This window comes from Talpa occidentalis, unplaced genomic scaffold (genome assembly GCF_014898055.3).
Source record: "Talpa occidentalis isolate TD23 unplaced genomic scaffold, MPIMG_talOcc4v2.1 talOcc4.10, whole genome shotgun sequence".
Classification (NCBI taxonomy): Eukaryota; Metazoa; Chordata; class Mammalia; order Eulipotyphla; family Talpidae; genus Talpa; species Talpa occidentalis.
This window is the reverse complement of record NW_023600993.1, coordinates 22,583,462-22,721,801: the sequence shown is the minus strand read 5'-3', so window position 1 is coordinate 22,721,801 and position 138,340 is coordinate 22,583,462. Positions and strand designations below refer to the sequence as shown.

General features: G+C 40.8%; 1 protein-coding gene across 1 annotated transcript; it reads right to left on the bottom strand.

Moving 5' to 3' along the window:
• Nucleotides 1-18,989: 18,989 nt before the first annotated feature.
• TGFBR2 (transforming growth factor beta receptor 2) lies at nt 18,990-108,140 on the bottom strand. Its single transcript, XM_054692910.1, has 7 exons — nt 107,895-108,140; nt 71,589-71,757; nt 67,336-67,526; nt 39,126-39,928; nt 37,379-37,520; nt 24,585-24,712; nt 18,990-21,628 (listed from the first exon to the last, which is right to left on the bottom strand). Exons 1-7 carry the CDS (start codon nt 107,986-107,988, stop codon nt 21,449-21,451), a joined length of 1,707 nt encoding a protein of 568 aa, XP_054548885.1. The 5' UTR covers nt 107,989-108,140; the 3' UTR covers nt 18,990-21,448.
• Nucleotides 108,141-138,340: the final 30,200 nt, after the last annotated feature.

Here is a 138,340-nt window from a genome sequence, read left to right as displayed (position 1 = left end):
AATTCAAATGGGGTGCGGAGTTCTACAAGGTAAGATTATGAGTCTAAATAGAGCTCTGATTTGGAAGGCAAATGATTGAAGAGTGTTCAAAAATTGGACTTAGCATATTCAATGACCTTTTCATACTACATCAACTTGAAACTTCAAAAGCAGATGTGTAATGTTTGCTTTTATTACATGTTTTCATTTTGGGGTATGAGGTTTCTCAGTATCTCCACTGTCAAATGATATTTTAATCTTTCACTGAATTACTTCAATCTCTAGTGATAATCATGTGTGTTACATTTCTTATTGCCTCTTTGTTTTAATGTTTACATAAAATGCTCCTGACATGGATGTTTGCAATCATTTGGGTTTCATGAAATAAAAAGCAACATTAGCACACACTTAGTGGTGTTGACTTTTCTTTTCATGTCATCTACTCTTTGCTGAATTGTACCCTTACATTTTTAGGAGCAAATTGGGCTCCATTGGCATTTTAGCTAAATAACAGAGTAGGTTAGAAGCCATCTGATTTTTAGTTAACACCTCAAATGACATGGAAAAGCTGTTATAGCAAAGGATGATTTTGTCTTTTTTTAAGTCTGTCTTCATCTACTAGGCAAGTGATAGGAAAATTGGGTAGCCACAGCTCAGCTCCTGACATGCTTTTTTTTTTTTTTTTTTTTTTTTTTTTGAGAAATGAGATTTCTCTGGTCAAAAAAACTACTAGAAATTTTGAAAATTCTGTTTTTTTTTTTTCCTTAAATAGCCTATTCATTTGACGTTCCTGGAAAACACCATTTAGTACATTGAGACAGAGATAAAAGGAATGAACATTATTAGTGAGGAAATAAGTGTTTTGGACAATTGAGGCCTGCCCCTACCCATGAACTGTGAGAAAGGTATAAAATATACTTTAGGAATGTGATAGCAGAGGGGTGAGGAAGGTGGGGCTTCATTCATTGGTTGATAACTTCCTGGTAATTGTGATCTTGCTTCCTTCTGTGGCCCTGGGAAGCTTCTGGAGGAGTGTAGGTGACTGCAGCTAAATCTCAGCAGGACTGGTGAGTGTTGGGATTTAGGCAGCTTTTGTAACAGATGGATGGTGACCTTCATCATGTTGTCAGGGACCCTGGATCCTTCTGTTTTTGTTTTGCCATCTTTAGAGATGGATTTTGTCATCAAGTTTTATTTATGGTTGCAATTTGAGCACTGTGACTCCATCCATCTCCTCCACATTTCAGGCAGCTATAGAAAGGAAATTTCCTCATCGCTCTTCCATTTACCATTTTTCTCTTCAGGGAAGACTGGGAAGTGTAGTTTTTCAAAAGTTTGAGTTTTTTTCCAGTTAGCTATGTTGACATCCACCACCATATTTTGATGTCTACAACCCTATAAGCATTTCTATTAGTAGTCAAGGAAGATGAGACTAGACACAGGCAGGCCACTTGTAATCTTTGCCCCTGTGACCAGGGCATTGGGTGGCACCAGTTCTTAAGGGATTTTTTTTCCTCAAAGAGCTCAGAAATTAACCAAGACTGATAAGGTTTGATTCCACTTAAACTGTTTGGAATCCATTTTGTCTGGTTCAAGTCTGTGTGGTTCAAGCTGAGCAGTAAGCTTTGCCCCGTTCACTTTAATCCCGCTAGAAATGAATTGATACAACCTGAAATGTCTTAATCCCCTTAACTCAATTAGAAAGTTTTGAACTGGGGGGAAAAAGAAAAAAAAAAATCTTTAATTCAATGTAACCTCTTCAGGACCAGTTTTATTCCTCTTAATTTACTCGGTATAATTTGAACTGGGTTGGTTCCAGTTTGAAGCTATTTTGTCACTGTCATCATCACATACCATTTGAGCTAGCTTGATCTTGTGGGAATTCAATGCAAGCAATTAGAACTGGTTTGATTTGTTCTAATTTGTATAGGATTCATTTTATACAGTTTAACTCAAGGAAAATTGGATTAAACTTGCTTAATCCAACTGTATGCAATAAAAACTTCCCTTTAAGAACAATCCCGGCTTTGGGGAATACACTCCAAAGATAGAAAACACACCTAATAGCTCAAAGGAAAATCCCAGTTTACACTGAAGTCAAAAGTGGAGAAAAATGAGTTCTCAATCCACATTGTTTTTCACTTCCTTCTTTACTGCCTGATACTGATTAAATGAAGTGTTGGATACCCAGACCCTTAAAATAAAGGTCCATGGGAGGAGGAAAAGAAAAAAAATAAGTTTCCTGGTTCTTTAGTCTCAATTCTGCACGTGTAGTATTTGTCATTGTAAAATTCTACAAGTTTGGGGAGCCTCTAGTGCAGAAAATCAAGTGTTGTAATAACAGCTAACATTTACTGAGTCCTACTACATACCAAGTACTATGCCAGCTAGTACATTTACATGATATTTATGCCTCATAAAATTCCAGAGTCCATGTACTAAATTTCTCCACTTTGCTGTAGCTATATTGATAAGAGTCATGTTGAACTAATCTTGCAATCTCTTTTTGGTATCCCAGTTGCTTGACAAATAGTAGGATTGGTTTTAGAGGTCAGTAACTTGATTGTCATAGCCCCTTTCTCAACCCAGACTAGTTTTTTTATGTACTCTTTTTATTAAAGTTGGAGGACAACACTAGAGCTTTTTGAGTTGATGTATTAAGAAATTTTAACAGACGACAGTGGCAGTGAGAATAATTCTTCTGAGTATTTAGCCATTGCTTTATTTTTCAAATTTCCTGGGTTCTACAACCACAAACAAATGCTTACTTGACCATTCTACTCAGGTATCTCAAAGACCACCCCGAGCCCACCCTCACGTCCAAAACTGACTCTTGATTCCCTCCCCTTGCCCCCACCAATATACAAACCTCCTCAAGCCCATCCCTTTGTCCATATTTCCATTTCAGTGATTGGCATTTTCTATCTGGTTAAGCAAACCAAACTCGATAATTCGTGTATGATGCCTCTGTCTCCCTTTCTCCCCCACTGTCCAATTAATTATTAGGTCTCCTTGGATTTGCCTCCAAAACACGCCTCTAATCTACCCATTGATCCCATCTCAATTGTCAAGTCCAAATTCTAATTTTCTCTCAGCACTACTCTGGATGATAACAATAGCCTCCTCACTGTATCCATCTAGGGATTCTGGATTGTCTAATGTACTCGCCAAACTACAATTTGATAGAAACAGAAAAATCCTATTTATCACTTAAAAATCTTCCATGACTTTGTCTGTGCTTAGGATTGACAAATGCCAGCTCTGCAAAAGACCATCAGAAAACCTGTTGATGAAATTAAATGAATTAGCCGAACTGATTAGGGGAGCTCTGTAGAGGCAGGATTGATACCGAGCAGGTTTTCTATGATCCACAGACCGGGTGAAGGAGGAGTCAGAGTCCTCAATGGTTTTGCAGGGTTTTATTGGGATTGTCAGGTACACGGCAGGCAGGGGCGCTGGGAGGCTGGAAGGCCAGCAAGTCTTCACTCTGGGCTCTCTGACCTTCCCACATTCTCTGCTCTTCTCGTGGCCCTGCTTCTCTCTCGGCTTCTGCTGGCATCCCCGTGACGCCGACCTTAAAAGCCCAGTCTCAGCCCAGGTGAATCCCATCTACCTATGCCCACACCCTACTCCCGGAATCCGCCATCAGGCATGCACTCAGGACCACAAGGATCCATCATCTATCCTGATGGCGGGAGGGCAGAAAAGCCTGACATTTTTCCTTACCCTGCAAGCACACTGCCTGAGTCTGAGTGGTGTCTCAAGGGGATGTTGGGGCCTCCCTGGGGTGCAAGGGGTTAAAACGCAGCACTATGAAGCTATCCACAGCCACTGCACCACGAGTTCGATCCCCGGTCAGGGAGCTGATCCACATGCCACAGCAGACTTCTCCTGACTCACCTGCTGCTCCCCTCAGCAGTGTATTTCAGTCAGTCTGCCTGTTCTGCTCCCCACTCTGTCTCTGGTGACTATTCTCACCCCCTGCACCTCTGGCCTATACCCCATTTCTTGTATGCATAAATCTTTAAAAAAAAGGGGAGGATGTTAAAGAAGGGTATTTACAGGCTTCAGGTGTGTGCTCATGTGGTTTAATGACAAGATCTCATAAATTGTCTGGTTACTTGATGAACCATTTAGTGCTGGTGGGCACAGCAAGGTGAGAGTTTTGATGTAAGTCTTGATAAATAACACTGTTGTGTGATAAGTGAGCTGTTTCTGCAGGTGAGCATGCTTTTGTCCTGATGGGAGACATGAGTCAAGTGTTTGTCTGGATAATTTAGTTGGCAGGAATTTCCTAAAACAAACAGTAAAGTTATTCATTGCTTTATAGCTTTAACTTTCTGAGCAAGAATCTCCTGGAACAAACAGTTCAATCATGTTGACATATATGATCTCAGTTCTCAGTGTTGATGGTTAAGCTATGTGGAGGCAAGTGATTTCAATTCTCAGGCTAAAACTAAATTCTCCAAGTGGCCTCAGAGATTTACTTGCATCTTTTCAATTTCCATCCCCCTGTTGGGGACCAGAAAAGTGCATCTTCTTTCAGATCATACTTCTCCTCTTTCCCCTACTTGTCAAAACCTCTGAATATAGCACTTCCTATACCAAGAATACAATTTTCCCCTTCACATAACAATTTCTGCTGACAGTTCAGATCTCAACTTAATTCTGAGTTCTTTAGGGATGCTTACTCTGCCTCTCCTCCACCTATCCAGAAGGGGACCTGCAACTATATAAGCTCCGTATCATTTTCTTGAAATATATTGGTAATATCTCTACATTTTTAAAATTATAACTTTATAACTATAATTAGTGGGGACTAAGCACGTAGCGATTGCTCAATATATAATTAACAATAAGACAGGTTGGCAGCTAAGTACATTAATACTCCTTTGGAGATAAATGTTTAGGGGCATACTTGGATACATAAATGTAAAACAACTAACCCATATTTTAAAAAATCTCTTAAGTAACCTTCAGTAATCTTAAAACCCATGCTGTAAGTTGTGATGTTAAATATTCTGATGGGTGTAAATGAAAACAAGTTTCCCCTTAAAAGTAAATTTTGATTTGATTTTCTATAGAACAATGTTATTTTCTGGATAAGTATGATTTCAATTTCTAAGTATTTCCCTTATGTGAGTGTAAAATTAGAGCCACAAATACCTTAAGACATCACAAATGATGGGTTGGCTAAAAATAATTTCATTAATACCACCTAGAACAGACTCACATTTGAAATATTCTACATTTCTCACTGACAATTGATGACAATATAGAACACAGATAGTACATTATTCCTAATGTGACTGGTGAGTCCTAAGCAATAATTTTTTTTTTTTTAAGAAAGGTTTTGAGATTTCTTTGGGTAGTTCATATTCTGCTGAACATCAAGGGAAGAGATTCATTTTAGCTCTAATGGAATATGGCTATCATTTCTGAAGAGCATCCCTTTCTGCTAGTGAGCTGGGTAGGGGATGAGATCAACTTGGATATTCATAACCTCTTCAACTATCTGCTCATGGGATAAGTCATATTTAAGAACCTGTGCAAAATTTAATAGGATGTCTTCCACATCATACCCAAGTCAACATGTGAGGTAAATTTTTAGTTGCATGATTAGGTAAAATGTTGACAAACCCAAACAGCATATTTCTCTAATATCTTGGGTGCTATACACCCAAGGGGGAAAATTTCTCATTCTGGGACTGGCAGCCACAGCTTAAGAGTTTATTGACTAATGTCCTGGAGCTTGAGGATAAATTCCGAAGTTTCTCACATTCTTTGGGCAGAATGTCACATGACTTCAGAGATTTTTTTTTTTAATATATGGGACTATGACCTTTATAGATATATACATTGAAAACAGACTCCATATTTAGTCTCTCTCTCTCTCTCTCTCTGTGTGTGTGTGTGTGTGTGTGTGTGTGTGTGTGTGTGTGTGTGTGTGTGTGTGAGAGAGAGATTTTTACTGGGATGCACTGATCCAGCAACACCACCATGCCCCACAGCTTGGAAAAAGCAAGGATTAAATGCCGGAGAGGCCAAGCCTAAATAATCCAGACATAAGAGATGAGAAAGAAGGCAGAGTTAAGACAGACAGAGCTGTGAAGATAACTTCTAAATGATACTAAGTTGGTACCGAGGTTTAATGACCTGAATCCTAGCTTATGTTTGAGGAGCTAGTTTGGCAGGCAAATGTATAAATCTGATTTCAGATAAACAAGTAACTTTGAACTGCAATACAGTTCAGGAAACTGAGATATGCTAACAATCATAAATTGCCATTACATGTGAAAATTGAAAAACTTGCTTACCAGTCTTGGTCACCATTACTGTCTCCTGAAAGTGTTGTGCAGTTAGAAACCAATAATTGGCACCTTACTGATCTTGGATTCCATGACGAGTGTTGTGTGATGCTGCCTGCGTGGTGTAATAAGGGAATCAATTCATGTGTTTGGCCTGATCCTATCTAAATGGATCGCCTTTAGTTCTTACTTTTAAAATAAGATCCAATGAATGTTCACCAGAGTTTGCTGAATTAAGAAAGGGAGCTGTGAGTTTGGATGACTTTGGAACCCATCGTGAACTTGATTGCTTACTGATGACTTTCCTTAATTTGAAGAGTAATTGTCCCTGAAATCGCATCTCTGTTCTTTCCTTCAAAATAGCCATTAAGTCCGGAAAATAAAGGAAAAATACTCGATGACAGTTACTCTTGGTAACATAAGTCAAGCTTATTCTAAATTTAGTATAATTCTGTATCAGTCTCCTTGCTGGAGGAGAGTTGACATGAGTGAGCCATGGGAGTGGGGGTGGGGTGGGGGTAATGAGACATTAGGCTCAAGTAGTTCAAACCATGGTGGACTTTCCAAGAGCTCTGGGGCCAGGCCAGCATGACTGGAAAAGAAAGAGAAATATCCTCAACATGCTGAAAGAGAAAGATGAACAATTTGACCTTGTACAATCACAAGAAAGAGTACAAAGAAAAGATAGAAAAAGTAAAAGGAATTTTGGGCTTCTTGGAGGAGGGAGAGTAAGTTGTGAGGTGACTAGAAAGTGTAAGGCAACAAATATTTGATGCTCAGTCCAAGTCTTCTCAGGTGATTTATTTCCTTTACAAAATGGAAACGTATACTGTTTTTAGGCAGAAAGGGGAGGAGCAGAGAGCTCCTCCTGTGTTTGCTGTTTCTCCATTGCCTAAAGCTAAAAATTATCCTATGTCATTGTGGTATATGTTGGGATGAAGTTACTGTATCCTTTAATTAAGCATTCTAATATTGTGGAGTGATGGTTCCATGTAGATTTAATTTATATTTCCCTGTTGACTGGTAAATAACCTTGAATATTTGTACATGCTTACCTGTCATCTGTATATTTTATATGGTAAGTTCCTATTTTAGCCATTTTTAAAGGTGAATTTTTTTTTTTTCTTATTGAGTTTTTAAGTGTTTTTTTATTCTGGATACAAGTCCTCTATCATATACAAAATGGTCAACAAGTGGTTTATCTTTTCATGCTCTCATCAGTATCTTTCATAAAACAAGTCTAAATATTGACCAACTGCAAATAGTCAATTTATGTCTTACGGTTCATGATTTGGTGTTATCTCAAAGACTCATTGCAAAACTCAAGGCTGCATAGATTTTCCTCTTGTGTTTTCTTAATAGAAGTTTTATAACTCTGTACTTTTCACTAATAATCCATTTAACTCAAATTTTTATAGTGTAAGTTGTTTGATATTTGTTGAGGCTTATTTACTTTGCATATTGACATCATGCATTTAAGTCTTTAAAAGCTAAGTGAGCCTCTGGCCAGTTTTTTGTTCCAGGGACTTCTTTATTAATGGAGTGTTGGGGCTACTTTTTGAAATGCAAAAATTGAGAAGGGTAACCTCTATCTGTGTTTGGGGGAGTTTATCTGATTTATGTGATTAGAGTGTTAGAGTAACCCATGTAGAGTTCCATTCACATAAGTCAAAAGAACGTATAATATAGATTGCAGGTACATGTATGGATGGAAAGTGTCCACATTTAAATAGAAGGGCTAGAATCTGGTTAGCTTGGACAGTGACTAGGAACTGAGGATGGTAACTTAGACAGTGATGGTATATTCGTATTTTTTTTTTTTTAAGAAAAAGGTTAAGGAATGTCTGCCTCAAATATGAGACACATTTATTAATTCTGAATATATGGTATATGCATAAGTGCTGAATTTTTATCTTTTTCCTAATAGAATGAGAACCAAAAAAAAAAAAAAAATAGGGAAAGCCAAAACAAACAAAACAACAAGCTGCAATATTAAAAGGAATTTTTGTATTGAAAATTACAAATGTCAATTAAAAGTAGCATCCTGTATTACTGAGTTCTATTAAAAATCTGGATACGGGAGAAAAATAGTCCAGAAGTAATTTCTGTTGCAAAGGCAAACCCTTAAGATAGTAACACAAATCAATCATCAGTTTCTCATCCTCAATCCCACATTCAATGATGTTAGGACCCCAGTTTAGTAATTAGAAAACATACAGATGATATTCCCTCAAGCCCATATCGTATAACTGAATACATTCTAAAGAGAATAAATAATTAAAAAATACCACAGAAGATCTTTAAGAAAATAGAATTGTATATTTATTGGCTCTTTTAAAAAAGTTATTTTCTAAACATGAATGCGGTAGGAGAGCTCATAAGAGATAAACTGCATTATTTAACTATACATAATTTAAAATTTGACTATATTAAGTATGCATTAAGAGTCAAAAGACATAAAAGCTGGGAAAGCATTGGTTGCAAATATTCTAATAAACAAATCATCTAGGTGTACTAGATAAATATATAAGAAATATTACAATTTTCAGTAATAAAAGTGTAATTTCTAAAGAAATATATGAAAAAAATTCAACCCTCCATGCATAAAAGAAATGTAAATAATAATGTGTAATTGTGGTATATTAAATTAGCAAAAAGTGATGAAATGAAAAGCTGGTGAATGTTCTATGAAATACATAATCTCCTGTAATAGTAGAATAAAAACAAACACAATCACAGTCCTGAAAATTTCACCCAAGATACCAAGAAACATAAAATATTCATAACTTATTGTAGCCAATCTTAAGGAAATAAAAATATGCAAGTACCAACTTACAGAAAGATGCTAATTGCAACAATATTTGTAATGCTAGAAAATGGAAATTGGGAAACTAACAGATCTATGCAAGAATTATAAATGAGGGGCATCCCCGGTGGCGCAGTGGTTGAGCACTGGGCTGCAAAGCTGCCCGCAGCCTCTGCAGCGCCGGTTCGATCCCCGGCCCCTGGCGAGGGTCCCACATGGCGCGCAGACCTCTCCTGCCACCCAATGTTCCCCTCAGCAGTGTATTTCGTCAGTCTGTCTGTTCTGCTCCCTGCTCTGGCTCTGGTGAATTCTCTCACCCTCCCACGCTTCTGACTGTACCCAGTGCTTGCATAAATAAATAAATAAATTTTAAAAATATATATATAAAAAAATTATAAATGAGTAAGCATAGGAACACATGAGATAAAAACTATTTTTTTAAAGGTTTATTTATGCATACAAGAGCTGGGGTACAGGCCAGAGGTGAGGGTGTGAGAGGATTAACCAGATAGTGGGGAACAGAACAGGCAGATTGACCGAAGTACACTGCTAAGGGGAGCAGTAGGCGAGTCAGGATAAGTCTGCTTCACCATGTGGGTTGCTCCCTGGCTGGCCAGGGATCGAACTCGTGCTGCAGAGACTGTGGATTGCTTTCATAGTGCGGTGCTTAACCCCTTGTGCCACCAGGGAGGCCCAGATAAAAACTTTTTAAAATGGTAAAAATAGTATGTTCATGTTTCTTTTCAGCTTAAGTCATGCATAGGGGTCTACATAAATTGTCTATATTAGCCTCTGAGAATTTACTTAATCACCTCTATATTAGTGACTTAAAATTTTCAATATTCAATGTTCAAGTTCGAACTCAGTATTAGCATTTCAAGAAATCACATTTTGTATCAATGAAGATTTATAACCCATGAATTTTATTTCTTTACCATTATTAGAATATGAATGATTTCATTGCCTAGCACAGTATCTGTAATGTGAACATAATCCCTCTTATAAAACAAAACCACATGCAGTCACCTACATTAACCGCCTTTTCCTATATTATATACCTTTATTTATCAAAAGTTTTTTTGGTTAATTATCACAGAAGATGTACAAGTTCACTAGTGAAATTCTTGGTGTTCAAGATATGTAAAAAGGCTAAAATATAAAGATGTGAACAGAATCCATCTCGCCCCATCTGGAGCCTTCAGAATGTTCTCTCGGGGCTTCTGAAGCAGTGCCCAGGGACTGATTTGGAAAATCCTGAATATGAGTTAACGCATGTAAAGTTGCTGCCTCTCCCAACCCCAAACTCATCAGAATATCTTCAGCAATATTTCTGATTTGTCTCAAATGCAAAGTATGATAGTACCTAGAAGTGAGATTTTGATGGGGGGGTGTTTGATGCTGTAGAACAGGTTGACTCCTTTTGTGCATTCTCAGTTTTATTTGCATTAAAACCTGCTGGTGAGGTTTTTCTTCAGGCCCTGGGGTCATTTAGTGGGTAATAGGTGGGAGCTTCTCATTGTATGCTCAGAGGGAGAGAGTATGGGTCTAACTCCTTGGCATAGACAATATGTGAGTCTCACTTGAGTAGACCCTGGAGCTTCTGGAGTTTCTAACTTAGTGTCCACACTGTTCACGTGGGCTAACAATTTAAGGTCTTCCTTGACAGGGGGTTGGGTGTGCTGGGCTATGACCTGCCCTCAGTCTGCTTGCCACCTCCAGGTCTGGAGACACTGGTCTGCGGCCCCATGGGCATCTCTCATCATAGGCCCCTTGTCCCCTATGGACCTATGGGGACTTCTGGGGAATATTGACTAGACCCAGGGGCATGGAGACAAAAACCTTGTTCTGATTCAACTTGTCTGTCTTCTTGTTTTTTGTCCACTGCAAGTTTTTGAAAATTTAAATGGCCTTTTCTTTTTTAAGCTTTAACAATCCTACCCTGGAATCATCATATCCCACTAGCTCATGTCCCATGATCTGAATGAGCATACAAAGAAATTTCACAAGTAATAAACTTACTAAAATGTGTATATATATTTACATATATAGAGATTATCTATAATCCACCTACCATCTATCTAGGTTATATACCTACAAACCACAAGGCCTATCCCAAACCTCCAGATTTATATAAATTTAGAAACCTGGACTTTTTCCAGGTTTTTAGAAAGACAATTAAGATGGATATTATGACACCCTAAAGTACAGTTTAGGTAACACCTCCCCCAAAATCAAACACATAAATATTTCTGCCATATAACAGTCACTTTAAATATGATGAGGATTATAAGGGACCTCATATCAGGCTTAGAAACCAAATGAGTTAGGAAATTTAGATTTTTCAGAGCTTTGGGATTTGAAATAGCAAATAAGGGATCATAGACCTGTATTACTACAGGCCCACACTAAACATCTCTATCATTTTGTTCTCTTCTTGGTATTTCTTCAGCATTGTCACCTGTGTTCTCCCAGCACACCCAGAGATTTAGGAGGTAGTTGAGCACAGACTCAAGAAAACTCTGATTAAAGTGTGTCCCTTTATTATACTGGAGCATATGCAGTGCATATAAATGAGTCTGGCACATTCTTTTGTGGCAACATATGAATGAACATTCACCCTTTATGAAAAAGTAATCATCTATTTTAGTCCATTCTTTGAAGCACAAGAGAGATGAAATGCAAATATGCCTTTGAAAAGGAAATTTTGAAAATTAAGTGAACTAGTTATTTGGTAGCTAGTGATGTGGGCTTCACATGGACAGGACATCCAAATCCATGTAGAAAGTAGCAGGAGCAGAGCTTGGGCACAGGAAAGGGGAGAGAACGGAGAATCTCAACTTGAAGCAGCAGGCGTGATGGTTTCTGGAGAGGACCCCTGTCTATTGCTCCCAGGTAGGGACCTGAGGGCTTGTAGGATTTAAGGAAGTAGCCCATGGCGCATCAGGAAGCAAGTCTAAACCTATGGACTTTGTGTTCTCCTAAGAATACCAACCTCCTGCCAGACAAGGAGGAGAGGCAGGCCTTAGCAACCCAGAGGTGGGATAAGGGGCATCTCGGGAAATCAGACTTTACTGGTCACTGAGAACCAGAATTCCTCAACCTCTTATCCTTGTTTCCATTTCAAGAGACCTCGGACAGTGGTAAAATTCCAGGAGGTAGTGCAAAAGATTATCCCAAGAGTAGAGGACTGCAGGCTGCTTTTCCCACACACCCTCAAGGTTCAGCATCAAAATTAAGTAATTTATAGAAATATCACATTTCTTACACATTTGAGTTTGTAATCTGAGATTAACAAAACACTACAATGAGAATAGTAAATTTTACACATAGCATGTTTAGTTAAAATTGCAATTCTGGGCCTCTTAAAAAAAAAAAAAGATTCCAGAAAGTCCTTCTGCTTTAATTCTGAGGAAAAGATTCCAAATTAATGAACTGGTGAGTTTACCACACGCACATAGAGAGACATACCAACACCAGACTAAACACACACAGAGAACAGCTCTAAAACTTATGTAAACCATTAGACATCTATACAAATGGGACCATTTTTTCTAATTTTATGTAATAGTTATTTTAAAATATAAAAGAAAGGACGTGTCATGTAAGCATTGATGGGATAAGATAACAGAGGAAAAACACTCCATAGGTTTTAAGTATTAGAGGAACGTTAGAAATACTGTAGTCCCATTTTATAAATGTTCATACTCAAAAGTATCATTTTTTTGTTTTGTTTTTTGTTTTTTAAGATTTATTTATTTATTTAATTTATACAAGCACTGGGTACAGTCAGAAGCGCGGGAAGGTGAGAGAATTCACCAGAGCCAGAGCGGGGAGCAGAGCAGGCAGAAGGACCGAAGTACACTGCTGAGGGGAGCAGCGGGCGGCAGGAAAGGTCTGCGCGCCATGTGGGACCCTCCTCCGTGGCTGGGGAGCAGCCGGGGATAGAACTGGCACTGCAGAGGCTGCGGTCAGCTTCGCAACCCAGCGCTCAACTGCTGCGCCACCGGGGAGGCCCCATATTATTATTATTATTATTTTTCATACTCTAAAGTATCTGGTGATATAAAAGTGTTGCCTCAAAATTTTTCATGCCCCATGAAAGGTGGGAGACCATGACCTCTTGCTTTGAATTTGTGTGATTAGCAAATGATGTTGTGACTTCCCAGACTATATCATAAGTGTCCTCTTGGCCCACCCACCTTAAAGGAAGCCAGTTGCCAGGTGAGAACTTACTGTCCTGACACTGCCAGCTGGGACGTCACATCATGTTCTAGAGGATAGCCCCACTCATCTTCCAGCCTTTACCAGCATTACCTGTTAGACTGAGGCCTCTTGGGTGTGAACATAGCTAAGCCATCACATTCTAACCCCAGGTGACATCTGGCTTCAGTGGCAGAAGTGACCCCAGGTAAGTCCCAGCCAGAGACTCTCCCACATTCCTCACTTACAAAGTTTGAACAAAATAGAATGGTGGCTTTATTTATTTATTTTGGTAAGATCGAAAATCAAATCAAGTTTGTGAAGCTTCTAGAGCCATCTTTGGGAATCCCCAAGTGAGCAAAGGAGAAAAAGCTTGGGCTTGGCATCTTTTGTCTTAGAAAATTCATACCAGGAAAAATTGCTTAAAAGTCTATAACATGTTGAATGATGGCCCTCAAAAGATGTGTCCTTGGTATCTGTCTGATGACCTTGTTTAGAAAAGGAGTCTTTGCAGAGGTAATTAGTGATCTCAAAATGAGATCATCCTGGGTTATCCCAGTGGGTTCTAACTCAAGTGACCGATGTTCTTAGACACACAGAGAACAAGAGGAGAAGGTGACATGAAGATGGAGGCAAAAGTAGTTGCCATGTGCAAGCAGTAAAGAAAGGCCAATGAAGAGCATCTGGACTCATCTTGCCCTGCTTATTACCTAGAGCCTTCGGAGGAAGCCCATTGAAGCTTGATGTTAGACTCCTAAACTGAAAGAGGATAAATTTCTGTTTTAAACTACCAAGATGGTAGTAATGTGCTACAGCAACCCTAGGAAATAATGAAGCTCAGGGAGAGGGTAGTAGCAGAACTGGACGAGCAAGGCAAAGCTCTTGGGGGTAGCAGTGGTGCACATAGCCCCACATCTGCAAGGGCATTTGTAGGACAGCATACTCACCCAGGGATTTCTCTGCCTAAATCAGGTATTTTTTACCTCAGGCTGTTTCCATCCAATAGACATTACTGATTAGACATCCCAAGCACATAGTGTTTATTTGTATGTCTATTTTCTGAGCTGGATCAATGACTTCTAAAGACCAAGAGTCTTCATTACTTCCCGAAACAAAAATTTATTGAAAAACCATTATTAAGAGCTCTATTCTGTCCTAGAAGCTCAAGTGAGATGCGGAGTAATACATAGTTATTTGCGTTCAAGATGCAAAGAGAACTAGCATGCTGTACCACTTTTCATTCAACTGAAATATGTTGTTTAATGGAAATAAATGTGGGCAAACAGCTTGGAGGAGATGAGAGAGACCTGGATTGATGGCTGTGTAAGCTTGTATAAGACTCTTACCTTAATTTCCTTCACTAATCGGGATATAGAAATCACAATTACAAAATTGTTATGGATATTGAGAAATAATATGAATTTTCAAATGCTCCTGTGACACCAGGGCTACAATTGTTCTGTTGCCCACCATTGTGGGCATGGGTGAAGGGTGAAGACTTGAAGGAAAATCTCAGAAGCAATGTGCTACACCAGCTTCAGGCAGAGTGATTTTTTGAGGATCAATATATGTGTGTGTGTGTGTGTGTATGTGTGTGTACAGAGACAGAGTGAGCAAGCGTTTCACAGTGTGTGCAATTTTTGCTTAATTAGAACAGGAAGACTATTAACAAGTTATTTTTAAATGCACCAAAGATCAAGAGGTGTATTAGAATTAAATTACACTGTGTGAAGCTGATTGGCAGGCCATGTAATGTGGGCAAGTTCACAATCTTGCCTTTATCAGCAGAGTTTGCAAAGTAGGCCTGAAAGCCATGGCCTCAAACTCATAGTCTGGAGCTATAATTATTCAAGTTAAAAAAAAAAACTAATTAGAAATGTGATAAGCAACGATTAGGCAGCCTATTTCAGGAGGAAAATGAACAAAATGAGCAGAAGCCAACTGCAGTGACTTTTATGAAAAAAGATGGACACACTTGTTTAAATGCAAACTTCCCTGACTGTCACCTGGGGAAGGAATTTCCCTGGGGACTGGACTATTAGCATGTCATTTGCATAGAGAGCTTAGAACAGAAACCACCACCACAAAATAGAAACCCCAGGGCACAAAGAACGCCTGCATTCAAAAGCTGCTGACGGGTACAAGGGACTGTGTCCCTGCTGAGGGTACTTGGAGACTCACTGCCAACTTGGAATGCTCCTGACCTTGCAATAGCAAGAACTGAAATAACCTTGGCCGAAGGGGGCCCGCAAGGGGGGGTCAGAGAACCTTGGCTCCTGTTTTGGCTGAAGCTCCTGGCCTGGAATCCAGAGTCCATGTGCCTTTGAGGAAGGGCTCTTTGGTGGCCAAGCTCCTTCCCTCCAGGGTGAACTGCATCTCCTCTCCCCTATTTAGGCTAAGGAACCAGATCTCTCCCTCAAACATTCCAGAGGTGCCAACTTGTCCTCTAACTCCAGCTTCACTTCCTGTTCAAGGAGTTCAATCCTGGTTTAAAGATCCTGAGCAAGATCTTGTTCTCTGCCCTGTTTCCCCAGCTCGAAGATGGAAGAAAAACTACCTCCGAGGTTTGCGGTGAAGTTTAAAGCAGATAAAACAGGCAAATAGTGTTTGGTGCTTACTGAGTGTTGAAGCCCTTGGTGATTAATGTGACTGGCTTCTGTGGGTAGAGCTGCCTCGCTTCATTCTTATTCATGTCTCCATCTTCCGTAGTTTCTAAAAATAAGTGCCATTATCTACTTAATGCATTTAAAAAATCAATTCAAGTTTTCAAACTCAGCTCTATTTCTAGCAATAATATTTGTGAAAGCGCAAGCTTAAATGTGTTTATTTTTTCTGACACGTTAAAATTAAAACAGACCATTAAAATAATGTTTTTAAATGTTGGCACGTCTGAAATCCACTGAACTACCACACCCGGCCACTCTGGCCCCGCAGAGTCATCCATCTTTCAATCAACCTCGGCAAGAATTTAGACAACACTTAGGTGAGTGGAGAACAAGTTCTCTGCCAGCTTCTTCCCTGCCTACTTTGGTACACAGACCCTGGGGGGAGAGAGAAGGACCAAGTCCTGCAGACAGAGTAGTTAGTTGGCCATTTCCTGAGGTGGTCTTCTCTTTCCTCTGGACAGGACAGTTTCCTGAGGAGACAGCATGAAGTAGCTAAAGAACCAAGCATTATTCCAAATTATTCAAGTTCTTTCAAATTCTAGTTCCAGGATATCATGGCTGAGCATCCAAATTCTACCTCTGAAACCCCAGGCTTTTTTCTTGATTGAGTTTTCTGAGGTATAAAATGGGCAAGGGACTCGTGGGGGATTAAATCTTATGACACAGCAGGTACTCTCTGAATGAGAAGCCTCAGAGCATGGGTGTTCACGCAAGAGACACTGCTGGCTACGGGCCCTTGGTCCTCTGTGTGGCTGCTCTAGAACTTACAGCAAAATCTTTGTGATTTCTTTGTTTCTCTGAGAAAGCAGCACTCGACTTACTACATCAATTTCACCTTGGCCAATGGCCACATTAGAGACAAAGCCTAAAGTCTCGTATGTATTCCTTATCACAATGGCATGTTGTGTAGCATGAGGCCTGAAAAACTCCATTTTACACACAATTAAACCAAGGCACAGAAATGTGAAGACATTTGCCCAGGTCACATAGCTGTGAAGTGGAAGAGCCAGTAACCACCAACATTAGTAACCATCCAAGCTGCCACACTGCTGGTTAAGATGGGACTCTCATGTCCACAGCAGTACCAGAGCTCATCATCCAGTTCAGTGATTCCCACCTGAGAGCAACTTTTGACCTCAGGGAGTATGTGGTGACATTTTGATTGTCACAGATGTGGGGTTGGTGCTGCTGGTGTCCAGGGGGAACAAGGCCTGGGGTGTGGCCCCATGGCCTGTAATGCAGGGGACAGGCCCACTCCCCAAACACTTATCAATGCAAAACATAGCAGTAGTGTTGAGGTTTAGAAACCCTGGAGCAGGTCCTACCTACCATCTTAAGTAGAAACTTAACTATTTAGAACCTAGTTGATGACTCAGAAGAAGCCACTGAGTCTCTCAGATTCCAAAACAGGTGTCTAAAAATTTGGGAGGAAAATTGAAGATACTTTGTCAGAAGAAAGCCTTCAGGCAATGACCTGGGGCCCACTGCCTAAGGCACATTCATCTAGTGATGCAGACAAAGCCAATTAAAAGCCTCTGGTGGGAGGCTGAGTGTGGCTGGGTAGAAAGGAAGAGGAAGGAAGCATGGCATCTGGCAGGGGACTTTAGGAAAGGAGAAAAATAAAAGAAATACCATGAGCTCTTAGAAACAGCCTGATCTGTGCTAAGTAGATGCAGGCATGCCTGGGACAAAGAGGGGGCAAGCTAAGAAGGTGGCCAAGAAATTCCATGCTAGAATCCAGGGACAAGGACAGGCCACAGACAACAGCTGCTGCTTCTTGTTGGAGCACAAGAAAAATTTTCCTGTACCTTTCTGGGTTCTCCTGGGCTGGCAAATAATCACACAAGCATCAGAAAGATTGATCAGGGCCTCCCCGGTGGCGCAGCGGTTGAGCGCTGGGTTGCGAAGCTGCCCTCAGCCTCTGCAGCGCCGGTTCGATCCCCGGCTGCTCCCCGGCCACCAGAGGAGGGTCCCACATGGCACGCAGACCTCTCCTGCCGCCCGCTGCTCCCCTCAGCAGTGTACTTCGGTCCTTCTGCCTGCTCTGCTCCCCGCTCTGGCTCTGGTGAATTCTCTCACCTTCCCGCGCTTCTGACTGTACCCAGTGCTTGTAGAAATAAATAAATACATAAATCTTTAAAAAAAAAAAAAGTTTAAAAAAAAAAAAGATTGATCAGAGAAATAGTCAAAAAGTTTAATAACACGTGGACCTTCAGAGTCCCAGCGTGACTGTGTAAATCCCCACACGGGTTCAGACAGTATCTTAATAGCTAAGGCAGGCAGGGTGAAGGGAGGAAGGAAGGTCAGTTATGGAGTTTCCTGGGGAAGGCACACAGATTTAAGTTCTGCCTTCTCCATTAAAAAGAAATAAGGGGGGCCTCCCCGGTGGCGCAGCGGTTGAGCGCTGGGTTGCGAAGCTGCCCGCAGCCTCTGCAGCGCCGGTTCGAACCCCGGCTGCTCCCGGGCCACCGGCGAGGGTCCCACATGGCGCACAGACCTCTCCTGCCGCCCGCTGCTCCCCTCAGCAGTGTACTTCTGTCCTTCTGCCTGCTCTGCTCCCCGCTCTGGCTCTGGTGAATTCTCTCACCCTCCCGCGCTTCTGACTGTACCCAGTGCTTGTATAAATGAATGAATAAACAAAAAAATAAATAAATCTTTAAAAAAAATGAGATTAGGTCTCCTGCATATAGTGAGGGAGATGCACTTGCAGAGGAAACTCTCCATGTAATTGTGTTTTTCAAGAGCAACCTCCATTCAGCCTTTCGAACCCCTCCCATAAAATCAAACTTTTGCCAAAAAGTCTTGTCCGGGGTTGGCATATTCTTCTCCCCTGCAATCTCAAATTATTTTCCATCTGTCATTGCTTTTAAAAAAAAAAAAAAATCTGAAACTGTCAGTCGAAGTAGACAGTGAATGTGGAAAAGGTGGACAGGGTTTGCTTCGTGACTTTTTCTGCATAAACTGCAAAACCACTAAGTGAGGCAAATAGGCTCAGCTATGAATAGGAACAGGACACAGGAAGCTGACCTGAGTATTTTTGCTTTATTTAATCTAATAAACATTTTATTTATATAAAAGCCAAAAAAATGCATAGGATGAAAATAAGTGCTTGAGACATTTGATATAAAAAGAGTATATAGCATTCACATTCCTATTTTAATACATGAGTACTGTGAAGTGTTCCATAAAAGAATAAAACTTTCCCTTTATGCATAGTAGTATTTTTAGGAAATACAGAATGTAGTCTTGGTCTTTTTCTTGCATAATAAAAACAAACAAACAAGCCACAGTATCATCTGATACGACATTCCAGTTTATGCTGATGAGCAACCAGAAATGATAAAGCTTTTTTGAATCTTGGAAGATCGCATTCAAGGACCAGTATTCTAAACATTCACCACTAGAGGTCAATGAGCAACAGCTATTGGGATGGCATCAACAAGCCTTAAAGAGCACAGAATTTTTGGACATTTCTAAGGCACTGCAGCCAAATTGTCCTTATTTCTTTCATCTCACGGCAACTGAGCTATATGCCTAGAAAGTTCTACCTCACCCCAAACTTCAGCATGTCTGCGAAAACCCCAATAAAATGAGACCTTCCAAAATCCAAATCAAGTTGATTTGCTCACTCTCAGTCCTTTGCTAATATTTCTATTTGGCTGAAAATAAGTAGCTTCAAAAACATTTTTTTATAAAAAAAAAGAGATTGTTATTTGCAGCATTAATACATGTGTGGATTAACAGGTTTCCTATGGAGTATTAAAGCTTTGTTCTTGGCCCCTGTGGATACCTATTTCCTAACTGCAAATGGGACAATGGTGTCCTGCATTCAAGTCCTCACTAGCAAATTCTGCAAAGGCTGGTATGCTGGAGAGACCATAGCTGTGATGTCAGCCCAGTGGAAGACAAGGCTCCTGTCCCTAATGTGGTAGGCATAGCTCTTATATCTAAGCCCTGTGGTAGGCTCACAGAGACCACTTAGAGGAGGCTCCTTTAGTCCGAAAAGACCAGCTCCAAATCTTAACACCAGGTCAGGTGGAGGGAGGGATCCGAATTATATTACACAGCCAGAGATTGACTGCTTCGATGCACAGTTCTTACAAGGGACCTTGGTTAAAGGCAAGTTTAATTCCTGGTGGGAGTGGGCAGTGAAAAATGCCAATGTTCATAGCGAGAAGTGAAGCAGCTTTGAGTGTCCTCATGTTTTGTGAATGGTGTGGACCGGAGGGAACTGGAAACCGTCTGCTATCTATCCTCACCTGGGGATCCAGATCTTTTTTGCAAAATCTTCAAATATTTAAAAAGTGGCTCATTTGTGAAGTGCTCTGCAGGCCAAGCAAAGCACAAGTTCAAGAGTGCCTGAGGAAAAAGTCTTGCCTGTGCAGTAAGGTGCAGCTCAAATCCTTTCACTATGTTTCTTGAGTATTCAGGAGCCCAGAAAGATGGGCTCTACTGGCGTTTGCAAAGAAAGCTTCAGACTCAAACCAAATGTATGAAAAATCATACAACAAAGCCTGCAGGGGAGATTTTTCCCCTTATAGGACAGGGAGAAGGGCGGGGAGTGAGAACAGAAACATGGGCATTGTGAGGCGGAGAGGGATTTTTTTGTGTGGTTTAACAAAAGAACAATCTCTCATTAGTAGAAGGTGTGGCAATTTCATGAGTGGAGAGATCTGGTCTGATGTTTTTTTCCCCCGCAGCTTGATAAAGTGAAAAATGGGGCTCAAAATTTTTAAGTGACTAGAGATGGAGTAGAGTTTCCAGCTAGTTGAGGAAGGTAGTTTGAAGTTAAAGTGGAGCTTGAAGTTCAAGTGAAAAGTCCAGGAGATAACACTGGCACACAGGCACCTCCAGACCTGGTGCCCAAACAGACTGTCTTGACTACCACAGCCAAGGAGGGACCCAAGTGCAGGGAATAATTGTATAGCGAAGCAAGTGCAAAGGGGCCACAGTGAACTCTGAGATGCAGAGTCTCTCTCCTAATGCAAAGCCCCCCTCCTAATGCAAAGAACCACTGTGTGCGCGATTGACAAATGCTAATGTGAAATGAATCCCTTCCTTCTGTGCTCTGTTCTGGAGCTCTTCAAGCAAACCAATTTCCTGGGAATATTTGATCTTTTTCCTTGTCACCTTCCAGAGTATGGCTGTATATATAGATATGACATATATAGATATATATAAAACATAGCTATTCCATATTTATATACACGCATTAATAAAGTGCAAATGTTATTGGCTATTGTAAAAATCAATCTCATTTCCTGAGGAAGTGCTAACAGCTTATCCTATGACAATGTCAAAGGCATTGAATGCTTTGTGTCCCCCCCTCCCTGCTGTCTTCTTGTTTCTGCTCAATCCCCACAGATTCCAGGGAGGGGAGGGACCCCTGGGTTTCCAGGAAGCATTGGTTCAGGGGCAGCTTCCTGCTGCCTCTGGTCTTTGGTGATGGAGTGGCCTCTTTGGGCTCGGCCCAGCCTGCCCAGGAAGAGCTATTTGGTAGTGTTTAGCGAGCCATCTTCAGGAATCTTCTCCTCGGAGCAGCTCCTTCCGGAGAGTCTGTCCATGTGGTCCAGCTCGCTGAAGCGCTCTGCCACGCACTGGGCCGTGAGCCGGGCCTCTGGGTCGTGGTCCCAGCACTCGGTCAGTGTCTCGCACACCATCTGGATGCCCTGCAGAGGGAGAGAAGTGCACAGGCAGCTTGAGCGGGTGGGCTCATGGCAGGAAGGGGGCCTGCTGACCTCGTCCCTGCAGAGCAGGTGGGGTGGGGGGAAGAGAAGAGCCAGCGCCTTTAGCTGGTTCTGACAAGAGCGCCCTCTCTACAAGGCGATCAGTCCCAAATGGCCTGCAGGGAAGGTGCAGGGGCTGCCGCTGCCCTGGCCCCCATCTACTCCAGTGTCATCGCATCACCATAGGTCTTGAAATGGAGAGACAGCACAAGGACCTTCTGGGGGCTTCTGGAGTATAGCAGAACCCCAGCCCGCAAACGCCTACAAAATGGCCCCTGATATCATTTCATACCTTTCTATTTTTTAAAAAAGTAATTTTAGGCTTTACTTTTTAGGGCCGTTTCAAGTTCACAACAAAAGTGAGTGGGAGACAGAGGTTTCCAAACTCAACCTCTCCCACCATCAATGTCTTGCCTTGTGGCACACTGTTGAGCCAACACCCACACGGCCTTATCAGCCCCAGTCCATGGTTCACATTGGGGAACATGCAACAGGTCTGATGAGTACCCACCACGATAGTATCCCACAGAATAATTCCTCTGCCCTCAAAATCCTTGTGCAACACCTGGTCACCGCACCTCTCCCCTCCGCCCCCACTCTGCTCAGCCAGCCTCTGGCACCTATGGATCTACGATCCCTATGGTTTTGCCTTTCCCAGATGTCTTAGAGGTGGAAACATATGCACATCACTGTGTCAGCAGGGCTGATTCCCCAGAGTCCAGGAGTGCAGGCTTTCGTTTCCTTTCATAAAGTCCATGTGATTTGGGGAGTGACTTGGTAGCAGCATCTGACCTGCTGAGGAGGCTCTCTCTCTCCAACATCATCAATCAGACTCCAAGAAACAGCTGAACTCATAGGTCAGATGTGGGGTTCAGGCCAACCCCACAAATGTCCCATTCAAAAGACCCACCCAGGAAATGCCATCCCATACAGTGGCAAGGGTCTTCTCTCCCGGCCTTAACAATAGCAAATATTTTTTTCTATTACCTCAAGTGCTTTTGGGAAATAAAATAGCAGGGGGTAAAGAGAGCCTAAGTGATGGAAAGCATGTGTTCCTGCCAATTACAGGAGTACCAGTCCCTGGAGACCCCTCACACAGGTGGCCCAGGGGGCTTGCATGAATGCCAACATGCACTTTGCTCATTCACCCTCTAATACCAAAATCTTTCTCCACACACCTCTCCCCCCACCCTGAGTGAGTACATGATGTTGAATTAATTGTATAATTCACCTAATTGACGGTATTGATTGATGGCCTGTTAGAGTGGAGTGTTATTGTTGGTACACAAGTAACATTTATTTTATTCTGGCACTGTAATTACAGGCAGTAAATTAAATTAAATATTAAGCATTAACTTGAAATCAATAGGGCAACAAATCTCATTAAGAGAAAAAATGTATTATGCAAATTCTTTCCAGAATTTTATCATCATGAATAATGGCTTCATTACAAGAACTGTACAGGAGAGGAGGCAACAGTTTGAAAGAAACACCAGTGCCTCGTGATTTCAGAGTTCATGGGAAACAGTCTGGCCTTTTCAGAGTCAGACTCTTTGCCCAGGACCCCAAGGAAGCCCCAGGACGCCACGCCTGGCTCATGCCACCCCCCAACCCCCAACTTCATGAGGGTCTGTCACTGGCCTGAGACCAGGACTGGCACAGCTGGGCTTCTCGTTCCAATCTGTTTTGCAGCCTGGGCCTGGTCTGGGGTTCCAATTCTTAGCTCTGCTCTTAGGAAAGCCTATGGCTAAGCCCAGTCTTCACTAGATAAAGGAATTCCCCTGAGGCAGCCTATAACAGGCTTCACCTTTTTTTTTTTTTTTTTTTTTTACGATTTATTTATGCATACAGGAACTGGGGTATAGGCCAGAGGTGCGGTGGGGGGGGGGGTGGGTGGTGAGAGGATTCACCAGAGACAGAGTGGGGAACAGAACAGGCAGACTGACTGAAATACACTGCTGAGGGGAGCAGCGGGCGAGACAGAGATTTGCTGCACCATGTGGGTCAGCCCCTGGCCGGGGCTCCAACTTGCGCTGCAGAGGCTGTGGACAGCTTCACAGTGCTGTGCTTAACCCCTTGCGCCACCAGGGAGGCCCTAACAGGCTTCACCTTTCTCTCTCAATAGAGAGAACAGCTGAGTGGTGAGAGGGCTATGCTGCTCCCACTCGCTCCCCCCTGGCAGACTGTCCTGGTCTCATAAACCATCCTTTCTTCTTCGACCACTGCCTGAGGAGAGGCCCCCACACCAAGAATGTGGACCCTGCTCCCGGAAAGCCCAGCTGTGGATGCTTCATCTACCGTTTCTTGAAAAGAAAAGTCATGGGGACATTCCCCACAGACTTCCTGTTTGTTCTCTTGCATTCTCCTTTTTTCTCTACTTTGTTAGTCCAGAGCGAGGAGCCAGCTCCTCCTTCCCGGCTCTCTGTACCTCAGGCTTGAGCAACAGGGCTCACCACTTACTCCTGCTGGCTGACAAACTACGTGTTGCTCACTCTAAGTATTTCCTTCCAGCACTGAAGATTCCCAGAAGAAAACATTTGGAACCCACTGGAAAACATTTGGAACAAAACATAAACTCCCCACGAAAAGGCATGGGGGTGAGTGGAAGAGGCTGCTAACAAAATACAGGATTCTAGAACCAAGGGGGCTGGGGCCTCGTGGCAAACGCCCTCCCAGGGATGACCTGTGAGCCCTCTGGATGCCAGGCCTTCCTGCTGGTTGGCGCTTCCAGGCCAGGGTCATCCCAACTTAGTGAAATTTTCTTTATGAAACAAGACCTAATAGGATCACAGGACACCAAGGGACGTGCTCTCACACTGAAGTCCATTATCACTATTTCTCTCACCCGTAAGGAAACATTGGATGAATTTTATTTGACCTGGAAACAGTCACTCCTTACCTGATGATTGAGCCAGGAACTGGGAATTTCTGGTCGTCCTCGATCTCTCAACACGTTGTCCTTCATGCTCTCGACACAGGGATGTTCTCGCACTTTGGAACCAAACGGGGGCTCATAATCTTTCACCTCTGTTAAGAAAGCAGCACAGGGAGTGAGTGTAAGTTGGGGAAATGAGTGTGTTGAATTGTCTGGCTGGGCAATGTCAGGCTCTTTATGTCAAAATACATCTGTGGTTACTCCAAGAACAAGTCTTAATAACAGTGGTTTAAAATAAAAAGGAAGGAGCAGGGGAGCTGGAAAGTATTGAAAAAATGCTTATTGATGTTTACTATGAGCTCTGCACTATACTGAGAGCTAGGGGCAGAGTGGAGAAAAGGATCAACAAGGTCTCTGAGCTGACATCTTAGCGCATTTAAAATACACCTTTTTCCTTCTGGCTCATTTCACTGAGCATTGTTCCTTCTAATTCCATCCACATTGCTACAAATGGCATGAGTTTATCTTTTTTGATTGCTACATAATATTCCATTGTGTTTCACTTATAGCAGGAATATAGGGGAATCAAATAAGACATCAGTATAAAAAAATAACAGTACAAAACACAACAAAGCAAAAATAGACAATTATAAATCAGACATCCTGCAGGGGAAGAGAAGGGAAAGGGATCAGAGGGAGGAAGGGAGGAGCACAGGAGACTGAGGTGATGGTGCACAGGTGCATTGAAGGAAACTCTATGGGGACTACACCTGAGGGGATGGGGGAAGCAAATATTGTTTAAAAAATGAACAATGATGTAAAGAAAATAAACAAAAATGATTTAAAAATAAAAATTTGATTTAAGAATTAAATTTAAAATTGATTTATAAATAAAATAAAATAAAATGAAATACACCTTAACATCTTAACTGGGGGACATGGCCTGGAGGGGTCAAAACTGGTTCTTAGGAGGGGGAGGGGGAACTCAAAAATATTACAACGGCTTGTGGTCCTACAACGGTCCACAGACTTAAACAGGTTTAATGTGTGCTGTTAAATTTCATGGGGCTATTCATCCAGAAAAAGGACTAAAATTCTGATACAGACGAACCTTGAAAACAGGAACCTAAGTGAAATAAACTAAGCACAACAGGGAATCTTGTATGATTCTGCTTATATAATAATAGCGCTTAGAGTAGGATTCAAAGACACTGAACCAGTACTCTATCCAGGGTACTGGTTTCTAGCGACTGGGGCACAGAAGGATGGACAGACAGAATAGTTTAATGGACACAAGATTTCAATTGGGAAAGAGAAACAATTTCAATAAATGGATAATGATAATGGTTGCACCATAAATGTACCTGTTAGTGAATTATATATTTAAAATTGTTAAAAAGGTGAAGGTTATATTTTGCCACAGGGAAAACATTTCATGGGGAGTGGTGATTTAAGTAAAAATATCTAAAATTGTCTACAATAGCAAGGATAAAGAGTTGAGAAACAGTTTTAATAGGATGATAAAAAAGAGATTAAAAATAATATCAACAAAATTTAAAAAGATAATTTTCCTTCAATGATACATGTTATAAAGAAAATACTAGAGGGTGATGTTAACTCTTCATTAAGGCTTCAGGTTTCAACTAAAGCTTCTTGAACATCCTCTGAGCTATTCAGGGTTACATGTCCTGGGCAGAGCTCTACATTAGCATGTATCATGTTTTAAAATAATCACCTGCTTCTCTGTCTTCCCTAACTAGACCCTGAGTATTCTAGAGCAGATACAGAGTCCCTTTTTCATATGTGTTCTCCTAGCATCTACGGCAAGGCCTTGCATACAATAAGATCCTAAGAATGTTTTGTTGAGGAATGAATGAATGGGTGGATGGATGGATGAAGGAATGGATGTCAAATCCGGTCCAAAGAGGTGGTGTGTAAAGTCTGGGCAAATATTAAAAATACAGTAACTCAAGTGGGACTAATAGACATGTCAGTGCCAATGTAAAGATAGAAAACACTGCAGCACTAGAACATGTCTGGGCTGAAAGGAGACTGGCTGGATTCAGTGTTTTTTCTCCAAAAAAAGTGGGACCTTTGGCCATTAGCTTCAAAATAATCTTGTTCAATGAGTGAAACTTTCAATAATTCTCCCTCCCAGGCTAAGAATTACAGAAGTTTTTATGGCATAATGAATGTTTCAAAAGGATGGCTTTCTTTGTTCCCACCCACCCCTTTTCCCAGAATCTGACTTGCATTTCTATCTTCTTTAGTCTCATCCAAATGGAAAAGCTGCCAGGATATTTTTTTCCTAGTTTGAAAATCAGGGAAAGTTGGAATGGGGACCTCCCATCACACAAACCATCCTCCATGTGTCTACTTTTGGCTTCGAGTACCCACAATCACTTTACACTGTTCTTGGGGTGAAACTTGATTTGCATAATCTTATTTTTTTCTTCCATTTCTCCCATTTCTGACAAGTATATTTTTAAGGCCCCAGATAGAGGCTGGTTTGTGTCTTGCAATTTCCTGCTCAGTGCTTAAAATTGTGCCTTATACACAGCAGACATCTAGTAAATATGAGTTGGGCAGAATTCAAGCAATGGCAGAGAACTGAGACCAGAGCTAGTTGCCAGGAAAGGTAGAATAGAATGACCTCCATGCTCCTCTCCAGTCATCTTGTATACAGTGAAATCAAATAAGACATGCCCTGTCAGTACCAGACCTTGAAGTATCTAAGTGACAGAACGTAGTAGGACACGGTTTGTATATGATGTATATTGCTCCTTGGGTACAAGTCAGTGCACTGACTATTTCCAACTGCTTTGGCTGCTCTAGCAGGCAGGGTTGGTCCCCTGCTCAGCTCCCTTTACTGTGTCAAGAGTACCAGACCCCCACTGGGTCCTAGGGGCTCACACCTGCACCCTCTTTGAAGGATTACCTTGGATGAAGGGCACTGCCTCATCGTATGATTTGTACAACTAGACAGCCTCACTCGTAGGGGCAGCCAATAACCAAGGACAAGGTATTTTGGGAGTTTGAAGGATATACTCTGCAGGGGATAACTGTGGGACAACCCCATGCCAGAGCTGTCCTGGAGATCTGGCTGAGGCTAACCTTCTCCTGAAACTACATTTCTGCTGCTCTCCTTTCACTTCCTGCTTCTCCTACTCCCTTCTTCTGAGATTGTCCTCAATAAATCATTGCACAAAATCTTTCTCAGACTCTATTTCTAGTGAACTTGTCTGACATAGCTGCTAAGGAAGTATTTTCTCCTCTCTCCCTAGATCTATGCCTCTGCTAAGCTGCTCCCTATGACCATGGCTGCAAAGCCACCCTGAGGAAGTCTCAATGGTGCCTCTTCTGAGAAACAGAAAGTAATAAACCATCAGCAATTCCCCCAGCATAGCTAATCTAATGCTCAGAAATGGGGTGAAGAGGATGGCCACAATCAGGGGAGGAAATTCCAGGATCAGAATCAATCCCGGCTATCAGTCGCATTGCTGTGATTCTTCGAGAACATAGCAAGGCCTCCGTAATTGAGATGATAACCTGGGGCCAATTTATTTCACTTCAAAGTCACATCAACCACAGTATTTACTTTAATTTTCTAAGTTCTGTGTGGACCAAAGTAGGATCCCACTGGGAATAGTGGAAAGTTCAGAGAGGAGGGCACTGGTTATCAGGTGTGAGAATGTTTTCTGCTCAAAAAAAAAGTAATGAATGCTCTTGTGGGAAAGAGGACAAAAGCAAAGATCCTTTCCCAGAATGAAGGGAACTGAATTACTTCCTATTTTTCCTAAAACCTTGGGATACTGTAATATTCCCTACGATTCCCAGTACTCCCAAGGGATACTAGGCCTGCTTCCCAGTGTTGATTTGTGGAAGATTCAGAGGGAAGTGAAGTCAATATAGTCTGAAAGAAGCTGCCAAAGGGACTGAGTGTGACCTTCAGTCTCTTACCTTCTTCCAAGTTTACAGCAGACAAGTTCAGGGTGATCAACCTGTCATGTTCCAATCCCTTCTTACTAAAGCAGCCTTTCAGGTTAGGACCAGCCTTGGGGCTTTGAAATACATGCATATTTTATGCTGAAATGTCTCTTGGGAAATGTCCTATTTATATAATCTATATTTTCCAATTTTTTTGTCTTAAGATTTTTGCAATTCTTTTCTTAGCTCTTCCTCCTCCTTTTAGAAGTGCCTACTGCCATCCAAGTTTTCTATAGCATGTCTGATAACATGGAGAAAGGTGACTTACACTGGGCAGATGCAAACTTAGAAAATCAAAGTATTAATAAATACTGTGGTTGATGTGACTTTGGAGATTAAGACTGGAAATGAAATAAATTGGCCCTGGGTTATCATCTCAACTACGGAGACTGCTATGTTCTCGAACATCTGCCATTCTTGGGCGTCCATGCGATGTGGACGATGGCACATGAGGACATTACCCTGGCGACCATTTCTTCCTGGAGCCTCAGCCCTTGTCAGAGTGCCTTGGCTTACCAAGGATATACACTCTGAGTCAGCAGGAGGTGGTGGCTTCAGATGTCTGGGTGGAAGACTGACCCAGGAGACTGTGATGGCAGGAGGCCAATGAACTGGGTGTGTACATGGTCCCTCCCAGGATGGAGCCTCAGGCATCAAAACCCAGAGAGTCCTGGGAGTGGAGCAGAGCTGGTGACTGGCAAAACATTGGTGGTCTGGGCCTCTGCGGCTCCTACCCGCTCCTGACTTCAGGCATCTAGAGGACGAGATACTTAACCTGCTTCGGCAAAATCCCCGAGTACAAAGGGCATATTTTTAAAATCCCTATTTCTTCATTTCTCATGTTAGTGCTTCAAATACTTTCATTTCAGAAAATGCATATGATTTAAACTACAAAATCACCAAGACAGTGGTGACAGAGAAATGCAAATTTCTCTCCCACTACTAGCCCCTAGTTTCTTTCACTACAGAGGCTCAGGTTGAATGGTGGGATTAACAGTGATTTAAAATTTTCCCTTATTGTATATGGAGGAGCACTTTTCTGTCTATTTTTATAAATGATCAGGTGTTTTGCTCTAAATACATTGGGGACTAAGGCTGTGGTAAAACACCATAGAAATGAATTACAGAAAGAATGAATCCCCCTTGGGTGCCCTGGCAACATCACACTGCTACTAATGGCACTAAACACCTACCCTTAGTTTCTGTTCTTACCCTATGGCAAATCCGAATCCCGCTAAGGATCAGCACCTTCCCAAGACCAGATTTGGAGAAGCTCTGGTAGAAATGTTTTATAAGGAACAGGACATGCAACTCGACATAGGAAATGAACACAAGTTATTCAACATATGTTAAGGGTTTCAAGTGAGTCAGAATGCTGAAGAACAGTCTTTAGAGATGTGACCCAACATTTCATTACACAGTTGAGAAAACCAAGGCCAAAGAGTGTACCAGATTCTGGGAAGAGTCCACGGCATTACTGTTACTCTGATGAAATGGCTTTGCCTTTTTAGGAAGATTTCATGCTTTCTCCTCTCTACCAAACATTGCAGTGAGTTCCCTTTCCTCGGATCAGAACAAGCACAGCTGGGGCAGCTCCAGGTGGGAGCAGACCTCGCCTTGGCTGCCTCCTAACCCCCTACCACCTTATGACCTGAGAGGGAAACCATATGGAACTACTGGACGGTTATGGTTTGTAATTTCTGTATTGCAAGCTGTCCAAGACAAAACAAAAAGCACCACAGTCACAAAGCTCGGTCCTCCCATGAGCTGCTACTATTTACTGACATTAAATCCAAACACTTGCCCATCCTGGGTTTGGGGAAGTAGGGAGGGTGGGTGGGGAAAATGAGATGCTCAATTTACACCACAGGCACCAGATCTCAGGAAATGGTTGGCAAGAAGGTTAAATGCAATATTTTCTAGAGTTTCTTTTTGAGCATTTGATCTAACAATACCCGGGTTCAGGCCTCCCTTCTGTGAAGAACTGCAGAGAGAGCAAGTAAAGAGGTAGTGTGGGTCATTCAGGGAGTGATAGATTCCTCTGGCTAACCTAGAATAAGAACCAATTTTAAAATGATTTGGAAGTATCTCTAAGGAACAAAAAAAAAAAAAAAGCAAAGAGTTGAGAGAGTAAGGCTGATATTAGCACTTAAAAAGGAAGTGCCAGTGGCATGCATCAGAATAGACTATTATTAGTTGTGTCTGTCCTGGCTCCATCATAACCTAGATGTGAGGACTTGGAAAATATGTCAACATCTTGGGCTTCAGTTTTCTTTTTTTTTTAAGGATTTATTTATGCATATAAGAACTGGGGTGCAGGCCAGAGGTGTGGGGGTGAGAAGATTCACCAGAGACAGAGTGGGGAACAGAACAGGCAGACTGAAATACACTGCTGAGGGGAGCAGTGGGCAAGACAGGAGAGGTCTGCTGTGCCATGTGGGTAGCTCCCTGGCCAGGGATCGAACTTGTGTGGCAGAGGCTGCGGAGATCTTCACAGTGCTGTGCTTAACCCCTTGCACCACCAAGGAGGCCCGGGCTTCAGTTTTCTTATCCACAAAATGAGAGCAGACATGCCTTCCCTCATTACTCTTTGGAGCAAGGACTTCAGGGCCACAGGCCACAGAGCCTTCGGTACCTACCCTTTTCGAGCACACTGGTCCAAACTGTAAGTGCGGGAGCCTAGGTGGGCTTGGGGCTTCGCCCTCTGAACCCCCTTATCCACAGATGGATGGGAGTTGGAAGATGAACACTCAGCTTCCAGGTGAGTTGGGTGGTATGAGGTGTATGCTTGAGACTGCACCCAGGGGCCTCAGCAGGACTGAGCTCGAGTCATCCTTAGAGGTGACCCGCTTCATTACACACCAGTTAATGTCTTCTCCTCTAATCTTCCTGCTCTTGAACTGGCATTTCCTAAAAACTATTCCCAAATAAATTCCTCACACTCAAATTCTTGTTCCAGAGTTCGAGGCACCTAACCCAATGCAGATGAGCACACAAGCAAAATTATTTACTCAAACTGAGTCCCTGTCTCACCCTTGGCCTGCTTTGAAGCCAGACGTCCTGAGGCCTAACACCTCAGGATTTCCTTGAGCGCCTCAAAGAAGAGGCCCTCTTTCATTCTTTTTAACTATATTTTTTCTTTTGTTTTTTAAATGGACAAATGAATTGTGGTAGATTCAAACAATTAAAATATAGGCAGCAGTGAAAACGAATGTGATACGGGCAATCACATGGCTGAAACTCAAACATCTCTATTTCCATGCTTAAGAACAAATGGCTCTTCTGACTCCCTTCTCCTGCCTTTCTCTGCAGTCTTTTCACTGATGGACGCAACCCCCACCCCAGAGGCCCTGGCAGCTTCTTTTCATTTCTCTCAGAAAGCTCTCCAGAGAAACTCGGCTTGCCTCTCACCCCCCAACTCTGCAGCACTCCGAGGGCAAGCCTCTGGGATGCAACAGTATTCCTCAGAAAGTCTGCATCTGGTACACAGCTGTTGTTTTGACTGTAGTTCCAACTTTACTGCACTGCACAGTTGTTGGCAGTTTTCCCTAAAACAGTACCCCTGTGTTTTATAACTGCCTTCCAAATGATAGTTCCCCGAAATCCAGGAGAATGTAGGGCTTCTCCTACTGTCTTCAGCCCTACTCTTTCACCTTCTGATTTTTTTTTTTCTTTTCCCTTTTCCTTTCTTTGGATTCTTTGGCACTTTTTTGTCTCATGATTGCAGCAAGCTGACCACATACTCAGGAGCCTTCCTGGGGGCTGCGTTGCTCCTTTTGTTTAATACTTGCTCAGCTGGCTGTTGTGCGTCAGCTAGTCAAGGCCTGAAAAGCTAGGGGTTTGGAAGTCGTCTGCCTGTGGGCAGGTTTGGGCTGGGGGTGACGTGAATATTGTGCCTGCTGACCTCTCCAAAACACCCCTCCACCATTGCCTCGGCCTTCATCTGCCTCTGCTTCCCACTCATCACACAAACACTCGAACCAACACCAAACAAACCCCAAGCCTGACAGAGATTTCTTTGTGTGAGAGAGAGCCCTCTCTGGGTTTGTCCTTGCTGAAGGGTTATTTCATGAATTTTCTGTCTTTATAAAAGTGTAAAACACCAATCACCACCTTCTGTTTTGTTCTCTCTTCGACTAAACTCTAAGAGACCCATTTTCTGAGTTTTCCTTCATATTTTTTCAGACAATCCACATGTCTGAACTAACACCTTTTGTCATTATCTACCCCCTTGCTCTGCTTTATCTTTCTAAAATCATCACACCCAGCTTCTCCCACCTGAGATCTTACTAGATTACCTATTTGCCCATTTCTTGTCTTTCTCTAAAATTAGCTCTTCACTAGACTTCCTGTGCCTTGAGGGCACAGACTTATTTTTCAGTGCTATATCCCTAGCATTTTGAATAACACCTGCCAAATGATAGGCAGTCAATAAATATTTGTTCAGTGAAAGAATGAATGCATGTATCTTCTGAGAAAGAATGAATGAATGTATCTTCTGAGAAAGAAGGTTAGGGGAGTTATTTCAGACTTTGAGGAACTGAGACTATCATGTGCTCCAGTCTTTAACAGCCTAGGGATTCTGTTAACAGATTCACTCAGATTACAGAGAGGAAAGTCCATCACTGAGGCTCTCAGAAGTGAAGCCATTACTGAATGTTCCTCTAGCGTGTGACTGTTTTGCCAGGACCTTCTACAATAGAAAGGCTTCATGTCAAAGGCCAGGATGCATGAACAAGCATTTGCTACCTCTTCATAATTATAATAGTAATGGGAAGCATCGCTGCTGCTTGCAAACTGTTCTCTATCACTCAGGCCCACACCATACCAGGAGGCAAAAGTCAGTGGCTAGAGTAAAAAACCAGGCTTTGAGGCCTGACTCCACAGCTTTCCCCCTCTTGAAGACTTGGTGTTCTCCTCTGTGCAATGGGGCTAAGCCAGTAACTACTTTAGAGAGTTCTGGAAATGGCACTGAACCATGAAGTAGGTGCTCAAGTAATAGTAACTACTATTCCTTCATGCTTTCTTCTTCTGGACAAAACCTATTTCTACCAGAAAGCGGTTCCCTTTGGCCACATTTTTGCAGTTACTACAATCTATCTCTTGTGCTCCTAGAAATTTTGTGCTGATGGAGCTGTTCCAGCAGCTTCAGAATGATGCTATTATCTGTTTACAAATTCTCCCTGATAAGAGTGAAGCTTCTCCAGAGTAGCGCTGTGTCCTCATGTTCCCCCCGGTGCTGCAATGCAAGAGGCTGGCTGAGCAAAAAGCAACTAAGAGATCACCTCTGAGTCTGACCCTTCCTTCCACAGCTAACCTAACCCTCCGTGCCTGACCCCACTGTTGCACTCCCTTCAGCCAAGATGGCCTGGCCATCCCTGTGCCTCTGTCTAACTGTGCTGTACTAATTACAGCCAAACTCCTTTGCCTGTTGAAAAGCCTGTGTCAGCATTCCTGTCCCAGTAAGCAGCATGGGAGATCCTAGAGCCAGCACTTGAAAGACTTTCATGATGATGAATGCAGAATGAGAGATGAATCTGGAGAGGGAAGCAAGGTATGGGTCTTGCACCCATGTGAAGAGTTTGGGATCCACCCTAGGAGCAGAATGGAGTCACTTAGAGAGAGGAAAGCTGGGATTTTTGCATTGCCTGCAGCTCTGTCCCCTGAGGCTTGCTTCCTGCTTCCTTCAGTTAGGTGTTCTGCACTCAGAATGAACTGATGGAATAGAAGATGTTCTATGTCGCCAAGTAAAATAGCAACCAGTAGGCCAGTTCTTGCATGCATAAATAAATCTTAAAAAAAAAAAATAGCAACTTGTAAACCAGCACACTAAGGAGAGCATAGTCCACAATTTCCTTTTTGGAAATAAGACCGTCAATGAAGACAGTAATTACCCAGGTTGCATTTTCAGTCACAGAAAAGATTTGCTTTAACTTAAGGAAACCCCTTTTCCATTCTGCCTTTCTTAGACCTTGTAAATTAAAATGACCAGTAGCAGAAATCGGTATGTCTTATTTGTAAGGTAAGACATGTGTCCACATATGCAAACTTTTAGGAAGTTAAGGAAAAAGTTAGTTTGTATCAGTAGATTGCAGGTTCTTGAGGGCATGATGTGTGTGTTTCTACAATAGGAAGGAGAGGGTGCAGCCTCTTCAGGTAATATGTACTTTTGAAGGGAATAAAAGAAAAATCTCTGGAATTAAGACTAGGTTAAAAATAGATCTTAAATTTTTTTAAATGTACCAAAAGAAGAAAAAAATTTCAAAAGACGGGAAAAGAAGAGGCCTACTTGGTGAGTTCAAGCACTTGACCAAGTGAAGGTCTTTCTGTTGGACCAAAATGAGGATAGAGAAATAACTTTTGGCTTCTGCAGCCGGAGCGGAGATGAGAGAAACAGGACTGTGGGCTTAAGATCAAACAAAACATGGACCGGGATGGGATGGCCTCTTTCCGGTTCCCCCAAAGCCGTCTGTTCTTATCCTAAAGGTTATGAAAGATATATTTTTTTTGAGACTAGCTGAACAAATGAGATCCTGTTCCTTCCTTGCGAAAACCTGTTTATACTGTATCCGTTTTTAGACCTTGCAAAAATCGGTGAACTCAGTTCTTCCCCATTAGCCCAATTCTTCCACACTCAGCAAATATCAACAGGAAAGGGCTTCATTCATTGATAACAATGAAAGCAGGAGCTCGCAGGCCCTTAATAAGCTGGCTGTGCTGATAGAGGGAAAGACAGACACATTCTCCAGCTCATGTTTGTAGAATAACAGGTTTGAAAGCAAAGGAAAAGATACCAAAATTTAGGTAAATTTATTCTGACAGTGACAACAGCATCGTCTCTCACACGGCTCATACCAGTCAAAGGATGCATTTTGGAACTGTCAAAGCTTTCAAGCAGAAAATTATTCTCGGTTGCTGAAACTTGGTTAAACAAATTTCACTATGCAAGGAAAAACCAAGTTACTTTTGGAAGTGCTGTGGGGGTAGAAATTTCAAGTAGGAAACCAGAAAATAACCATGCCAGTCACGTGCCATCCCCATGTGGGGAACCCAGGGAAGGAGGTGCTGGTGCAGTTAGAAGGTCAGTGGCAGGAGGTGACCTGGACTCATTCTGGAAAGTAAACAAAGCAAATTCTAAAAGGGATGAGGAATTCGAACCAATGACAGTGCCAATTAAATCCACCTGAGCAAAATGTTGAGTAGCTTGGCCCAGTGGCCAAAGCCACAGAATAAATATTGAAAACATTGGATGGCCATAGCATAACAGAACATCCATAATTCCATGCTGATCTAAACACATAATTAAATGAATAAATAACAGGGGGTGACAGAGAATGGACAGATCTCCCTTTCAGTAGCTGACCTATTAAGTATAGAAGGAACAAAATAATTAGAAAATCATTGTTAGGCAAACATTACAATAATAATTGTTGCCGGCAAGAATTATTGATCCTAAAATTAGCTGTTTATACAAGTATAATAAGAAACATGTCCAGTATCCTTAACAAGAAAGTGTTTTGTATCTTTAGAAACAGAAAAAAATAACTTCTCACAAGATACATATTCATTACAAGTGGAAAGATAGTGTCTTTACAGGGAGCAAATCTAGCATACACCTTTTTGATCAAATGGCATATTGAATGTCATCAGTAATCAGGCACCTCAGCAAATGTGGGCCCTGCTACAAGGCGTAAGAAGGGCAATTATTTCTATGATATTCTTGCTTACAATGCATGATTGCAATCTAAGCATGCAAAAACAGGAACTCTAAGTGAGCCCATTTAATAAATTATTACTTAAATTCTTCACAAGTGTCAAGCTCATGAAAGATAAAGACAGACTGAGAAGTGCTAACAAGTTGGAGACAATAAGAGGCCAATGATGTCAAATATAATGAGGGATCTTGGGTTGGGTCCTGTTCCAGAAAAGGACATTCCTGGGGACTTGGCCATTTGAAAAAGTTCTATAGATTAATTAAGAGTGTTGTGCTAATGTTAATTTCCTGGTTTTGACAGCTGTGTTTAGAGTTTAGGTAAGATGTTAACATTGGAGGAAAACTAGGTGATAAGTATATAGGAACTCTATCATAATTTTGTAACTATACATCTAAAATTATAACCAAGAATTATAAAATTGGAGAGAGTTGGCTTGATTCAGGAGCCAGCGAGGACCAGGTTGGGATCATAACTGTCCCAGGGGAGACCTAAGACCTTGACAGAAACTACAGAGTCAGAAAAGGACAGAGAATTTAGATCTCAGACATTCTCCATGAAGATTAGGGGACAATAGTCTCTAAAACAATAACACTCCTCTATGCCCCTGAGGAATACTGCCTGACCTGTCTTCACTAGATATTTCAAAAACTAAACAGGTACATCAAACCATTCTGCTTGTTTTGTCCAATAAAGGAAAGTCCTATCCATAAAAGCCTATTTTGACTCAAAACTTTCTCTTGGACCTTGCAATTCTTAAAAATCTTAACATAAAAAATAAAAATAGATGCTTCTGTAAAGCATCAGTAGAAATAATTCTTATAGATAATGTTAGTGTTCATCTATTGCAACATATTTAAACATTTGTGGAAAGACATGTCAAGAGAAAAAGAATTAAACTTAAGAAGATAGAAAATGTTATTTTACAAACATGGCTTTCTACTTGAAAGCCAGGATTTTTTTATTTTAGCACAATTCCTAATTGTTCTGGAATGACTGAAGACAACCAGCTCCCATTGGGAGATTAACTCTTTTGTCACCCTGAAATCATTCTGAAGCAAATAAATGACATCACGTTGGGAATGCATCCACTACTCCAGAAGGGTGGTCCCCACATACCTCCCACTGCATTGCAGCGAGATGTCATTTCCCAGAGCACCAGAGCCATGGAGTAGACGTCTGTCTGTTTGAAGGACTCAACATTTTCCAAATTCATCCTGGACTCAAGGACTTCGGGGGCCATGTATCTTGCAGTTCCCACCTAAAGCAAAAACAGAGGTTGACATTCATCATTTAACACCAGCTACATTTTTATTTTCAAAATACAGTTGATGTTGGTCCCCAACATGTGCAGATGACCTTTAAAAAGTGCCATGCTCTTTTAAATAATGAGACCTGTGCAGAAAGGTACAGCTCATGTAATTACTTTTAAAAATAGATGTTCTCTCCCTGAAAACCCTTTAGAGAACATAAACAAAGCATGCCAACGTAAGGAAATGCCAGACTCCAGAGCCTCCTTATCCAGCCCCATGATATACGTTATCACATAATAAAATAACATAACCTGGGATACAATAACAGTGATACTTAGATGTTTAAATTTTTGTCTTTGCAAATGAAATTATCTTCTCATCCCCAAAACTCCAAGAATTATGGTGAAAACAGCAATAAAAATAATTGCCATTAGTCTTGGTCACTTAAGGATGATCTTAATCATCTATGCTTATCCTGTGGCATATTCTATTCTGCCAAGGATGTACAATATCATAACATCTCTACTAAATCAAATCACATGAAAGTATTTCCTCCATAGAAGGCCAAATCTGGATCGTTTTATAATTTAATGGTCATTCTGTACCATCATTTTGATGACTATTAATGTGAAAACACTGGGATCCATGAGGAAAAAAGGAAAAGATATTTCTAGTTTCTAGGGAGGGAATCACTGAAAAGGCTTCTATTAAGCACATACAACTTGACCAACTACATGAAGTCTTGCCTTCCCAAGGATCTAAGGAAGGTCAAGTGAGTTGACAGTCTCATCTCAAGGAATGGTTCTTATTAGCATGTAATAGAAGAAATTTTTCTTTTTAATAGGTCATTGCATGACTCATGACCCTGGAGGATTAGTCTGCACATGTTTCAAGATGTTTACCTCCAGTGTTCGTGCAGCCTGAGCCAGAGGGTCAGAGCTCGTCCCGCTACTAGATAGGAAAGCCACAGGGTGCTCCAGACCCATGCTAATACAGTCAGCCTTCTGATATGTGAAAACACAGGACCCATCACTCATGAAGGATAGCGTGGAAATTTCTACTTACTTTCCAAGTGCTTCATAGCTAAAAAAGTTTCTATTTGAATCTTTGAGATGCTTCAAAAGGTAGAATAGTTCATTACTCACACAATAAATATGTATTGGTCACGTTCACTCTTAAGGCTTTGTTACATGTGACTAAATGCGGTAGATTTGGGCTTCAAAGAGATTGCCTTCTAGAATGGTTAGAAAAAGATAAAAACCCCAGCAATATAAATAGTCCAAAGAAAGTGCTGAGAACACCCATAAGAGGTTGTGCGGGAAGAAGAACAGTGTCTATAGCAAATAACGCACAAATGGAAGCGAAAGGAGGGCTGACATAGAGGAAAAATGTCTATTCTGGATAGGGAAGGATTAGACAAAATAGGAGGAGAAATGTGATTTATTAGTCACGCACCCTAGAGGTGAGAGCAGTGGTGCAAAAAGTGAACTCCCCATTTTGGCTAATTTTCTGACAAATGTCCAGGGTGTAGCACCATTGGAGACAAAAGACATAAGGATCAAAGGTAGGATGGGCCCAGGAATACGATGCAGGGGAAACCCCAGACGACTCACCTGCCCACTATTGGCCAGATCATCCACCGACAGAGTAGGGTCCAGACGCAGGGAAAGCCCGAAGTCACACAGGCAGCAGGTCAGGTCGTTCTTCACAAGGATGTTGGAGCTCTTGAGGTCCCGGTGCACAATGGGCATCTTGGGCCTCCCGCACAGGGTGTGGTCGCTGTGCAGGTGTGCGATGCCCCGCGCCAGGGAGCTGCCCAGCTTGCGCAGGTCCTCCCAGCTGATGACATGCCGCGTGAGGTACTCCTGGAGGTTGCCCTTGGCGTGGAAGGCAGTGATGAGCCAGTACTGCTTCCCCAGCTCTGTCTTGCGCTCCTCGGCCGTCAGGAACTGGAGTATGTTCTCATGCTTCAGGTTGATGTCCGAGAAGATGTCCTTCTCTGTCTTCCAGGAGGCGTACTCCTCATAAGGGAAGATCTTGACCGCCACGGTCTCGAACTGCTCAGAAGTGTTCTGTTTGAGCTTGGCCTTGTAGACCTCGGCGAAGCGGCCTTTCCCTACCAGAGTGTCCAGCTCAATGGGCAGCAGCTCCGTGTTGTGGTTGATGTTGTTGGCACACGTGGAGCTGATGTCGGAGCGGTCATCTTCCAGAATAATGGCAAGATGCTCGCTGAACTCCATGTGCTTCCGCGGCTTGCTGGTCTCCCAGGAGGGGCTCAGCTTCTGGCGCCGGTGAACGCGGTAGCAGTAGAAGGCCACAATGAGCGCAATGGTGATCCCCAGTGGAGGCAGGAGGCTGACGCCAGTGACTTGGAATATTACTAACCACAAGTCAGGGTTGGTTGTGGGAACATCTCCTGGGAAAACAAAACAAGGAAGAGAAAAATTTGGGTTCATAGCTGTGCACTGGGAGTAAGTGGGGCCACACCACATACCGCAGGCATCTTTATGTTTTAGCCTCTGTGTAGATGTGGGTGATATATTGTGAATTTTCATTCCAGGAAAGGAAACTAACTAGTGGGCACTTGTCCAGTCTTCCTGCCTCTGGCCATCCATTCAATGTCCCCTCAGACTTCAACTGAAATGTCACTCCCTAAAGGAAATCTTGGGAAACTTGGGGAAATATTTGATTTATTCTCAAAGCCCTAGACATATTTCTGTGTAACAATTTAACACAATGAAAATTAACTATTAGATAACAACCATTAAATAGCAGTGATATCTTACTGCTTTCCTATCTGACTTTCTCTTTTTTCCCTGGCCCCAGCAGACTGAAAACTCCATGCTGGGTGGGACCACCTCTTTCTCCTCACCACTGTAAACTGCACCTAGCACCTGACACGTCTTCAGTAAGTGCTGAATACATGAACAAAGCATGTACAAAGTGCTAAGCTCAAGGCATTGCAGGAGGCTTTGGGACTATGGAAGGACAACCTGTGTGCAGAAAACTGCATATGTGGTGCGTGGGGAGAAGCAAGAGCCTGTCACAGTTACGCCACAGTCTTTTCCCTCTTCTACACTCCCACCTGTCCTGTTGCGGTCAACTTCAGGCTATCCTTGAACACCAGCTCTGGGCCTATCGGGGATGGGGATGGGGAGGAGAATTTATGGAAATGACCTCTCTGGAAGTCAATTACTTCATATCCACCCAATATTGCTCTTTTCAGGATGTATGTGATTTATAGTTTCAAAGAACAGGAATATTTAATCGTAACAGAATTGTATGTATAAAGGTGAGAAGTTAAAGAAGGAAATGTAGCCAGTCCTCTGACTTAGAGCAGTGATGCAGGCAGGCCCTAGGGACTGATGAAAGAGTCGTTAGCATCAGTTATTTAATTACGGTGTTTTGTACATCAAACTTTGGTTCATGTGCTGGCCTGGGTTGGCTCTGGTTAGAGAGTTCTCCTCTTGTGAAGAGGGACATGGAGGCAGTTCTTTCTGCCTGCTTGTGTCTATGCAAGTGTCCTTTATTCTTCTATCCCTTTTCCTAATAAACCTGCTCCTTAAATATAAAAAAAAAAAAGACATGGATAGAATTTTTCAATGGGTGGGGGACAGTGAAAGGCAGTTACATTTCAGTGGGAGCTTTGTGCTAATCTGTCTCCATCGGGCATGAATGTCAGAATTCTATTGCTTAATACCCCATTGACCTTTCCTCAAAGGTATCCATTAATGAGCAGGTCTCATGCTCAGATGCTAGATTCATTCAATAAGTAGCACTACTGGGTGCCTTCTATGGGTAAGGCACTGTCCTCAAAGAGGAATTTGGGTTTGTATACAAATGCCTGGCAATATATGCCAGTCTTCTGGCATTGCATAGAAGGCCCAGAAATTTATGCCAGCTAAGTGTTTGTTGAAGACACCTTGGCAAGGACCGACATTGGTCCTTGCCTAATGGCGTTAACCATCTATTGGCCAATGAAGAGTGGGAAAAAGGAATGTTATGTTAAAAATAAGGATGTGATATAGCAGGTGCACATGCTGATTCTTAAGGAACATCTAAAACTTATATAATGTTGTAATATAAAGGTACTTCTAAATGACATGGGTGAGGGCAGAGCAGAAGTAATAATATATGATCTGTTTAAGGAAGATAATTCTCCCAAGCTGACAACTCTGTACAAAGGAACAGAAAGGAAAAAGGTCAAAGTGGGTACATTACCTAAATTGTCTTGGACCTTACTTAAAGCACAGTGGACACTGAAACTAGTGCCATGTCACTTTGGAGTGTTTACATTTCTTATGATTCAGTATTAAGTTCTAAGGGGAAATACCAACTTTCATTGACTATTCTAGACAAAACAAACCAACAACAAAAAAAAACCAAAACACCTTAGGTCTCTTTGTCATTAAAAATTGGAAAAGTAACCACTAAAATGAGAATTTCAGCAACCAAGAAGAAAGAAAAAGCACTATTTTGGGGGAAGATACAGTAATACATACATTAACAAGAAAAAGAAAAGGTATACCATTAGGTGACGGTCTCTTGAAAACTCAAATTTACTCACCCTGGGGAGGCCAGAATAGAACAAAGAGACAAGCAGGGCAAGGGACAGAAGTGGTGGGACAAAGCAGTGAGAGAAAGTATCAGAAATGCAAAATGAAAAAAGGAAAGCCCTTGTGGAGAGGAATGGACTGTTCCTGTTACCCAGCAAAATAGAAGCCAGGAGAGCAGAACTCAGGGGGCCCATGAAATAATATGCAGGTGCAAGAACAGAAACAGCATTCCCTCTCTGTAGCCCTGCCTCTATTATCTGAAGTATCCAATGAAAGCATTTGCTTCATGTACCCAACCTGTCAGTGAAATGTCTCATAAGCATTGATTGGTCCGATTCTCTGATGGCTATTACTCCCATAAGAACGCAAGCTCAAAATGGGTGAAGCAGACCTATTTTCATCACAGTAAACCCAGCACCTGCCTGACTTTTCAATTTTAAAGAGCTGATTTAAAACAGAAAAGAAGAAAGGAAGAAGTTCATGCAACAGAGATCATAACTGGCCCAGAAAGCCTAAAATATTTACTATCTGATCCTTTATAGAAAAAGTTTGCAGACCCCTTTAGAGGTGTTATTTTTATAACCCATAAAGCTACACTGCCAGAATTTGGAGAGACTACATTTTGGTCCAGTGTGAATATTCTCTTTCACATATAATCACAGTTAGAGAAAATTAACTAGTAGCTGCATGATTACTTAGCTGCATCTCCATTTCCTTAAGAGAGCATAACATCCAAATACATGTTCATTTATCACTGGTAGTTTTAATTCCTGTTTATATGTGAAACTATTTGTTTTAGACTAAATGATATGTAAAAATCGAAAATCCCCTGAAATTTATAGAAACCAAAGCTCTACTTCCCCCCCCCAAATTTCCTGTGATTTCTTTTTGAAAACCTACATATAAAAACTTGGTGGGGAGGAGTTATTGAATAACATCTGTCAATCTTGAAACTTCAAAGAGATGGTGAAAAACCCGAACAATAGCAAGCCTGGCAGAAAGGAAGCTTTGGGATGTGGTTTTATCTAAACAGAAACCACCCACACACTCTCGCAGGATTAACCCTTCTGCTGCCATTAGAAAAAACAGCAGTTATACATGTAGGCACAAGCCAGCACTTCCTTTACTTAAAGAACAGCAGGAAGGATTTGTTTTCATCAATCCCCAATTACACAGAAACTCATAAATCAAACATTTAGTGTCTACCTGGCTGTGCACTAACAGTTTTATGTAATTTTTAAATTTAATTGATAACTCTTATGAGGTAGATGGTGCTATTATGATAGTCCCATTTTACAGATATGAAAGCCAATGTCAAAAGTTTAATTAATTTCCCAAGATCATAAACTTAGACAATTACAAAGCTGATACTTGAAATAAATTCTGTCTGATTGGGGAGTGCCCCCTCTGTCAACCTCATGCTCCACTGTCTCTGCACTTCATATCGGGGAGTCAATTAAAAATGACTTTATATAACCTCCCAATTTGATAAGGTATTTTTTTTCATTAGGTGCTGCACTAAGTGATTGTGTAGCTGTCCACGAAGTGGTGTCAGCAATTCTTGGATAAAGCATCTGAAGGGGCATGTTCTGAGTATGTAGAGTATTCTGCTGGATTCTTAAATAGGAACCCTAGAAGAGTCCTTGCAAATAAGGTCTTTTCTCTGTCTAGAAAGAAAAAGCCTTAAATGAGGGAAAACCCTAAAATCTTTTTCTTTTCTCAGATCCTATCCCAGGGCCAAGAACATAAGAGGCTCAAAATGTTATTGTTGGAAACTTCTGTGAACTGCCCTTTGGTGCATAGGTCATTGGTGACTCACATGACATTCATGTTATACTGGTGTTATGGAACATGGGCCAGATATAGTGCTGGGGACTTTTACTAATAAAGGAAGAATTTCTTCAAGTTTCATAACATGAGGCTGTACACTATGATAGAAGAAGTTCCTAGATTGGGCTCCATGGGCAGAATTCGGGAGTCTGAGAATTTAAATGGGCAAGAATTACATCTTTTAATTTTCTCTAATCTTTAACATTTCTTAGTCTTAGTCCTACCTCTGACTTAGTCACCAGTAGAAATCCACAGATATTTTCATGTCCGGTTAGGTCTGAGGTGGATGGTTAGCACATCATTTATGCTCATCACTGAGACAGTTCAATTTTTTAGATGTGATGCTAGATCTTGTAACTTAAAACATTACTACAAAAGCAAAACTTACTGTATCACAAATGTAGTTAAAAAATAGTTGTTGCTTCAATATCATAGATTTGTTATATTTGTTTTATATTTTGTGTATGTAAACCATCACTGAATCAGAGAAGGGGGTCCACAGACATCAGCAGACTTCCAAAAAGTCCATGGTACACACACGCACACATGCACACACACACACGTGATGTGCCCTGGCAGAGTGAAGGCCCTCAAGCTCTGCTCTCTCTGCCAGGATTTCCTAGAGCAGAAAGTTTCAGGCTTATTTGTTTCTCTGGAAAGTTAGGAAGGGAGGAAACAGGCACCAATGGTAGATCCACCTGGCATGATGGGCTATATTCCCCAGGGGCCAGTGTGGATTCTGTCTGAGTTTCTGCCACATGTGAAGAAAGCTCCAGCTTTGCAGTGGAAATTGATGGGAAGTCCTCCATTGAACTCCCTGAACAAAAACAATATAACTCACATATAATGTGCTGTACTGAGCTAAGCACCGAGTGATTCAGTTCATAAGCATCATCTTACTTTACTTTTTCAATAACTAAGTCAGTTTCCATTAATAGCCCTGTTTTATAGAGAAGAATATTGATGTGAGCCTTGGTTTCTTCTACAACATTCTTGTTTACCTTTTTTATTTATGAAACTAAGCAAATGTTTCCCTTGCCATCAATTCTTTTGTTAAGTTTCTCTTGAATTCTACTCACAGACTAAGTAGAATTATAGTCATAAAGTTTTTGTTCACTATCATATGCGCAAAGCTTAGCACATAACTGGAGAAAATTCATGTTTGGTGAATGAATGAAAGAATTAATAGAATAGATCTGAGGAATCAATCTGATGGGGGTGATTCCACTGAGCTGACCTCCTCTCTCCCAAAGGGCACAGCCCATGATGGAGCCAGGTTCTCTTCTGCTCCAGCAGGTACATGTTTCATTTTGTACCCAGCCTCCCTGTAATCTGCTCATGGCATGTGGGTACCATCCCCAGGGATACCTGAAACGTGGAGTGAATGAGCAGTAGATTAGAAACTGGAGATAGTGATCCTGTTCCTGTATCTGTCATTAATTACCCATGAGCTCCCAGACAAGTCATTTAACCTCACTAAGTCTAAGTTTCCTCTAAAAGCCTATAGTTCATGGAGTCCTGCTTCAGAAAGAAAATATCTCATCAATAGAACTCTTCCAAGAGAAGAAACCAGAAAAAACGGCCACTTCTAATTCTGGGACTGAAAACAGTGAATTTGGACTACTTTCTCAGACCATTTAACAAGGAAATGATCAAAGACTAATAAGATCATGACAAATTGACTCAGGTGTTATCCTGAAGAGGCTCTCCTCTCACTGGGAGCTTTAAAAAAGACAAGAAGCCTATGGGATACATTAAGTATGCTTACTTTTATAATATCATAATATTAAAGAAAATGCATTTTTTCACTTTTGAGTACAATAGGATAGCAATTCATTATTGAAACCCAGAAAATAAAGGGAATACAGCAAGGGTTTATCTTGCCTTTTTCTAAGAACCATACCACTCTGTAACCAAAAAACTAAATCAAACATCTCTTTATTAAATTATTCTAACTAATAAATGAAAATGAGTGGCTAGAAATAGACTATTACCCTTTTCCAACCCCTAATGAACTAAGTAGATCTAGGCAACGGGCATCAATGCCAACTAATATCATGAGACAATCAGACATTATTATTTTCAATGGAGGAACATAACCCCATCTATAGACTAGCCAAAGAGATTTAACCCGAGTCTGGTGAAGCCTCTGATCTAGCTGCTTCATCAGGAAATGCAGGGCATAGAGAAATTCAGTCAACTGCACCATAAATGTGCATTCAGCAAAATCCAGACTGTGAAACAATATAGGTCAAGGGGGTTTTCCAACAGATGTACTGTAAGAGTTGAAAAGGAAATTGGGGAGGGCAATAGGTTAAAAGAGACCTTAGGTTTATTAAAAAACTAAAATAATAATAATGGTATAATAATAGGGGTGGGACTAACCTGGTACTACAGATGCACTCTCAGGTGATAAAGTGATTTTTAAAAAGTACAGGGAAGTGGCCATTGCCAAAGAGGTACAGTGGTTACTTTCAGAGATAAGAAGAGTCTTTGAGCTGGGGAACTTGAAGGACCTTCTAGAATGGCTGGCAGAGTTATATTTTTTTGACCTGGGCAAGAGATTACAAGAATGTCAGTCTTAAAATAATTGATCAAACTAGACAATTGTTTCCGTGCTCTTCTGTATTCACATTTTATTGAAAAATGCAAGAGTATTCTAATTTCCCTGTTTTTTTTAAAAACTACTAACTATGGAGGCCATGTCTTACTCCTGGGCTACGCATATTATTTCAGATACATTTTGGGGAAAAAGAATGAGGGAGGGAACTAACATTTTTTGAGCACCTACTATGTGTATCAGAAACTTCAACTGTGTTTGAAGACATATTCAGAATACTTTTTCAAATACTCACTTCATTTTAGGAAGAAATACTTTAGGAACATACCACAATGTATGTATCCATCTACCACTTTGGTTCTTTGGAACAAGGATGGAGAGAACAACAAACAAACTTGTAATGTGGAAGGAAGGGGAGAAGAGAGAGGAAAGAAAAGGAAGAAGGTGAAGGAGGGAGGGAGGAGAGTGGGAGAAACTGAGTTACAAGAATTCACTGGAAGGCAAGCAGGGGGAGTCTGTTTCCCCAGGTTTGAGTGGCTCTAAAATATTTGTTTTTTCACCAAGCTGTCTCCCTAGCAATGAACTCAGAGGCCTATTGAATAATTCTGAAAATTTCTAACCAGTGTGTCCTACATAGAGGCCAGACTGCAGCAAATAAGGAGTCATTTGCAAATGTCAGTCTTAATAAATAAATATTTTTAAAAGATAAATGTCAGGGACAAATGTTAGTATGCCATAAAAAACATACAAGCTGGCAGAATGCCTCAAGGGGACATTCCATAGTATATGTTCCTTTGGAGTGACTTAAAGGTAAAGGTAAACATGTTGCTAAATGCACACACACACACACACACACAAATGTAAACAGGTTGTTCTCACTCTTTTAAGACCTTTGCTATCTCCAAATCCCACAGTGGCTCCTAAAATGTACTTAAAACTGAACCTCTATAATTAATGATATTAAATGTCAGTCACATGTAAGTCAAACAAAACATTAAGACCAATATAGGAAAAACCACCTAAATAGGTTGGTAAATGGGTGTGGATAAAAGCCAAGTCTATATAGATGAATTTGAGAGAGATGTGCTCTTACTTTAATATTTGAAGTAGTTTAGAAAATTCCTCTATTCAAGAAAGGGACTCGGGCAATTTTGCTAAGATCCTAATCTGTCCAGGCAATAGAAAAGGATGAGGAAGTGTCATTCTCTGCACACCTTGGTGCACTGGTGTCTAATGAACACCACATGAAAACTGCTGAGATCCTGTGAAGTTGGCAGAGTCGATCTAACCACAAGACTTTCACATGCCAGCATGTTCATCTAGAGCAACAGGATATTTGTGCTGCTGGTTGAGAGCCAAAGAAGGAAGCCATGCTAAAGAGAGATATGCGGGGGAAGCACTTCCTGCCTCCTGTCATTACGCTCATTATATATTAAAAAGTACAGTATTCATTTATTGAGCACCTACTAAATGTCAAACACTGTGTTTCAGGGACTCTTTTGCACCCTTTTAGCTACTCTGCTGGAGAAGTGTATCATTCCCACTTTATATAAGTGGAAACTTCTATAGAACATACGTGCAGTGAGGTGGGGGCAGAGCAGCCCAGCCTGGTCTGGCAATGGTGCTCACTCATGGGGCAGCATCAGGAAAAAGAGGAGCTAGGGCAGCTAATAGAATTCACCAACTTAGGGCTCAGCATGAAAGTTTAGCAAAAGGACAAGATTATAGAAGAAAAGAAAGAATAAAGGTAAAAATGGCAGTCAGTGTAACAGAAAACAAAGATACAAGAGGTAGAAGAACAACATCCCAAATTGGCAGAGAGATTGACTGATATATTGTAGTATAAACCGCTGTGAGGCTGATAAATTGGGCAAGCAAAGGCACGGGGCGTCCCCATAATTACAGCCATGGCAAAGAGTAAAAGGATAAGAAAATCCCATGCAAATTTTTTTGCTAATGATCTTGAGAACTCAGACAACAATGGTCTAAGTCCTTAAAATATGTATCCACAACTTATCAAAATGACCCACAAAGAACTATAAAACCCAAGTCATCTTACAAATATTAAAGATATTGCATGAGTAGTGAAAATCTTTCCTACAGTATAAACTTAACCTTTTTTTTTTTTTAGCTTATTTTTATGGTTAAATTTGTTTCCTTGGTATTAATGACTGAAAACATGTCTGAATTTGAGGTTCACAGAATTGTCACTGTCTTCCTCCCCAAATCTTTATGCCAAAAGTTTTAGGAAAATCTCTAATCAGAATATAATCAAGCCGGCACCACCAGAAAAAGCCAGATTATGCCCTCAGAAACAAATGGCGCCTCCTGTTCAAAATCAATGTGAAGAAGAACAGGAAGCTCACTGAAGAGGTAACATAAGCAAATGTGTGTGAGCTTTTGCCGGGTCCCTGAGTTCATACAATAGCAACCTCAAAGCCCTGGGGAAGTGTGGATATAGAATGTGGCACACACACAAACACACACACAGAAATGTGTATGTGGTAAAATGCTAACACACGATAAATATGAAAGATGGAAGAGGATATAAAGGGGTTCATTGTACTTTTTTTCAATTTTTCTGAAAGTTTTTTGTTCAAGTAAAAAGCAAGGAAAAAAGTGACCCAAAATATCAGATCAGCAACATCCCTCTGAAACCCCAAACACACATGAGTCCCAGATGAACCTGATAGCTACCAAACTTTCAAGGAATAGGTCATTTTGATTTTGCACAAACTCCCGCAGAGACTAGAAGTATGCTATGGCTCTCGATCCCATCTAGAAAGGAGCATAACTGGAAGAGTATGAGAAAAGAAAACTGCAGCAGAATCTCTCACATACAATGGTTTGTAAAAATAATACTAAATAAAAGAATACAAGCTGAATCCAGCAGAGGAGATCAAATAAAGATAAAGACAGCAAGACCAAGTTACTAGGAAGGTATTTTAGCATTAAAACAAAGTAACTACTGTCACTGGCCATGTTCATGTTTTCCTTTGAGATGACAATAGTACAAGGCTGCATATGATGCAGTGACACAGGCTTACACCCTTCAGATGGACGCTACCCCCGTACTACCCACCACAGTCCATTGGGCCCCTACACATCCGGCTCTCTACCCTCCCCCTGCCCTCTGTAAGCCTCAATTCTACAGTCAGATTTCTAGGGTTTGTTATTGGTTTGGTTTTACCCACATTTATAATCTAAGGAGAAAGATTACAGGACCAACTCGGTAGACAAAGTATATGATAAACGCCTCTATAAGGAATATATAAGAACAACTTTCAGCAAACCTTATTCCGGCAGGAAAATGTTAGACATATTCCTTTTGAAAATAGTTCAGACACTTATGCCAACTATAGCTACTTCTACTCAATATGAATTGGATATCCTATCCAGCACAGTAAAATAAAATGGAGGCACCTCCTCTACCAAGGAAAGAATTTTTATAAATTGAGAGCCTTCTATAAATCTAGCCTGGGCCTTTACAGCAGTGATTCCAGGTCTCCAGATGTCATGATGCTGGCTCATCGACTACATAAACAGTTTCGTTGGCAAGTGGTTTCTTTCCTGACAATTTGATTTATATTTTAGGATGATCTAAGTTATCGGGAAGAATGAGAGGAGCACAGTATTAAAATAATTTTTTACTTTAAGTTAAAAAAAAAAGGTAATTTCCAAACAAACTGACACAAAATACATTTTGTTAAAACAGCTTATTTAAGCATTTTCTTATCCCAAATTTCCTATAGATCCCAGAATCATCTCTCTTTGCCATACTATGCTTGCTGGCTGGGATTTAAGATCAATTTTCTTTCCTTAAACAGGTTAGCAGGATACTCTGCAACAGCAATTACTGTTAAAATTCTGATGTCCTGCTGTTCTCGGAAGGGGTTATCGTTGGAGTGTTTTAAGGCGCCAATCGAAGTGGTGTGCTGGTATCTTTCATGCTACTTCACCTGCAATTCAGACACTCTATTCCTAGACACCAATTGAGCGGAGGTCCAATGTCACAGTTTTCTCAATGCATGTGGAGAAGTTGCCTTTATTTGACAATTTGAAGGAGGAAAAAAAAAAAAACAGCTTTAAACTCAAACTCGTAATATTTCATCAGGCATCAGAAAACTCCAAGAATATTCAAAGTCTATCATGAGATTAAAAAATTTACAGAGATCACTCTTTATATAGAGAGGCAGAAAAACTTGGTTTTTAAAAATTTGGGTCTGTTTTTAAAAATTTGCTGTTTCCTGACTGAGATCTGTGGTCCCGCCTTCCCCACAGGTTTCATAAAGACAACCCAGCACCAACCCCACTGGGCTGTTGAAGGGCTCAGGAGATAATGCTTGTCAAGCTCTTGAGTGTTAACCCTTTAAGGTACAGAAGCATGCAACAAATATAATTCTGTATTATTTTATGACAGATCTTAACAGAAAATGGTTTTCATTAATAACATCTTTCACAGATCTTTAACCAGAAAAAAAATCCTGATGTGGCAGAGCAGCATGGAAAGAGCAGTAAGTACATGGCTCGACTGCAGTCTGCTCTGCCTCTTTTTGTAACATGTCATGGGAGTCACATGATCATTCTTTTTTTAGAGACGCCATTTCCCCCATGTACTGTCTGAGCTGCAGTATTCTTTCTTGAAAAAGTGAAATGATGCAACCTTGTCAGACAGAAGTCTGAAGGGAAAAATTGGAATCAACCAGAAGGCTTTGGAGGCTGTCAATATGACTGTACTCAGAAATTGAGGTTGTTTGCATTGGACAGTTGTCTTTCTGGAGACACTACTTGGTGGAACCATATGTCTCTTAAAGTTGTAGCAGTTATAATGAAGAAAACGATGAAAGTGAGTCAAATACACAGATATCTCCTAAGCATTTACGGGCTATGTTCCAAGTACATTCAGTCAACATCAAAGGAAGCATTACTGAGTCACAGGGCTGGCCAGGTACAGACATGCTGGGTTCCCTAGAGATACAGATGAAGGATTTCTTAAGGAGCAAAACAAATTGCTTCTTTGTTCTGTTACATACCATATCCTTATTTGCTTTCCTCACACACCTTCACACATATACACTCCCAAGCCATCATATATATACATGTATATAATATGTATTACATGTTACATTACATATATACAGATTATGCATATGTATATACACATATACTTTCTAACTGAGGATTTTCCATGTCTTTTTTCTGCATCAAATTTTTGGATTCATGGAACAGAAATAATCTCTTAGCACCTGCTCTTCCAAGTGTATTCCCCAGATCAACAGTATCTGCTGGCATCACCTGGAAACTTACTGGAAATGTAAAATCTCAGTCCTGTCCTAAATTGCTGAATCAAAATCTGCATTTCAAAGTTCTCTGGTTAATTCATTTATACATTGAAGTTTCAGAAGCATGGCTTTTGCAAACATGGAATGAGTTCCCTGGTATTCTGCCATAGAGATGCTTCCCTCCTAAAAAGAAAATTCATAGTGAATTTGTGTGCAAAACCCTAGTTCAATTGTATTCAGTGCTAATCAATGAGAAAATGATCCATGAGCATTTTCTAGTCAAATAAACTGCTGAAGAAGTGTACAATGAGATGTGATTCTCATTCACTTTCTCAATAAAAGGCAAACAGTTAAATTCAGGCAAACAATAAAAATTCATTTTAATTCACCATTAGAAGTTCAGTGAGCTCACTGGGCATGCAGGATTTCATTTCACTTACTGCATAGGTACAGTACTGCTTGGCATTATGGGCAGATTTTGAAACTTTTTTCCCAAAATAATGGAAGTCTTCTCGTCTCTCTCCAATGCATGTGACTGTTTTATTACAATTATACATATTTCAAAACTCACTGTTTCCCACTTCTCACATTCCATTCCAGTCTCCCTTACATCATTTCCTTCCTACCTCTCTCCCCAACAAAAGGGCCTTCCATGTAGTCTGCTCTTTTCTGGAATATTCCACAGAGGTATATCTAAAACCTCTGGTTGAGAGGTTGTAGTAGATCTAGCTACAGACTTCTGACGGTAAAGCTTAAGTAGTAGGATATTTAGAAATATCTGTTTTACATTAAGTCAAGTGTGACTTTCCTGTACATCCATTCATTGGCTTTCACACTGTTCTCTAAAGCAAAAAGCAACAAAATGATTTCTTCATTTACGTCCTGGGTGTTTAACCTGTTTCCTTAAACCATTGTTTTTTCAGGTTTAACATCTCAGATTCCTTTAATCACTCTCCAAAGGACATATGCATCATACTCTAAAGTCTGACATATTTGTCAGATGCTAAAATCTGACTGCCCAGAATATAGCAATATAGCAGGCATCCCATAAATGCCAGGGGCTTTTACTAATATATCGTGAACTGTTTTCTGAAATCATTTGTTCTACTCAAGAATCCACCATGGCATGTCTTCTAGACCCAGGGACAATACCTGGGATGTAATCAGGGAGCAGAGATTACAGTGGGTTCTCATAGCTCCTTCCAATGAGTGCTGCTTAGGAGCTAGCTGGCTTGTTTTTGTGTGTTTTTGTGTGGGTTCTCTCAATCAGATCATCCCATTTCAGAATGACCTTAACTCACCTCTACTGCCATGGGTCTGTAGCCATGAATAGATGCCAAGCCAGCTTTTTGACAAGCAGCTCCTCTGCAATCAATTGTTGAAACTACATGCCTGACTTTACACGTGCCTGTTAAGTTTCAAATTACAGGTCATTCCAGGCAGTTATGAAATTCCTGATCCCGTGTGTATGGCGTTAAGCATTTCTTCCACAGTGCTTCTATTGTTCACGGTCCTCCCAGGATATAGATTCTTGCTACTTCTCATGCTCTGGCTTTAGAAAAAAGGAAACCAGCACGAGATGTCTATATCGTGTCAGGCTTTGCTAAGAAACGATGCCCATGACCTATCTCATGTCTGTCCGTCCATAAACAGCCTCAAGTCTGAGATATGTTCTTCCGAGCATATCTGACATGTGATGGCCTTCTGACCACTACAGTGGAGCTTTGTAAGAAACCCCACCTGCCCTGACTCTTCGCTTCTTTTTCTGATGGCCTATTTTCTGACTGCCATCTTTTACTCTGTCTTGAGGACCCTCCTATTCTCAGGAAACCTAAAAGAAGCTGATACATTTCTTACATTCTTGTAGCATTTCCAACAGGCAGACCAGACGCTTTAGAAAAGCACGTGAATTATTCACATTATCAATACCTGTCGGGTCATTGAAACACACACTCACTTCTCATTTCCTTCCCTTGGATCAGTTTTCTGCACTCCCTCCCACCTGGGTGACTCAGCTCCTGCGTCTACACACAACTACCTCTCCCCTCCCCGCTGCCCTGTCTCTGCCTCCACCTGGCATCCAGGCCTCATAGCCCAAACTTACAGTCACACTTGTGCACATTTAAAATGTGCTTGCCCTTAACCTGTAATTCCATCAGGCACTTGCATGCCTATTTCCAACGAGGCCCTTGGCCTCCTGAAGGACCACTTGTAAAACTGTGGAAAGCACCGTAATATCCTATAGTAAAGGCTCCTATTATTCCTCAGGGATGTGGGATATAGGTGTTTGGTTTGCTCGTTTCTCTCCTCCCCTAACCTAGAAGCCTGAATTCCCACCACTTCCTGTGGGGGTTGTTGATCTCTAAATGTTACCCTCCCTTTCCAGGTTATATGAGGAACTGGATGAAAAATATAAAGCGATTTGGCAGAACAAACTGTCTTGAGTTCAGTAATTCCCGACACCGGCTGCATATTGGAATATCTTGTGAGTTTGTTTTATTTTCATCCTGATACCAGGACCCAGACCAATTAAGTCAGAAACCACAGGGCTCAGACCCAGTTAATGAGTAGTTTGTAAAGCTTCTCAGGTGTTTCCAATATACAGCCAAGGTGAAGAACAGCTACTTCAGCCTGGCAGGAGAAATAGGTATTTTGAAATACCTATTTTTCTGGAAGATAGAATGGAATATTTTTCTGGAAAAATGGAGCGGATGCATTAGTTTTAGTCACTAAATGTAGGATTGACTGTTCTTGACACTGCAACCAGCTATATCGTAAGGAGTCAACATGAGGTCTATTTTTAAAAACAATTAGAAAAACTAAAATGAATTATTTAAAAGTTAATTTTAGTTTTTTAATAGGTGTATTAAAATCTTATATCATCTAATATCTTATCTAACATCTTACCTAATATCTTATATATATCTTATCTAATTAGCAACATGCAGGAGTAGGATTTGAGGACCAGAAGACATTTTACAAAAATAAGTCAGCAAGATGTCCAACTGGTGGTAAATATGGTCTCTGTGGTGTAACAATGTGACAGGAAATGAAAGTCTTTTTCACAGGGGCTGGCCAGCTCCCTGGTGCTTTTCCACAAGTGGGACAGTAGGATATTTGCAAAGTAGCAAAAAAGAACCTCAGTCAACCCTTTCTGCCAACCCCCATCACGTGTTGTTTCTGGAACACCCAGAGGTGGCGTGGGGAGAGATGGTGGTGGTGTCACCACTGTCTGACAGCCAGCACCAGTCTTCCTGGTCCAAGTGTTTTCTTGGTCTCTCACCCATGGAAGGGATTCGAGACCATCTACGTCTTTAATGGATTCCGCTGCTGGTGATTCATATCAGAATTAAGCTCTAGGGTAGAAATATTTGCAACCAGGAACCACATCTGACCACAGAGCATCTTTGTTTACTTTGTTGCTTTGGGGGTGGGAAAAAAACCAAAACTACAAAAGGAAGTTGCTTTGCCTGAAGTCACTACAAGTAGATTTGAAGCTTCCCTTGACTGAGTCACCGCCCCCGCTGGCACGTACCATTTTTATTATTTCCTTGGCCAGACGTGGGTACTTACAGATTCAGACTTCGAGGTTTAACTCCTTTGTAACTGAAGGCTCCTGAAGCACTGAGTCATCACCTCTCATATCTGATTTACCTTCCCTGGAGTGAGACTAGTGACCTTAATGCCTAAGTTTCTTCCTCTTCTAATAACTTTGCTCAACCATATTTCCGCACTTCTTTTTTGCTTCTGCATTTAGATCAGACAATAAATCTGGTTTCTTTCTCTTGAGACAAAAAACGTACATCCAGCAGGCCCAGCAAATGCACATGGCCAAGGCAGCACACCCAGCACCCCTGCAGCTGCTAAAGCACCGTTTTCTTCTTCCATTTCTTAAGTGCAAGAGCTCAGAGTTCCCCCAAGAAGCCAGCTTCCTGATGCTGAAGCAGAACAAACCCAAAATGAGACTTGAGAGAAAGTGCCCATACTTCCTAAGTCTTCCCTGACTCAGAATCATTACAAGTCAATCAAGTGTGTGAGGCCCGTGATCCATTCATCGGGTACATTTGCTGGATGGCGTGAAGCAACGTTGTTAAGGACACAATAGGTCCAGGGGGAACCAGCTGGCTGAGATGTTCTGCTAGCAAGTTAAACATAGACAGGAAACCATGTGTCTGATACTGTAAAAAAATCATTTGTCTTCCTGCCAGAGTTAGGCTTGCAAACCAAAGAGGCTGTTTCCATTTAAAATAAATTCTACAACTAGAGAGGGAGGAATAGAAGTCTGTGGTACCAGGATTCTTCGGCTTCCTTCGCTCCACTTCTCAGGTTAGAAAGTGTGTTAGCCACTGAAACCTGCCCAGAGGCGGCAGGTCAGCCTTGGACAACCAGCCGCATCAGTTCTGGGTGAGAGGCAGCATCTGAGGGTCTGCTTCTCCAGGGAACCACATCGGTTGAACTTTGAGTCAGAAATGGTTTCTAGAGTCCTAGTTTTTAAGGAAACCTGATAGAGTTCCATCCTGTTTATAATTATTATTATTATTTTATTTTAATTAGCTGCAACCTACAGCTAGGCATAATGTTGGAAGATAAAAGTAAAATTGGAGCTGGAATCAAGGCAAATGCCAGATAAATGTGGGAAAACAGGCAAGAAGTGACATCACCATCAAGCACATGTTCATATACTTGCTAGAAGCATGACTTAGACTAGACTCTAAACTTTCCAGACAGGTAGTATTGAAACAGGGAATACAAAAATAATGCACATCTTCTTGGCTTGAAACCTGTTTGGTGTTTTAATTGTATTTTTTGTTGAAGTAACATGGCTACAACACCTTATATAATTCAGAGGAACAGATTCACGCCTCTTCAGAAGTATGTCACCACACCACACCCACCACTAAGGCACCGGGAGTCTTCCACCATGGTCCACTGAAGCCTGTTTTCATAAATGAAGTTTTTTTAATTGTATTGTTTTTTACTTAGGTAACACACAGCCACAACCAACTGTTTACACAGGGCCTATAGCTGCTTCAAAGGCAGAGTCAAGTAACTATAACAGAGACTCTCTGGCCACAAAGCCCAAAGTATTTATTGACTAGTCTTTTATCAAAGTAACTTTCCTACTTCTGCTCGGTTTGCTTCAAAGTGCCCTTAAGATAAGACATAGGGGTTAAGTCTTAGCTCTGTCATCTCTAATCCCAGGCCAGGGAGCTGACCGTCATGGTGCAGCAGACCTCTCCTCTCTTGCCCGAAATGCTTACCAGTGCATTTCAGTAAATCCACCTGTGCTGCCCGCCACTCTCTCTGGTGAATACTCTCACCCCCACATCTGACCTGCACCCCCATTCTTCACACACAAAATTTTTTTTTTTTAAAAAGAGAAGCAAACATGACCTCATAAAGAAAATAGTCTTACTAAGGCAGGGAGCTGAGAGAATTTTTTTTCCTGACTTCCTCATGAAGATAACACAACACAGTGAACAGCTTCCTCGACAGCATTCTTTACAGTGAACGTGTCACCCTGATTCACAGTACTGCTGCTTATAATGGATGGGACCTATACACAATGCAGCTGAAGGAATTTTCAGGAAGGAGAAGAATGCAGCCTGATGTCAGTACAAAGCTCCTCACTCATCTGGCTAAATCTAAAGATAAGGCATTTAAATCTAGGGGAACAATAGTACCTATTTACAGTCAAAACTGATTGAATACATGTTCTGTGCCAGGTACTATTTTAAGTTCCCCACATGAATAAAATTGTTTATCTTCACAATCATCCTATTCAAAGTGGACACTATTTCTATTCTACATTTTTCAGAGGGGAACACAGAGGGGAAGTAGGTCACCCAAGGACAAATAACTTATAAATGGCTTCACTGGGATTTCAACCCAGACAATCTAGTTGGAGAGACCATGATCTTCTCAAAATAAGCATCTGGTTTATTGACATCACTTGCATCAGCAGTGCAGGCCTGAGGTTGTACCATTTGCCAAGGATTTGCTAGGTGAGTCTAAGGGACCAGTTGTGTGCCCACAGAATAGGAGGTCTCTTATGTAAGGTATGCAGGTGGGTGTAAGACTGATGACAAACACTCTCCCACCCTACCCTGAACTTGGAAAGTAAAGATAGTCCCTGAAAGAGAGTAAGTTTCTCTAATTCTCCTATGGGAAAAAGGTCTTCACCTTGGGAAATGACCCTAATCTCTAAAAGCCATTTCTTTGTCAGTCAAATGAAATAGATAAAGAAGATGTGCTCTATTCATACAATGGGATGACATTCGGCCATGAGAAAGGGGGAAATCCTGCCACTGGCGACAACATGGAGGGGCCTGCCATTATTTTATGGAAATGAAATAGTCTAGTCTGAGAAAAACAACTGCCATATGGTGTCACATATATGTGGAATCTAAAATAATGTCAAACTCAGAAACAGTAGAAAAGTGGTTACCGAGGGCTGAGGGGTGTGGGAATAGAAAGAAATTAGTAAATGGGAACAAAAAAATTCAGCTATAAGCTAAGTTCTGAGGATCTAAGATGCCATTTTTTTTTAATTTTTTTATAGAGGCATGTTTTATTTATTTGTTTGTTTGTTTGTTTATACATGCACTGGGTACAGTCAGAAGTGCGGGAGGGTGAGAGAATTCACCAGAGCCAGAGTGGGGAGCAGAGCAGGCAGAAGGATCGAAGTACACTGCTGAGGGGAGCAGCGGGCGGCAGGAGGGGTCTGCGCACCATGTGGGACCCTCCTCTGGTGGCCGGGGAGCAGCCGGGGATCGAACCGGTGCCGCAGAGGCTGCGGGCAGCTTCGCAACCCAGAGCTCAACCACTGCACCACTGGGGAGGCCCTAAGATGCCATTTTGACTATAGTCGATAACCCTATTATATAATCCAAATTTGCTAAAGAAGTAGAATTTAAAATTCTCATGCAAAAATATGTTTGAGGTGATGATGCAGCAATTAACTTGATGAGAAGAATCCTTTCGAAATGTGTATATCAAACCATCATGAGGTACATTTGAAACATCTTACAATTTTTGTTGTCAATGGTGATTCAATAGCGCTGAAACTAAACAAGATGTCAAAAAAATGCAGTTATTGTTCTAGGAGACAACACACCTGAAAGAGGCCAGCATGGAGGAATGAATCCATAGGAGGCTCTCAACCCAGGGCAGGGAGCCCTGGCTCTTTGGTTCTATGAGTTCCCACTGCCTGTGCCTGGGCCATGGCTTCAGCTCAGCTGTACTTCAGCAAAGGAAATGGACAGGTTTCTGGCCTTAAAAACAAATTATTGAAACTCTTGAGTTTAAGGCTGATTTTCTTTCTTGCATGATAGGGTGTCTCTAAAGTTCTAGAAGCAGCAGTTCAGCTCTAAGGCAGGAGGAAAGGTAATAAAATGGCCAGGGATTCAGTCTCCCAGGAGCTGGAAGCGGCCCACAGACACCCCCATGAGTCTCCTCCTTGCTTTCCATGCATGCTACTCCAGCAGATGATCACTTAAGGAACAAACTGATTCAGGCTTGACTTTTAATGCCACTCTATTACTCGTCCTGAGCTCCCCAAGCTACCAAACATCTCCCTTATAGCTCAAAATACATTTTGAAAAAATCCCTAAATATCTTGTTGCTTTGGGAAATAGAGAACTAATATGAAGATTGTCATGGAAATTGAAGAAATATTGAAAAGGTGCTCATAATCCAGATCCACAATAACCTAAAGTTTGAGGAGTATATAAAACATGAATTTTACAATCACAGTTGAAAAACACCCACATATCACTGGGGAGTTCTGTTACATGAATGGTCTGAGTAGAATAGTTAGTTGATTTCCAAACGACCAGGTTTATGACGAAATGTCTTGTGCTGATCAGCTTAGCAAATTGTTAGCATGAGGGTAGCAAGACCCACCTCTGTTTCCATCCCAGGCAGCTGACTTCACACCAGTGATTTTCACATGTTCAAGTGCACACAAAACACCAAGGACATTGTCACAAAGCAGACACTGATGCAACAGGTCAAGGAGGGCCCTGTGGTTTTGCACTTGTAACAAGCTCACTGGAGCTGCTGCTGCTGTTACTGCTGGACTATCCACACTCAGTGGCGAGAGTTCCGCCATGCACAAGAGGCAGGCTGCTTGTTGGCCTTACCCAGGGAAGGCAATTGTCAGTAAGGAGACAAGTACTGTGGGCCAGTTACCATGCAAGGCACTCCCAAACATCATCTCCCTCAATCCCCAAGACCACCCTAGGCGAGAGGTACTATTATCAGAACTAGTTAGTCAATAGTCACAGGACCATTCAATAAGAAGGCCACGTGGCCCGAAACAAGCTTTCCTCAGGGGGAAAAAAAAAAAGTTATGAATCCCCCTGGAAGTTGTGAGCTGCATTCCCCTTAATCACTGATGTGAAAGGCACTTGTGAATTGTTCTAGTTTTATTTAGCTACCTCCTGCTGTGCTCCTGAGTCAAAACAGGAACAACATGCCTAATTTGTAATATCCAATGGTGGCAGTGATGTGGTTAGCTTTGATTAGAAACCCTACACTCAGACTGCTCCCCTTGCTTTTACAAAGATGTCTAGAGAGAAAGAGAAACTGGATGAGGCAGGGATTAAAGCAGAGCAAGTTCCCTTATAATTCAAGTGGCATCATTCTGTAACAGGGTGGTCTCCAGGAAAGGGGGAGGTTCCCTGCCCCACCCAAGGGAGGGTGGAGCTGAGCAGCAAAAAAAGAAGCTGCAGAAGAGACTGAGGAAGGAAGGAAGCAGGATGAAGCCAGGAGACCTGGAGGAGGCGCATGGAGCCTAGAGACACGTGAAGAAACTGCGCTTGTCTTTTGGTCGTGGACTGGGTGACACAGATGTGGGTGAGACCCGTGGGGAGGTGACAATGGCAGCTTTTATCTTGATGTTGATTTTGCTCTTTTCCTTCCGGGCTTGTCCGGTTGTTTGTGACCCTTTTCTGTGGGTCCCCACTGGAAGATGCTTTAGACTTGTGGCAGGCCTTGGGGCCTTGCTCTGGGCCAATCCCATTTGGATGGAGTTTTACCCACGAGGGGATGGGTAACTTTGGGTGCTTCATTTAGAAACTAGACTCTTTGCCTCACCTGTATTGTTTCCTAGTTTTTATTAAAGATCCTTCCCATTAAAGTCTCCTATGTTTTGTGTTGATGCGGCGGATGGCAGAACCCATTTAGAATAAGCAGGTTTGCGGGGTTTGGGCTGCCCCTCTCCCTGTCCTATAACAGATTTGGCGCCCATGGTGGAATAAAATTAAAAGGGGGGATTGTAACAGGGTGGTCTCCAGGAAAGGGGGAGGTTCCCTGCCCCACCCAAGGGAGGGTGGAGCTGAGCAGCAAAAAAAGAAGCTGCAGAAGAGACTGAGGAAGGAAGGAAGCAGGATGAAGCCAGGAGACCTGGAGGAGGCGCATGGAGCCTAGAGACACGTGAAGAAACTGCGCTTGTCTTTTGGTCGTGGACTGGGTGACACAGATGTCGGTGAGACCCGTGGGGAGGTGACAATGGCAGCTTTTATCTTGATGTTGATTTTGCTCTTTTCCTTCCGGGCTTGTCCGGTTGTTTGTGACCCTTTTCTGTGGGTCCCCACTGGAAGATGCTTTAGACTTGTGGCAGGCCTTGGGGCCTTGCTCTGGGCCAATCCCATTTGGATGGAGTTTTACCCACGAGGGGATGGGTAACTTTGGGTGCTTCATTTAGAAACTAGACTCTTTGCCTCACCTGTATTGTTTCCTAGTTTTTATTAAAGATCCTTCCCATTAAAGTCTCCTATGTTTTGTGTTGATGCGGCGGATGGCAGAACCCATTTAGAATAAGCAGGTTTGCGGGGTTTGGGCTGCCCCTCTCCCTGTCCTATAACAATTCCAAGGGGGCCTGGATGCTGTGCTGGCTTGCCTTGGTCAAAATTCTGTAAAACCTCAAGCTGGAGCAGAGGAAGGGCTGCTCAGTCTCGGTTTCACGTCTTACACAAACAATGCCCTCAAAGCCCATCAGAAACAGCCCAAATAATCCTCACAGCTAACAGTGACTCATACTGGGCATGACTGTGACACCTTACGTATGTGATCTGGTCAACTGTCATAACAGCATAGACCCTCTCCTTGTCTTTTTCTACTTCACAGACAAGGAGATTGAGGCATGGAGATGTCAGGTAACTGGTCCATGGAGGAAAAACTAATAAATGATACAAAAGGCCTTAAATCCAGGAAGCCACCTTGGGTTCCCAATCCTAACCATGCCCTAGATTCTTCTTCACCTGAGACAGCAGAATCATCTCCTTGCCCAGTGCTCTGTGCATTGTTTTTTTCAAGTGCCCTTGGAAACTACTGATGGAGTGAACAAAACTGAGATTGTGTTTGATTTTTTAAGGTTCAGAGAGAGATCCATAACCACACAATGTCTCTGCAAAGCACACTAGTCATTTGCAAGTCAACAGGGCAAGGTAGCTGTTAGTTCAAGATTCCCCTCTCCACACCCTATGCTTGGTTCAGATCTTATCTGACTGACAGCTGTCACCAAGCCACCAATACAAATGACCAATACAATGACCAATACAAACACTCTCTCTTCTCTCTGAAGTCATACACCCTGGTGAGTAGGGGTAGACTGACTTCTTCAGAATTTTTCATTACACCTTTCAGAGAGAAGCAGTCTTCAGGGCCATGACAGTGTCCTGTCTTGATTATGGGAGCAGCTAAAGAGGTGCAGGCATCTGTCACAATTCAATAAACCATGTACTTTACAAGAGTGAATTCTATTTCATGTAAATTATATATCAATGAAAGTGACTTTTATAAAATAATCTCAGTGATATGCTTTACCAAATTCAGGATTTCTGTGCAGAATGTCAAGCAGGAAAATTGCTCTGGAAAAATAGATGATTCACTCTCAACAGTGGTCAGAGAAATTAGGGGACAAACTGAAAGGAAGATTTCCTTTTTACCATGCTAGTTCCTTTTTACTTTGTAACATTTGTTTTTTTTTTTTTTTAATGTGTGTACTACTAATATGTTATCTGTTTGGATATCAATAGATAGAGACAGGGTGGGGAGAATAAAAAAGGATGGAAAATCGTAACAAATGTTTCAGTGGACACACACTCTATTATAAATTCTAGCTGGGCCACCCACCAGTCTGGTGGCCACATGATCCTGGACAGCATTAAACTTCTCAAAGCCCAGTATTTCCTACCCATTAGATGGGGATAATTACAGTAGCTTCATGGCTATGTGATTAAGTGAGGTCATAACATGAAAAAGGCTGAGCACTCTAAATGGCAACAGTACACTCTCTCTGAATGTCAGCTTATCATTAATAACAGCACTGAAAAGAAAGATCACATTTATAAACCCGTGTGGCTCAACATTTTTTCCTGTGTATATTTAAGAAAAATAGAAGATATAAGTAATTAACATCCATTGCATCAGCTTATCATTAATAACAGCACTGAAAAGAAAGATCACATTTATAAACCAGTGTGGCTCAACATTTTTTCTTGTGTATATTTAAGAAAAATAGAAGATGTAAGTAATTAACATCCATTGCATCTGCAGATCACAAATCTGGCAGTGAGAACAGATCGCTATACTGAAACAACATAAAACATGTCATCTCATTGGAGTGGAATAATAAAAAGTACTTTGAAAAAGGGATAGAAGCTATAAGAGGAGAAATGGATCCCAAAATGTTGCTCCTAATAGCTGCTCTTAGGATGGGGTAAGTGCCCCATTGTAAAGAAAAGAATGCTTACAAAGCAAACACCTATTAGATAACAAGAGTAAATTCAATCTCCCTGGAGAGCTTTTGAAGAAGAGGAGAATTTACCCAGGCTTCTGAGTCATCAGCTGCACACTGGATTGCTTGAGTAATTGACAATGAGGTATTGTCTTATGTGATTACCTCACATTCTTTAAGGAAAGAAATAGTCTGATAACAAAAGGGAAAATGTGAATATGGGCCCATGATCATCACCTGAGTTGAAATACATGGAAAACTGAAGTTATTAATACACATACACATCTCCAACTTGCAGACCATTCATCAATTTTTAACACTTTTGGATGAAATAAACTTTCCATTGTAGACTAGTCAGTAAGCAAAAGGAGGGGAAAGTTGCATAGATTGTAGTAAACATGCCTGGACCTTTTACTATTAGAGATTAATTACTTTGGCTTAGCCTCTGTCTTCTTTTCAAAGTTGACATGTTAAGCCAGGCCATCAGATGTTACTTTTTTAATGTGATTTAATTTGGTTATATCTAGCCTCCTGATTCAAATTACATAAAGAAAAGGAGTGTTTGCTAGATAAAAAAAGAGGGGAGATGAGTCATTTTGCAAAGTGTTGTGCCAACAAGACGTACATACTTGATTTGGGGTACTGAAAATTCAGCATGGGGGGGGGGTAGCCAGGATCTGGCTGGGTAAAGAAGGGAGGAGGTGGTGAAGGACACAGGGAGAAAGACGTGAGCCTGTAGTGCTAGTGAACACCACACACAAAGCATGAGACACACTTTTTCCCACAGTTGGACACACACGGGAGTAGTCTGTAGACACAGCACTGGTGTCCCAAGATTTCTTTTGTTGTTGAAACAGACCTATCTGGGGCTAAAATAACCTTTCCCCACTCTGAGATTTCATTCATACTATCTAAAGAATATGATTTTCACTATTATAATGGTGAAATTAAAAGGTTTACAATCTCCAGTATTAGAGATGATATGCGAAAATACATCTGCTCAGATATTTGGTAGAGAAGCAGCTATTTCACAGTGGTCATCTGAATTTAAAATGTGCATAACTTCTGATCCAAAGGTATCACCTCTAGAAATCTTGCAGAATTATTAGCACAAATGCATAATATAGTTTATGAATATATTCAATGTAGTATTAAGTAGAAAAGTGGAGGCACCTAAATAATCCACTAAAAGAAGACTGGTGAAATCAGTCAGAAGACAATCTATAATGTAGCATTATAAAGAACACTGAATAAGTGTGCAGTTTCTCTATATGCATGATCTTGCTTAGAAGGAAGAGTAAAAGTTGGTTGGCTGCAAAAAAAAAAAAAAAAAGTTGCCAAATAATATTTATAGAATGATCAACTATTGCTTGCCCTGGAAAATGGATAAGTGGATGGGATGGATGGCTAGATGGGCAGATGGACACATGAAAGGCTAGATGGATGGACAGATAGATATATGGACAGAGGAAGGAAGGGAAAGAGGGAGAGAGAGGGAGGGAACTGGGACAGACAAAAGGGGAAAAGGAAAAAGATGAACAGATGATTGAATGGTGCACTCAACAAATTGTCAATATTGATTATCATCAGTTGGGTTGAGAGTGAGGTTAACTTTCATTTAAAAAATTCTTCAGGGCCTCCCCAGTGGCGCAGCGGTTGAGCGCTGGGTTGCGAAGCTGCCTGCGGCCTCTGCGGCGCCGGTTCAATCCCGGCTGCTTCCCGGCCACTGGAGGAGGGTCCCACATGGCGCGCAGACCTCTCCTGCCGCCCGCTGCTCCCCTTAGCAGTATACTTTGGTCCTTCTGCCTGCTCTGCTCCCCGCTCTGGCTCTGGTGAATTCTCTCACCCTCCCGTGCTTCTGACTGTACCCATGCATGTACAAACAAACAAATAAATAAAAAACATGCCTCTATTAAAAAAATAAATAAAAAAATTCTTCATACTTTTTGGATATGTGCCATCTTTACTGGTGTAACATGGTATCTCAATGTGGTTTTGATTTGCATTTCCCTGATGATAAGGGATGCTGAACATTTTTTCATATGCCTGTTGGCCATTTGCATTTCCTCTTTGGAGAAGTGTCTTTTAAGTTTTGCTGCCCATTTCTTGACTGGATTGTTTGTTTTTGTTAAGCCATGTGAGTTCTTTGTGTATCTTTGTGATCAGTCCCTTATCAGTTGACTGGAGTGCAAGGATTTTTTTCCCAATCAGTGGGGTGTCTCTCTGTTTTGGTTAATGTCTCCTTTGCTGTGCAGAAGCTTTTTGGTTTGCTGTAATCCCAGGTGTTTATCTTTGCCTTGACTTTCTTTGCTTTGGGTGATGAGTCTTTAAAGATCAAGAAGATGTGGTATATATACACAATGGAATATTGTGTATATAATTGTTTATAAAATATTGTGTATAAAAAATTGCGTATAAATTGTGTATAAAAAAGATAAACTCGGGCCTCCCCGGTGGCGCAGCGGTTGAGCGCTGGGTTGCAAAGCTGCCTGCAGCCTCTGCAGCACCGGTTCGATCCCCGGCTGCTCCCCGGCCACCGGAGGAGGGTCCCACATGGCGCGCAGACCTCTCCTGCCGCCCGCTGCTCCCCTCAGCAGTGTACTTCGGTCCTTCTGCCTGTTCTGCTCCCCACTCTGGCTCTGGTGAATTCTCTCGCCCTCCCGTGCTTCTGACTGTACCCAGTGCTTGTATAAATAAATAAACAAATCTTAAAAAAAAAAAAAAAAGATAAACTCATGCCATTTGCAGCAACATGGATGGAACTAGAAGGAATTATGCTCAGTGAAATAAGCCAGAAAGAAAAAGAAAAATATCAGATGGTTTCACTTATAGCAGGAATATAGGGGAACCAAATAAGACATCAGGGTAAAAAAATAACAGTACAAAACACAGCAAAGCAAAAACAGACAATTATAAACCAGAGACATCCTGCAGGGGAGGAGGAGGGAGAGGGATCAGAGGGAGGGAGGAGCACAGGGGACTGAGGTGATGGTACACGGGTGCCTTGAGGAAGGAAACTCTATGGGGACTACACCTGAGGGGGTGGGGGGAAGCAAATATTGTTTAAAAATGAACAATGATATAAAAAAACAAAAAACTAAAAAAAAAATTCTACGTACTGCTGATTATTCGAACTTTTGATAAGGAACGTGTTACTTTCATCACTAAACAATTATTGAGTCATATTTTAGATCGAAGGAACAGTATGCACCCTCCCTTCTAGTTTAGTGAATGCTGAACTTCAAACAAGGGTAGTAGTATCTGATAGAGTCTTCCCCGTCTCCACGGGTAAACCTTGGTTCATTATTCTCCCTCTGCATTTCAGTTCTCTAAAATGGAACCTATGATAAAGACCCTTTAGAAAAATCCTAGGAATATGCACACAAAACCCTTGAGTTAATTCAAAGTACCTTTCCCATTTAAGTCTCCTCTGATCTCTAGACTAGTGGTCCTCAAATTTCACTTACATGCGAATCACCCAGAAGACTTATTACAATAGATTGAGGGGTCTTGCACCCAGAACTGAGGATTCCATTTCCTGGTGGCCCAGAATGTGCATTTCTAACAAGTTCTCAGGTCAGCTGCTGCTGCTCCAGGTACTGAGCTTGGAGAACCACAGCTGTGAGTGAGAAAAATTCCTCAAAGCCAAATATGAGTCAGATTTGATAAGGACCAGAGCCACCATGTTATATTCCTTGAGCACCTCTTTCTACCCGGTGAAAGAGCTGCCATCCCACAGAGCCCAAGCTCACAGCATCATCCACAGAAGGAAGAGCTCTGAGGCTGCAGACCAGAGACACAGGAAGTGAGCATGGAGGAAGTCAGGCCCAGCCCGAGGCCAGGAAAACTCACCACCTTCGAAGAAGATGTGGTCGTTGCACTCCTCAGCGCTACAGGCACACATAAAGAACGTCTCGCCCTGCATCTTTTTTTCCTTCATAATACACTTTTCAGAATCAACATCTTCCAGAACAAAGCCGTGGTACTTGAGCTTGGGGTCATGGCAAACTGTCTCTAGTGTTGTGTTCTCGTCATTCTTTCTCCTGGAGTGCAGGGGTCATGGGGTGGGAGAGAGAAAAAGAACAGGTGACTATAGTCTCTGGACAGAAGAAGAGTCTGGACTGTGTTGCCTTAGTGAGGTCATTTCTAACAAGGGCAGCTGGGGCCTGGTCTCCAGCACTGAAGCTGTGCTGCATTTCTACTCATCTAATTTTTCTTTGGCTTAGTCTCAGTACCTACTTATAATTTCACACACAAGGGCTATGCTCTGGGAGGATTTTAAACATCGAATCTGAATTAAGTCATTACAGGGGAGGGCATGGGAACCAGCAGAGGGCGAGGTCCTGAGCAGTGGTCGCCTTCCCCCCGCGTGTTCTGCAGGGCTCACACAGCATCCCCAGTTTACTCGGCAGGATCAGGGTCATGTCTGGCTAAACTGTTCTCAAAGAGCATGTCTGGGAAAGTCGCTGCAATTCCTCTTTTTTTGTTTGCGAGGCCCCAGGGTACTGTGTGTGAGGGCATGTTCCCTGTCTGGCTGTGCTGAGAAAGCGGAAGAAACTTCCTGGGTAAAGAACTGCAGCTTCCCAAATTACAAGAAAGGCCCTCAAGAGGGGGAAAAATTAAAACACATGGGAGAGAACTGCAAGGTGTCTGTTCTTAACTTACAGTTCAGGGAACTATTTTGTGCTGTCATAAACTAATGACTTCTACATCTAGTATCCTTTCATTGCGCTAATTGGAGCCTAGCTCAGCTCAGGCCCTGCCCGTCTCTCACATGGCACTTCACTTGGGCCCTAGGAAATGCTCAGTTGGCTTGATGTGTATGTTACATTTAATAACGACAAGATGAATGCCCACTTTATCATTGCAAAAGCCAAACTAAAACTCTGGCATCCTTGTGCATTATTTTCTGCCTGCTTCCCTTTGCTCTCCTCATACACTCGCCATCTTGGCTGATTATGCAGCACCAAGGTTGGAACGACCACCTCCTTCCTCTGAAAAGCTGACTTTTCAGAGGCAAAATACCTGTTGTCTTGAAAGTTATTCTCTGTGTCTGGAGGGGGAGTCTAGGGAAGCTTCAATCAGGCTTTACCTGACATGATTGGTCGAGAAAACTTTGCAAGTGTAACCTTCCTCAGGATTCTGAGCTCATACATACGAGTGTCTAACATGTGCTACGCTCACACATGCTTATGCATGCTCACAACCATGCCTCTGCCCTGACACATACAAACTCACTGCTCAGAGCACGGAAAACGGGACAGGACCTAAGAGAAAACTTCCTTAGAAAAAGAGGGGGTCCATATCCCCACAACACAAGAGCGACATTGACTAGTCCCACTGCTTAGTACTTAACGCAGGGATTCTAAAGGACCATATGGCAAGCAGGGAGTAAGAAGAGAGGGAGTGGGGGGTTAGGATGGATCAGCCAGACCAGGAAAGGACCTGGTGTTTAGGAGCCCAGGGTTGACTCCTGCTGAGGTGAGTGAGCCCCTTGGTGAAAATATTCAAGGATTCTCAAACTCACACCTCAGCAGGCACAAGCAGAGCAAAACCTTGCTGAGTAAGCCCATCCTGTTAAAGGAGGCACAACAATGGGAATCCTTAATTAAGGGGTGCTAGGAGGGAACTGAAGGAAAGCTGCCATAATCACAAACAGATGATGTATCTAAATACCCTTTGCATTTCAAAAGTTCATATTGTGCAACTTTGATTTACAAAAGACCTATATTATTGCCTGTTTTCATAACCAAAATAAATCCAAAGAGGATCTTCATTTTTACAACAAAAGGCAAAAAGCAAAAATATCAGCGTTTGCTTCGCAGCAGCCCTCCAGAGCAGCACTGCCCTGAGCGGCAGGTGCAGCGGCACCGAACTCCTCTTGGGGCTGTGCTTCATGCAGGCTGTGTCTTCCTCACACCACTCCTGCTCTTACTGTACCTGAGTGTTAGTCTAGGTTTTGTGTGTAAGCTGGTAAGTTATTTTTGGTGTTTGTTTTCCCACATAGCTTAATGGCAATTGCTTCTTCAGTTTACATCACTTTGGAACACACAAAGTTTCATAGGAACACTCTACTTTTGGCTAGCAGGGGCGACTTGTACTTACAAATCTACTTAAAAAAAAAAAAAGATTTATTTATGCATACAAAGGCTGGGGTACAGGCCAGAGGTGTGTGTGTGTAGGGGTGGGGATTCTTCAGAGACAGAGCGGGAAACAGAACAGGCAGATTGACTGAAATACACTGCTGAGGGGCGCAGCGGGCAAGACAGAAGAGGTCTGCTGCACCATGTGGGTTGCTCCCTGGCTGGCTGGGGAATCAAACTCATGCTGCAGTGGCTGGCAATAGCTTAATAGTGCTGTCTTTAATCCCTGCGCCACCAGGGAGGCCCTGCATTCACTCTTTATAGCTGGGATGTAGAGGAGACAAGGAGGCTTCTCCTCCCCACATACTTACATTTCCTGACACAAGCAAAATCTCTGCACAGAGAGACTTGATTCACATTCAATCATCTGGGCTTGTGCTGCAGGTCAGGGGATAATATATTCATTAAAAGAGTCTGGCGTCGATAATGCAAATAAGCTCTCCTCTTGGCTACTGAGTCAAGAGAACCAGTGGAGAATGAAACTAAAGAAGAAAGCTTTGAGGCATCTAGTCTGGTGTCTCAATTTTTCCTGCAGTGGACTTGCCAGATGGTTCCAGCCTCTCCTGAACTTTATTTGACTCTTCCAGAGAAGGAAGCCTGTTCAACTGTTAGGAAGTCATCACTGAGCTGTCCCCTTGCAAATTTTATTATCCTCCTCTTGCCCTTCAGAGGCACACAGGACATGATCATTACATGTTCCACATGAGAGGCTTTCAAATACCTCTCAACAGAACCTGTGTCCTCTCTCTATAGGGTGAACCATGACTAACTGCCTTGATCGTTCCTCAGATGACAGGCTTTCTCCACCTTTGGTCTCACAGGTCTATTTCCTCTCAACATGATCTTTGTCAGGTTCTCTTTTCTAAAGCACTCCTCAGAATTGGACACGAAGGAAGCTGGCAGGTACAGCAAGCTATCACGACATGTCTTTGCTGTTAACATTCCTTTAGTTCTTAAGAAACGAATTCATTCTCTGGTATGTATGAAAATTTGCAAGGTTTTCAGATCTATCATCAAGGCCAACTCTCTGTGGTTTGGAAAAAAGTATTGAAAGACTCCTTCCCTGAAAGGGTGGAACGTATTTGGGTTTTTATTTTCATTTATCAACAAGCCAGGAGACACACTGGTTACTTGACAAAAAGGTGATAATTTGAAAGATCAGAGTAAGTCAGCAAAATGCTCTATTTCATTAAGGAATGTATAGTTTTTTTTATAAAATGGGAGCTCTTCTAACGATCTTGATTTTTCCTTTTATCTCTTGCTGATACCCCCATCCATAACCATGAATTAATCAAGTGATTCATGAGTAACCTCGTGTGAGTGTGAGTGTGCATATATGCGCAGGTGGGGGTGAGATGGGGGTGTGGATAAGAGACAGAAGGAAGGGAATCTTATCTAGGAGAAACCAGGTAGTTTCTATCCAAGAGGAAGGTGTGGTGGGTTTCCCGCTGGCAACAGCAGCAACGTAGCCAGGGCTTCTGAAAGAGTGGCTTATTTTTCCAGATCCCTGAGTAGCTTCTCCTTCTTTGACAATCCCTTTCTATCCCAAGTGCCCATTCATGTCCTCTCTTTCCACAAAAAAGGATTAGGAACAAATCTCCATATATCACTATGGAGCACGGGGGGAAGAGAGTGTCCATTAAATAGCTAATAAGTGGCGAATCCCTCTCCTTGCTGCAGGAATCTGGAAGGGCTTCCAGATCTATTGCAAACATGAAAGGTTTTTATGCTGTCACACACATCACACACACACACACACACAGATACTCTTGTGTGGGTGTGTTTGATCCTGTTTCCAGAGGTATTCTATACAATTCAATCGAGTAAACTGGAAGACACTTGGTCTAAAGGAGAAAGAAATGGGATGGATGTCTACCCTAGGGGCTGCAGACATACTGACTGTCCCCCAAGTGTGCAGTACTTACACAAGGGGAGAGAAAGGTCTCAAGAAGACAACCTTACCAGACAGCCACGCAGACCTCTTGTGACTTCTCGCAGATGGCAGTGATGCTGCAGTTGCTCATGCAGGATTTCTGGTTGTCACAGGTGGAAATTCTCACGTCACAAAATTTACACAATTGTGTGATCTTGTATGCACCATTGTTGTCTGTGACGACCACGTCGTTGTTAACTGAAAGGGAAAAGAAATGAGTTTCTAACCTGCCAGGCAATCTGCCAATCAAGTCCTGATGATGCTATGCAATTTCAAACAAACTTGATGTCATCAGGGTGAATACTGAGAAAGGAGAAATTATGTCTTCACATCAGATTACAATTTCCCTCGTGTAGGCAATTTGTAATAAAAGCCATTGTAGGGCAGTGGAGGTTGGAGTGGGAGGAAGTTTGAGCAACTTCTTGCCTTTGTCAGTGATCATGGTGAGGCCCTCAGTCTACAAAAGCCTTATCATTCAATCGAGAGCCCTAGATTGCACAGGGCCACTGCATAGAGCTGGGTGCTGGGGGCACAATGACAACCACCTTAAAGAAAATTATAGTTTGTTGGGGTGGACAGACAAGGAAACAGAGCAGGGAAGGGTAACCCAAAATAGAGAGGAACAAAGAGGGTGTGGGAGCCAGACAAGACACGCCCACATGGGCCAAGAGGTCACACCGCAGCAGAGTTGTGGCATTCAAAGTGAGTTGGCCAACTCAGAGGAGACACTGTAGGTGAAGCAGAAGGTTGCCATGTTTTGCTGAGTTATCACCTAAAACCCTTAGGGGCCTTCTTTGCAAGGGACTGGGTCTGACTTTGGTTCATTGAGGGAAATCAGTCGATGAACCAACACTGGCTTAATGTCACCGAGACACAATCCCAAACACTGTAGAGGCGGTGGGGTCCTCAGATGAGTACAAGTCAAGTCCCAGCTCAATGGCCAGGAGCCAGCTACCTGTCCAATAAATCCCTCACTTTCACGGCCGCCACCATCCTCACCAGCAGCAGCAGCAGCAGCAACTCTTCCACTTTACCCATTACACCCATTACCTGTCAGGACATCTGGGCCTTTCCAGGACAAAGTCAAGTCCCTTCCTTCAAGTCTCCCCCTTATTATTCCCTTTGTCTGGCTTGTTGTCATCTTTCTAGACTCTGGTTAAATGTCCCTTATTCACCCTGAAGCAACACACAACTACCATGAGACCTTGTTTTACCTTCTGCAAAACTACCTCAATCACTCACACTTATAATCTAGCCACCCACATGCTAGTTCCCTGCAGCTTCTTCTGCCTTATTTCCACACTGCGTCTTCTATGCGCATAGAAGACATCCCACATCATCTATTCAGTAAATGAGGGAATAAATGACTCCAAGAAGCAATGAAGACAAGAAGTTCATATTTATCCCTTTAAACCAAGTGGGGCAGGAGACAGAGTGCCTTCGCTCAAATTAAAGGATGTGTGAGAATGAATGAAATCTTCATTCACATTCATCAATGAAATGTTGAAGACTGGCCTTTCTTTCCCACACACAGGGCACTCGTAGCAAGGCAATACAAATGCTGTAACATCCATTTCCCCAACTTTTTCCTCAATGACATCCATTCCCAAAGGCCACGGTGGTAATTAAAGCCATGAGTTTGGGTCCTCCCTGGTGGCGCAATGGATTAGGATGCAACCTATGAAGCTATCTGCAGCCACTGCAGCACAGGTTCGATCCCCAGCCAGGGAGCTACTCGCATGGCGCATCAGACCTCTCCTGTCTCACCTGCTGCTCCCCTCAACAGATAGCACTAGACAGGTTGCTGGCCAAGTGAACGTTGGGAAGGTATACCTCTCCCCCAGCTCACTCTTGGAAAAGCTGGGGTGAGGCTTTCTGCCTTCTGCCTGTGTTAAGTAGGCTCCTGTCTAAAGCCAGGGGAACCATTTCAGTCCTTCATGCTCATTTCCTGTCCTGGGAATCTTAGATTTCTGTCACTGACATTTCGCCATGCAACCCTCTTTGTTGCTTGGGCACAACACCTGTTTCCTGGGTCTCTAAAAATACAAATATATTTAAATTTAAGATTTGCTTTTCTTGTGGTAACATTAAATATAGAAGAAAAAAATTCAACCCATTCATCCCTCTTGGGCCTCAAGTTCCATTTCAGGAAGTATATTTTTAGGTAACAAACTATTTTGAAATTCTCAATGTCTCCCAGACCAAAAGCTCTATGCTTAGCTAAAAATACAAGCCAAAATGCTCTCTGAACCTTGTGCTCAATTTGGGACTAACACACAATGAATATATATCTTTTCTAAAATAGTTACATTTAGATCTTTTGAAAAACAACTAATTTAACCTTCTAGGTTTTCCTATAAGACAGGGTCAAAGGAAAAAAACAAAAAAAAGCTAGACCATGATTTTTTCTTTTTTGGTATAGAATATGAATCATACAAACATTTATTTGCTGGTTAGGGAGCTTCATTATTTTTAAATATGAAATCAAGCCTCTGTGACTTGGAATTCAATTTCCTAGCAGCTTAGGATTATACCCTGCAATAGTGGTTATCAACTTGGAAGGCATGTTGGAATCATTCAACTAGGGAACTTTAAAAACTAATGAAGCCTGGGTCCCACCCCAGATATTCTATTTAATTATTCTGGAGGGTGGCCTGGGCATCAGGATTTTTAGTAGCTGTTCAAACAATTTCAGTGTGCAGCCAAGGCTGGAACCCCTGAACTAAAATTACTTGAAAACACAAAGCAAACAACAGCACAAAGCAGAAAAACCTATCCCCTCCACCTACCCTCCGGGGCACACACAGACACACTTAGGTGACAAGGCAGGGGAAGTCCCTCGGTAAAACTGGGAGACATTTCCCTGTGAAGCAGGCACCTAAAGCTGTGTGATTAGCACTTTCACACCTCAGATGGAAAGGAGTCCTTTTCTGGGCTGGCACATTCTTTCCTAACACAAGCTAAGAAGTGTGAGGAAATGACTGGGCTTGGGAGTGATAGGAGAGAAAGAAAAATAAGTGAGCGGGCTGGGAGCGGCAGCTCTGGCCACAGATGTGCTGACAAGGATAAGTGGTTTAGATCTGATGCTTGCAAAACACAATCAGCAGTGATGTGACCAAAAAAAAAAGAGGGAGAGAGAAAGAAGAAAAAAGATAAAGAAGGGCCTCTAGTGACACCAGTGACACACCTCCAGGGCAGCTGTCACAGGGAAGTCTGTGCAGTCGGCTGCAGTGCACGTTGCCTGATGGAGAGGCTGGGAGGGAAACCCTCACAGTGAGTTTTGGGGAAAACACAAAAAGCCAACTTTATAATTTGTTCTTGGGGGCATATGGAGGGAGTGCACAGTGCACGAAGGGAACTTACTCATATTAGGAGCCTACTGTGTACGATCACATGTGCTCATGTGTGATCACATATACGTTCATAAATACCTAGCCCGGAGGCCTGGTTTTTATTTCAGTAAATGTTACCACTATGAAGGTGAGCAGACTTTTTAGCATGGTCAACTTTTTTTTTTTTTTTTAATTTGTAACATTTGAAAGCCTTTACACAGTGCATTGTCTACAATCCAGCCCCACTCCCCACCTGTCCCTGACTCACGCACCTCTCCCCAGCCAACCAGTCCCTATATTTGGCCCCAGGAGGTTCTCCACCTTAACCATTACAGGCAGCAGATACATTTCCAGCCTTTGCTTTGAGCCAGTATTCTCATTTGTGACTGTGCCTATGGGTGGGACAGAGCGGCAAGCATGGAGGACAGTTACCCAAACTTTGTTGGGTAAGATAAAAGCTTTATGAACTCACTCTGGAGAGAGGAGGCAGAGAGAAGTACATGCAAACTTTTGCCCATCATTTCAGAGATTGGTTCCAGATTCCCTGCAGGCCCACAAGCCCTACTTGAAGAATCCCAGGTCTACCCCAGTGTCCTCAAGGGTCATGGGTAACATGCTAGGCACAGTAGGGTAGAGGGCTAGAGAGATCAGGGACTAGGGGGGCAGAGACTGCACTTACTGTATGTTCAAACTGCATCTCTTAGTTCCAATCCCCAGCCAAAGGGATTTTCTGACCTCATTAATCATGAGGTTTAACATATATGTTTGTGAAGCCAAACGAAGCTAAGCAAATGCATACATTTGAATAATGAGGGACAAAGATATTATTCTAAACAACAACACAACAAAGTCGCTTAATTAACCTTATAACAAACCCTAACCAATTTCAAAATTACTCCCAATTCAGGTTGTTAAATTAATCTCCTGTCTTGAGTCAAGATGTGCTCCTGTTAAGGCAGTGTATTTGAATGCCCACAGGCCCTCAGTGAGCAGCTGACCATCCCTGGGGAATTTTCTATCATGACAGGCTAATTAGTTATTCATAATGTTCTCCAAGAGTTGTCAATAGGAATATCGCTCATGGAGAAAATCATTCACTGAAAGTGGAGATGGGCAGCTAGTTTTTGCATAAGATTATATCACATGTCCACTGTTATCTCACTTCCCTTCAAACAAACCCGTGATTAATATCAAGACCTTCAGTCTTGGTCAGACTGTGTTCCTCATTTTAAGGCACATTTTCCCCAAACTCACTGTCTAGAGACAAAGGTTCCTGATCTTGAGAATATGAATTAACTACATACTTAGCTGAGTCTATTTCTGGTACAGTAATGTTATCTTTGAAGGTCAAAGATGAGCAGCCTAATAAGGTTTAGGCTTATTCCAGGGAAATATTTGGAATTGTGGCATGAATTCTTACTCCATATCTGTAAAATGGTGTCTACTATTAGCTGAACTATTAGGTAAAAACTCGAAATTCTACAAATAATCCTGAACAGTTTGCCAGAAATGCATTCAAGTATTTTTTAATCCATGCATTTATCTCCTGTTGTTTTGTGGCATACTTGAGGAGGGGGACATGTAAGAATTCATTTATTCCAGAATTGAGAGTCCAGAATACCCCGCAGCACATGATGCTGAGAAATCTGGACAGTCACATGCAGGAGAATGATGATAGATCACTATTTTATACCATACACAAGCATTAATTAAAAATGGACTAAAGACTTGATATAAGACCCCAAACTATTAAATATATAGAAGAAAACATGGGTAAAACATTCTGTGACATTGATTCCAAGGATGTCTGTGGGAATTCAATTATAATAGCAAGGGAAATTATAGCAAAAATAAGCAAATGGGTCTACATCAAACTAAAAAAATTTTGCACAGCAAAAAAAAAAAAAAAAGGCCTAAAGTAACATTACAATGAAAAGACACAGAATAGGAGAAAATATTTATAGATCCCATCAGTCAAGGGGCAACAACTCAACAACAAAAAAAACCCCAAGAACTCAATCAAAAAATGGACAGAAGATCTAACAGGCCCTCTCCCAAAGAAGATATCCAGAGGGCCAAAAGGCACATGAAAAAATCTTCTTCGTCACTAACATTGAGATTCCACCTCACACCTATGAGAATGGCCCATATCAAAGAGATCAGAAATAAGTGTTGGGGATGATGTGGAGAAAAAGGAATTCTTGTACACTGTTGGTGGGAAAATATAGCCTGATCCAGTCCCTCTAGAAAACAATATGGTTGTTTCTCAAATTATTAAAAATATATCTACCATCAGGTCCAGCAATTCCACTACCAGGTGTCTATCAAAGAACACACAACCATTAATTTGAAGGGGTATATGCATTCCTATGCTCACTGCAGCACTATATATGACAGCTAAATTGTGCAAACATCCTAAGTTCTAAATGACCAACAAATGGATAAAAAACCTGTGGTACTTACACACGGTGGAATACTACTCAGCTACACAAAAGATGAAATGTTGTTGTTCGTGAAAACAAAAATGTCACTGGAAGGGATTATGCCACGGGAAGTATAAATCAAAAGAAGAAAAACAAATACTGTTTGATCTCACTCATGTAGAATTTAAAGAAACAAAGGAACAAAACCAAACCAAAACAAACCCTATACATTGAGGCCACCAGTAGGAAAGGGTGGAGGATGCAGAGTAAAAGGGAGAGAGGACTCACTGGTGTTCTGGTGATGGGCGCTATGTCACAACATACATTTGAAGATGTGTGAACCTGTGTTCCTAAAACATGCAGTCTTGTCAACCAAAGTCATCTCTATAAAATTAAAAATTTTTAAAAATTTATTCCACAAACAAATCACGGATGTCTTCTTTGGTGATATATATTTCATAGCAAGACCACTAAAACTCATACAACTAAATGAAGCATCCAGAAGAAGAATCCATGGCAATAGGTGACTAGAAATTATAATGCCTCAGAGCAGTACTTCTCAGATGGTAATGAGCACAAATCCCTCAGGAATATGTTTAATTCCATCCCCCACCCCAGGGGGGGGGTGCCAAGTGGGAACTCTGTCAGTTCTCGATGCTGTAGTTTGGAGGCAAAATTTCTTTTTCAGGAAACCTCAGTTTTTGCTTGTAAGTCCTTCCAGCAGATAGAATAAGGCCCACCCACATCACTGAGGGTAATCTCCTAGACAACGTCAATTGATTGTAGTCATTAATCACCTCTACCAAGTTCCTCCATTTCAACACCTAGATTAGCATTTGATCAAAGAAGCTGCACAGCCACCCCTGGCAGCACAGGTAGGGACCGAGACTCTCCAGATGCTACCAAGGCTGCCAGTTCACACTTTGAGTAGAAAGGCCACAGAGTACCCTGTGCTTTGCCATTATTTCCCTTTCTCCACTCACTTTGAATCTAGCAAAATAGACTACCTATCCCTCGTTGTTTACAGGTTTTTCTCATCTTACTGCTTTTCTCTTGAGCCTGGTCTTTTAAATGATTATAGGCCTAGAGGTTCTGATCACCATATGGGCCTGGAATTGAAAGACTTAGTCTCTGAAAGAAGGTTTTTAAAATTGCAGATGGCATTTCAGAGTCAGGCACTAAGGCACCATCTGGCAGACAGCCTCCACCGTCTGCAATTCTGGCAACACCCCAGGGCCCTGGAGACCAGGTGGGACAAGTCTACTGGCCTCTCATGTACACGTCCCTTACCCAGAACAAAGGAGCGAGTCAAACAGCTTTAGAGGAGTCCCTCCATGACTCTTCACAAAAAAATTAAAAAGATGACCAAGCAAATTAGATACATTGGCCAATTACTATAAACAAACACCCAACACCTTGGGATGGTGTCAGATATTTTAAGAATATTTCCCTTCTCTGAACACCTATTGCATAGTTGGAACATCTAACAGTGAGTTTCTTGAAAGCAGGAGAGACTTTCCCTCAAGTGATGGACCCATGGGAATCTGTGGCACCAGCTACGGTACTACAAACACCATCACAGTGAACTGGGAGACGGAAGTGGGCAATGAAGGAAACATACAAGCAGCCTGAAGGCATGACTTCTTTTGATAGAAACGTCTTTGTAATGCTAATAGCTTTCAAAAACCTTCCAAGGTCTACCTAATCCACCTTCTAAAATCACTTTGAAATGGTAGGGAAATCATTCTAGTCAAAAACCTAGTAAGAAAATATATCCTGTCTCACCCTGGAATTACCTACCACATGATCAACCAGTGAGGATTTATCAAGCGTTATGACAGCTACGCTGTTCTTCACATGGCAAGAGATACAAAGCAAACAGGCTTACGGTTGAGTCTGAGAGGCTACTAGAAGGAATGTGACCTATTTGCCTTTAAAGATATACAAGTGTGAGGTCAGAGAAGAGAGAGGTGACACAGGAACACCCTGTTTCATGCAGGAGTCTGTCCTTTAAAGATGGGGTTTTCAGAGTCAGGGGAAGGAGAGATAGTCATTCTGAGCTGAGAGCATAGCTCAGAGCAGGAGAGGCTGAGCTGAGTGAGGGATCCAGACAAGGGGTCTGATCCCTGAAGACAGGAAATTGTTCAACCCACCTGCAACTCAGATGGAAAGAAGCCGAGAGGCACAGGGACGTGCTGTGTATGCTGTATAGAGTCAGCTTGATCTGAACTAGACTATACAGGCGGAGGGAAGCTGGAGAAGCAAAGAAAATATCCCAGCATCACAACAGTCAAGAACATAATAGAAATATCTCATAATAGAAATATTCTGATTTTTAAATAAACTGAATAGTCTCAATGCCTGTTTTAAAAACTTAAGAGTCAAGGACTAGAAAATAAGCCATGAATCTGAAGTTTTCTTTGAGAAAATGCATAAATAAATGTTTACCAAACAAGTAAATTAGGGATTAAAGGATATTTCAACAGAATTAATCGAATAGGGTACTTTAGGTTGAACCTTTTTTTATTTTCAATTTTTTTTATTTTTTAAATCTTTCTATTTCTTACATTGTTGTTCATTTTTGGACAATATTTGATTTCTCCTCTCAGGTGTAGTCCCGGTAGTTATCCCACCACCACTTGACTGTGTCTTTACACTAGGATTTTTAAAATTTCATTTAAAAGCAAATTTTTAAGAAGCCATATAGAGAATAAAACAAGCTGTGGCTGAATGGAAAAGTACTTGGCTTTTGCTAGTGACAAACATAAAAATAACTGAGCTGGAGTTTGAATTGCATCCTTCCCTAGTTAACACTCTCCAGCCCCAACAACTCCAAATTAATCCCAAATAAGTTTTCTTGCTTATCCCTGAGTTCCCTGGATCACTAAGGAGTGAAGTGCAATTTGAGTTCTCCCAACACTTGCTGAATTTCCCGTTTTCTTTTTTCTCTTTTGTTTTTTGGATATATGTCTGAGAATCAGGTCACATACCAGGAGACAAAACCCAAACATTTAAAATGACTCCTGCAGATGGAAACATCTACTTTGTTGCCAAAGGCAGTATTTCAGAATACCAGTGCTTTGGCAGTATTCAAGAAGTTGAGAAATCTTTTAGCTCTCTCAATCTCTTTCTTTCATCTTAAATAGGGATCTAGTGGATAAAAGACACTTGTGGAAACTGGAGAGAAAGAAGTAAGCAGTTTGCAGCAAATACTGCCATCTGTACTTGGCAATTTTTAGCTTATCCTATCTGAAGAGGTGGGATCCTATATTTCTGAATCAAACACACAGTGTTATCACCTTAATAAAATAAATGATAAAAATAAAATAACCTTACAAGCTGATTTTAACAATGAATTTATCTAGCAAATTGTAACTGCTTGGACTTTGACATGAGCCAAAACCTAGAAGCAGGAAAGGACTGGGGCTGGAAAAGAAGAAATCGGTGGAGAAAATTAAGCTACATTGGGCAAATGGGAGAGTGTATAAAGGATAAGAACAAAATGTGGCACTATTTCATGAACATTCAAAATAATTTCATTCTACTGCTGGTACTTGAAGTAACAATAACTGAGAAATAATTCTTCCTCTGTTGATAGGCTTTAGATGATCTGCTATAGCAACAAGAAAAACAACGCAGAGATTGTTGAAAATAAAAGATGAACTCACCCTCTTGATGACAGTCAAAACTACACTGGTAAATAGCACAGTCTGATAGAGGCGAGATAATGAATGCATGATTTGGGGAGTTTTATCACATTCTAATCCAGTTAAGATAATGTGCTACCAGAAAATTAGATAACATAAACAAATATGCATGATTTATTCTCATATCAAGTTCATGGGGAAAGGTTGTGCAGTTGACAGTATATGATATGGTCCTTTTCTCAGGATGCTTATATTCTTGTAGGGAACAAAAACAATGTGCAGAAATTTTCTTTATCACAAGAAATTTTGAATAGAGAAAGGTCTATATTTATAATTGTTATTCGTTTAGGATTTGAACAATATTTTATCTCAAAGTGATGAGGCAGCTTAATGCAAGATTCTAAGAAATAGTACAAAACCCGCTAAGAGGGGATCTTTTTTTAAAGGCAGAGACTACTAGAAAATCAGAAAACTAGGCCTCTGAGATGAACCACTTGCTTCAACTAAGCAAGGAATTTGGCCTGAAAAAATCCATTCTGAGATTGGGCTCTTCCTTTCTAAATTTCTCTGTGGAGGCTTCCTCTCTCTCTCTCCCAAAAGGTGCTACTCCAGTTCAGACCCAGTAGCTAATGGGTTTTTCAATTACAGTTTTTTAAGTATGTGAAAACTTAGGTCATATTCTCTTTTTGGAAATAACCACTGCACTTCAAGGAGGTACCCTTTTAAGGGGTGAAGTCTAAGACATTTGGGTTCTTTTATTTTTTTAAAGATTTATTTATGCATACAAAAGCTGGGGTACAGGCCAGAGATGTGGGGGGTGAGAGGATTCACCAGAGACAGAGTGGGGACAGAACAGGAAGACTGACTGAAATACACTGCTGAGGGGAGCAGCGGGCAAGTCAGGAGAGGTCTGCTTTGCCATGTGGTTTGCTTCCTGGCCGGCCTGGGGATCAACTTGAGCTGCTGAGACTGCTGATTGCTACATAGTGTGGTGCTTAACCTCTTGCGCCACTAGGGAGGCCTCAGCGTCTGGGTTCTGACACCAAATTACCCGGAGGTAGACCAGGCTGGGAGATACCGATGCAGAGAATGTTGGGATGTGGTGAGGGGAGGGGCGTGTGCCCACAGCAGTCCACAGGTGTGCTCTGTTTAGCCTAAACTCATCTTTTAAAATGTGAAATAAGTCTTAAAAATAGGCTGTTTCACATGAAAATCTGGTTTCTCAATTACACTTAATAAAAATGATTTGGCACCATTGGGGCTCCATGGTCCCAGGGCACCAGTAAGTTGGTGGTAAGGGAGAGTGGCCTCCTGAGGTGGTGTGAGTAGCTCTGAATTTGCCTCATCCCCATTAGAAGGCCCCTGTGGCCAAGTGAAGCTTTGTCCATTAATGATTATGTAACATATCCATTCAATATTTTCTTCTAATATTAAAGGCTTAACAGGAATGTAAAAATTCATGATTGAACTCTAATATAGACAGTGTCTAATATGCATTTGATTCAGTAATGTGGATACTCACATTACAGTTCAAGTAAAGGAAACTGCTCTACTATAGAAATCTGGATAAATGATGATAATAATAATAATAATAATTATAGTTACTATCTGTTATCACCTTTGACTGACAAGACCACATGTCCAGTCCAATAGTAACAGGTTCTAATAACTTAACTTCCAGGTACTGGAATTTCTTGGAACCTCCATTTCTTGTTCTTGAATATACTTTCTACATTCAAGATGAAGATAAAACATGCTTGAAATGCATATGAAAACAGTCTAGACAATAAAAAAAATGTCATTCATACACTCTGGAAGGAAAAGTAACACAACATGCAATGCTCTCTCTCACAAAAGAAAATTACAGTCAAGGAATAAGATAATTAAGAGTTTAGTGAGTCTACTCATCAACAGAATGTAGCCATTTCATGACTTCTTGAAAATATTTCATGAAATTTAAGTGAATTCAAATTGTAATTTAATAATTTTGTGTCACCATCATGCTCCAAAGCTTTCAAAAAGTTATAAAGGAATCAATCACCAAAGCAAAGTTCCCAAGAGGGTGTAGCGGCCTTAACAACACTTTCAGATCAAATAATCCAGTTTACAAATATTATTCATGACCAGTGTAGGCCTGGTAAATAGCCAGGAACTGGGAAATCAAGTTCAATTTCAAATCATCTGCAGACTCTTACACAACATTTCACAGGAGAGATCTGATCTGCTTCAGCTTTGAGACACTTAATATGTAACTTGGCAATTTGCTAATAAAATTAGTGAGTTTGACATGCAGAGATGGGGAGGCAATGAGGCGCCTTAAGATGATGGAATTCTAATATGTTGAACTAAAGTTACATTTGGCTTTCTTTCTCAAGGAAATAAAACACTGCACTGATTCACAGCTGATGAGAGAAATAAAAGATGAATATGAACAATTTCACCAGATTTTTAAGTATCTAGTTAAGAATTGTTCTATGCCATTCAGATATATGGAAAGCATTATTTTTTAATCTTTTCTCCTCCAGGTCATGTACTCATGTAAAAATTAACTGTGTGATAATGCTATAAAATTTCTACTGGGGAAGAATTCACCATGCTGGGAATTGAAAAGTCCCCATGCTTTGTGTTTACAGGCAATTATTCAACCAATTTCTGAGTTGTCCTCTGACCAGCCAAAGAGGTGGGCCAAACATCAGGGTCTTTATGATCATCTTTAAGGTTCCTTTGACTTTGGAAAATATTCACAATTCAATCCAAAATGTCAATAAAGCTGAATAATTTAAGTATGTCCTAGCTCAGACCTAGTAGTCTTGGTTAAATAGAATGAGCTATTAATACTCTGCTTTCCTTTAAGCTTTTGTTTCAACTTCTAAGAAAAAAATGGCTTCAGAAATTAGGAGCTTTGTTGCTATTTTGCTTTGTTTTCTCTATTGAGAAGCCCACTGTTTGCATCTTAGTGTACTATGTAAGTATCACCCCCACCCCCAACACTTAAAAAATAGACTTAAATCTGATCCTTGCAGCCAATCATCCTGCAAGAGCAAAACTATACAGTGTCATTTGTACATCAGGAGGGTAGAAGGAAGGAAATGTATGTCAGGTGACAAAGGACCACTTTCCATTCAGCCCTTGCAGGCATTTCCTCTAATTTTATGGGGGATGTGGAGGAAATTCTGATTTAGAGCAAAACCATTTATTGCAGTAGTTTAAGAAAACAGTCTTCAGCAATACAAACATCTGTGTTTACTCTGAATATGTTTTTGGGCTCAGTTTGAATGATAAGTAATAATAACAAAAGGTATGATTCTGTAAAAACACCTTGATTATGTCTGATAAGTGACTATGGAAGATTCATATTATTGTTCCCCACTTCACCCAAGAGGAAAGTGTTTAAGTAACTTGCTAGCAGGCTGTAGGCTAAATTTCTTGAGGGCAGGAACCATCATTTGTCTTGTTCCAGGACAGACAGCACCAACCCAGGGTCTGCTAAATAGGGACTCAAGCTTCTTCCACTATGCCATCTATTCAAGGCTGATTTTCCCCAAATTGCAAATTAAAAGAAAAGAAATATGGTCAATTTTAAGGTAATGAAAGTAGAAACCATGCCTGTAATGCTCTCAGCATTATATTAAGACAGTGATCTACTTCTAAAAGAACTTGCAGAGACTTTCTGTTGACTAGCGGTAGCCTAAGGACCCTTGGCTAGTTGACAAAGGACTAAAAGGCGGGTTCAAGTCACTTTTGTTTCTAAGATAACACCAAACTCTTTGAAACCTCCCCCTTCATGTTTTTCAAGCAGAGGAAGTGAAATAAAAAAGAAACAAGTTTCAAGCATTGTTAAGGCATCAAGAAAGGACAACAAAGGGCAGGAAATCTGAAACAAAATCTGAGAATCTGCCCTGAAAATGGGCAACTTTGCTTGTTTTCTCACAGTGTAGTTGGATGAGAAAGTGTGAGGCTGATCTTTGCCTTTCCTGGGCATTACTCATTGTTTTCAGGACCTTAATGCCATTTTCAGTCAACAGCATAAAGGGTTCTCATGAGGTCAGAACTAAGTTTTGCATGATGCCATGCTCCAGGGAGTGAAAATTCAAATGCCCTCCAAGTCCAACCAATTCCACTACCAGTAGTGCCAATGGTCAGTGGCATTTATGTTGACATCGTTTGATTGTAGTCAGGATAAATTGCTGTCCCTATTTTAATGAGGAAAATGAGAGCCACATTTAAAAACCCTTCAAGTGTCCTCTTCTTACATTACACTAGAATACAGTTGCTAGCTCTTCCATCTATGGGGAATGGCCACGTCTGCATACACTTAGTACTAGGAAGAAGGGTAGAAGAAGTAAACTTAAACTTTGAAATGTTTTGAATTGCCTTTGACTAAGAAGCCAAATTTCAATACCTTCTAGTCCACAAGAACTGTTTTTTAAAATATTCTTATTGAGCTAATATTGGCTTATATCGTTGTTTCCACAATAAACTGGACTGTGATGGCCGAGTGGTTAAGGTATTGGACTCAAAGTAGAGTTTTTTATGCAACCGCTGGTATGCAGCTAACTTTTGCACTTTCAATTTCCTCCACTCAAATAATCAGTCATTAAAGCTACCAAGTGCTGGAGTAAAAGTCAAGATTTATAAAATGTTCAAGATCCCAGAGACAGGTCAAAAAATATCTGACTACATTTCACAGCCTTAAATATCTTAGTCTAATCACTATACCAATATCAACGGAGTCAGAGAATGTCTCCATCGTAGTGTCCAATGTAAAAATGTATGTCTATAAATGTAAAAGAGAGGACCAAAAATGAGAGACCCTGTGGGAGTGGAGTTGACAAGGATACTCTAATTTTAGGGCCTTTGAACTTGTTCCCTCCAGCTAGAATGTTCTTTTATATTTTTTTTACTGTTTTTTTCCTTAATTTATTATTTTTATTGAGTAACTGTTGGTTTGCAACGCTGTACATGATTTAGGGGAACAGGTTCACAGCTCTATAGATATATGTCATCACATTACATCCAACACCAAAGCACCCACAGGCCTTGACCTTTATACCATTAGGGACACCCCTTTGGGCCCCATTATACCTTCCGTCCCCCACTAGTAGCCCAACTCTGCAGTATATTTCTAGGGTTTGTTTTGGTTCAGTTTATCAGTTCCTCCATATTCTGCATCTGACTTAAAGTATCCAGTGTTTCTTTCTCCTTCTGACTTACTTTACATTGCAGTTCCTCTAGTTCTAAGCACACTGTTGAACATGGCAAGAGTTCATCATTTTTTCTAGCTGAGGAGTATTCCATCACGTATATATACCACATCTTTTTAGTCTACTCCTCTGTCATTGGGCACTTACGTAGTTTCCATAACTTGGCTATTGTAAAACATGCTACAATGAACATAGGAGTGCTTATGTCCCTTCAAATTAGTGTTTTTGCATTCTTCACTTCCAAATAGAACGTTCTGACCCCTAGATATCTGCCTTTTTCAGACAGGGATGGGACAACCCCTTTCTGAAATCACAAACACCTCACGCTCTGCCAGATAGCCTGCACTTCTCATTCCTGACATATTAGTGGATTCCTGTTTGCTACCTTGTACATGCACATTTGCTATCCTCCAGAATCTTGGACATTGCCTGGAACATGGCAGTTGGTACTCAATAAACACTATTGTTTCCAGTTTTCCATTTCCCAGAGTGCTCTGACACCAAGTTTCATATCCATTATCAAATTTCAAAGAAACTTCTATGCTTATGATAAATTCTTCTTAATAAAAACCAAATGCATATTCTTGGTTGCTGGACAAGAATATCTATAGATATGTTCACAGAGAAAATAGGACAATAGAAAAAAAAAGACGTATTGAACCAAGGCAAAGAGGGTCTGAACAGTCAGTTAAAAGCCAAAAAGGAGTGAAAGCTCAATGTTTAGTTGCTCAAATTAGTAGCATAAAAAAATTCAGACGTCAAAGGGAGTTTCCAGGGAAAAGCAGGTTTATTTATTTTTTTTTAAGATTTTATTTTTTTTTTAATTTATACAATAGCTGGGGTACAGGCCAGAGGCGTGGGAGGGTGAGAGGATTCACCAGAGACAGAGCGGGGAGCAGAACAGGCAGACAGAAAGCACTGCTGAGGGGTGCAGCCAGTGTGACAGGAGAGGTCTGACAAGCCATGTGGAACCCTCGTTGGCCGGCCGGGAATCAAACCAGCGCTGCAGAGGCTGCGGACAGCTTCACAGTGCTGTGCTCAACCCGCTGTGCCACTGGGGAGGCCTGAAAGGAAGAGCAGGTTTATAAAGATGGAGTGCCATGGGGCAGCTAAGGAAGAATCTTCTCTCAAGATACACAGTCAAGAGCACAGTTTGGTGTGGCACTGTGTAACAAATAAAGTAGCCAGGAGCACATATGTCTTTTAAAATTTAAATTAATTACAGTGAAATAAAAACATATGTTGAATTTCAAGTTACACTAGCAATTTTTAAGTCCCTCTTAGCCACATGGGACAGGATAGAGAGCATCGCCACACCACCGAAAGTTCTATTGGCCTACTCTGGTGGAAAGCAATCCAAAATGACCTGTGTTTCTCACCTGCCAGGGACATGTGAAACCCTGAGGCATAGGGGACAAGAAGAAATAGGGCAGAGCAAGAAAAGAAGTGACTCTTACAGGAGACTGGCCCCCTGGCTTGGACGCCATTTGTGATGAAAGTTCCACCCCCAAGGTCTAAAGGAACGTGTTTTGTACTAAGTGACTGGGTGTCTATAGTACCACTGCTGACACAGGGACAGAGGACAATCAGGGATAAGAGCTAGAGTTCCACTGTAAACCCATAAGCCATGAGTGGCAGCAGCAGAAGGTCCCAGAAGTGAGAAAAATGGACCGAACTAGGTCAGCAACGAGCTGAGACCTGTGAGGGCTCAAATCAGCTGGCACCACCTCTCAAAATGCAAATCCCTGGGTCTAGGATGAAAGACTGTTAAAAAAAAAAAAATGTAAGATTCCTCTGTCTCCTAAGGTATCAAGTAATTCTTATTAAGCCCCATTTCAATGACTGAAACATAATGCAGGGCTGAGGGACACAGATTAAGTTTCCAGTCAAATCCCCCCTAAACCCAAAGCAAGGAAATTAACGTTTTAGAAATAATGCTGGCTTTTTTTCCTGTGGTTTTTTCGAAGGGCTTAAGTCACAGTCTGCCAAATAGGGGTGAATTTCTAGAAGAACAAACCAGAGAGGTGACAAATGGAAGAAGAATTTATTCACAGGAGAGAACTCCAAAGCCCTTCAGGAAATCACTTCCTCTGGACTCCAGTGATGGAAGTTAACCTTAATTAAAAGCATTCCTCCCAGGCAAGTTTTCTCCTAGGAGAATTTTACCTGCCTCTTAACTTCTCTTTACCCAGTACGTCTAGGAAGGAATCTGAAAAGTAAAGTTTATAATCCCTACCACTTCATGGGCATAGCATATTTTTCTCCCTCAAGACAATAATATTTTCGCAGCCCCTTTAAAATTAAAAGAAAAACACAGATGATAAAAGAGGCCTGGCTGGATCTTTCTACAACAAAGTAGTATAATTAGAATGTATTATTAAAGACTATTTCCATAAACATTAGAATACCAAGCACTCAGAACAGAAAAGCATATAATTTCAAAGTAAGGAGTTGGAAGGCACAGACAATTTAGTCTGTCCAACTATGATTATAGGTGCTAAGAAATGACTTAAAAAAGTCTTTCTGGAGGACTTGTGGAAAATGGGCATTTTTAAGGCTATGTATTTACCCCACTCTGTAGATGACTTACCAGAAGTGAAGGGATTTTGATTCTTCTATAATTCCACTCCAAAACTTTGCTTGAATTTGCTATATTGGATTTAAAATCAGAAAGTAGGAAGTTTTTTAACTCAGTAAGTGGCACTTTTTTGTTGGGGGAATATCAAATACATCCCTTGACCTCTCTGATCAAATACCCTATTTACAACCCACCTTGATTAGGCTACTTCAGTGCTTTCCAACCCGCACTGCACATCAAAACCATCTGGGGAACTCTGAAAACAACATTGATGCCAGAGCCCTACCCCAAGGCGAATGAATCAGAAGTTCTAAGGGGTTGACTCAGGCACTGGGATTGTTTTAAAAGCTTTCTAGGTGATTCTAATGTGCAGCCAGAGTTGGACAAATACACAGTTCAGGAAAAGACTTATTCTATATGAAGAAAAGGGTTCGACAGCAACAAACAGGGGCCATGAAGACTGGATGAAAGTGGACAGATCTACCAGGGATGATTCTCAACTTTTCCTGGCTGCAAAGGGAAATGACAAGCTACCTTATAAAAGAACTTTATTATAAATGTACACAGGCAGAGTCAAGCCCAACCCAAATAACTTTCTCATGTGATTCAAACTCCAATAACATTTTGGGATAAGGCAGAGATTATAAATTAACCCCAGGCATGTAGTTGCTTTTGTAGAAATTCTTCCTGGAAGGTCACTTCAGATTAATTTTTAAGTACGGATTTCACAAGTTCCTATCATTTTAAAGGGTGGAAATTCTTTGCCAAACATCAAGAGGGCAATTAGCTAAAAGGAAGATCTGTTTGAAATGTCTGAGGAGCAGGTTTCCTGAGAAAGCTGAATTTTGAAAGTGTTTTGACCCCACAGCATAGAATAAATAGTGAGTTCAAGGACAGCAAATGTGAGAAAATGTCTCTGGTTTGATCATCTAGCAAAAATGTTAATAAGGTAAATAGATCAGCGCTAACAGTTGTGGATAAGCTTTTCCTTCAGAAAATCATAAAGCTGAATAGATATAACCACATACAAGATAACTTTTAGGTGAATATATTCCTGCAATTTCATTTCTCTTAAGTCACTGGGCTATTTTTCTTTTTTATTCCATTAAACAAATACAGATTGAATACCATGGATATTCCAGATCTGAAGATGGGCCATTCCTGAAATGTGCAAAATCTGAGAATTTTTGGTGGTACAATTGCATTTGCCTTAGCAGCAATCAGTATGTAAAAATGACATTTTTAAGAAGGATTATATAAAAATATTATTCCAAAAGATTTACTATGGAATGCCTTTTAAATAGGAAGCACTTAAAAAGGTAACAATAAAATCCAATTTAGTTGGAAGAAAATCTCTCAAATTATAATATAAATTCATGAACCCAGTCAGTGTGTAATGAAGCCCATCTCTTCTAGAAAATCTTCACTGATGAGGAAGGATCACAGAATGATCTTCAGTCCCAAGGCCACTGGGAATATTCTCCTAACAAACACTGGTAGAAAAGAAGAGAATAAAGTCCTTTTTATAGAGTGGGCACTGATGCAATAATGTGTTTCTGTAACCAAAATTAAGTAAAAGAATACTGTAACACAACTTCCCTTTTCATATTACAGGGAAGATAACATTGATATTGTGCAAGCTGCAGGGAAGCAGAGCATGAATTAGGTTTGGTTACTGGCAAACTGAACCGGTTTTGGTAATCGAGGTCTTTATCAAATCCTTTAAAATGTCACAATTATAGTAGACTGCCACTCTTCAAGGTATAACTTCTTTTATATGAAAACAATTGGACTAAATATTAGATGTCTGTGCTATTCATGTTCTACCAGTCAAAAAAATTTTTTTAAAGATTTATTTATGCATACAAGAAGTGGGGTACAGACCAGAGGTGTGAGGGGATGAGAGGATTCACCAGAGACAGAGTGGGGAGCAGAACAGGTGGGCTGATTGAAATACACCGTTGTGGGAGCAGCAGGCGAGACAGGAGAGGTCTGCTGCGCCATGTGGGTAGCTCCCTGGACAGGGACAAACTCGTGCTGCAGAGGCTGCATATAGCTTCACAGTGTTGTGCTTAACCCCTTGCGCCACCAGGGAGGCCCCAAAACAATTTTGTTCTTTTTTTTTTTAAGATTTATTTATTATACAAGAACCGGGATACAGGCCAGATGCGTGGGAGGGTGAGAGGATTCACTGGGGACAGAGCGGGGAACAGAACAGGCAGACTGAGTGAAATACACTGCTGAGGGGAGCAGCAGGCGAGACAGGAGAGGTCTGCTGTGCCATGTGGGACCCTCACCGGCTGGCCGGGATTAAACTGGCGCTGCAGAGGCTGCAGACAGCTTCACAGCACTGTGCTCAACTGCCTGTGTCACCAGGGGAGGCCCCAATTTTGTTCTGCTTTTAAAAAATATTTTATTAAGTAACTTTGCATTGTAACTTTATGTAAGACCCAGGAACACATCATTAGAAGTCAACACATGTGCATATTACATTAAGTTCACCACTAAAAGCCCAGTTCTATCCTCTTACCCCACTGACCCACCCTCTTCCTCCTTCCCTTCTGGTAACCACTAATTTGTCCTTCCAATCTAAAAGTTTATTTTTGTATAATTTAGTTCATCCGTTTGTTTAGTTTCTCATTATACCACATATGAGTGGAATCTTTTGGTTTTTGTCTTTCTCAGTCTGATTTATTTATTTCACTAAGGATTATACCCTCTAGGTCTATCCATGTTTTTGCAAATGGCAGGATTTCATTTTTTTTTAATAGCTGAGTAGTATTCCATTGTGTGCACAGATACCACATACTCATCCAGTCATTTGTCAGTGGCCACTCAGTGGTGCCCAATTCTTAACTACTGTAAATAATGCTGTAACATCATCCTTCCATCTTTATCCAGACATTCATCTTTAAGATGTTCTAGGGAAGCCAAAGATAATATTCACCTCTGTGTCTATGTGGTGAAGTGCCCATCCAATGTCACGATACCTGCCTCCCTGATTATGTGAAGCATCTGGAAGCTCTGGTGACAAGCGATGCCACTGGACCGTAGCACCTACCACCACCTTTCATAAATGGAAACATCTGTCTACCGGCAGTCATGACCCTCCAGAAGACAGACAGCATGGTGTCTAAAAGAGAAAACTGTGCCCACAAGAAAGGGGGAAAAAGAAAAATGACTCATTACATAGCTTGAACGCCAGTAAAACTCATGGACAAAACCCTCAAAGGGTTTCAGTATGTCTTGAAAGAGGGTATTCTCCAGTCCTAACTATGGCTTCTAAATTTCAAAGCAAAGAACAAGGCTTCCATCCTGTCTCCTACAATTTAGCTACGAAAATATAAAAACACATTGGAGCCATGGTTGTTACCTTAAATTTACTTAGAAATTAAGCAGTGAAGGAACACAATAACTTAACATGGTAAAATGACAAGGCAAATTGGTGATACTTTACAAAGCCTCAAATGGTTTAATCTTTCTGGGTGTTCATTTCCAAGTCTGTAAACGGAATAATTATACCCATCTCACAGGGCTGTTTCCGAGATTAAATGTGACATGCAAGTAAAACTGTTTTACAGATAATGAAGCACTCTATTAACATAAGGGATTATTAAAAGATTAGTATAACCAGACATGGTCAATATGTTTCTTTCAAAGTTATCAGAGTAGACTTTTTTCCACTAATGTTCTTTCCCCCATAAGTATCAATGATAATAAAGTTATTCAAATCACTTCTCTTTTCTTTTTTCCTGGCACTGGTTTTTCATCTTCCTGAACAAGTAGGCAAATGACTGTTTTTATGATATTTGTTGTGCTTTGAATAGTCACTTAATAGCTATTTTTAACAATGCAAGACATTTTATATGTTCCCAAAAGACTTGCCCCAAAGTAGGCTCTGGGAAGAAGTGTTCGCTAAAATCAGCCCCGGGCACCGCAGCCAGGTCACTGCTGGTGAAGTGCTCACCAGCCCATAGTGTGTTGAGGTTTATGTGGCTGCTTTCAACTGGCACAGTCATCAACTAACTACTCTGATCTTGTTTTCTTATAACTTCGAATCACTTCATTTAGAGGTGCCATGTCAGTCTCCACGCTTATCCTGAGTAACATGAGAACATGATCTTGAAAGATGCCAAATCAATCGGACTATCACAAGATTTCAGGGGCTCACTCCAAAGATTCCTTTTGGTATAAATTTTATTAAAGCATCAGTCATAATCAAAACAAGCCACTGCCTCAAAGGCAAAGTAATGTTTGGGGATTCCTTTCCCAGAACTGAAAGATGACTATCTGGATAAAATACAGAGAGAAGAAGAAAGCTGTTCTGAGTGACAAATGTTTAGTCCATTCCTTTTATATAAAAGAAGTTATACCTTGAGAAGCAAGGTCCATTGGCTAGCAGCAGAGAGGGTTAAAGTTAATCATAGCTCCAATGGTTACTCAAGAGGTAGGCACTGAACTGTCAAGAAACTAAATCCCCTCTTGTGCCCTAAAGACATTATCTGAATCTCATTAATAAACTGGTAACAGGAAACACTCTGAGTTTGACAAAACGCATTGCAAAGTGCTGAGTAAATCTAAGTGATTATATATTGAAACAAACATCCTCACCACCCTCATTATTAAGATCTTAGGAGATAAATGTTTTTAACAGTTTTCAAAGCTCATCAGTGGCATATCAAATTAAAAGTATTCCATTTCAACTACTGCCAGTGAGTTTCACAGAATATTAAGACATAAAATTCTTATTTCGCCTCCCTTCCCCTCCCTCTGTGCCCAGATAATCAGACAGGGCATTACTAGTAAAGCATTGCTAGTCTGTGTCTATAAGAAATGTTATGAAGTCCAAGGCAGCTCCAGAATTTACGCAGAGGAGGGGGTTGATGGGTGCCGATCCAGCTGAAAGAGGCAGAAGACATGCTGTGCTGGCATAGGGAGCTGGTACCCAGTCTGCATGTTTATCCAGGGTGGCTTTGCAGGGAACAAATGGAGATTGGTGGAGGAGAGGCAGAACTCGTCCACTCCTTCTTGGAGACCCATCCTTGCCCTCTACTCTTCTAAAAAGATTTTATATTTAAGCTTCCTTAACATGTGCCACTGTAACAGGGCTTTCCTAAAAACGCCACCTGGAGTCACCTTTGCAATCTGGGAGATTTGCCCTCAGGCAGGTCTTGCAAGGGTATCTTTAGGCACCCCCCCATTGCACCAAGATGCTTCCATCCCTTCTCCAACCCTTCCATGACAGCAGAAAACCCATGATTTACAAAAATGAAAAGCCAGAGTGTCAAAAAATTCTACTGCGTCAGATGGTATGTGTTACTTTATGACTTTTTCTAGCCTCTACTGTCATAACACGTAGGGTCCTCCACGGAAGAGTCACAAAGAACAAGAGAAATGAATCGAAAGCTTCCCACAAAGGATGGAAAAACAACAGCCCTCACACCCACAGATGGCGGCACCCTGAAATTCACAGAAATGAAACACTTGAAGACAGTGTAAACCTCTAGTGTAAAGAGTCTGGTTGTTGGAAATTCCCATGAGCCTCTGCTTCTCTTAAATAATACTATAGGGGCTATAAATAACAAAGCCAGTGATACACTTGTCAGTTAAAAGGTAAGCAAAGCAAGAAAATACATATACATATATAGACATACACACACACACACACACACACACACACACACACGGTCTTGAATTTAGCAGGTTCCCTATTCTTTAAAAATAATGAATTCCTACAATCCTTCAGTGAGAATGTGAGCTGAGAGCAAGAGAAACACCAGGCAGAAAGTACTCCCTCAAGCAGTTTTCTTTCTAGCAATGCATTTAAATCACACATAGAATCACAGATCCCATGCCAACAGAGGCTAGTGTGAGTGAAGAGGCTGTTGGGAGAAGGAAGGGGGAGACTGACTGGGATAATAAAGGAAGAACCAATAGAAGAAGCGGTGCTTAGGCAGGGCATTATTTCAAAGGGGTGGAGGTTTCATAGGGCACAGTTGGAGAATGGCAAAACAGAAGTGGGGAGCAGAAGAGTCACAGTTACAAACTCTGAAAGCACACACAACGTGTGAGGAAGCAAGTGTGGCTGCAGTGGATCAGGGCCTGAGGCACAATGGAGGTGGAATGGGAGATGGCAGGGAAGCTTGGCTTCTTTTATGTCTGCAGTCATCAAACTGGTCTGCTGGTCCACTGTGTGTCTTAGATGTCAGGGACACTGACCTCAAAGAGGAAATGAAGGTCATGTAATCACTGGTTATCCATGGAAGGCTTTCTAGCAGATACCTGGGAAGGAGCTTTAATGGTTGGTAATGTAGGTGCATAGAACAGATAAGGGGACATGGGTGTCTAAGGGCAGAAACCAGTAGGACAGTCTTAGAGGCGATGGAAAATAAGAGCTCAGATTTGCATTGTGGTAGAATAACTGAAGCACAAAAATGAAACCAAATTGCTATGCATCTTAAGTAATCAGGTCCCTGTTGTAAATATGTATCTGATTATGAGATTCTAAATATTCATATTAAAATATTCTGATGAATAAAATGAGATTAGACGCATAAAATGCAACCTGAGATGCAGGCTACAATGGAAGGGTTTTTTTTTTTTTTTTTACCTTGTTTTTGTTCACCAAATACACTTCAAATTGAAAAGAGAAAAACTTCAAAAATAAAATTAGCTAGAAAAATCACAAATTCATTATGAGAACTGATGAAAAAAAAAATGGAAAAAAAAAAGAAACATTATAAGATATGATGGCGGTAATGATAGGAGCCCTTAACTTTTGAAGTGCCCTTAACTGAGATGCAAAACATTGTCTTATGGTTAGTAAAATATAAAACCAACCAGTGAAAAAACCAACACTGGTAGTGGTGAACAAACTAAAACAAAATGAGAAATATAAAAAAAAAAAGTTTAGGAAGTCTTTCCTTTCTAAATAAGTTAATAAATAAGCTTCCTTGCCAAATTAGTTTCTCAAGACATAAAAAATTAAAAGAAATGTTAAGGAGTAAAAGCACTTCCTGAAAAACCTGACATTAATTCATTAATTTATTTGGCACATATTATATATACAGACGAGTGCTATGCATTTTAAGAAATGCCAAGTATAGGGCCTCCCCGGTGGTGGTGCTGCGGGTTGAGTGCAGCACTGTGAACCTGTCCGCAGCCTCTTCAGTGCGGGTTCGATTCCCCGCCTGCTATGGAGATACCCACATGGCGTGGCAGCTCTCTCCTGTCTTGCCCGCTGCTCCCCTCAGCAGTGTATTTCAGTCCATCTGCCTATTCTGCTTCCCACTCTCTCTGGTGATTCCTCTCACCCTCATGTGCCTCTGGCCTATACCCTAATTCTTGTATAAAAATAAATAAATCTTAAAAAAAAAAAAAAGCCAAGTATAAAAGCTCCAGACTTAATTAAAGCCTACGTATGTCAAGGCGGCCTGTGATTAAATGCCTAAGGAGTAGACAGGATGAATACTGTGTGTTCAACAGAGAAATGGATCCCTGGGTTTTACAGATGGTGGTGAAAGGACATTCAGTGGAGGAGAAAGGCCTGTAGGATGCTTTGGGAAACAGGCTGGTTAAAAGTGACTCTTTGATTGACTTGCCAGTGCATTCTCTCTTCTACCAGGCTCAACTGCATATACATTTCACATACAGTTAAATGGGTCTTGACTTTTAGGAGTCGAAAGATCCTCACAAAACTAGTAGCTAATCTTCCCTGAGCCGTTCTCTAGCTCCCTGACAGAAGCAAGCCTAATCTGATCCACTAAAATCACAGCTTATCATTTGACTCCTCTATGGGGGGAAAAAAAAAATTAATGCAATTAGAGCAGAGCTTCTCAAACTTCAGGGCAAACACAAATCCTCTGGGGATCTTGTTCAAAATGCAGATTGTCCTGGGTTAGATAGTGTGGGTAAAGGCTCGACATCCTGTATTTTCAATACATTCTCATGATTCTGATGCTGCTGGTCCTGGGAACACACTTTGAGTAGGCCTTCTTTTGTGGCAGTTATCAGAGGATAATATAAAAGCATTGTTTTCCAGGTCAGAATGCTTGCACTCAAGATTTGGGCTTGGCTGCCTATTGTAACTATGAAATGTAAATGTTCAGAAAGGTATGGTGCTTGGAAGGAGTCAGAAAGTAGGATGAGGAGGGCTGAAAGTAAAGGGAAACAGAAAACCAGCAACAAAAAAGACTGGCCCATTGCATGTTAGAATAAACATGTGATAAGAGAAGCAATCAAAAGTATAGATTGATGATAACAGAAAGCATAAGAATAAAAGCAAGAGGACCCAGTGAAGGTTGGGATTGTTAGAAATTATTTTATAACAATGTATTAAGAGAGTCCAGAAAAAAGTTACTTAGGGATTTTTTTTCCCCCTTTTCACATATTTGCAGGACACATTTCATCATGTGATCCTTTTGCCCATGATACAATAGGTTTTAGAGCATAAAGCTTAACCATGATCTGCAGTAACAGTCATTCAAAGCAAGAGTTGGAAGATTCCATCTCTGTGCTAAGTAGTGTCTACCCAGAAATGCAATTATGGGGCCCACAGCTACTCCCTGCCTAAAACAGCAGTCTGAAAACTGCCAATCTGCAGCAAATTCTGTCTTGACTGAGAATATTTTAAGAAAAAGTGGTGGAGAAAACTTTGAAGGCTACAGAAGATTAATTATATTCAGACAAGTTTCCTTTCTCTTCCCCCCAAAACAGAGAAGCTCTGGTAGGATTTTCTCTCCTTAGGGCAAAACATTTCATAATTTTCTACCTCAGGAAAAACTTTCACTGACACTCTCACCAATGAGCGGAAGGAGAGACTGAAAACACCATAATTAACCAAGAAGAAATGGTATTACCACCAAAACCAAGTAAAACTTTTCTTCAGCAGGGAGCAAGTGCCAGTCGCAGTAACATGCTATTTAGCCAGGATGTATGCTTGGACACCTGTACGAGGAAATTTCCAAAATAACTATGGTTTTTCTTTTTTTAATAGTGGTTGTCTCTACCAAGCTCCAAGTGGGTGTTTGTCAGTTCCGACCTGTGACAACTATTTGATAGTTTTCAGTTTTGATTAGTAAAGGACTATGTTTTTGACAGCCAACTTCAGTGATTTCTCAACTGACGTACAGAATAAAACATTTCAGCACAGAAAAATGGGAATAGCTCCTCTAGTCCAATTCTTGCCACACACAGTACATAAAGAAACAAGGAAACCCAGTGGGACTAAAGGATAAACCAGGTCACCCAGGTACCTTGATTGCAGGAACAACACAGCTAGTCTTCACGAGCTAACTCCAAGGCAGAGTCTGTACCTTTAACTAAAGGGGAGATCTGGATTACCTTTTTCAAGATCAAGATTTTGTGATAATTACATATTTATAAATGCTTTTGTACTTGACATGGGGCTTCTAAGCTAGGAAAATGACGATGGGATTAGCTAGCCCCGGAAAAAAAAAAAAAATTTCATTTAATGATAGGACAGTTCATACTTCAGTCTCTGTAATAAGAGGAAGAAGAGGCACAGCAGGAGCAGGCGTTCTTAATTGATTTTCTAAGCTGACAAACAAATCCCACCCTGAGACAGAGGCTGGTTGTGGAATCTTAAGCTTATATATTTTGGGAGATGCTTAAAAAGAATACAAAGAATAAGAATAGAATTAGGTAATGAAAGTGAATATTTGGGGTTTAGAATGGCATCTTAAAAATGATAAATTTTAAAAGCTGCAAATACTATTAGTGGAATTGGCCTGGGTTCTTAGAACTGTCACTCTGCAGGCTGGGGATTGCCTCTGTCAGCACTTTTATTTTTCAGACAGCCTCCGATCTGAGAGAACGATGGGCACAGCACCCTGTAGAGACCATTCTGCCACCTCATCTTAAGCTGGCCTTTTTAGAAGGGTTAAACACAAAGACAGTTTGTCATAAGCAAATGGCCCATCAGAACAGCCCTTCAGAGCTGATGTTTCTGGTATTCGTCACGTTCAGGCCCCAGAACTCAGCCTCCTGGTTATCTGATCCTGGTACATCTGATGGCATAAATGTCTGGCATCAAGGCAAGAATCTCAGCTTAAAGCAAAAGTTTTATTGTAAAGAAAACAGATCATTAGTCATCTAGTGTGTACGTGCAGCCAATGCTAGATGTGTATGTGCAGATTCCTCACTAGATAGGGTGCCCTTACCTCCCTCTCTAGATCCCTATCAGTACCACAAATATAAAATTTCATGTCTGATATACCTCCAGAATATTTTTGATGCAGTTTTTTGATGGCATATTTTTGATCACTTCATCCAAGGATATTTTGTATAATACTCTGCAGAGAAAGATTAGAAAAGTCATTCAGGCTTTCCTCTAGGAGTGTTGTTCAAAATCTGTAACTCTCAAATAAATTCAAAAAGTTTCTTTCAGCTTCTTAACTCAATTACATGTCACTAATTTTTTTGGATCATCTCTAAATTGGGAAAACCTCGTCAAGTTTCTTTTAGACAGGAGCCAGTGATAAGATTAAAAGATCGGCCAAATTTCCTGAATATTAGGATTTCTTTAACCTAATCAGGGTCCCTTGCAGAATCAGGGGAAGGGTCTACACTAGGGAAAAGACTTAAAGACAAAGCTACATCAAGTTCACAGTAAATCCACCTTGGCACACCACATAGATCCCCTGCCTATTAATGCATTCTTGAACTTCCTCAATCCTTCCAAATAAAGTCCTTGTTTCATGGAGAATACCTAAACTCCTGATGCTATGACTGCTCCATGATTCAGCCAAGACCATATCACTTGATTAGTAGCATTTCATTTTTCCATGGAGGTCACAAGACATACATTTTGTCTGATGTATGAACCAACAATTTTTTGTAGTGAAAAAAATTAAAGGGCACAATACATGAAAAATACTAAAGCATTTTTTAAAAGATTGGATATTATCATTATTTCTCTTATTCTCTAGAGTCTCTCATCATCCATGCTATAATTACATCATGGAGACCTGGCTGATATCTGTTGAGGTGGCCTAGTCTCAGTAGAACATAATAATTAGGGACTAGGTCCCCAAGCCACACTATCTTGGTTCCAACCCTACCATAGGCATTTGCTAATTGGGTATTCATTCTAGAGGATATCTAGAGGACTTATACGGAACACTCTAGAACCTACTTCTTAGAATTGTTTTGAAGGTGATATAATACACATGATGTACTCAACCTGATGCAGGCAGTAGCAAGATCTCAGTAAGTGATGGTCCCATCCATACATCACTAAGAACCCTGCCCACATAGTGTCCAGAGCAAAGCATCCTCAAGACAGGCCCACCCTTCACGGGAGCATAAGGCAATCCCTTTCCCCATGGACAAAAGTTTTGTAGAGTTTTAGGATGAGCAGAGTCTTCCGCAAAGCCAGTTTCCTCCATAGCCGATGAATCCTCTGTGATTTACAGCTTCACAGAGAAAGAGCTGCTAAGGCATATGTTGAAAATATATCCCTAACTCCATATTTTCCTTCAAAAAGTTCATGTTTGTCCTGCCAGAACTCTGGTGCTTTTAAATGCATAGTTTTGACAAGCTATACATTTTATGGGGTCAGAAGGACTTTTTAGTCTACTACATTATTCCAATAGTCTTATTTTTCGGGCCTCCCCTGGTGGCGCAGCAGTTGAACACTGGGCTGCGAGGCTGCCCGCAGCTCTGTGGGGCCAGTTCGTTCCCCAGCCGCTGGCGAGGGTCCCACAAAAAAATAAAACACACAAAAAAACAAAAAAAACCAATAGTCTTATTTTTCTTGAAAAGGCCTGAGAAGACCAGGAATCATTCAAACAAAATATTTACAATAACAAAAGAAAACATTCAGATAAGCTTCACCTTGCCCTAGTGTTCCCAACACACAGAGGAAATGCATCTAAGGCCCTGGGAAATGTTTTCAAAAATGTATAAGTGAAACAGAGGGCAGTACAAGTCAAATGAATAGGGCTAAGGTTTTTTTGTTTTTTTCAGGAAAATACAAACAATGGAAAACTGAATATTCCAAAGGAAATATGATGATTATAAACACATTCAGATTTTTCATTAATGAGCAATCTCTATTCCAGGCAAAATATGATACAATCAACAAAACTAAGTTTGTACTTAACACCTCTGCAAAGGAAAGTCAGAGGTCAGATCTACCCCTAATAGCAGAAGGCCCAGGTCAAGAAGACCAATGGGCGCTCACATGCCACAGGTCAAAAGAATGAAAATTATATCGGGCCTCCCTGGTGGCACAGGGGTTAAAGTCTCAGCACTATCAAGCTATTGGCAGCCACAGTGACATGAGTTCTATCCCCAGCCAGGGAGCTAACCCACATGGCGCAGCAGACCTCTCCTGTCTGGCCCACTGCTCCCCTCAGCAGTGTATTTCAGTGAATCTGCCTGTTCTGTTCCCCACTCTGTCTCTGGTGAATCCTCTTACCCACCACCTCTGGCCTACACCTCAGTTCTTGTATGCATAAGTAAATATAAAAAAATCTTTTTTTAAAAGAATGAAAATTATAAATCATGCTACACACTGTTTAGTAAAATAGCTTTATCTTTCTACCTTGATTTGCAAATATATTTTCACAATATCTTGGAAAACTAAACAGAACATGAAGACTACTTTAAGTCCCTTTCTGCCATCAGGTGATGTGGGGAAACCATCCAGGCCTGGTCTATCGACCATTTCTTTCTACTGCCTGCTCCACTCCCCTGCCTCAAAAGTGACCTTGTGAATTGCATACACACCCAAGTTCTGACACTCATACCTCACTCCCTCTACACGTGCAATGTTGTGCCCTCACATCCCTCAGCACACAGCTGGGTTATGTAGGCTTTCAGGAAGATGGACTCACATACCAAAGTTCCAGGTAGCAGCAAAAGTCAGTTCAGGGGAATCATCAATCCCAGGTACCCACAGCAAGATCCAAAAAAAAGAGAGGAGCTGGGATTTGGAGGCCCAGAGTCTCATCCAGGGACAGGGGCCTGTGCAGAGGAGAATACACGTAGCACATTCTAAAACCTGGGATAGAGGCCTCTTTTGACACATACTAGGTTTATAGCTTGTTTGAGTTGAAAAACTTCAGGAGTAAAAAGCTCATCAGAAAAGGGGAAAAAAAAAAGAAAGAGCCACATGTCTTGACAGTGAGTCCTTTCCCAGACTGACCCTCACAGTCATCAGAACCTGCCTGCAACTTAGTCCACACTGATTTACAGGTTTGGCCTTGAAAACAAAACATGGAGACTAGGGAGCCCATAAACACCCAGGGCAGGACATTATTAAGTTGATTATGTCCAAGGAATGGCTCCATGTTCAACACCAAGATCCAAAAACGGGTGACAGCAAGTGAAAGGCTGAAGCCATCCTGAGGGGAAGAGAAGAATCTTAACCACCTACAAGTTTTCAGATGAGCTGGACCTCCAAAGTCAAACCATCCCCCATTTATTATGTTGGGTAAATTCTGCTCTTCTTGTCCTCACCAGCCATTGCTTGGGGTCCATACACACAAGTTGGTCCGACATGCCTGGAATTTGGAGATTACAATGCATATCTTTGAAAACAGTGTAAGACCAAACTGCTATAAATGGTCAAGCCATGGGTCACTCACATGGGTCCCCTCACCAAGATGTCACTATCAGACGAGGAACTATAGAGCTTACTCTGCAGAGACTGCCCTATCTGGATTTCTGCAGTGCAAAGACAATCAGGATCATACAAGGACAGCAAAGTGGAAAGAAATCAGGGACACTGAATTGACATTATTTGTAAGTGTCCCCTTTATTAAATATGAAGTCTCTTTTATCCCCTCCCTAACTTCTATCCCAACACACACACATTCAGATACACCATGGAAAAAAGCCTACAAGAATGCAAGCTTAGAACACACATACACAGAGACAAACCTCAAACCCTGAGCAGACTCCACCTTCCCCATTAAAAAAATAATAATAAAGATAACACTGATCTTGCAGGTTTCTTCTGAAGATTAAACTAGATAAGTAGTCAAGCCACTGACTTAGAGCAATTCTCAAACCTTGTGCCCGCTTTTCCCTGAGCTGAGCCAATTTGCCTTTTCAGCATTCCAAACCCTTCTGACATGCCAGGCAAAGAAGCATAATCATTATCTTGCCTCAGTCAGAAGCAACAAGTACGTGGGGAGCAAAATATTGCAAGGGAAAGAGGGAGTGCAAAGTCAGTGGTGGGCCTCCTTGCTGCCAGTGCATACCTGCTACTTAAAATTCTGAGTTAAATCTGTTGAAATTGTACACAAGGACCTGGAGGGCAGAAGCTAACAAGGTGATAGAGTTATGAGTTACGTTTTATGTGGAAATTGGCTAAATGATGCCATGCGGTGGCCAGGAAGCTTGCTTCCTCTGCACCCTATTTTAAACTATTTTGGTGGTTTGCATCAGATCTAAATAATATCCACACTGCTCTACATCAGACAGCAGCAGCCACAGGCCCACACTTCCCTTAGATCAACTCTGCTTCACTGCTTATAAACCAAAACATAAAACCCTGATGAAAAAACTCAAAAACTAAATTTAGATTCAGCACTTCATTTTTAATGAATGTCTCCTTCCCACCACCTTTTAGAAAAAAACCAGAGAATTCAGTATTTACTGGAAAGTTTCTTGGGTGAAACTTTGAAAAAGTTCTGTAGTGGCTTTGAATGCCCTCCACTAGGTCAAATTTTATAGCTAAAGATGTTGGCTAAAAACTGCTAGCAGTTTCTATCGTGTTTTTCACAAGCTGAAACATCTTTTTCCATATCTCATCAGAAGAATTGATGACATAATATACAAACTGCCAAATCGCCTACTAGGCCAGGGTTAAAAATGTTCTCACTAAAAGTAAAGATTTCACTATTCAGGCCAACCTCTCAATAAACAATGACTGCCTCATTGTTAAAAAGCTCAACTTGGTAGTACTAACCCTTCAGGAGAAAGAAGTGGCATTTCTAGGGTGCTGATACTCCGGGCTCTGCAGGCGATCCTGGAGACAGAGAAATGAAGAAGACATGCCCCTGGCCTGCTAAACAAAGGAGTCCCATAAAGATATAATTTTGGTTAACTATTGTTACCAGTTGAGAAAGAAGTACCCAGGAGGGCACACTTAGTCACTGGGGCCATTAAGAGAACACTAGAGTTAAGTCTTAAAAAATAAATTAAAATTAGTCAGGTGCCAGGAACTCCAGGCAGACAGAGCTTAAACAAAGGTGTAGCTGCCTACACTCCTCACACCATCTATCTGCAGGAGGAAAGTCATGGACTGGAAACATGTGAGCCTTGGAGAGCTGTGTTGCTGCAGGATGAGATAGGAAGCAGCTACTGAAGACCCCATAAGACCTGATTAAGAAGTTAATCCTAGCAATGGAAACTGATACTCATTGAGTATTTACTATGTTGTAGGTACTGTCAAAAGTTCTTTAAAGCATTCTTTGATTTCAACCTCACCACAAGTCCATAATCCCATTTTATAGATAAGGGCACTGAGGCTAGAAAAGTAAAGTAACTGCAATAGGTGACAGAGCAGTAAATGGGGGAGGTCTGGTTTCAAAGAGTGTAATGTACAACCTTCTGACTCAGCCTATGAGGGTCCATCATGCTGCCGACAGAATGGAGAATTAGGTGGCCCATGTAGGCCTATAACATGGCAGGTATAGAAAAGTGAGGAGGGGGTCTTCCCTGGTGGTACAGGGGTTAAAGACAGTGCTATCAAGCTATGGCCAGCCACTGCAGCACAAGTTCGATTCCCTGCCAGCTGGGGAGCTACCCACATGGCTCAACAGACCTCTCCTGTCTCACCTGCTGCTCCCATCAGCACTGTACATCAGTAGATCTGCCTGTTCTGCTCCCCACTCTGTCTCTGGCGAATCCTCTCACCTCCCCACCCCCACTCCCCCACCTCTGGCCCACACTCCAGCTCTTGTATGCATAAATAAATTTTAAAAAATCTTAAAAAAAAAAGAAAGAAAAATGAGGAGGAATCAATGAGAGAACTATCTTCAGAGGAACTGAGAAGGAAATGTTCAATACACATCCCCTCCAGTAGGGTTCTGAGAGTGGGGTCTGTTATTCAATAATGCTCCCATGTATAGAGAGTGAAAATATGTATCCTCCTCTATACCTTTAACTCACTCTCGTATGTTAAACACAAAGAGAGCAAAAACCATGTCCGTCTTACTCATTTAAATGGTATGTCCAGGCCTGTGCATTCTGCCAGGCACAAGGAAACACTAAAAATACTTCTGAAAGGAAGAATGAGGAATGGCCACTGTTTACACTTATGAGGTGTCATTCCTTAATGGGAAAATGGGGATAAAAAAATAAAGAAAATTTGGGCCTCCCCAGTGTCACAAGGCATTAAGCACAGCACTGTGAAGTTATCCACAGCCTCTGCACCACGAGTTCAATCCCCAGGAGGGGAGGGAGCAAGCCGCATGGCACAGCAGAACTCTCCTGTCTCACCGGCTGCTCCCCTCAACAGTGTGTTTCAGTAGATCCAGCTGTTCTGCTCCCCACTGTGTCTCTGGTGAATCCTCTCACCCCCCACACCTCTGGTCTGTAGCCCAGTCTTGTATGCATAAATAAATACATCTAAATAAATAAATAAATGAAAATTTTAAAATGTTATCGTGATCATTAGGATTGGTAAACTGAACTGGAAAAGCTATACCAGTGAGGGTGAGTACACAGGCAATAGTGAAGATTCATCACCATGGGTCCTAGTTCCAAAAAGATGGGTATTTTGTATAAACCATAAGTTGTTAAAAATAAGGTGTTATTATAGGAAGTGGCCTAGAAGTGAGAATGTACTCTCTGGGAATAAATGCAAATAGACCAAAGATCAAATTTGGGGCCTAGTGATTTCCTATAGCCCTTGCTAAAAAAGTAAGTCCATCATTAATGTGATTTCAGTAAGTTTAACCTTATGAACTTTACCACTTGTCAGGTATTTGAAAAGTAAGTCACATTTTGCAGATCTGACTTGCTTAAGGATATTTAGTTTTCCCTACATGAGTTATTATTTAATTTTGAGCATTTAGGAAGAGTGACTCTACTAAGTCAAACCTAATATATACATTTTTAATTTTAAGTATATTTCCCAGTGATTTTGTCCTTATACTGAATTCCTTTACCCACTTTTCAATCTACTAAACAGAATAAAGATTTGTTTTTAAGGTGAACTAACAGTTGGCTATAAGCAATGTCATTTCCTTATATCTTATTCCTTGTTAAGATATTGTGAGAAATGTTTTGACAGTTAGCCAATTATGTTAGAAAAATCTTGAAACCATTTATTTACATGCAAAATTGAAATAAAAGTGTATATAATTTCTTGTCTTCACTATAGCTATCTTTAACTTCCAACTATCTTCTGAAATTTAATTTCAAAGGAATAAAAATTCTAGATGATTCTTTAGTTCAACCATTTTGAAACTTAAATTTCATAAAAATAGGATATCTGTGGGTTTTGTAAAACTGTTTAAAAGCCCAAATAAAAAGCCACCAGGCTTTTAAGTTAATTGTTTAGAAGTGTATATATAGATGAAATGAAACTGACTCATGAACTATTAAGTCTGGAATTTGCAAATCATAAATCTTATCCTTGTAAACAAAACCTAGCAAAAAATCAGGGCCTGCTAATTTCCTTCTTTCGTAATTTGGAACAAAAGTCTTCATGATTTTCAACATGCACAGAAAATTATGGGTGCCATTTAAAATACTTATTAGCAAAATATAACACAGTTTTTAAGAGTCTGGGGTACTCAGAGACAGTTAACCATTCTGGCACTGGAATGCAGAAAAACATTCAAGAGTGAAACCTTGAGATTTTATTAAACTATAGAACTCAAATTTCTGTTAGAATTTCTTCTTTACAATAGTGCTTCTTCCTCATTCCATTAAAAATTCCCATCTCCATGCCACCTTCAATATAAGACCTAAGTTTTAATAAAAGTTCTCAATCCACTTCGATTACTCTGAATGTACCATTTAGAACCCGGTGCATATTTCTTCTAGACAAGTGTAAAAGTGAATCGGCCTTCAGCCCTTGGGTAAATAACGTGTGCCTCAGAGTGGCGTGGGCTGTCAAATTCTCGACATTTCATCCCACTGGCCACCTCCTAGTTTGCTAAGCAGGAGGAGTAGGGCATAGAAGTTAAACGTGAAGGGGATATAAAATCATCCAAAGCTTTCCATGCCATTCTACAGACGAGGAAACCGAGGACTGAGTTACCTAGGCCACTGCAGTAAATACTCAGTGGCCAGGAGCACAGCTGCAAATGACTCTAACTTAAGGGCTCAGTGCTTTCCATAACAAATCCACACCAAAGAGCTCAATTCCTGCATTCCCCCCTCTAAAACTTAGCAATCAGGTGGGCTTAACTTATAGGATTTTAACCCTTTCCACCAAACAGTAATTTCAGAGAACCATCGCCTCCCAGAAGGCAGAGTTGTTGTGCTCCAGGCTACATCCCCAGCACCTAGCAACTAGTTGACATTCAGTAAATAACTCTCCGCGTTCCACCCAACAGTCTCCACTCCTGCTCCCATCTCTGCTAAGTCCTTTAGAAATAGCTTCTCCTCTTGAAACTAATACTGTAACTCCAGGCAAGAAGCAGGCCCGGGGGGGAGGTGTAGCCCTTCCTCGCTCAAAGGACGAAGTAATGGCCTTGCGAGGGGCCGGCCTGGCAAGACCTGGGTGGGCACCACGCACATCGCCGCGGGCCGCGGTGGCTCCAGGTGTGCCAGCTGCTTTGGCGGCCTCGGCCGCCACCGCTCCGGGCCGCTGCTCCGCTGCCTCCTCCAGATAACCGACTCTCAAACTTCCCTTTCCGGGGGTGGGGGTTCGCCTCGAACACAGCCAGCTCAACGCCTTTCCTGCGCGCACAAAGGGGGCCAAACGCGCCCTGCGCCCCATCCCCTTTAACTTTCCTTCTCTTTTTAAAGACAAACTCACACCCGGCTGCGGGGCTGGTCTGCGTGGGTGCTGCGCAGGGAAACTTTCCTGTTTCCGCCCCAGCGCCGGGTTCCCGGGGCCGACTGTCAAGCGCAGCGCAGGGGCGGGGAGCCCCGGAGAGCCCCGGAGAGCCCCGGAGACCCCCGGCGCCCAGCCAAGCTCTGGCTGGGGGGCCACTCACCCGACTTCTGAACGTGCGGTGGGATCGTGCTGGCGATGCGCGTCCACAGGACGATGTGCAGCGGCCACAGGCCCCGGAGCAGCCCCCGACCCATGGCAGATCCCACTGCTCGTCATAGACCGAGCTCTGAGCACAGCGGACGGCGCCTTCCCGGACCCCGGCTGTGCCTCCGCGCTGCGCCCTCTCGGGACCCCGCACCGGGCGGGCCAGGCAGATGTTCGAGCCAGCTGTGGCGCGGGCTGGCCAACTCCGAGGGGGCCTGGAGGCTGGCGGGGCGCGGGGAGGCCCCCGGCGGCCGAGGGGAGCTGCGCAGGAGGCCGGCTCCTGCCCGCGGTGTGCGCGCGCGGGGGTGTCGCCGTCGGTGAGCGCGAGTGACTCACTCAACTTCACCCCGGCGCTGGGGGGGAAACAGGAAACTCCTCGCCAACAGCTGGGCAGGACCTCTGCTGCTGAGAGCCTTCTCTCTCTCTCCTGGCTTCCAGCCCGCGCTCTCTCGTAGCTGCCAATCATGTCCCCAAGACCAGCCCCTCCAAGGGCTTTGGCAAACTTTCAGCTGCCCCTCACCGCCCTCCAGAGTTTCTTGCTCCGTGTATTTACTTCGGAGTGACTAAGTGCACGTTTCAGAAAGTAAGTCCACATTGAGTGTATACACTTTCGGCAGCAGCCCCATGAAGCATCTTTCCCTTACTCCCTAACATCTAGATTCCTACTGGGTGCTTTAGGGGTGTGTTTTGGAACTACAAATGGTGACCCTTGAGTGGTTGCTGAAATGAGTTCTGAGCATATATATATTTTTTTCTCATAAAATGGTAAAGTATTGCCTCATTCAGCTTTTGGTTCAGTTGTGCATGCCTGCAGCATCACATTGTAAAATGTTTTTCTTACCCAAGGTCAAGTCCAGAAAATGTTTCTCACACTCTAATGTGCATATTGAACACCTGAGCTTCTGGTTCAAATGCAGATTCTGATGTGGTTTAAATGGAGTGCAGCATTTCTGAAGAGCTCTTGGGTGTTGCCTCCCATTTTGAGCTGCTTCTTTCAGGGGTAATTCGTGGAGTAATTATAAAGGATCAGCCATCAGGGTGTTAAAGGTGGGAAATGTTATTTTCAAAATTACTTAAGCATGGCAGAGAATATAAAAATAAAGTGGCCTAGGAGTCAGCTTAAAGCCTGAATTTGCATTTGGATAGAGCAGTTGAAGGCAAAATGCTGAGCCTCTCCTCTTCAAGGGGAGATAGTGGGAGCCAAGCAGGGTGACCTTTCAACTTTCCCTTCTTGGTAGGGTGACCAGGTTTCCCCCAAACATTCCTAGTTTACATCTTTTTGGAGGTTTCATTATGATCATAAGTCACTTTCTCTTTCCCTCATGTCTGTCAGGAAATGAATTATGGGCTTACCCTATTTCCAGCTTAAAAAATTCTGATATCGTGCTATCAATATATCTATAGCCTGCTGAACTGTTTTATCCAAAGGAAAGATTGTTAGCAGAGTCAGGTGGTCGGGATTACAGAGAATAAAGGTAAATAGCCCTCCCAAGGAAACCCAACTTCCTGTCAATCAAAGAGTCTCATTTGCTTGATCTTAGAACAAGATCTTAGCCTTGTCACCACTGTCCCACAGCCAGCACCTAAGCTGCCTCTAAATCTGTCTTTTAAGAAAATACCACTCCCCAGTTTTTGTGTTTAGGATATAGCAAGTACAGTCAGGTGGACTGGGTGTTGTCTGCCTACCAATAGCCCTGTCCAAACCAGTGCCACTTCAGCAATTCAGGAAAGTTGAGTTCACAGTCTTCCCATTTTCGTCTGCAGCCACCCTGCCCATCCCTGCCCCTGCATCTACCATCCCTGGCAGGAGGCCCACCAGTCAGGGTCAATCTGAGACCTTTCACCCCATTTCACAAACTAGAGCTAAAGTCAGTTTTCAAAATATAAACCTCTGATCATTCAATGGCTTCCCACTGCTCTTGGGATAATCAGAGAGAAAGCAGATACTTGAGGATGATGTCATCCTGAATTCTCTGTATTCTCTGTATTCTTCCACTGGGTGTCTTCTCTCCTGGGACCCTTCTCTACATTCCTTGAACACATTCTAGTTTCTTCCTGTGCAGAGCCATTCCCAGTGTGCTCTTCCCTTACCCTGTCCTTACTTTCATCTTCTTCCAGCCTACTCTGGTCTTCCTTGGGTGGATCATAACTTCCTTGATGGCAAGCTTTCTCTCACCTCCCTGAATAGATCTTTTGTTATGAGTTCTCTTGACACAGTATGTCTTGCTTTGTTAGCATTCACTACAGCTGTAGTTTAATAATAACAGCTATTTTGATTCTTCTCCCCACTCATGTTCGAACTTCTCAAGTACAATGATTAATCTTTCCTTCCATCCACTACTGTATCCCCAACACCTAGCACATAATAGGTGTTTAGTACATATTCACTGTGTGAATGAACTAATGAAATAATGAAGCTTCAGAAGAAAATTGTACTTATCATCCTACTTATTTCAAAACTCTGGAATGGGCAAGCTGTTATCTAATAAATGAAGATATAAACAAGCTAGATTTCAGCTGGGGGTGATATCATTAATGCATCCTTTTTTTGAAAAAATGGAGATGTTTGTGTGTTTCTTTTCTTTTTTTTTTTTCTTTCTCTTTAATTTAAAATTGGCCTAGCTTCCTTGGACAGCATATGAAGACTTCCTTATTCCTCAGAACACACTGAGGAAAATAAATGTCCAATTAATTCAAAGGTTTTATGTTCTATAGCTATTGCAAATGCCAATGTTTTACACTGTTAAAGGCCTGGTTAGAAGTATTTGATACCATGGTAGGACACTGAACGGGTGGTCTTTGTCATCACACATCACCAACGTGGGTTTTGATTTAATTTGCTTTTAACATTTCCGAGTTAATCTTCAATCGCCTGTGAAATTGAGAGTCTGTGTTCAGCAAGGCCAAATGCAAACTCATCTTTTAGAAACTATCACAACAAAGCATAGACATATAAACACACATATATCAGTGTAGCAAATTTAAAAATGTATCAGTGTCATCTTTCTTTTGGGATTCTCATTGAAATAGAAGTCTGATAACTTGATAACTTTAGTGACAACTCTGTTTTCACACAGTTGTGTATTTGACTTAGTATAACCTCCTGTGTTTTCACAAAGGCATTAACTATACATATTATGCCACTGGCAGATTGAAATTAAAAAAAAAAAGCTCTACTTTAAACTTCATCAAAGAAAATAATTTTTAAGCCTTTATCAAGTTGAAAAACAGTAAAAACCAACTTGACCCAAAATTAAACAGCTTGGATATCTCCATTTTTGAAGTTTTATTAACTCTAAACATACACACCACAATTGGACTGAATCAAAATGTGGTTAATTGAAGTTCTGCATTTCCCAGTTGTGATGAGGCAAGAATTTTCTTCTACTCCCTGAACTTTTTGACATGCAGCTGTTGAGGTTACTGGCAACTAAAGTAGTTAACAGGGAGATTCCCCTCCATGTAAATCAATCATTCTGCATTCTTAGCTCTTATCTCTTGACCAATTTTCCTTCTATTGTGAAACAGACCAATAAGCACTGAGACAATGGTGACTTTGTGGGAGTCACCTACCCTTTCAGGGTGGTCCCCCTGCCAGTTCCTCCAGGAAACATTTGTGATTGCTCCAGCCTAAGATGATCTCTCTGCCCCCAGAGAGAAGCCAAGGAGCATTAAGTTGATTTACCCTGTATTTTATGTTTCTCCCACTGCGACATGGAGTGCCTTATATTTATTTGTTTGTTTGGAATTCCACCCCATTGATTACAAAGTTCTTAAAAACACAGATTATTTCTTTTTCTATTTTGAATCGCAATCTCACTCTGTACTACAGTATTCAGTATATATTGCTTGTCTTTAATAGAAGGAAAAATGAGAATATCTGTTTTCTTATCCAGTCCATCCTTTGAAATTATTTAGTAGTAGAATTTGCAATTCTGCCACATTTACAAAAAGCATGAATAGCTTCTTTTGAAGAAAACATACATAACTTTTTTTAACTATAAAAGTAATTATGTTAATTTTGGTTAATGAAATCTGAAATGCAAATAAGTCAAAGTCAGAAAACAAGAAAGATTTTTAATCCTATCACCGAAAATTAATGACTTGTTAACATTTTAGAGCATGTTCTTGTAGTACTATTCTAATCTTTTTATAGGTGAAAAACTGAGAGATTAATTATTTGGCAAAGTTCACATAGCTAGTCAGGGACAGAGCTGGGTTTGAACCAAAGCCTACAGTCCACATTCTAGAAGAGATTGATCAGGTAGTTGATTCCTACCACCTGAATAGCAGTTTCCATATTATTTGGGGGTGCTTCTGGAATGATCAGTCATCCTTTTGCTATTACTTCGTCCTCATTTTATTCATTCATCAATCCACAGCAGTCACCTCTCCATTTGAAAGTTCTTTTGCATAGCTCACAACTTGTCTTTAGCTGTTAACACTGGGTGTTGGGGTCAGATATCCATCAGTAGCTTACCTGAATTCTTCCTCTATTTCTTGTCTACTATCATGCTCACTTCTACCTTGGTGTTCTCTTGCTTTTGATTTCTGTGTTGGTATTACTAACATAGCCCGTGTTAAGAACAAAACTGTATTTCTCAAAAGTTGTACATTGAAGACTTTACCTATAATATGACTGTTTGATGATAGACCTTTAAGAAGGCAATTAAAGTTAAGTGAGGTCATGAGTGTGGGATCCTAATCCAATGTGACTGATGTCCTTATAAGAGAAAGTAACATCAGAGGTGTGAATAGAGCCTCAAGAGAGGCCAAGAATAGAGGCCTCAAGAGAAACCAGACCTACCCACACCTTGATCTTGAACTTCCAGCCTCTAAAACTGTGAAAAGTAAATTTCTGTTGTAAAAGTCACCTAGTTTGTGGTGTTTCGTTATGACAACGCCAGCACCCCAGCAAGTGGGGTTGTCCAACTCTTATTTCTTGGTATCTTCGCAGGTTTGTTTTCTTCCACTCCCTCATAAATGTTTGTGATCACCAGTTCTGTCCTCTGCCCCTTCTTGCACCTATTTCTATGGTTTCAGTAGTATGTGATGGTCCCCAAATCTAATTATCAAACTCTAATTTCTCACTTAAGTTACAACTATACCAATTACCTACTCAAGTCTCTTTGAAGATGGCCCATTAGCAGCTCATACTCATTATTTTAAAACTGGACTCTAAAATGTATGTCACTTTGGTATATTCCCCTTATCAATTATAGGCTCCATCCAAATGGGTAACCCAAGCCAGAAACAAACAAGAAAAAACATTTAAAAGTTTGTCTCTATTTTACCCTCCAGAATTAAATATACATTGGACTCTGCCAATTTACTTTCTATCTCTTGAATTTGTTCTGTTCTCATTTCCACCATAGACATTACTTTAGTTCTATATCTTATTATTTGATAAGGGATTACCTCAATTTCCACATCTTTTACTTTGGTCTCACTCCATTCTACTACAACTTCACTGCTACCAAAATGGTCCCTTCCACAAATATAAAAATAATAATCCCATTAGAAATTATTCTATGAATTCCCATTGCTCAAGAGATAGAATTTAACCTACTCTCCTTCCAGTTATTCATCCACCCAGCCTTTGATTGTCTATCAAGATGCAAACAAATATTGTATTAGGTGCTGAAGAGCAGAGAATTCAAAAAAATATAATCCTAACTTTAATTGTGGAGTATTGGGCTGTCCCTGTGATCAATATGAAGCATAATAAGTAAACAAATAATGAAAATGATAATATAATTAATGTCATAATGGTGACAAGCTTAGAACACCACAGAAACAGGATTTAGAATTCACTAATGTAGTCTGAGAGTAAGAGAAGGCCGCATGAAGACATACCTTTCCAGATGAATCCTGAAGGATGGGCAGGTAAAGGCATGAAGGAGGCTGTTATAGATACTCTGATCAGCAGTGTGAACATGCTTGGAGCTTAGGAATGCTAGGGAAACAAAGATTTCAAAATGCTAGGGATATAGATCAAAGCAATTTAAGGTTGAATTTTTGGCCCTGATTCTATGTCCCCTCCCTAAACTCCTGCCCTCTGCTTGTCACTCTGTAGTTCTTCCTACTAGATGTAAATCTCAGGTTTGGCCTTGTATTTTAATTTGGCCAACAGAGTGTTAATTGTCATGATGTAAGCAAAGCATAGCGGCGCTGTGCATGGGGTGGTCTGGTCCAACAGTAATTCCGTGATGACTGAAAAGGATGAGGCCTGGTTAACCTGATTTTTTCATGGAGAATAAGAGACACATAGAATGAATGCAACCTCTGGCTAAGAACCAAACTCAATCTCTACCAATCAATCCCAAGCTTGGCTCCAGTCAACCAATAAATTTAATGATTGTTGTTCTGATTACTGAGTTTTGGGATGGTTTGCTCATTTTTGACCACCCCAAATCAGGTGCTACTGTGGTCATAATAATAAATAAGACAATGCAAAGGATGTGCATGAAGGGTAAAGAATCAAGGAAAAATATGAGACTAAGTAAGCATGAAATTCCTGTTTCCGGTAATGTGTGCATTACAGAATATGGCAATATCTTTGCTTACAAAATCCATTTCCCCCTTTCCACTTAGCCATCATAATTCTGATTTTGTTTAGGATGTACATGTAATCACATCTTCGAGAAATGGCCCATCTTTGTTTAAGAGCAGTTATGTAATCTAATTCTAACTAAAGAAATGTAAAGAAGAAATTTTCACGCTTGTGAGACAGGTGTTTTTCTCTATCTAGTTAGAAATACCCGAGCAGCATCTCTCTGCCCCTCTACACTCCCGTTTCCTATTCTGAATATGATCTGGGGATGATAAAACAGAAGTGATACAATCACCTTTCAAGAGCAAGAGGAAGCTCAAGCATGTGGCAGGGCAGAAGCACTGAACCAATACCAGCAGCAATCTCAATGTGCACACTATCGAGTGTGATAGAGAGCCTTCGAGACGGCTGTGATTCCCTCCTTCTCTTACTCGCCAAGTAGTTCTTCACCTCAAGAGGTCAAGAGGTGACATGGAGTCTCTTTTCTTTTTCCTTCTCTTTGAAAATAGGCTAGCTTTCACAAGTAGAACCTGTTGAAAATGACACAGTGCCGGCTCCGGCACTACTTTCAAGAACACTTCTTTCAGAAACCAGTCACCAGGTGAGAAATTTGAATACTCTGGGACCTCTTGCTCTGAGGAAACCCAAGCCAGCTGCATGCGAGGCACATGGAAAAAGAGATGCCCAGCCAGCCACCAGCTATTCCAGTTTTCCTTGCTAACACACTGAACATGTGAATGACAAAGCCATCTTGGAGTTTCCAGTCCTGTAAATGCCAAAGGGGTAGAATCAGCAAGGTGATACCAGTTCAGATTGTAGAATCAGGAGACACAACAAACAGATGTTGTATAAGTATATAACTAAATTGCTAGTTCCCTTCAAAATAGTTTCTAACTAAAATAAAGAAGTGCAAAGAGGAATATTTTCCAGGCTCCCATGGCTAAACAATTGATCAAAATATAGAACCACATCAACTATGAGCTAAGACTGGTAGGTTTCCTCCAATCATGTAATGAATCACACAATTATATTTCTATGTATTTGTAAAGTGATTTTATGTTGCCAACATGCAAGTGGGACAAAATATAGTGATTTTATTTTAGCAGTTATTCATCTTTGCATATTTATAAGGAGTCTTGATGGCTTCGTGTGGCCCAGGATAATCTGAATTCTACATAAGAAGCCTTGAAGCCTAATTGTGGCCCAGGATAACTTGATCTCTAGGAGGTCTGTTTTTCATAATATACTGTAGAGTTCATGTTTCATACTCAAGATAAAGAAACACATTAAAGAAGATTTTGATCAGAGGAGGGAAACAATCAGAGATAATCATATACAATTTTCAAATCAGTGATTAGAAAGTCTGGAAGATACATCTAAGCTCATAAAACTATGTCCGGACAAGTAGGACATAACAAGTCTGAATCAAAGTCATGATATGGGAATGGAAGAAAGTCAATAGATAAGGAAATAACAAAGACTCGGTTGGCAGGAATTGGGAGCTGAGTTGATACAAGGGATCCTCTTGCAGGAGACAGCTCTCAAAGCACCCTACACTTAATAATAATTGTAGCTAATGCGTTATATAAAACATTTATTACTAAGTGCCACACACTGTTCTAAGTTTTTTTCTATAAATAAATACCTTTATTTCACATAATAACCCTATGAGGGGGGCAGTATTATCAGCCCCAATTTACTGGTGGTATAAGAACCCCCCAGGAGATATGACAGAGGCAGAATTCCAGCCCAGCAGTCTGGTTGCAAAGCTCAGTTCTAGCGACTTTGTCTTCTAGAGACAAGGATTCTGCCTTTCACACCTTTTAACTTTCTGTACTTGATCCATATTTGTTGCTCAACAAATACATGTGAATAAGAGGATGATTCAATAAACTCCATAATGTGTAGTGCTCAGGAACCTGAGACACTAAAGCATATGAACTTGGGAAATAAAATCTGCAAGGCTCTCGATGCCTGGCTACCAGGTGAGGCTGGAAATGCTTTCTATGGAATTTAAACACCAGATAAACTTCCTTTTACAATGCTCAGAAATCCTTTCAGAGGTAAAAATGGCACAAACAAGTGAAGATAGATTTCACCTTCTGAGAGTTGATTTATGTCTTTGACAGTTGCATTAATCAATTTCCTCCTGTTAAATGTTTATCTCTAATTCATAAGTTTTTCAAAAAGGAAAATTACAGTAAAGCAGCTTTCAATCTTTTTATCTAATTCAATACTTGCCTCCTTAAAAATTCTGGACAAATTCACCCTCATTCTGACATTCATTTCCAACTTCCAAAATAATTCAGTTGAATAAATAGTTATCAGCCGAATTATAACACCTGAAAGTTAGAAGTGTAATCTAATTTGTTACTTTAATTACCAGAGCTGTTTTAATTGTTCCTTTCACAAAAGTACAAAGTCACTTACCAGTAGAAGTTCACTGATTAAAAAAGAAATATTAGATTTATTGAGTTGGTGTCAGAAAAATGATAATAGTAACCATTGTAAGAATGACATTTAATTTGTACTTCAAGTTCATGATATCATGTACTTTATGGCATAAATTATGCATGCATGTTAATATATTCAAGAAATATTTGAGATTTTTTTAAAGATTTATTTATTTATGCGTACAAGAGCTGAAGTGTAGGCCAGATGTGTGGGGGTGAGAGAATTCACCAGAGAGTGGGGAGCAGAACAGGCAGATCCACTGAAACACTGCTGAGGGGAGCAGCAGGTGGTCAAGACAGGAGAGGACTGGTGAGCCATATGGGTCACCTCCCCCAGCTGGAATTGAACTCTGTGGCTGGCAGTAGCTTGATAGCACTGTCTTTAACCCCTATGCCACCAGGGAGATCCCTATTTGAGATTTTCTGGAAAAAAAAATTGTGAACCCTTGTCAAAGTTAACTGATTTCAGGGTCATGGTAGCATCTGAAAAACTGTTTCTAAAGCTGCAAATTTATGTAGTTACTGCCATTACATTAGCCTTCTTTATCTTCAATCAACTCCAGAGGGGTTGTTCATTGACACAGCAGTGATCAGATAGGAATGTACATTGGTGAAATGATAGCCCTTGAGATATGTAAATTAGCTTGAAGGGCTGGAGCCCTAAACTTAATCTAGTACCCTGTGATTGGCCACTTTTGGAAGTTTCTGACACCTGAGTTCAGATTAACTAAATTCTGCTGCTAGAATATTGTCATATTTTTCTGGAGTGACCATTTCCTGGAAAATGCTTTCAGAGTTTTTGAAAAGATTGGAAAGGAACAGAAGCAGTGTCTTCCCTCCTACAGAGGAGGCCAGTGCTGGTTTGCTAGTAAACATTTGTACGTGTAACAGATTTCAAGCTGAGACTGACTTTCATTGTTGAATGTTAACCTGATGGCAAAGATAAGGGGAGAGCTTGATTTCTCGTTATTTCTAACTTCTCCCCTTTCCCAACCATAACCAAGTATTTGTCAATGTCAAATTGATTTTGGTTAGTTCATAGTGACTCTAGAAAAGCAGAAATTTCAGAATAACTGCTGGGAATGATTATAAAGACTATTCAGTAATGAAACACTTATGCTTTACTGTATCAGGGGTGAAGAATTCACAGTGTGATATGTGCTCTTGCATAATCGTTTGCGCAAGTCTCAAGAGGTTATTAATTATTAACCCATGGAATCATTGCAAAAGCATGTGCCACTTGTGCCTTCAGGCATTTCAAAGGGTTGCCTCCTTCCTGAAGTTGACAATAGACTCACTGGTTCTTGTTTATAATTGCCATGGTAAATGCTTCTCTTCAAGTCTTAATAACATTAAACCATCTGCCCTCGATAGTCATTCCTCACCTAAAGGCTACCAGTTCCTTAGGATTCCAGAGGAAGTAGTTCAGAGAGGCTGCCTTTGAAATTTATCATTATCATTTTGCCTCCACACAGAACAAACTGAATGAAAATTAAAACATTGGACTATTTTTGCAACATTTAATGTTTTATTTGACTGATTTTATAGACACCTTTTATTATGCTCTACTTTTTTTTTTCATCTCAGCCATCTGTGCTAATGAAACATATTTGCTTCTTTTATGGGGAACGCCCATGTTCCTGGGACTTTTTCTTTAAGTTGAGAAAACTAGATCATGGTTTTACTGTGTTATATGTTTCAAATCAAGTTACCTAATAAATATTTTTATAACAAAATAGCAATGCTGTGCATCAGACCTAAGCATAATACTGCTATAGCTTTTTCCAATTCAAAAAGAGTCTCTATAGTCACTATTTCATTTGTTTCTCACCAAGATCACATTCCATAAGCATGGCAGGAAGTATTAACTTCATCTTAGAGATGAAAAAAATTGAGATTCCAAGACAGTGAGCTGCCTAAGTCTATGCAGTTAGAAAAAGAGCACAGTGGGTTACCAATTGGTTGTTTCTTCTATTCCCCATGACTTTTTAGAATTTTAGTTTATTGAGAGAACATTGGGTTACAACCCTGTATATGTTTTAGGGGGCTAGGTTCATAGTGCTACAAATGCATGTTATCATAGCACCCCCAACACCAAAGCCCCAATAATCCTCCACCATAGTCCTCCATGGCTTTCTTTTTTTTTTTTTTTTTTCTCCATGGCTTTCTTAACTTCTGTTTTCTGCTGGCTTACTTGTCTCTAAATTCAGCTGCCACCTTGGCCCCCGGCTCTGAGTACACTGATATCCTTAAGTCTCCATGCTTAAAGTCCAAGCACTGTTAACTTGCTTCTTACCCAAAAGTGGCCAGAAATGATCTGGAGCCAGATTACTCTGGGAGGAGGGCTCCAGCCCAAGCAGCACAGTGATCAAAGTGATCGACAATTAGCAGACAACAGGAACTGGGTGGAGCTGCCTGTCCAGGAGAGTCACCCAGAAGATTATGAAGGAAGACAATGGAGGTCAATTTCAGGGGGAGGGGTGTCTTCTGGGTTAACTCTTGGCTCCCCCACCACTCCCCAGATGAGTCCTCTCTTCATTGCAAGGACTCAGAGCTTCTTCATCATGAGATGAATTCTTGACCCAGAGAATGATCTTATATTTACTGCACTTTGTGTTCAGCTCCTTTCATACTCTCCTGTGAGGCTGGTTTAGTAGGAATGTTGGTTGCCTTCCTAAATCTATCTGATCCCTCTGACCTATGTCCAGTTCTAACTTCTTTGGTCACTTAGAGTTAAGAGATAATAATACAATGAATACAATCAATGTGAAGGTTAGGACTTTTAATTGATGATTGAGGCAAGTAATGTCCTTCATCCAACCCTACATGTTTTCATACTTTAATTTCCTTCCAGAATTTGTTCAAATATTCTTTCCTTGTTTATCCACATATTCTGGGGAAAGTCCTTTTCCTGTACTTTTCAAGAGGGTGAATCTTGACTAGTTTGTGCTAACCATGTTAGCTCACTAGCTTTTCCAGTTAAAGATTAAGACACAGGCGTATGTCTTCTGGCCAAGTGAGATGTTTGCTGGTGGTGAAGATGTGGCTCCTGTCAAGAGGTTTTGTTGCTCTTAAAAAGAGACACCTGACTTCCCTTTTTAGACCTATGGACATAGCTATATAACTGCCATATATATGGACATAAGAATGATCCTGAATGATGGAAAAATGGGAGGAATTGAGATAGAGCGACTTATGTTATCAATTAAAAAAACCCACTTGCTTACAAATACACTGGTAAAGAGACACTAGAAAGGCAAGGACAGATTAAAAATCTGGTTATGTCAAGAGTCTCCTCCTAAACTAAAATGAACAACTGGTCATAGTAATATTCCCCTAAAAAGTGGCATAAATATGTGTATGGAATTCACAGCAATTTGAAATGCAGATGGATTCCACAGCCTTAGTCCTGAAACTTTGTCCAGGTTTTGGTGAGAAACACCAGGTATCTTACCAGGAGAACTGGCTTTCTCTTCCCTGCAGATGGGAGGAAGCCAGGACGTCTCTGGAACAGGTTCTACCCCACTTTACATTGTCAATCCCTCAAACTGCCAAAAAGATTTGTATTACCTTTACCTCTTTTTCTTCAAATTGAATTGTATGCTTATCTTGCACTGTGGATTTCCCCTAATAAATTCACATTGTGGTTTTATACATTTGACTTGAGTTGTGGGTGAAACCCCCTCCCCCCCCTGTGAAAGTTAGCACTCTAGAGATTCCAAACCTGGTAAAACAATAAGATGCTTTGAGCTCCTGTAGCCATGTAGCAACCATGAAAAGATAATAATGAAGAACACCAACATAACCCAAGGAAGTATAATGTTGAACAATGTCTTCAAGTGACAAAACCAGTCAACTCTGGCTTTCTCTAATGTGAGATATTTGTTCTTATTGTTAAAGAATTTCAATATGGTTTTGTGTTACCTGTAGCTGAATCCATGGTGGATATGAAATTCTATTAGTCTTATTTCCTTGTTGAGGAAATGTGCCTAAGGCTTCCATAACTATTGTGTAATAGAGCTTGGACCTGAGCCCCATGTAATTCCAGGAATATCTTTCTGTTTTTCATAGTTCTTACCATACAATAGTGCATTTATTGTTCATCTAATTTTCTCATTCTTTAGATTCTGATTTCCTTATAACTAAATTTTATACATACAATCTGTGAGTCTTCCAATCCAGGAACTATATATTAGCATAGTATAATATGGGCATGGCATTAGAACAAGTAAATAGTACACATTAGAAATGTTTCTTTATCTTCTTTGGTAGTAGATATTCTAGTTGTCTCTCAAGGATTTATTTCACCCCTTCTTCCCTGAATAGCAGACAATGGGATTATATGGGATTGATCACATCCCTAGCTCTAGAGGTCACAATAGGCTAAAGTCAATCAAGTTAATTCTAATCTCTTCTGACATTTTTAGTTGAGAGATGATAATACACTGAAGGATACAATCAATGTGAAGCTTAGGACATTTAATTGATGATTGAGGGCGAGTAATATCCCTCATCTGGAAGTGAGAAGGGAAGTATGTAGCCCTGAAATCACTGTAGCCATCTTCCTACCATTGAGGAATCCAGCAGAAAGAAGAAATAAAAACACAGAGGAGAGAATAGCTGGGAAAATAGCAGGAAAATGAGACCTGATGCCACTGTAAATCTTTGGCTCTGACCAAACCTAATGCCTGCCTTAATTCTGAATTTTCTAGTCTTATGAGTCAATGCATTCCCTTATTACATTTGAGTTGGGCTTTCTATTACATGTAATATCAAGAATTTTTACTAATACATTCTTAATTACATTTTAAATTGAAATCTACTCCAAATAAAAGCTCTCAGTGAAAATATCGGCCACAGTCTGCATTGTGCAACTATCATAATAAAATTTATTACTTATGCTCCTTTTTAGTTATAACCTTGAATTATTGTAATTTTACATCTCATTTTGTACTGCTAGGTTATATCATTTCAAAAGTTTAGGAAGTGGCCAGGTGTGTATATCTACTTCAAAAAAAGAAAAGGAAATTTATCTATGTACGATTGTCTTTTGAGCATCAAATTACAATTTGGGCTTAAATACAAATCCTTTATAAGGAGAAATGAGACCAGTGTTTCTTTGCAGCCTATGCTGGAACTTTGAAATCATGATACTCTTACTTATTGTAGAAATAATATAACCCTTGAAGCTTGATTTCCTTAACTTAGAAATAAATTTTATGAAATGATCCATTCCTTTACCTCTAAGCATACAAATACATAGATACATAAACATAAAGATATACGTATGTGTATATATACATAGTATGTATACATAAACACTTAGGTATATTTTCTTTATAAAGGTAGACCCTTGAATTTTTTAGATCTTGATTACACTTGTGGAGGAATTACTGAAATCTCACAATGATTTTTGAAAAGATTTTATAAAGTATTCACAAAGGCAAAAATTTCAATCTTTTTGGGGATCTGCCTTTGGAAAAATTTGGGGACTGTTTGGATGCAAAGAAATAGAGATGAAACTTAAGTACTCTGATTCAAAAACAGAAATCCATATCCCATATATGAGCTCGCAGGCAAAGAATAGAAAGATAAAAGTAAAAAAAATTGTTATCTGACTTTTTTTGTTAAAAGTGAGTTAAAAGTTGGCAGCACAATGCTGTGAAACAAATGGGGTCTTATTGTCTGTATGAAAGTTTGGCTTTATTCTTATGAAATTCGTGTAACTTTTCACAATCAAAATTCAACCACTGGCCAGTAATATGACTACTTAGTCTTGCTCACAAGCTGCAGCTAAATGTCTATAATGCTGCTTATCTACTTTGATCTGCTTTTATCGCCCTGATTCTTCCACTTGACTTTGCTCTTTTTGATAAAGAATTAATGTTTGAGCAAGCCTTCAAAAGGAATGATGGAGCAAAAGAGAGAGGGCATGGCAGTGATGAAACCAGAATATTAGCAAGGGCTGATGCCAAAGGAGTTTAATTTTAACTTTATGAAGATAGCCCAGGTGCAGCCTCCCTCCCACAAGGACCTTAAGCAAGCAAGAGCCCCTTGGTGGCTAGATATGGTTATTCTCTTCGTGGAGCTTGGTGCCATTCAAAATGAGAATCTTCCTTCTCCCTAAACTCTCTTATCCTCTTGGCACCCACTTTACCTGTGCCATTTCTTCCTTCCATACCATCAATCCTGGGGGCTCTATGCTCTCTCATAGGCCAGGAATCTCTAACACTTCTTTGTTGCACACGATTATCAGTTTTTAAAAGACTAAAACAAATTTTCTCTTATCCAGAATAAGCCTGAAGACCTACCAGGGTGCTGTTGTGACTCTATAGTGTTACAAGCTCTCCTATCTTTCCCTTCTCGTAACCTTCAAGCAATTTCTATCTTCAATGTAACAAGTGGCTACCAGGGCCCTGGCCATCATATCTGGCCTCAAGAAGGAATAAAAGGAATGACAAGATGGAGAGGATTGTATTCTACTTCTTTTTTCACCATTTTAAAAGAGGCCAGAATTTCTACCTGATAACTTCATTAAATTGTCCAGAATTTAGTTACATGGCCAAAGGGGCCGAGGGAGTATAGTGTTTTAGCTGAACTAACTACCACGTGCAGGAAGTACTATTGATGAGAAGAATGCTATTCTGTGCTTTGGAATTCTGTGTTTTCTGGTCAAAGTTCTTCTCTAATATATTTGAGGAATGTACAATCTCTTACACACATTTCCTTTCGTAGATCCCCAAAATATATTTCTTTATGTAATCCATGGATCACAAAAGAATTAACAAATCGGGGACTCCCTGGTGGCGCAAGGGGTTAAGCATCAGCACTATGAAGCTATCTGTAACTACTTCAGCAGGGGTTCAATCCCCGGCCAGGGAAGTGACCCACATGGTGGAGCAGACCTCTCCTATCTTGCCCACTGCTCCTCTTAGCAGTGTATTTCAGTAGATCTGCCCGTTTTGCTCCCTACCATGTCTCTGGTGAATGCTCTCACCCCCCCACCCCCACCCCCAGCATCCCTGACCTGTACACCAGCTCTTGTATGCATAAACAAATCTTTGAAAAAAAGAACTAGCAAATCATCTAGGCTGAGACAAGTAAAATCACCTATATTTTTACTCAAGCACACAGTACTGTCTCCCATGTGTCACTTATGCTAATATACTCTCTCTTTCATATCTCCAGCCATGTCTTACAAGCATTTTCCAGTAAGTTTGCTGGCAAACCCCTTTTAGTTTGTTGCCACATTGTACTTTAATGTTACTTATGCCATTTTTACATGACAGAAAAAGAAAAATCCATTTATAATTGATGTGTGGTATTTTGTAAAGTAGTGGATTGAGCAACTTGTGACTGAAAATTCAGTGGATTTCAGGAATATTCTTGTAAATCATGTCTTCATACTAATATTAGCTATAAATTCAAGCTGCTTCTCTTAAGGAAGTTTTGGCCTGTTAGTCCTGGACTGGACTTGATGTTACTAGTACAATTCAGTCCTGTGCCTTCAACTCTTCATTATTGACAACTCTTTAATGTAAGTCATGTTTGTATTTTAAAATTTCTAGTAGCCATGTGAAAAAAGTATAAAGAGAAAGGTAGCATATATAGATAAAAGATATAATACTATAGATATCTTAACTGAATATATCCCAAGCATTATAATTTCTACACACAATTAATGTGAAAATTATTTATCATATATTTTATACTATTTTTGTACTGTCTCTGATTTTTATTACATAGTTGATATTTACAAGTCAATTTGAATAAGCCAAATTTGAGTGCCAATAGTCCCCCATGATGAATGTTGCTCTGTATTTGCCAGCAGGGCTGCTAACTGGGCGATCTCTGTCTACCTACATCCTGAAAGGTGGACAGGGATCCTGTTGCTTCCTAACTTGAAGGTCCATTCCCATATCTCCATTTCTCAGATAATTCCTTTTGGAATCAAATTATTTCTCATTGTAATATATGATGGTGGCCACCATACTGGTTCACTTGACCCAACTCTGCTCCTCCAACTCCCTGCCCCAACCCTTCATGTCTTTTAATGGGTCATAGATTTTATAGATGAAAATTGAGAGTCAGATAATGTAAGTAACTTGTAGCCCTGCCATTGACAAGGGTAGATCCAGGATTTGAAGTCAGGTCTTCCTGAGGATTGTTCTGGTAATCACAATCAGGTGACATCTGATGTCATATACATGAACAGCCTGATGAGTCTACAGGATGAAGGGACAGAAGGAGAAACATGTATTCTGGCTCTGGGGCTTTTTGATTTGCAGGCTGTCTGCAGGATGATCATTCAAGGAGCCGAATCCCTTACATTTGTTATTATCTGCCTCAGACATCTTAATTAAATGCTTTGGAGGCCTGTACCATACAATCAAAACTCTAAGCACTTTTTTCTTTCTGGAAACAAAATGTAAACTAAAATTCTTGTCCACTGTTCAGATTCAAGCTATTGATTTCTGCTCTTTGTTTTTAACCTACTTTCTCTCTGAGAGTGCAAGTTCCTCAACTAAATAAGAATAAATAAAAGCAAGTTGGTGCCACCTGGGTGAAAGAAGGAGGGGGATTAGAGCACCCTGATAAGGGCCTGCCTGGCTTGATGGTTCAATAGCAGACGGGTTAAGAGACCTTACATTAAAACTTGTTTGAACTTGAAAAACCCTTTCTTGAAACCCCAGCAGAAAGTCTTCTCACTTTCGCAATGAACTTTGCTCCACATATATTTTCACAAAAAGACAAAGAAAAAGAAAGGTTGAGAGACAGAAACAAAGGGATGCTATGTCAAATAGTGACATTCTGTCCATTAACGTCTTAGAAAAGTAATTTTCTCCCTCAATTTTATTAGATTAAGAAACCAAGGTCCTACTAGTCCAAGTGATATTTCTGAGGAGGCAGGTAACCAGAGGAAGCAGACAGGAAATGAATTGATCCTGTACTCCTGTTCCCTAAGAATTGTCAATATTTATTTTTATATTGTCTATATTTATTTTTATTCAATGAATTTTTTGTGCATTGATTTTTATAGAGGTTATGTTACCGTGGAAATGGCAAAACTCTGGCTTGAACACTAATTCATCTTCCCCCACTGTACCAGAATTTGCTGTGATATAGACACAAAACCCTGTGGTGATTTTAGATGTTATTAAGAGGGACATGCTGTATTTGAATATTTATGTGCTTATCTTAGCGTGCATTAGGAAAATGATGTCATGACCCATAAAGCACAAACACTCATAGCTGTTACTCAAGGTTAAAACACTTAAGTTTCAGAAGAGTGATGATCATAAGCAACGGGGGAAGGTAGGCAATTGGGTAAAAGAGGTCAATTATATGGTAAAGGATAGAACTGGATTGTTACTACGTAATGTAGCTCATACAGATGCTGATTTATATTGACATACGCCTGAAACTTACATAAGGTATGATGCAGTGTTAGTTACTTCAATGAAGATTTATTTATTTAAAGATTAAAAAAAACAAAAATCCTCAATATTATGTTTATGCCATTCAAGAAAAAATTCAAAAGTGGGTAGAGTTAAAAATATTTACTAAGTAATCATATAAATACCTAATTATATAAGCTAGTTAGGGTAAAAATACAAAGTGATACACTCTGAAGTAGGAGTTTGGGAAAATCGGCCATTGTAGCATTGAGTGGCTATTTAAGCATCTCAAAAAAATTCATTCACATTTACTGATATTTAACAAAAGAGTGGTTTTTAAAGTGATGTCAATGAAGTGTTGGGGTTAGAGTATGCTCCTAAAGAAAAGTCTCACTCCTTTGAGCATATAAAATCACTTAGTAGGAATGGAAATCTCATGTGCTTATAAGGTGCTGTTTTCCAATAAGAGTGCTATCCATCCATCCCTCTAGCCATTCACCCATCCACTCATTGGCATTTATAGGTACCTGAAATGCAGTGGAAATAATATTATTAATGCACATTCCTTATGTTAGAGGAATTTGTGTCTACTGGGGAGACTGTCGTGTAAACATTTATTCATGACATTTACTTGTGGATAAAGTGCTATGGGATCAAGTGAGAATTGCTCTCTAAATTTCTGGGAATGGACTGCTGGGAAACCTTCACAGTACAGAGAATTCTAGTATAGACAATAGGTTGGCACTAAATTCAGTCCAAATTCAGGCCAGGTGAAAAGCTGCTTCCTATCCGATGAATCACAGAAATTTAGTTTGGGGTGAAGGTAGAACATGGCACTTCACAATGACAGGTCTAACATAACTATAATCCAGACCTTATCCTATTTTAACCTACCTTAAAATTACTAGATTGTTAGATAATAATCTTGAAGTAAGGATTCATGATAATAATGGACAGAAAAAAACATTGGAGCAATGGAATGATACTTTTTAATTACATTAGTGCATTCTTTGAACAAAGGGGAAAATGTATACCATCAAATTATTCACTCTTAGTAATGAATACTGACACTATAATTAATTTTTGAGGCTTAATTTCTGCCAATTTGTCAATGACTTCATGAAAATTTATCTTCTTTGCACATTCCTAAAAAAAGTCTAGATAGATTTTTCAATCTAATTCACTTATAGTTGATCAAAGATGATGTGTTATTAATTTTAATTTCAAACTTTTTGAAATTTCACATGAAGCAACATACGGAAAAAAAGTAATAATCTTAAACATTAACATTCAGATAAATTTTTCAGAGATATAAAAATTCCATATAGTAAATCCTAGAAAATGTTACTACCCTTTGTTTCTTCAAGATAGTGATTGATTCTAGAAGTCTTTAAACAAATGTTTCTGCAGTTGAAAATTGCAATCACAAGTTAAAACACCATAGAATGACAGCATTAGTCACTCAAGTTCTGTGTCTTGTCTTTGCAATCACTGTGCCATCATTGTTTATTTCCATGCTACTGTTTAAACAAAGGAATAAGCAGTACAGCAGGAGTTAGAAATAGGAATCTAGCCTGAAGCCAGCTCAGAGGATTCTAAGCTGTTCCAAGCTTACCCTCAAAGTGAATTCATCTAGCTGAGTATAGGTGTTCTGGATCAGGCTGTCTAACTGAGGATTCTCTGAACTGTAGATACAATACAATAGTTATAAAAGTAGAAACAATAAAAAATGTTAATTTTCTGCATATATTTTATTAAAATTCAACTATAACACAGTGATTATTTAACATGGAAATAGTCAACTTTTTTTTTAGAGAGAAGTAGTATTTCCATATATCATGGGCATTATTTAGATTTGCTAGGGCAGGGTATTAATAAAAATTAATAAAATTAATTTAAAAAGACTGATTTTTGATCAGTTTGATTATTGTTTCAGCATTGCCTAGAGCTACTACCACATGGGTCTTATGACCTGATAGGGGGCCAGCCTCTCCCAGACCCACCTGGATCTATCACTGCTCCTGGCAATCTTGGGTAGGTTGTATGGCTAAGTAGTGTTGATTCAGGCTCTTGGAAATGGGCCCTGCCTTTCCAGTGAGTTTAGCACTGTTAAGATAAGGAGTAGGTTCTAAGCGGCAGTCCTGTGACCTGGAGGCAGGACTGTGTGGGGTGGGGGGAGTATAAACTAGGGATAGGTGGTGAGGAGGTGGCATCTCTGAAGAGGGGGGATAGGGATGGGATTGGAACAGTTGCCAGCTTCACTAACCACTGAGCCCAAACCACTCCCCTACCCCTTGGCACAGAAGATTCACAAATGGGCACATTACAAAAGGCTGAAAAACACTTTACCGTCCCTATCTAGGGCTTTCTGCCCCTTTTTGAATTCAGTCTCCATACAAATTACCATTCAAAATAGCCTATGTGCATGAATGAGTCCTTGTTATAACATCCTGGCAGAAAATATCAAAAGTTAATGAAGGCTTTATTGGAGGAGAAGAGAGAAGTGATTATAAACCTCTAATCTCTGGTGGGAGAATCTTGGGAGACAGCAGAAGCCTACCTAGGAATTCTGCCCACATATCCTGCCCTCCCTGCTCACTCACCTGGGCACAGGGGACATGGGGGAGTTTGGCTGGCTGTTCCATTTTTCTGGGTCACTTACATGGCTCTGAGGCCACGCAAGCACTAACTATGAGCAAAGGGGGAGGCGTGATGAGCAAAGGGGGAGGTGTGACAAGCAAGAGGAGAGCAGCCCGAAATCCAAAGATTGTGCATTTGTTCATATACCTCATTCTCACCAGTCCCAGCCACTTGCAGACTTCGTGTTGTCATGTATTTTAATTTCCCCTAAAAGATCTTGCTTTTCCATGTGAAATCTCTTGTTTTTAAGTGTTTACAATGAACTGGAAGCATTTTAAGCCAGTTTGAGTCAAGCATCTGTCTGCAGGCCAGTGCATGGTCACCAAACTTGGTGTGTGATTTGCTTTTTTCTGCAGTATAATTAATACAACAGTAGTATAGTGTTTCCTGTGACTTTGTGAGCTTTCTGTCCTTGGCTGTCCTACCTTGCTGCAAGAGGCGAGACTGCCTTTTCTGGGTGGGGCATGGGAAAGTGTCTGATCTGATGCCAAGCTTCCAGCTTGGACTTTCATAAATCAATGCCTGCATTGTTGGCTTGGTCCAAATCTGTTTAATCCATTCGATCTTATCTGCCAGGCTAGGAGGAAAGGGGATTACCTCTTATCAATGGTCTCCATTCCACCTCATGGCTCTGAGGCCCATTTGGGATCAGCTTGCCTTTTTCTATTAAGATATAAATACAAATAGAAATGGAGATGAAACAAATGGAAACTCCCAAAATAGAAAATTTGAAGGTACAGAATCTTTGTATGCTAATAAGCCCTTTTTGGTTTTGTAGTGAAAATGTCATACCCTTTTTGAAATAGTAAATTGAATTTTAAAAAGTTTACTTTTTTTTTAAGGTTTATTTATTTAATCATAGCCAAACTGGGGTGCAGGCGAGAGGTATGGTCAGTGAGAGGAATCACCAGAGACACAGAACAGGCAGATCCACTGAAATACACTGCTGAGGGGAGCAGCAGGTGAGACAGGAGAGGTCTGCTGCACCATGTGGGTAGCTCCCTGGCAGGGGATGGAAGGCAGGCCAAAGCAGTGATAGCCCTGAGACTTAACCCCTAGGCTACCAGGGAGGACTGTGTTTACTTTTTAAATGCAATTCATGTATGTGTGCTCACATTTCAGCGCTATTGGTTATGCAATTAATTGTTGACTTTTTGGACGCTTTAAAAAAAAAAAGTTTGCAATTTACTGCAGCTCACTCCCAATTCAGTTCTGTTCTTACTGCCTTGGTACTCAAAATACAGTATGTCTTTAAAGGAACTCTACAAAGGACTTTCAAAGATTAACAAGAGATTTGGAATTAAGGAAGAAAGGGAAGCAGGGGACCGGGGGAAGGCAAAGGCAGGGGAAATAAAGTCTGAGCAGAATTATGATTCATTTTAGTCATTAATCAAAACTACTGCTCTTAATTATTGTATTGGGTCCTGGTGGACTTGCCTTGGTGACACAAATCTGTGTTCTCATTCTTTTGTCCCCTGTTTCCATTGTAATGGGAGAGCACTTATTCAAATATAATACCATTTCCGGAGAAATTATAAAAACATATTGAAGTCAATGTGTGAGAATTCTCTCAGTCCCAATTTTCCATGCCAAAAAGGACATTTGAACTGACATCATTTGTTATGAACAATTAAAGTAGAGGAGAGAGCTTACTCAATTATAAATTCTCTTTCAGAAGAGAATTAAGAATAATTGTATAAACAGGCCTTTTTTAGGGTAAGAGCATAAACATTAACTTTGAATTGAAAATCAATACCACATAGTGCTGCAGGAAGAACATTTCATTAATCTACAGTTTATCCTCTACTATTATGGTAAGCAAAAAGAACCTGTAATTTTCTGAGGACCTTTCTATTTAATTTTTAGGAACAACTGCATTAATGGATAGGGTAATTATTAGTGCAAAGGAATGCCTGTGGATGCATTGCAATCACAGTATTGAATGTCTCCGCACTTGAAATTTAATCTGTCTCACACCGCTGTGATCTAATAAGAGTACCTGAAATTCAACTATTTACAAAGTGCTTCTTGCAATCATCTGTTTGCCTGTTTTTATTTAATGACTGGTGGTGATGGTGGTGGCGGTGGTGGTAGACCTTCTTCAGTCTTTCAAAACAATTTTCTAAAACATTGCCTCATTGATGAAAAGAACAAAGCACTTGTGAAAGGGCCAAGAAGTGATTTATATATAACACTTTCAATGAATATTTCACTATTTATTTTGCATATATAGACATAAGCCAAGAGCAACCAGGAATGTAATTTCAGAATCTGTATGAGAAATTCAAGGGTAAATGTCAAACAGCAGGATCTAGGGAAGAAGGAAATCAATCACTACTACAGACTATCAAGGAAAGCCATCCTGACATAATCTTTGTCACATCCTTAATTATTAAAATGAGTATCTTTTTAGGGCAGTGTTGGTTACAGGGAATCTTGGTGGGTTTCAAACTTTAGAGAGTGCTTAAAACACAGAAACTTGGGCCCTAGCTCAAATCAATTAATTACAATGTCTAATTTATGAGCCTGGAATAGGATCTAGGAAACTGAATTGTAGACAGGCATGCCTAGGGGATTCTGCTGCAGATTGCATTTTGAGAACCCCTCCACTCCAGCTACAACAAATTGTGCATTTGATCAGACATTTTGCTGGCTGCCAATGCTTTTTAAACTCAACATAGAAAGAGAACAAATACAGAGCTGCTCTGACAATGGCAGGTGGTTATTCTAAAAACCTGCACTTGACCTGCCCTGCCCTTCACCTTCAAGAGGTAACCCAGGAAGCTTTCCCTGAGCTGCTGACAGCCAGAACACCTCTTTCCTCAGCACTCAATTAAACACCGTTCTCTCCTTTTCCTGGGAAGAACTAAACCATTAACATGAACATTCTTGTGAGACTCTCACTTAAGATTAGGGGGCAGGGGAAGGCTAAAAAAATGTTTTAGGGAAAATATATCATTAAGAGAAGATGACCCAGTTTCTTACACAAGTACTCAAAACTCATCTTACTCATCACTTTATTATTTGTTTAATATATGCTTGGTTTAAACATCTAAAATGTGTTTTTAAAAGTGTACACATATTCACAAAATCCAGGCACATCATTTCAACAGAATTAGGACACAATCATAAAGGGTGTGAGGGTTGGGAGATAAAACTGAGCCTGGAGGGCCTCCCCTGGTGGCACGGGCAGTTGAGCGCAACGATGTGAAGCTGTCTGCAGCCTCTGCAGCACTGGTTCGATCCTGGCTGGCCAGCGAGGGTCCCACATGGCGCAGCAGACCTCTCCTGTCATGCCCGCTGCTCCCCTCAGCAGTGTACTTCGTCAGTCTGCCTGTTCTGTTTCCCACTCTGTCTCTGGTGAATCCTCTCACTCTCCTTCACATCTGGCCTGTACCCCGGTTCTTGTATAAATAAATCTTTAAAAAAAATACCTAAACTGAGCCTGGAGAAAAGAAGAAAAATGCTTACCTGACACTGTGTGTCCTAGGGCCATATGTTTGTTTTTAACCCAAGTAGTAGTTATTCAAAACCAACCAACCATTCAGAACAACCGTAACTATTCCTGATCCTAATGAGAGGAACAGTATTTTTTCCCCAAAGAATCTTATAAACAGAGCATAGTGTAATGCAATCAGATTATGTGGTCTGGCACCCCTCCTCAGTCACCTGTGGCATTACACCAGCCTGCTCTGCCATTACTGATGATATATAGAGCATGGTGCAGAATAGACTGCACAGGCCTCAGCACATCCATTGTATACATAGCATAACCCTTGCTTAGTGTGAATAAATAGAATATGATTTTAAAAAGAATATTGTCATTTTATTATATATGTAAAGAAGACAGGCTCTGAAGCTGGGCCACCTGGCTTCAAATACTAGTCTTGGGTATTTGAACATATCCAAGTTACATACCCAAGTGGACAAGTTACCCAATTCTTCTGTGCCTCAGTTTCCTCATAAAGATGTTAATAGTTAATGAAAGTTTGTGAGAAGGGCGTGTGTTATAGCATCAGGCTCCTACTAAATAAGGAAATGCAAATGTTTGTTATTATTCTATTTAGGACTTTGAACTATGGTATACATCTTTCATGATTCTGGTTATGCATTCTTCATAAAAAATTAGCTCAAAAACTCAGTGGCTCTAGAAAGCAAGTATTTTTTTGTGTATTATGATTGCCTAGGTCAGGAATTTGGCAGGACTCATATGATGGCTTTTCTGTGCCTTAAGGAACTAGCTGAGGTCACGTAGGTACTCAGATGAGTTGGATTGCAAGGCTCAAGATGGCTTTGTTCACATATTTGGCACTCTGGGAGAGGTGACTGGGAGTCCTGACTCAGCTGGGACTGTCACACAGAGTATCAGTGTGTGACACACTCATCCTGTCAACCTCTGCACAATTAGCCCTCAGGTGGTGGGCCAAGGGCATGAGTTTCAAGAGACCCTGGTAGAAGCTGCAGGGTATCCTGAGACTTATCTCTAGGAGTTCCAGAATATAGCTTCTGCTACATTCTATTGTATAAACAAACAGAGATTAACATAGAGCCTCAGGGGAAGAAGTTAGACTCCACATGTGAATGGGAAGAGTGAAGAATTTGTAGTCATCTTATTCTATCACAAGTATACACCCTTCTGGTACAACTGGAGACATGAGCCAATATGTTGACTGTGAACATAGTCCTTAAATCTCATAGGCATTGCTGAGTGAAACATTGTGTAAATATTTGTAGAAAAAAAGTGTATTTGGGAATTTTTGACCACAGAAAATATTGAGCTATTAATAATTTAATATTTTCTTGCATCAATAAGCACTAATTTGTAATATAGGGTCTACATGAGATTTCTTCATTTGAAGATTGTTTATCTCTACCTTCCCTTATGTGAGTCAGGCTGCAAGAGGATTCAAGACCTCAGAAATTGGCTATTATGTGCTTAGATGTTACCTACACATAGCTATTTAATGCTGCCAGAGACCACAGTTCAGAAATTAGATTGCAAGACTAAATGGTATGTCAATTTTCAGGCTTTGAAGATCAACTGAAAAGTAAATCAACTGTGCTAGAGATTGATAAAAAAGAAGAAAAAACTAATGTTGAAACCATTGCAAGAATGCCTAAATGGAAGGGACCAGGAGAAAAGCAGGAAATTGGATCTCAGCTATGAATAAAGAAAGAGTGGTAGTTTTAGAAGAACACAATTGGTCTCTTATTTGTATCTTACCAGGTAGAAATCTCGTTGTTTATGATCCTAGATTGAATCTGTCCCTCACACTACCAAACAAGTTTACCTTTGTGTTAGTTCTTGTTTTCTTTCTTATGTGTTTATAGCGAATTTGAATGTGTTTGGGTGGGGTATTCATGTTATGCTTACCCATAGTCTTCACCACTCCTTATTGTCATATACCTATCAACTTCACTTATGTATGTTCTTTGTTTAGTGCCTGAAACTAGAAAAGACTTTTAGTTCTATGATCCTCTGTGGTCTTTAATGTGGTTTTGGTTCAGAAACTAACCTCTAACATGAAGGGAAATGAATACAGAAAAAAAGTATCACTCTTAGCTATAGAAGGTAGGTCCTAGATATACTGGGGAACTGGGGAATGATGCCTGCACCATTCAATGGCTGGGTACTTAATACATAATGACCATTCCACCTTTTGATTTCTTTTGCTGGCCATCTCATGGCCTGACTATTAAGGTTTTGGTCCATTATGGAATACATTGACTCTTCTTTTCACCCTGCTTATTATGCTGGTGTCTTTTAGCATCTATCTTACCAAGTGTCATCCCCCAAATTGTGGAAAAGGCACCATTTTAAAAGGATGTGTTCAGGAGGGCAAACTTCTTTCCTGTAGTTATTCCATTAATTGGGCTGGGATCATTTTTCCAGGGTCTCAACAATGTGTTGCTAATTAAATAAGCAGTGACCACAGCAGACTTCAATAGCTAACTCTAGTAAAGAGGACAAATCTTATATATGTTCAAATGTTATGAGATTAACTTTATTAGTCATTAATGAACCACATCAGATAAATTTGCCTTTGTTTTGACAGATCAAATTCATCAAAATAAGGAATAATTAATAAATTATTCCATTTTCTTTTTTTTTAAAAGATTTATTTATTTATTTATACAAGCAGTGGGTACAGTCAGAAGCACGGGAGGGCGAGAGAATTCATCAGAGCCAGAGTGGAGAGCAGAACAGGAGACTGACGAAATACACTGCTGAGGGAGCAGCGGGTGGCAGGAGAGGTCTGTGCGCTATGTGGGACACTCACCCAGTGGCCGGGGATCGAACTCGTGCTGCAGAGGCTGTGGGCAGCTTTGCAGCCCAGCGCTCAACCTCTGTGCCACTGGGGAGGCCCTTAAATTATTCCATTTTCATATGTACTTTCTGGAAGATACATTTTTGCCTCTATGGATACACATTCTTAATACATACCTTCATATAAATTTTTCCTCATTATAACACTTTAAGAACTTTCATGTTAGACAACAAGAAAGAATAATCATCAGATCTGACAGTAAGTAAACTGTTGGATATCATTCAGGGAATTCTGGAATTGAATTAAAAATAATGCTTCATCCTCGAGATAAAGGGTCGCCCTTTCTCCCAATGCCTGTCCACACATGATACAATTTGAGATCTTCTGGATTTTTCATTTTCCTATACTTGTTGCCTTTTAGTCCTGCATGAAGGAATTCTCATTTGTACAATAATAACAAAAAAACCTTGTCCTTTCATTGGTCTCCTGGGTAGTTTGAGTGGTATTGAACTCAGACATATATTTGCTGTTTCTTGAAACCATGAATTCTACACCTCAATGCATTACACCCTTACAGTATGAAATAAATCAGTTGTATGGCATTTGTTTGAGAGATTTCTAAAGAACAAAAGGAGTGTAAGTATAGGGAGGAAGGATGGGGGTGAATGGAATCTATTCATATCACAAGGATCACGAAAAACTCCCTTTCCTTAAAATAGCTGTCTTTTGTGGCAGGTACTACTTGCTGCCTACCCCAAATCCATTTCCCTTCTTCCTTCCTAGCAGGACCCTGAATTTTTTCAGGGCTGCAATGGATGAAGTTAAAAAGACCCATCTCCTGGAGTTCCTTTGTGCTATGGAAATGTTCTATATCTTGATCGTGACCATAGTTATAGGATCTATACAGGTGATGAAATGTCACAGAACTATATATATAGACATATAAAAACTTAAAACTGAGAGCAGGAAAAAGCTGGTGAAATCTTAATGGGGCCAGTAATCTAGTCTAACTAATTGTAATCTGTCAATGAAATATATTTAATTTTGGTTAAATGCTGTAGTTATGCAAGATGGAAGCAGTGTAATGGCTAGATGGGGACACTTTGTATGATTTTTATAATTTATTGTGGCTCTAAAATTATTAACAAGCAGAAATTAAAAAAACTAAAGATATTAACCCAGATTTTTTTTGCAAATAAGGCTGGCCCTTGTAACCTATTTTTGACTAATGAGATAGAAGCAGTTTGCACAAGTGGTGGTCTAACTGCACAAGTGGTGGATAACTATTTTTCATTTTTTATACACACTTTTATTATACACACATTAAAGACAAAGACAACTTCAAAATAGCTTTGCTTTTTAGCTGAATTTCTATTATTTTTATCATAAATTTTTATTTTATTTTATTTATTTATTTTTTAAAGATTTATTTATTAATGAATACAAGAGCTGGGGTATAGGCCAGAGATGTGGGGGGTGAGAGAATCCACCAGAGATAGAGTGGGGAACAAAACAGGCAGACTGACTGAACTATATTGCTGAGGGGAGCAGTGGGCGATACAGGAGAGGTCTGCTGCGCCATGTGGGTTTCTCCCTGGCCGGCCAGTAATCGAACGATCTTGTGCTGCAGAAGCTGTGGATTGCTTCATAGTGCGGTGCTCAACCCTTTGCCCCACCCGCAAAGCCCTATCATAAAATTTTAAATGTACGCAAAACAGGAAAGCAGTGTACAGTGAACCCCCATGTATCCAGCACATAAGTACAATAATCATGGACTCATGACCATTCTCTTTGATCTCTGCATCCTCTTCCCCTGCCCAGCCAGATTATTATGAAGAAAATACCACATGTTACAGTATTTGGTTGAGTGACTTTGAAAAAATCCTTTGCAGTTAATCTTTTTCTAATAAAGGATTGCATGTTTGGGCTCTGAACTTCTCATTATGAGTTATAGGGCATCAGAAAATTAAAGTATAATAATTAATGGGTGGATGGAGTATATCAGCTTGTTAAAATACAAAGTGTGGGCTGTGATCATGGCTAGAGCTAAGAGACTGCCTCACATGCCTCCCACATGCTTCTGGCTTTTTTTGGAGTTCTGTGGCATGAGTAAGATTTTTAAGAGTGGTACCTTATAAAACATTAAGAACAAATCAATGTAAAAATGCCAGTTCACTTTATTTCTATTTGTAGTCAAAGACCACCAAGAATGCAATCTGTTTTAGTATTTAGGAAAGTGTGTTCATGTTTGGCCCTACCCTATTTGTCTAGTGAATATTAGGTACATGGATAGTTAGCAATAACCTAAATAGTTTGAAGACTTTCGGTATAGAATTCCAAACCAAATCGACATCATTACAGAGGGTGTGTGAGTAATTTTATATTGGGGTTGATGAGGCAGAGAAAGACAATTTCACAGAGGAAGTGATATTTAAATTTAGCTTTTAAAGAATACTTAGCATTTTGGTAGATAGACTAAGACGTAGGTGGGTGAATACCAAAAAAAAAAAAAAAAAAAAAAGAAAAAGAAAAAGAAAGAGGCTAGAAATTAGTGACATTTTGGATCTCAATTTTAAGTATTTTTTTTTTTAAGATTTATTTATTTATACAAGAACCAGGGTACAGGCCAGATGTGCAGAAGGGTGAGAGGATTCACCAGAGACAGAGCGGGGAACAGAACAGGCAGATCTACTGAAATACACTGCTGAGGGGAGCAGCAGGCAAGTCAGGAGAGGTCTGCTCGCCGTGTGGGTATCTCCATGGCCAGTGGGGATCGAACCTGCACTGCAGAGGCTGTGGACAGCTTCACAGTGCTGCGCTCAACTGCCTGTGCCACCAGGGAGGCCCTGGATCTCAATTTTAGAACCCTCTTTCCAGTGTAAGTCCAAGCAGTGTTCTAGAAATCTGGTTTTTAAATTGATGTCATTTGTTGGCATTAAAACATTTTCAGCATACTGATGGAATTTAATGGACAAATCAAATAATGTCACATTTATAATCATTTTCCATAAAACTGGAGTAGGCTAACTAGCCCCCAGGCCAAATCTGGTTCACTCTGTTTTGTAAATGAAGAGTAACTGGCACACAAC

What these genes read in the sequence shown, in the direction of transcription:
- TGFBR2 (XM_054692910.1), bottom strand. Translation starts at nt 107,988, where the DNA reads ATGGGTCGGGGGCTGCTCCGGGGCCTGTGGCCGCTGCACATCGTCCTG. An exon ending in ATCTGGCCAATAGTGGGCAG is followed by an intron (nt 37,521 to 39,125) that starts GTGAGTCGTCTG and finishes TTTTTGCTTTAG; the next exon opens with GTGGGAACTGCAAGATACAT. An exon ending in TCGCTGCAATGCAGTGGGAG is followed by an intron (nt 24,713 to 37,378) that starts GTATGTGGGGAC and finishes CTTTCTTAACAG; the next exon opens with AGGTGAAAGATTATGAGCCC.